General features: G+C 37.6%; 3 protein-coding genes, 3 long non-coding RNA genes, 8 other non-coding genes and 1 pseudogene across 14 annotated transcripts in view; 8 read left to right on the forward strand and 7 right to left on the reverse strand.

Moving 5' to 3' along the window:
- Nucleotides 1-6,775, forward strand: part of LOC127554269 (uncharacterized) — a 15,986-nt gene extending 9,211 nt beyond the window's left edge. Inside the window, exon 2 of the long non-coding RNA XR_007951931.1 lies at nt 6,389-6,775. This is a non-coding gene — a long non-coding RNA (uncharacterized LOC127554269). The remainder of the gene's footprint in view (nt 1-6,388) is intronic.
- On the forward strand, nt 3,429-3,592 carry LOC127558559 (U1 spliceosomal RNA). The gene has a single exon (XR_007952933.1). It is a non-coding gene; the product is annotated as a U1 spliceosomal RNA (small nuclear RNA).
- Nucleotides 6,573-6,763, forward strand: LOC127558570 (U2 spliceosomal RNA). Its single transcript, XR_007952939.1, has one exon. It is a non-coding gene; the product is annotated as a U2 spliceosomal RNA (small nuclear RNA).
- Nucleotides 6,776-16,844: 10,069 nt separating the features above from the next.
- Nucleotides 16,845-17,008, reverse strand: LOC127558539 (U1 spliceosomal RNA). The gene has a single exon (XR_007952915.1). It is a non-coding gene; the product is annotated as a U1 spliceosomal RNA (small nuclear RNA).
- Nucleotides 17,009-32,177: 15,169 nt separating this feature from the next.
- LOC127558566 (U2 spliceosomal RNA) lies at nt 32,178-32,368 on the reverse strand. The gene has a single exon (XR_007952936.1). It is a non-coding gene; the product is annotated as a U2 spliceosomal RNA (small nuclear RNA).
- Nucleotides 32,369-40,832: 8,464 nt separating this feature from the next.
- LOC127558565 (U2 spliceosomal RNA) lies at nt 40,833-41,023 on the forward strand. The gene has a single exon (XR_007952935.1). It is a non-coding gene; the product is annotated as a U2 spliceosomal RNA (small nuclear RNA).
- Nucleotides 41,024-45,069: 4,046 nt separating this feature from the next.
- On the forward strand, nt 45,070-45,233 carry LOC127558550 (U1 spliceosomal RNA). Its single transcript, XR_007952925.1, has one exon. It is a non-coding gene; the product is annotated as a U1 spliceosomal RNA (small nuclear RNA).
- Nucleotides 45,234-57,109: 11,876 nt separating this feature from the next.
- Nucleotides 57,110-57,740, forward strand: LOC127554270 (60S ribosomal protein L36a). The gene has a single exon (XM_051985656.1). The coding sequence runs from the start codon at nt 57,359-57,361 to the stop codon at nt 57,677-57,679; it is 321 nt and encodes a 106-aa protein (XP_051841616.1). The 5' UTR covers nt 57,110-57,358; the 3' UTR covers nt 57,680-57,740.
- Nucleotides 57,741-57,873: 133 nt separating this feature from the next.
- On the forward strand, nt 57,874-70,620 carry LOC127554271 (uncharacterized). Its single transcript, XR_007951932.1, has 2 exons — nt 57,874-59,612; nt 65,239-70,620. It is a non-coding gene; the product is annotated as an uncharacterized LOC127554271 (long non-coding RNA).
- Nucleotides 70,621-71,993: 1,373 nt separating this feature from the next.
- LOC127557951 (60S ribosomal protein L36a) lies at nt 71,994-72,602 on the reverse strand. Its single transcript, XM_051991210.1, has one exon. The coding sequence runs from the start codon at nt 72,373-72,375 to the stop codon at nt 72,055-72,057; it is 321 nt and encodes a 106-aa protein (XP_051847170.1). The 5' UTR covers nt 72,376-72,602; the 3' UTR covers nt 71,994-72,054.
- A 7,191-nt stretch (nt 72,603-79,793) lies between these two features.
- LOC127558551 (U1 spliceosomal RNA) lies at nt 79,794-79,957 on the reverse strand. The gene has a single exon (XR_007952926.1). It is a non-coding gene; the product is annotated as a U1 spliceosomal RNA (small nuclear RNA).
- A 4,816-nt stretch (nt 79,958-84,773) lies between these two features.
- Nucleotides 84,774-84,937, reverse strand: LOC127558552 (U1 spliceosomal RNA). The gene has a single exon (XR_007952927.1). It is a non-coding gene; the product is annotated as a U1 spliceosomal RNA (small nuclear RNA).
- A 14,799-nt stretch (nt 84,938-99,736) lies between these two features.
- LOC127554272 (60S ribosomal protein L36a) lies at nt 99,737-100,341 on the reverse strand. Its single transcript, XM_051985657.1, has one exon. The coding sequence runs from the start codon at nt 100,116-100,118 to the stop codon at nt 99,798-99,800; it is 321 nt and encodes a 106-aa protein (XP_051841617.1). The 5' UTR covers nt 100,119-100,341; the 3' UTR covers nt 99,737-99,797.
- A 176-nt stretch (nt 100,342-100,517) lies between these two features.
- On the forward strand, nt 100,518-108,450 carry LOC127554273 (uncharacterized). The gene is made up of 2 exons (XR_007951933.1): nt 100,518-101,820; nt 102,520-108,450. It is a non-coding gene; the product is annotated as an uncharacterized LOC127554273 (long non-coding RNA).
- Nucleotides 102,519-102,673, reverse strand: LOC127558561 (uncharacterized; annotated as a pseudogene).
- Nucleotides 108,451-144,179: the final 35,729 nt, after the last annotated feature.

Consider the following 144,179-nt stretch of genomic DNA (forward strand, 5'->3'; position numbering starts at 1 on the left):
GCAAAGGATCAATCATTAAACACCCTTATAGATTCTTAGTAAACACATTCTTTGTTTAGGAACTATACATCTTAAACAGGATCATTTCTCAAGACTGATAACCTTGCTTATCCTGATGGTTTCAAGAAAAGTGTCAAGCTTACAAATTAAGGGGAGTTTACAGAGACCCCAGGAAAGGGGCTGAACTTGCAGTTGCCCACTCCAACTATTCTTAATGTTTTCATGGGCTGTGTTCCTCCATACTTCCCTCCCACCCCCCACTTTGTGAAGGGGGGAAAAGGTGCTGCACACCCTCATTCTTGAAGGTGAATTGATAAGGCTTTCAACCTCATCCTCCTTGCTGCCCACGAAGTAATTACCAATTTTAGGTTAATATGACGACAATAACTCCACATAAGTTAGGTAAAAATTTTAGAATTTTCCTAATAGCCAAATACCCTTAAGTTATCATTTCCTCTTCATTTTTTAGCAAAGGTGAAAATACCTTAAATTACATTTACTTTTTATATTATAAAACGGGATTAGCCAAGCTAAATAAACTTGTGAGAGAAAGGGACCCACATGTGCAAAAATGTTTGAGGCAGCCCTGTTTGTAATGGCAAGAAACGGGAGCCTGGGTGGATGCTCATTAATTGGGGAATGGCCGAATAAGTTATGGAATATGGATGTTGTGGAATATGATTGTTCCATAAGACACGACCAGCAGCGTGATTTTAGAGAGGCCTAGAGACAATTACATGAACTGATGCTAAGCAACAACAAGATTATACAATGATCAATTCTGGTGGATGTGACCCTTTCCAGCAATGACATGATTGAGGCCAGTTCCAATGATCTTGTGATGAAGGGAGTCATCTACAGCCAGAGTTCCAGACCGTGGGAACTGAGTGTGGAACACAGCATAGCAGTCTCATTCCTTTTGTTGTTGTCTGCTTGCATTCTGTTTTCTTTCTCATTTTTTTTCCCTTTTGGATCTGATTTTTCTTATGCAGCAAGATTACTGTATAAATATGTTTGAAAATATATTGAATATACTGAAACTATATTGGATTTAACATATATTTTAACATGTTTAACATATATTGGATTACTTGCCATGGAGGGGAGGGGGTGGTGGGGAAGGAGAGGAAAATTTGGAACACAAGGTGTTGTAAGGGTCAGTGTTGGAAAATTCATGTTGCATATATTTTGAAAAGAAAAAAAATCCTTTAATAAAATAAATAAGTAAAGAAACTTTCCACCATCTTTTAGTCATTACACTTATTCTGTCTCCAAGCTGGTGAGCTTTGGAAGTTCTCAGGGAGGATTTCTATTCCCTTCAATAAGTTTCCTTTTTGTTTTAGGGAAAGACAAGACAATTCTTAAGATCGAGATAGAACAGATGTTAAAATTGACTTAGATTTCCTAAGTTCTAATTACATGTTCTAGACAAATTGAATATTGTCATTTGGTTATTTTCAATTCACAGGAACCATTTCTCTTTCGTGAGCCAGGAAAGGGTTAAAATGCCCATTTTTGTTGCTGACAGGGCCCTCAGAACTCTTGATAACTCAAAAGCAGGCCAGTTTCAAAAGTTGCCAGAGTTTCTCAAGTAGCAGCGATCTGCTTTTCTGTTTTCCTAAAGTTCCCAAACTCTTAAATCTGTTGTTAAAACAGTTGATGCAAACAGATTACAATTTACATATTCCTTCAGTGGGCTTTGATTAGAGTCCCTTTAAAACTGCTTTTACTGGCATATCTGGAATAACAAATTTAACTGAACGATGTATATTTTCTTTCTCCCTGCTGTAGTCAGGGAAGAAGGGAAAGGGGAAAAAAGAGGAAGAGACTCTCTCTTCTCTTCGCATTATCTTCCTAGTCCTGGGGAGGCCTTAATTTAGTTGAATTTCCTTCCAAATTTCTGTGTAAACACAGAAAGAAATCATTTATCTCAACACAGGCATTATACATTGGTAACATCTAAAAGCCTGTATAAAGTTATCAAATATGAAGCAACGATAAACAATAAAGAAGCTAACATCCATATAACCTTTGTTTTATGCTAAACACTTGTTGCAAACATGTGATCTTCACAAAAACCAATCAGAAAACTGGCAGCAATAAAATAAGTTGGCATAAATTACATACATTCCTGCAACTGAAACACAGATCACTGGGCTTATCAGATGCAGAGGTTGACTGGCTTTCTCACCTCACCTACTCAGTTGCTGGACAGAACCCACTGAAGGCTGTGGTGACTGGTGCCAGGATCTCTGATGATAGTTTCAGGTGTCAGGGCTCAGAGAATGCTAACTATGGGGTCTGTCCCTTTCTCTATTCCCCTCCCACTTCCCCCCCTCCACATACACACATTGAGTTGGGGAGTTGTTTGGGCAAGGTGTGTGGGATGTCCATGACTGTTGCTGCTTCCCCCATTTGTACAGGTGAGGCAGAATTTGAGTTTCCCTACAGTTCTTCAGCATTCTCTGTTCTTAATCTGATCTGACCTGAGAAGAGTTAGCAAAAAGGCACTATTTACCCAATTGTGTTTTTGTTTGTTTGTTTGTCTTATTATTATTATTATTATTGGATGACTAATTGCCAGATTTCTTAATCATGTCCCTCAAAATCTTGAGAATCTGCCAAGACGTTATTTTAGCAGGTCTATAATTTTAATTGGCTGACTTTATTAGACCTGGGGTCCAGAGGAAAAAGTTAGGGAAATCTTTCCAGTTAACAAAATGTAACTCACAGAAAAGACATGACATAACCATTCTGTGAAGACACAGATAAAAATGGCATGACAAAGAACTGTTCCATCTTTGCCCAAAGCCATAAACTTGAAAAAGAAAAACAACCCCTCACTTATTAACATGGTGCGAAGATAATCTATTCTTTTAGATGATAGAAACAATGATTGGGGTTGGGGAGGATGGAAAAGGCCTGCGATGGACTTAGGGGAGATCGGTGAATCCAAAAAGGGAGACAATTGGTTTGGAGGTGTGAATTCTGATAGGCTCGGGTCCAATACAGAAGAAGAGCAAAAGTAGAAGCGAAGCAAGTGACTGGTCTGTCCCTTTGAAGGGGAGGAAATGCCCTAGCCTGGCGTCAGTAGCCAATCACTTGCTTTTCTAAATCAGTCAATAATAGAGGGGGTCTCCTGTAGAGCAGATGAGATGAGTGATGTGAATAAGGGCCAAAGCATTATGCAGATGAGGAGGCTCGCGTAGGTGTTTTTCCTAAAGAGGTCACGTAGTGCGCGTGGGAAAGGTGGATTTTCGAGGTTGTGAGGGGCGAAAGCGAGGTGATAGAGGTGGGAGCGCTTGCGTGTGCGTGTGGCTTTTGTGGGGAGGGGCGTGTGTGATTGATGTGTGGGAGCGTCGCTCGAGTGATTCTGTGTTTAGAATGTGTGCGTGTGGAGGGAGCGCTGGAGCGTGTTTTGAGTGAGCATATTTACCTGGCAGGGGCGATTCCATGATCACGAGGGTGGTTTCCCCAGGGTGAGGCTTATCCATTGCACTCCGGACGGCCTGACCCCTGCGATTTCCCCAAATGGTGGAAACTCGACTGTATAATTTGTGGTAGTGGGGGACTGCGTTCGCTCTCTCCCCTGTATCTGGCGTTCAAAGAAAAAAAAAAAATAACCTGTCTTGTTTTCCAGCGATGTTCTTCTTCCTCCCTACCAAAGCTACTTCACCTGGCCTCTAACAGCCTGTGAAGCGACACCTGATAGCGTTTTTAACCCTGCTGTATTTGGTCTTCGTCTTGCTTGCTCTACGCGGGAAAGAAATGTCTCTTTCCTTTCAGACCCTTAAACACAACATCTCGGTCAGGGCAGAACTTGGCAAGTACATTCCCTTTCTCTGGCATCCAGCCTACTACTGAATCGGACTAGAAAAGTGGCTGCTGCAGCGGCCATTTTTATCCAGATCTTGGAGGTTACAGAGAGTGAAATCCTTGCCTGTGTGGCTGGAAGGGTTTATAGGGACAGGGTAAGAGTGAAGGCAGGTGACGAAAGAGTATGGACATTATGGAGAATTATGCCCAAAGGGCAACCAAACTGTGCAGACCTTTTAGCCCAGCAATACCATTTCTAAGTCTGCATCCCAAAGAGATTAAAAAGGGGGGGGGGGCAAAAGGTGCAAAAGAGGTACAAAAATATTTATTGTAGTCCTATCTTGTGCTGGCGAGATGTTGGAAATTGAGCGGATTCCCAGTGACTGGGGAATGGCTCAGCGAGTTGTATTATATAAAGCACATGCGTATTCTGGTCTTCAATCTATTCTCTTGTAGTTCTATTTTATCAACGAGTTCATCCCACTCTCATTCGCACTTATGACTGCTACCTCTCCGCTTCCCCCATCCTATTCTCTTCTAATTCTTCTTTGTTTTTCAACCTGTCCCATCCACAAAGGTCTAATTTGCTTCTGACCACTACCTTCCTTAAGCCACTCTTCCTCCTATCCCGCCCCCTTTCTCTTATCTCCTATTGGGCAAGATGAATTTCTCATTCTCGCGGTTGCTCTCTCTCTCTCGCTCTCTCTCTCTCTCTCTCTCTCTCTCTCTCTCTCTCTCTCTCTCCCTCTCTCTCTCCCCCTCCCTCCCTCCCTTCTTTGCTTCTGTCCTTTCTTTCCTAAAGTGTGTGCCTTTGTATACATGTTTCCATATTTATCATGTGATACCAGAAAAATCAGATCAAAATGGGAGAAAAGTGAGAAGGAAAGAAAAGCAAGCAAACAAAAACAACAAAGGTACAAATACTATGTTGTGATCCACATTCAGTCCCTACAGATGTCTTTGTGGATGGAAATGTCTCTCTCCATCACCAGTACACTGGATTTGGCCTGAATCATCTCAGTTTCGAAAAGAGCCAAGCCCACCAGAGTTGATCATCACATTGTCTCTTCGTTGCTGGGTACGGTGTTCGCTTGGTTCTGCTCATTTCATTTAGCATCAGCTCGTGTAAGTCTCTCCAGGCCTTTCTGAAATCATCCCGCTGATCGTTTCTTAAAGAACAATAATATTCCATAACATACCTATATTATAACTTTAGTCAGTTGCAACTTAGTTCCTTGCTACTCCAAAAAGCTCTGCTGCAAGCATTTTTGCACATGTTGGTCCTTTCCCTCTTTGGATATATTTTTTAAAATATATATTTTTTTATTCATCTCTTTGGGATACAGACCCTGGAGAGACACTGCTGGATCAAAGGGTGTGCGCGGTTTGATAGCTCTTTGGGCATAGTTCCAAATTGCTCTCCAGCGAGGTGGGATCAGTTCGCAATTCCACCAACAATGTACTTAGTGTTCCCGTTTTCCCACATCCCCTCCAAAAATGATCATTATCTTTTCCTGTCATCTTGGCCAATCTGGGAGGTGTGTAGTGGTACCTCTGAATTTGCACGTGTCTAATCAATAGGGATTTAGGGCATTTTTTCTTATGACTAGAAATGTTTTTAATTTCAGGAAGATGAATTTCTATACCGGGTGTATGTATATTCTTCCCTTCTTGAACCAGTTCAGGGAGAGTGAGATTGCCTATTGCTTTGCACCTTTCCATTTTTCTTTGGAGATCATCTCATCCTAAGTGCCTCACACTTTGTCTCACGTCCTCTCCTTCCAACTTCCTTGTTGACAATGATAACGTCCTTTGCATTACATGTGTCATCTTCAAAATTTCTCACCCATCACATCTTTGTAGGCTCTTTTGAGTCTTGTGTTGGAATGTCAAATTTCCCATCCAGCTCTCATCTGGTCATCGGAAAGCCATCCAACAAAACCACAATTAACATCAGACGAGAAACGCTGATGAATCAGCCTGCTATGGACCAAGTATGTGCTAAAACGGTGGCGATTAAACGAAGGCCAAAAGACAGTCACTGCTCTGAAGGATTACTGGTGATGATAAAGACTTGGCTGGTCTGTTCTGAAGGGATTGGGCCAATCGTCCGTGGTTGTGGGTTGAAAATCTGCTAGGTCGTCTAAACGAGCACTCAAAGTGAAATGGGTTTTTGGAAGGGGAAACGAAGTGGTTTTTTCCTCTCACGTCTTCCTGCCCGGGAATACTCCTCCACCCTGAAAATGCCTGCTTCTCGCCCTCTCTGCTGTCAAGAGTTTGACAAGGCGGTGCGGCCTTGAAAGAAGCCTGTGAGCGGGGAAGCCAGGACGTCGGTGAAGTGCTGGTTCTGGATCCAGGGGAGCAGCAGAGGGCCCTGGCGCCTCTTCCTGCCGGCTGGCTTTCGCTTTTGAAGAGCTTTGAAGAAGAAAGGGAGGAAGGGGGAGGGGAAAGGGAAAGGGAAAGAGCGGGAGGGTGGAGAGCTATGCAAATGTTGAGCAGGCCCGTAGGCAAGGGTTTGTGGGCCGCAGGAAAGTGTTTTCTTGGCCGAAGAAAGTGGCCCAAAGTGGCAAAGGTCCGTTTCGTGGCGTGCTTGTGGGCGCCGGTGTGGTCGGGTCAAGGCGCAGGGCTGTCATCTGTTTTGTCGGGTGTAGGGAGGTAGAGAAGGGCGGCGGAGGCTCGGTGAGCGTTTTAGTAGTGGGCGCGAGTGCAAAAGGGTGCTGTGGAGAAGGGCGAGGGGAGTGAGCGAGCGTGTAGTTATCGCTTCTCGGCCTTTTGGCTAAGATCAAGTGTAGTATCTGTTCTTATCAGTTTAATATCTGATACGTCCTCTATCTGAGGACAATATATTAAATGGATTTTTGAACTTAGGAGATGGAATAGGAGCTTGCTCCGTCCACTCCACGCATCGACCCAGTATTGCAGTACTTCTGGGAACGGTGCATTTCCCTTCGGGGATTGTTTTGTGTGTAAGAAAAGAAAGTTGTTGTCAATATGCGATTTTCTTTTGGAGCCAAACCGTCTTCCGCCAGACCACCCGAAACGTTTCTCTTTCCTGTTACTCTTTTTTTCCTACCTACCTAACCTTAACCGACACACCAGGAAAAGCAAGAAGACTTGCATGTGTACTCGGTAGGATGAGCTCTCTCAATCTCTCCAAATCTCGCTCTGTGGCTTTTCTAGGAATTCTGGTTGGGCTTATGTCCCAACTTCACTTTATTTCTTTTAGACTTTCGTTGTACCGTAGATGTTTTCAGCTCAGTTCACGCAGCTGAAATCTTGCCCTACCCTTATTCTTTGCTCATTGATGGATTGCCTCCTGTTTAACATGAGACTGTTTTTATCTCTGATCCCCATGATCGGAATCAGCTCCATGACCCAGCCCCTTATCTATTGTAATAGACCAACCTCTCAATAGAAAATTCTTCTATCGAGCATCTAGGTAGCTCATTGGATAGAGCACCAGCCCTGAAGTCAGGAGGACCTGAGTTCAAATGTGGCCTCAGACACTTAACATTTCCTAGCTGTGTGATCCTGGGCAAGTCACTTAACTCCAATTGCCTAAGAAGGAAGAAGAAAGAAGAATAAGAAGAAAGAAGAATTAACAATTCCTGTTACTTGCATGGTGAAGACACTAAGATCATCTTCAATTTACCTCAAACATGTCTCTTCTTCATTGTCAGGGGAGGTGAGCCAACAGAGTCTTTCACTACATGGACTTATTCAGTACCTCTCGTCCCCACCCCCACCCTTTTTTTTTTCATCAGATACATCAGATAGCAAAAGGGGCTAAAGGACACATGGGAGAGCAACAAAATGTAAAAGTATGGAAATGACAAGATTTACCTTTTAAAATCACGCAACTATTTGGTTTGCTACACTCTCGGGATCGATTCCAGAGGGCAGTACTTTCTGTCAATGTCCCTGTTAAAGCAGCTAAATCAGATCTATTCCAAGTAAATTGGAATCGTGGATAGCTCTATTTATTCTGTTCCTTTCCACATTGCTGGTATCATTATCCCACTTAGATCGAGTTACACATTCATGAGTAAATCCATGTAGTGGCATGCTAGTTGTGATCGAGTTTCCAGATTGTGTAAACAATCCCCTAACCATATTGATGATTCTTCCATTAAGTTTAATTCTTATTTCAACTCGTTATCTATATTAATTTGTTCTTTAGGGGATTGTGATATATTTTTGGCTAAATGATCTTTGAAATGAGCAGTCTGAACAGATTCTGTTGGAGTTGTAGCTAAAACGGCCAGGGGAGAAAATAGTTGCAACAGCTGCTAGAACTCCAGCGATGAGTAACCCAACAAACCTCTTTTTCCAACTTCTATTGTTTTCTAATTTTCTTTTGTTGTCATCCCAAGCCTGTCTGCCTGTTGCTCTGCACCCATTGTGATTAATTTTAGTAGGTACTATCACATAAGATGGTTTTCTATAATAAGAACTATGGGGAAAAAAAAAGAAAGAAAAAAAAAAAAAGACAAAAGAACTATGGGCAATTAATTAGAAGTAAGACACTGGGATAAAACACAATTGTAACATTTTACAATCTACTCTCGTACATTCATGATTTGGATTCCAATGCCATTTCTTAAGATGGTATCTTTCGTTAGATATATCTCTGGATATTTTAAACATACCAGCATCATATATTTCTGAGGGCCCTGAACCATTGTGGAATCACATATCTGAGATGTGAAATTATGTCCCATGCTAAGGTTCAAATTCCTTGCACCTGGGGATCCCTCTAGATAGTTTGGTGTCCATTCACCAACCTGTTCCAGTTTCTCCCCAGACCTATGGGGCCCAAAAGCCTTCTGGAGGACAGGGGCAATGATCTTCACCTCTGAAACTTCCTGCTGAGAATGGGCATAGAGCTGAGTCATCTACAGGATTCCATTTTTTTTTTTTTCAGATAGGGTGGAACACAGCTGTAACTGACCAAAATTTAAAATAAAAAAACCAACTGAACAAAAAGAGTTCAGGATAATCTGAGACAGAAAGAGAAATCCAGAAAGACTGATATAACATATGGAGAGGCCAAGATAATCTGACTCATGTAGGAACCAGAGAAGGGGAAGAGGATCAAGTTCTTTTCAAATCTAAATCCCCCATCCCGATTTCATTCTTTTATTTCCTTGTTCCAGGTCCCATTTCTTTAGTTTCAATTTTCTAATTTAGGTTTCATTTCTCCAATTAAATTTTCATAACTTTGTGGCAACTAAACTCTCATCTAATTCTCAACCGCTTCTCTCCAACTTATTACCCATAATTTAGTTTCCACATCCTTTTCTAACTCCTTAAATTTGGCTAATACTTTTTACATCCCTCTTTATAACTGTCTGCTAACCTCTGCACAGATCTCCTTACTCTGGATATTATGTAGCCTCTTTCTACTGTTAACATCCCAGCAACTATTATTAAGAAGGTCAGGGTGAAGCAGGATGAATACAGAGAGGACTGGCGAGACTTACATGAACTGATGCTCAGTGAAACGAGCAGAACCAGGAGATCATTATATACCTCAACAACGATACTGTTTGAGGATGTATTCTGATGGAAGTGGATCTCTTCGATAAAGAGAGTTAATTCAGTTTCAATTGATCAAGGATGGACAGAAGCAGCTACACCCAAAGAAAGAACACTAGGAAATGAATATAATCTTCTTACATTTTTGTTTTTCTTCCCGGGTTCTTTATATCTTCTGAATCCAATTCTTCCTGTGCAACAAGAAAACTGTTCGTTTCTGCACACATATATTGTGTCTAGGATATATTGTAACCTATTCAACATGTAAAGGACTGCTTGCCATCTGTGGGAGGGGGTAGAGGGAAGGAGGGGAAAAATCGGAACAGAAGTGAGTGCAAGTGATAATGCTGTAAAAAATTACCCTGGCATGGGTTCTATCAATAAAAAGTTATTTAAAAAAAAAAGTCAGGGTGAGAATTGCTACTCCTCCTAATTTTCTAATGCATGACTCTAGCCACTCAATGTATAATTAATTTTGTAATGTTTACTTCTTTAAGTTTTTTTTTTTAGCACATTTAATATCACCAGGTATTTTGTAACTTATGTAACATGTGATGTCGAAGTTCCCTGCAGATCTGTTTACTTAAACATTAATTGAATAAAATATGTAACCTCTACCTTGTCTGTAAATCAGTGGAAGGAGTAAGGGATGACTCTTCTGCCTCTGACTGTAGCAGCTGACATTGGACTGAGTTTAAAGCAGAGAGACACTTTTAAAAGCAAAAGCTTACAATTTGCAAGCCATAGATTTGAAGCGTCCAGAATTTGGAGAGGCTTTATAAGCTTGGAGAATGAGAACTCTGCTATCACCATCATAGTCATTACCCTAACTTCTACCAGTAGATAATCCAACTTACAATTAACCAGAGTTGGCAAAATCAGGAAATATCAAATACTTCTTCAGCATCTGTAGAGAGGCACACTACAAGAATCCAGCTCAGGCAGAGTACAATTATATTGGAAAGACTTAGCTATGGGACTTTAAGGTCAGGATCTGACCAGTGACACAGTGTTAATGTGGAACTCCATTAGAGTGGAGACAGTCAGACAAAGAGATACATACATACATATATACAATGCAATATATACATGTTTGTTTTACTTACACATATTTATACACATATCACAAAGTGGCAATTTCTCGAATGAACAGTATTTCTTTTTATCTTAGCAAAGTTGAAAAAAATTCCTTATCATGATTTAAAAATAGAAATTACTATGTCTTTTGCACTGAAAATTATTCTGGGGAGCAGCTAATTGACACAGTGGATGGACCACCAGCCCTGGAGTGAGGAAGAGCTAAGTTCAAATCTACCCTTTTATGTTTTATCTTGCTTTTCTTTTAAAATATATTATTTGTGTGCAAGAATATATTTATGTATTTTAAACGCATTTTTATGAACCTTACTATTGCCAAGTACTTATGGGTTACAAATTCTGAAAAGAATCAAAATAGAATAAAAATACCCAAATATCTGTGCACTTTAACATTTTTTGAATAAAAATAATACAACTTGTCTCACTCAAGTTGCCCTACTGATCCTGTCTCAATGATATGACCATATAAACCATGCCTGCAAATATGTCACACCTGAGAGAGAAGAACGTCCCCTGGAATTGTAGTTACAGTAACAAGGTTTAAATCTCATGTTTGTCACTAAATACATGTGTGACCTTGGTAATATCTTTTAAGTTATCTGGCCCTCAGGTTCTTCGACTGGAAAATAAGGAATCAATAATAAGATAGCCCAAAAGGTCCCTACCAGCTTTGTTGACTATATGTCAATAAAATAGAGTATTATTTCCATTTCTTCCAGTTCACCTCTCTTTCTCATCCATCTTTTTTTTGAGATTATCCCAACATAATAAATTCACATCCATACCCTTCATCTATGTATCTTCCTTACTATCCTAATGATGATAAACTTCTTGGGATAAATGTATCATATTCCTTTATGATTCATGTATCACATTCCCATATAAGGATGTAAATAGTTTAACCTTATTAAATATGACTCATGAATTATGACATCACATGTCGCATGATTCAAGAAATTTCTAGCTCTTGTCTTTTCATCAGGAATTCTCTATTTCATTAAATATTCATTTTTCCCCCTGTACAGTTGAATTCAGTTTTGCTGGGTAGATTATTCTTGGTCTTTTGTCTTCAGGGATATCATATTCTAAGCTGTTTCCTTATAGTGGTAGCTGATAAATCTTGTATGAAACTGACTGTGGCAACATAGTATTTGAATTATTTCTAGTTATTTGCAGTATTTTTCTCCTTGGACAGGGAACTCTGGTCCTTGGTTATCATATTCCTGGGAGTTTTCATTTTGAGATTTCTTTCAGGAGGTAATTCATAGATCATTTCTTTTACTATTCCCTTCCAAAGTAGAATGAGCAATCTACTTTACTCCTTTACCTTATTTTAAAACTGTGGTCTCCAAGGCTATATCTATTATTCGGGTAAGGAAGGGTTAAATCTGGCCCAGGTATTTAACATAAAGTATATTGCTCAGAGATGAAACTTTACCCTAAGAAGACTGTCCTTGCATATTGCTTCTGATATGATCCAGTTTATTCATGTCCCAAAATTAAATATGGATTTGAGTCATTTCTCCCATTTTTTAAAAAGAGAAAATAAAAAGAACAGAGTAACCTGTGCTTCATAAAGTCAGCTTGATAATTATCTCAATGGATCATCAGGGCTACAGTAAACAATGGATTAATAAGCTTGGCTGAGGAACAGCACATGTTATACCTACTGTCTTCTTAACTTTTTTGTAATGAGGAAAGATACTTTTTGCTGAATTGGGATTTCCTGCATTGTTCAAAACTAGATTCTTTTTCTTTAACTGGTACATGAAATTTTGTTTCAAAGTGATAAATGTTGTTCTAGGCCTCATATCAAATCATATCTCATATCAAATGAGACACTTGTCCTTTACTGTGTTACTATCATCACAATTTAAGCAATGGCATAATCATCCATAGGCACAATGAGTGCAGCCCTTTGGGAAACATAAAATTCTTAATAATCAAATCAATCCAGGCACTTTGAATTGACTGACAGCTACAATCATTGATGCAATAGTTTTATTTGAACAATAATTTGCCTCTGAAATAGCCAAAAGAGTAAAAATCCTCAGTATCCAGCTGTTTTCCCACCAGTCTCAGGGACAATGAAATTTGAAGTGTATATTATGATGTATTGGTCATAGAATCTTTTGGAAGTCAGAATTCCAGCAATGAACCAGTACTTTGAAAGTTTTTATTTGATTTTTTATTGTAAACATTGCAACCATCAATAATCGAATATATAAAGAATGTATAACAAACTGTTTAGTGTTTCTCTAGGTTTTGTGTGTACTTACCTCATTACCTATTTTTTTTTTATTTTTCTGTTTTCAAAGGAAGCTCAATTTAAATTACCTGAATTTTCATCTCAAAATATCATGGATATAGAATAGGCTTGATTTTAGATGGGTGGGATGCCAAGATAATATACTCATATTGCCTATAAATAATGAAGAATAATGTCCATGTAATGTTTAGGTTTTTTCATCTTCTGTCACCTGCTTTTACCAGCCATCATGATCCTGATTTTAATTTTAATCTGTCTTGTTAATGAGTTCCCAGGTTGTGTGTGTGTGTGTGTGTGTGTGTGTGATTTGTGGAAGATTTCTATTTTTAATCTGTTCTCATTTGTTTTTACATATAACAATAAAATGCATTAAGTATATAAACTATTATTGTTCAGCTGTGTCCAACTCTTCATGAATTCATTTGGGGTTTTCTTGGCAAAGATATTGGATTGATTTGCCATTTTCTTCTTTATCTATTATGCATGAGAAAATTGGAATAACTAAGGTTAAGTGACTTGACTAAAATACCCAGTTAGTAAGGCTGAGGTTATATTCAAACTCAAGAAGGTGAATTTTTCTGACTTTAGACTCTTTCCTGCCTGTTACACAAATCTTATATATTTATTAATAATATATAGTACAATATACTCATGTATATGCAATTTTAAAAATTGTTTTTCTAAACATATATATACATTTATTTTAACATGTTATAACTTCTTCAAATAGCTACTTTTTCTTAATGTTTTCCCCCCTCTCCTCTTTGTCCTTACATGTCTGTCTCTCTCTATCTCTGTCTCTCTCTGTGTGTGTCTCTGTCTCTGTCTTTGCTGAGACAACTGGGATTAAGTGACTTGCCCAGCTAGGAAGTGTTAAGTGTCTGAGACCATATTTGAACTCAAGTCCTCTTGACTTCAGGTTTGGTGCTCTATCCACTGCGCCACCTAGCTGCCCCCTTGCTATTTAGTATCAGTGTAATGTCTGCTTCATAAAGCTTTAGATAGTAAGTTGTCTAATAATTTGGAAAGGATCAGGGAAGGAATGAGCATTTACAAAGCAGCCACTTTGCTAAGTGATTTCACAAATCTCTTATTTGATCCTCCCAACATCCTTTTGAGATATGTACAATGATTCTCATTTTATGGTTGAGGAAACTGAGGCAAACAGATTAATTGAGTTGCCCAGGGTCAAAACTCATGAGCCTCTCTGAATGAGTTTGAATTCCTATCTTTCTAACTCCAGCATTCTCTTTCCTTCAAAATCAATTGTGTCTATATTGTTTCCATTATATCCATCTTTTTGTTTTATTGTTTTAATTTTTGACATAAATTTTGGCATAGTATTACTTATAGAATAATGATTACATTAAAATTAAAAAGGAGAAGATAAGATCCAAAATAGGCTTCATATTAGGGATAATTGATCTTTGAAGATTGACAAAGCAGGAGTGAGTGGAGAAGTCAGTTGGAGATTGAGAAGCCAGGAATCAAAGTTGAGCTAGAAGTAGAAGCTGGAAGAGCTAAAAGACAAGCTGCAAGAGCTCTTGGAACCAAGGAGGGAGATAGGCCTCTAAGAAAACTAACCAGGCTATTTTGTAAGAGACAATAAAAGATTGGATTTTAACTCCGGGCTATATTTGAGGTGAACTGAAACTAAGGCTGCCTCCAGAAAGTCCCCCAAGAAACCTGCTCCCAGAGAACGATTATATTATAGAATTATATTATAGAAAAGAAGAGAACACCACAATTTGATTTTTTTTATTAGTTCCCTTGAAATTCTTTACCTTTGTTCTTCCAGATTAATTTTGTTGTTATTTTTTCTAGTTCAATAAAATAAGTTTGATTGGGGAGTTTGATTGGAATAACACTAAATAAATAGATTAGGGAGTATTGTCATCTTTATTATATTTTCTTGACTTATCCATGAGCACTTGATATTTTTCCAATTGCTTAGATCTGACTTAATTTGTGTGAAAAGTGTTTTGTAGTCTTGCTCATATAATTCTTGACTTTCCCTTGGCAGATAGATTCTTTTATATTATTTTATTTTATATTTTATATTATCAAGTTATTTTAAGTGAAATTTCTCTTTGTAATTCTTGCTTTTGGATGTTGTTAGTAATGTATAAGAATGCTGAAGATTTATGTGGATTTATTTTGTATCCTGCAACTTTGCTAAAGTTGTGGATTATTTCTAATACCTTTTTAGGTGATTCTCTGGAGTGTCTAAGTATACCATCATATTATCTGCAAAGAGTGATAATTTAGTCTCCTCATTAACTAATCTAATTCCTTTAATCTCTTTTTCTTCTCTTATTGCCAAAGCTAGCATTTTTTAAAACTTTTTTTTTATTTAATAATAACTTTATATTGACAGAATCCATGCCAGGGTGATTTTTTTACATTATCCCTTGCACTAGCTTCTGTTCCGATTTTCCCCCTTCCCTCCTTCCCTCCACCCCCTCCCCTAGATGGCAAGCAGTCCTATATATGTTAGATATGTTGCAGTATATCCTAGATACAATATATGTTTGCAGAACCGAACAGTTCTCTTGTTGCACAGGGAGAATTGGATTCAGAAGGTAAAAATAACCCGGGAAGAAAATCAAAAATGCAAATAGTTCACATTCGTTTCCTAGTGTTCTTTCTTTGGGTGTAGCTGCTTCTGTCCATCATTTATCAATTGAAACTCAGTTAGGTCTCTTTGTCAAAGAAATCCACTTCAAGGCTAGCATTTCTAATACAATATTGAATAGCAATGGCAAAGAAGAACTAGAGATCATTATTGATCATAAAATAGATAATTTTGATTTAAAAAGTTATAAAGTTTTTGTACAAACAAAACTAATGCAGACATGATTAGAAGGGAAGTAATAAACTGGGAAAACATTTTTATACCCAAAGGATCTGATAAAGATCTTATGTCTAAAATATATAGAGAATGGACTAAAATTTATAATAGTTCAAGCCATTCTCCAATTGATAAATGGTCAAAGGATATGAACAATTTTCAGATAAAGAAACTGAAACTATTTGTAGCCACATGAAAAGATGCTCCAAATCACTATTGATCAGAGATTTCTCTGAGATATCACTACACACCTCTTAGATTGGCTAAGGTAACAGGAAAAGAAAATGAGTCATGTTGGAGGGGATGTGGGAAAACTGGGACACTGATACATTGTTGGCAAAACTGTGAACGTTTCCAACCATTCTGGAGAGAAGTTTGGAACTGTGCTCAAACAGTTATCAGACTGCATAATTTTTGATCCAACAATGTTTCTACTGGGATTATATCCCAAAGTTATCTTAAAAGAGGGAAAGGGACCAACATGTGCAAAAATATTTGTGGCAGCCCTCCTTGTATTGGCAAGAAAACTGGAAACTGAGTAATTGTCCATTGGCATCAATGGCTGAATAAATTATGGTATATGAAGGCTATGGAATATTATTGTTCTCTAAGAAATAACTAGCAGGATGATTTCAGAGAGTCTTGGAGAGACTTACATGAACTGGTGCAAGGTGAACCGAACAGAACCAGTAAATTATTATACACGGCAACCAGACTATATGATGATCAATTCTGACAGACATGGCTCTCTTCAACATTAAGATGATTCAAACCAGTTCCATTTGAGCAGTGATGAAGAAAACCATCTACATCCAGAGAGAGAACCATGGCAACAGAAGGTGGAACACAATATAGCATTTTCACTCTGTTATTTACTTGCATTTTGTTTTTCCTTTTCTTCTTTCTTTATTTGGTCTTTCTTACGCAACCAGATAACTGCATAAATATATATACACATATTGGATTTACAGCTTGAATAGGTTTAGAAATCAATACGCTAGCCATCATCTCCATAATAACTGCCCCCAATAACCCACACGCCACAGATAGGGGAAGGGGTGGAGAAAAGGGGGAAATTTTCAACAAAAAGCGCAATAGTTTATGTACAAATAATTACTCGTACACACACTTAGCAAAGAAAAAGAAAACAGGCAGAAAACGCAAAAAAGCCTTGTACACATTACGAAAAACTAACCATTAAGGCTGTTACGCCAAGTACTTAATTCTATAGGTAAGCGAAACTGCAAAAACTCTTATTTTAAAACCAATTATCAGGGGAGAGCGCGAACGCAGTCCCCCACTACCACAAATTATGCAGTCGAGTTTCCCGCATTTGGGGAAATCGCAGGGGTCAGCCCATCCGGAGTGCAATGGATAAGCCTCGCCCTGGGGAAACCACCTTCGTGATCATGGAATCACCCCTGCCAGGTAAGTATGCTCTCAAACACCACGCTCGCCCTCTCCCTCCACATGCTCACACATCACGCACACGGTCACCAACACAACACATCCTATACACCAGCCTCCAGCCACGAAAACCACACAAATCAAAAAACATTTCCGTTGTACAAATGTAGGAGCTACCACCCTCACAACTACACTTTCCAGGGGGAGAAAACTATTTGGAGAGTTCAGGCCCCCAAAGACTCTTCATTTGCATACTGCCTCCCCTTTTGTGACGTTTCTCAGTCTTCCATCGTCAGCCATCTACAACTGACATTCAAAGAAACAATTTCCAGCTTGGACGAGGAAAAGACCTGCCTTATGCAGCATTGGGCATTTCCTCATTCCTCTAGAGCGAAAGCAGATTCGTTTTATTGTTCCGTTCTTTCTTTCTTTCTCTCCTTTCTTTTTCTCTTCCCCTTTCCAAATCCGTTCCAGTTTAAGCCACGCCTCTTTCCTGAAACCTTTTCCAAATTCCTCTGCCTCGAAACCCGACAATGAACTCCGAGCCTGGGCATCATTTCTAAACTCCTGATCAAAATGCTCGCAACTCTCTCTCTTCTGCACCCCATCTTGTCTTCCATCTGCCAAACTGATTTTCTTGACCACGTCACTTCCGTACTCGGTGGATTCCAGTGGCTCTTTTGCCACTAAGATAAAATAGAAATCCCCCTTCCCTTTTTCTCCCCCCACCCTGCTCTGAAAGCCTTTCAAATAATGACTCCAAATCTACCGTTCTTGTCAAGCCTTATTCATCCCCCTCCTGCACTCTCTATATAGAGGAGGGTAAATATGCTTCAGTCAAACTCCCCTTCTTCCCGCTGCTCACTCTGTACACTCCATTTGCTCTCTCTGGACCTCTGCAGGGCTTTCTCCCATGGCTACAATACATTATTTTTTAACCTGGCATTTAAATTTTTTTCAATAATATTTTATTTTCCAAATACACTTAATGATAGTTTTCAATATTCGTTTTTGTAATGCTTTGTGTACCATAATTTTCTCCCTCCCTTCTTTATCTCTTCCAAGACAGCCAGTAATCTGATATAGGTTATCTGATATATGTGCAATTCTTCTAAACATATTTCTGTTTTTGTCATGTGGCATAAGAAAAATCTGATCAAAAAGACGGGAAATTTGAGAAAAAAACACAACAAATTGAAAATACTATACTTGGAATCATATTCGGTCTCCATAGTTTTCTCTCTGGATGCAGATGGCATTTTCCATCCTAAATCTATTGGAATTGCTTTGAATCACCACATTATTGAGAAGAACCACAATCCATTGTGGTTGATTATCACATAATCTTATTGTAACTATGTACAATGTTAATATTCTCTTGCTCCTACTCGATTTACTTACCATGAGTTCATGAGTCTTTCCAGTCTTTTCTGAAATCAGCCTGCTCACCATTTCTTACAAAACAATTATATTTTGCTGCATTCCTATACCATAATTTATTCAGCCATCCCTCAATTAATAGACATCAATTCAATTTCCATTCCTCGCCACTATAAAAAGGGCTATTACATACATTTTTACATATTTGAGTCCTGTTCCCTCTTTTAAGATCTCTTTGGGATGCAGACCCAATAGTGACCTGTAATGCCGGAGAAACTGAGGCAGGAGAGAGATTAGAGAGTTTTTAATATTTTATTAATGGGAGAGTAAGATTGACTGGACAGGACTCTCGTCTCAGATTATCCAGTCAGACAGAGATAAGTATACTGGGACCAAGGAATCCATATTGGTCCCAGGGCTGGAGGACCCAAAGAATCCAGCGTCCAGCATTCAGCTGCCAGATGCCATTCTCCAGCAATGAATGGAGCAACCCCAACTTCTTAAATACCTTTTTGGAGACAAAGAGAAAGGGAGGGAAAGCTTTTATCAGGGAGGGGAAGCCATAAAACCCTAAAAAATCCGGAGACAAAGAAGTAAAGATATCGTGGGTTATCTTGGAATATTCTAAAGGAATATTGTAAATCCATAAAAGAGTCAGGAGATCTACTCTTTTATCTTGCTAATTTATAACCCGAGAACGAATAATCCTTAGTTTTACTGGGTCAGAGACAGAACAGTTAAGGAAACTGAGACAGGGAAACTGAGTCAGGACAGTTAAAGAGAACTGTGGCATAACAACCCTGCTGGACCAAAATATGTACAATTTGATAGTCCTTTGGGCATAGTCCCAAATTACTCTCTAGAATGGTAGGATCATTTTACATATTCACCAATAATATATTAGTGTTCCAATTTTCCTTCATAATTTCCAACATTTAACATTATCTTTACTTGTCATTTTAACTAATGTGAAGTTTTACCTGCCATATATTCACTGTTTATTTCAAGACTCAGCTATGGCACCACTTCTACAGGAAGCCTTTCCAAGGCTCTCCCCCACTTCCCCTCATCCCCATACACACTTAAAAATGTTTATTGTGTATTATTATGAATTTAACTAACATCAATGAGTATGAATGTTTCCACATACAAATAAGAAATGATATTGGATTGCCTATGCCCTCCTGAATTGCAATACACTTTCTTCTTTTGTAATTTGTAAAATTGTAACAATTTTTATATGCTCCCTCCAAAGCTAACTTGCTAATCTTTCTTCCAGCTAAACTGCCTTCTGTTTTTAATAGCACACTTTGCTTAAATGTTTCATTGTTTCTCTTTCTTTTCTTTCTGAAATCATTACCCACTTGCCCCATTTCCTCCAAACCTACCTTGTATCAAATAAGTATAATTTAAACAAAAGTAGCCCTCTTTCCTGCTTCCATCCCACTTATTTACTATGTGGAAAACTTATGTCCCATTCTGCAACTCTGCTAAAGAGTGGGAAGGTATCCCTCTTAAGATAACTTTGTTATTTTATATATCTTTTGTATATAATTACTTTTGCACAATCTGTCTCACATACAACATTTAATATCTGAAGAGATACTTTTTGGTTTGTTGACTACAGTTTGAGAATAACTAAAAAGAAAATGAAACTGATTTTTCTATAGGTAAGCAAACAAATACATCCAACACACAATGTTGTCATATATTACATCACACAAATTATTCACTTCCAATTGGGTCCTCTCTCTTCTTTGTTCCTTTTTGTGTGATTTGTTTTTTTAGCTTTGCTGCTCCCAGTGTTGTCAGAAACTGGGATTTCTGACAGTGCAAAAAACTCTAATTTTCTGTTTTCTGACTTATGAGATCTAACTATGTGAGATATACTAGAGCGCATACATCAGTAGAAAATATTAGTCTTGTACCAAGATATAGAGATGAGTTGAGAAATATTACATTTCAATTGGAGAATTTATTAAAGTCAACTCTGCCACACAGGATTCACATCCAAAGTGCATGGCCTTGAACAAAACAAGTTGCTTTCTTACTTGCTTTCTTATCTGACATATTTGCAACTATTTGTTAAGAGATATTTCAAAGACAGGAGTAGGGAGACAGAAGTCTTGCATGAGATTCCACTCTTAATATATGCAGGAGGAAAGAAGACAAGGGTCTTTTAAGGAGTGCAAAAGGAGTTTTGGGATTTCTTAATTTTAAGAAATTTTAAGTTCTCATTTTAAGTCATTTTAAGTTCTCCAACCCAATTTCCTGAGGGGTTGGGACTATGGTTGTAACAGTCTCAGCTGATCATTGCTGGATATGTATTAATTACAGGAATGGTGCATTATTCCTATCTAGAAACCCCCAGCAGAAATATTTTCTAAAATTCTAGCTGCTCAGAAAAGTAAATGGACATGAGTACCTGTGCCCCCAAACCCAAGCTTTTTGATTCCTGATAACACTGATCATAGCCTTAACTAATCCAGGAGCAAAAGATAGATCTTCCTCTATGTTTTTCCTTCTGCTTTTTGCTGGTCATTGCAGCATCTATAAGAATGGCACATATAGTGGTGGAACTCTGGGTAAGATATGACATTGCTGACAAAGTCTGGTTTGGCTTCCCATCTCCACTTGGGGTGTCTCACCCTTCCTGAGAAGTCAAGGGGGGCTTGACCACCTGTGTTCTACTTGAAAAAAAGATACTTACAGTAAAGATGCATTTACATATCAATAGCAGGGTGCTTAGAGTTAACCCTTTCAAAGTGAGCTGTGATGATATACTATAACTTACTATAGCTATAGAACTACTAGTTAGCACATGCTCAGTGTGTTGTGGTGATGTAATTGTACTGAGGTAATTAGAGGCTGAGAGGGCTTGAAATAAATGGACTCCATCTTTGACTAGCCTCATGGGTCCCTGTTTCATTACTCCTCCACTAAGACCAAGGCCTCAGGCTGGTTCCAGAGAGCTAGAATGGATGGTATATTTTGGCACCCTGATTTGGGGGCTCTAGAAAGCACACTACAGACCATCCTTGAAGAACAATCAATAACAGCAATTTTGGATGAAATTACTTAACTAAAAACACCAACAAACAGTACAAGAACACTTTTGCTATAAAATCTGCTTTTTCCTTGAGGAGAGGATGGGCAGGTATCCCAGAAGTACTCTTCTTCTTACTATCTAATATTGTAACTTCTATTGGGTTTCTCTTGAATCAGGTAGGGTCATTTTGAGGATTACATGATTTGAAAGTCATCCATTGAAGAATTAATCATTGACATAGCTAGGGAAGAAAGAGGCCATAGACATAGAATTTACAAATAATTATTGAAAGATATTCTTTGTTGTGAAGTTTAAGAGACAATTTCTGAGTAGTTGATAATTATAGCTAATAGATAATGAATGGCAGCTAGATGTTGTGATATGAGAGCCACTTGCCAGTGTCTGCTGGAGATGTAACTCAGACCTGTAGAATGGATCTTTTTATGTGAAAGGATGATGATGATGATGACACAAGGAGAGTGAGAGGCAATTTCATTCTCTGAGCTCACTCCTCTTCCTTCTTCCCTCTGCCTCCAATTTATTTCATTCCCAATCCACAAGCAATACCTGGGTCAGTAAAGGCTGCTTTGCAACTCCTTCAGATATTATGATCCACAGCTGTGGAGGCTTTCAGAGAATTGACCTGCCCTTCACTTAGACATGTTTTTTAACAGAGGTGGCACCAGCCCCAAAGTCAGGACAACCTGAGTTCAAATCTGATCTCAGACACTTAATACTTCCTAGTTGTGTGACCCTGGGCAAGTCACTCAACCACAATTGCCTCAGCCAAACACACACACATACACATAAAACTTTGAGTTACAGTTTTTCTCCCTTCTTCCCTCCCCAACCCCCCATTGAGAAGGCACATGTGAAGTTATGCAAAACATTTCCATAAAAGTCATGTTGCAAAAGAAAACATAGATCTTCCTCCTGCCCCCAAAAAGGAACTCTCAAGAAAAAGGTTTTTTTTTTTTTTTTTTTTTAAGTATACTTCAATTGGTATTCAGACAGAAGAGCATTTGTCATCATAAGTCATTCAAAGCAGTTTTGGGTTATTGTATTGCTGAGAATAGCAAAGTCATCCACTGATGATCATCCCACATTTTCCTTTGCTTGCATTCTTGAAATACTTCCAGATTTTTCTAAGAGTTTCCTGTTCATCATTTCCCATAGAATAATAATATTCCCTCATAATTATATGCCATAATTTATTCAGACATTCCTCAAATGATAGGCATCCCTTCAATTTCCAATTCCAATTCCCTGAGAAGAGAGATGATATAATAAATCCTTTTCTATTTTTTAACTCTCTTTTGGGATTCATGCCCAGTAGTGGTTGTAATGCCAGAGAAACTGAAGCAAGATAGAGATTAGAAAGTTTTTAATATTTTATTTGGATTTCTGAGAGAGAGAGATTTTCTGGGACCAAAGGATCCATTTTTGTCCTAGGACTGATGTCTCAAAGCATTCAGCAACAGCATTAGCCTTAGCATAAGCTTATATATATTTCCATAGGTCAGAGCTCTAAGACAAAGGCGGGGGTGGAGGGTGGGAGGAGTAGATCTGAACACTGATAAACAGTAGGAATTTCCAGGGGCTGACAGAGTTGGGGTAGGACCATAAATTCTGATAAATTGGAAGTAAAGGAGGTATCCAGCTAGAGCCAGGAAGTCTGGAGAGATAGAGGTAGAGGAATACCAATTAGGTATCTGAGATAGGACATCTGGAGTTTTATCCTTTGGAATGTTAGCGTAGCCAGTTACAGCCCTAATTATCTCAATCCTAATGGTCAGGAATGGGGGTTGCAACTAGGAGGATTTAGACAGAACAATAAAAGGAACTGAAGCAAAACAATTTAGGGAAACTGAGGCAGGACAATTTAGGAAAACTGAGACAGGGCAATTTAGGAAAACTGAGGCAGAACAATTAGGGAAACTGAGGCAAGACAATTTATGGAAACTAAGGCACAACAGTGGTGTTGTTAGGTGAATCCATGATTTTATAGCATCTTGTGTATAGTTCGTATCTTTTGATCATTTATCAATTGAGGAATGGCTTTTTTAAAAAATAAATTTTACTCAGTTCCCTATACATTCAAGAAATTAGGCCTTCATCAGAGGTGCTTCAAAATTCTTTTCCCAATGAATGAGAAATTGATTAAAGACCTTTCATTAGAAGGTGGCCTTGACCTATGCCCTAATTGTGACTTGAAACTTTACAGTAATAGTATAGCTGTAGGTGTTCAATTATCTTAGATAAACTCTCTTGTTCTCACACATCTCTTAATTAGCATTTAAATATTTAATGGGTAAAGAATTTGTTATTTACTAGTATTTTTTTTATTTATTTCTGAAATAGATTTCTGCATTTAGGGTGTAAGCCCAGACTTCCCCAGACCAATGGGAGAACAGAGGGGGGGAGACTTTTGGTTAGGGTCTATATAATCTTGTGTTTTATAGTTTGCACTTTGCACTCCTCTACTGGCACTTTGTCTGTTGGAAGTTGCTTCTTCTTTAAAATCATAATAAATCCTTTTTTGTTTTCTATCTTGAGAGTCTCTGATTTTAATTTGAGTTGGGGGTCATAGCTGTCCCACATGACAATTACTATTGCCAACTGTATTTACCCTGTATTTATTCTATTCTCTCTCCTTTTATCCTGATCCTCATCAAAATATTATACTACTGAGCATCCCCACCCCAAAATGCCCTCCCTTCTTTCACCCTTCTTTTTTTCCCATGCCCTTCCTTTCCTACTTTCCTGCAGGGTAAAATAGAATTCTATATCTATAATAAATATGTGTCATTTCCTCTTTCAGCCAATTCTGATGAGAGTAAGGTTCACTCACTCCCCCTCTCCTCTTTATTGTAAAAACTTTTTCTTGCCTCTTTTATGGCAAATAATTTACATCCTTCCACCTCTCCACTTACACCTGTGCCCTCTTTCTAGATATAATCCTTCTTACTGCCATAATAATGAAAAAGTCCTTATGAGTTACAAGTATCATCTTCCTTTGTAAACTCTTTCCTGATTACCCCCTTATGCTTCTCCTGAGTTTTGTATTTAAAAATCAAATTTTCTATTCAGCTCTGGTCTTTTCAAAACAAAAACTTAAAAGTGCTTTATGTCATTGAATTTCTATCTTTTCTCCTGAAGCATTACACTCAATTTTGCTGGGTAGGTGATTCTTTGTTGTAATCCTAGATTCACTGTTTTCTGGAATATATTCCAAGATATTCCAAGACCTCTAGTCCTTTAAAGTAGAAGCTGCTAAATACTCTGTTATCCTGACTGGCTCCACTGTACTTGACTTGTTTCTTTCTGGATGCTTGTAATATTTTCTCCTTGACCTGGGAGCTCTGGAATTTGGCTATAATATTCCTGGGAACTTTCATTTTGGGATCTCTTTCAACTTCCATTTTAGTAGAATATCAGTGTTTGGGACAGTGTTCATTAACTCAAAATAATTTAAATGTATGTTTCTCAGAGCCAGAAAGCAGTTTATTCGATTCCTGTAGGAAAAAAGTGTCACTTTCACCAATGTCTTTAGTGAAGGAAAGCAAAAGACAGGCAACAGAGTAGTTTTTTATATCCTAAAACAACTTTATTACATCTTGGACCCCAGTCATCCCAGATTTGGTATCAAGGCTCACAATCCGTATTCTACCTTCAGAGTACAAGAACAGGGGGATTATAGATTACAAAATCATTTGTGCAAGATTAAGCAAGGGTATAAGCAAGGGGAGGTTTCTTGGAAGTGTAGCTCCAAACTATGGCAAGAGTCAGTTTTCTGAGAAGCCCTCACACCCTCTGCATCCCAATTATCAGAATAGTTTTCTTTGATAATTTTTCCGAAGATGATATCCAGACTTTTTCAGGTAGACCAATAATTTTTAAATTAGCTTTCCTGGGTCTATTTTCCAGGGCAGTTGTTTTTTCAGTGAGATATTTCTTTTGGTTTTCCTTCTTGTACCTTGATTTCTCATAAAGCTTTCATATGCTCAATTTTATTTTTTAAGGAATTATTTTCCTCAATGAGAATTTTGCATCTCCTTTCCTATTTGGCTAATTTTGCTTCTTAAAGCATTCTTCTCCTTATTAGCTTTTTGTATTTCCTTTTGTACCACTTTGAATTCTCTTCCTAATTTTTTCTCTATTTCTCTTACTCGATTTTCAGAACCCCTCTTGAGCTTTTCCATCACCTAAGACTAATTCTTATTTTTCTTAGAAGCTTTACATGTAGGAATTTTGACTATTATCTTCTTAGTGTTGTTTTTATCTTGTCATCATAGTAACTTTCTATGGTCAGAAACTTTTTCTATTGTCTGCTCATTTCCTCAGCTTATTAGCTTTTAACTCTTTGTTAGAGTAGGGCTCTGTTTTCAGGGTGGAGGGTGCACTGTTCCAAGCTTCAGATCTTGTACAGTGATTTTAAAAATCCTTCTAGAGACAAGCATCCTTTTCTGTCCTTGAATTGTAAGGAGAGTCCCCATTCTACTATGACTCTAAATTCTAGTATGCTAAAGCAACAGAGCCCTTCCTCGATGCTAGTAAATAGTTCTGTGAGTTGAGGCCTCTAAAAATGCTTGTTTCCCAAGGTCCTCTTACCCAAATAACAAACTTTTCCTGCTAAACTTCTGGAAGTCTAGAAGCCATACTACTGATGATTCAGAGATCACTAAGTTGCACCATTCTTTAAATGACTTAAAAATATTTATATAAAATGAAAATGTTGGCAGCACCTATCTACCCATTTATTTATATGGCAATGTAGAAGGAGGAGTTCCTGGAGGTCAGGGAGTCAAAGAAGAGGTGTGGGATTGTTTCCCCAAATGATGAGGTTTGGTGCAGGGAAGGGAGTTGTGGGAACCCTTTGGTTGGTACAGGGATCCTTCATAAAGGAATTTATGAACCTGAAAAGCTAGACTGGCAAAAAGAAGTTTATTATTGGCATTGGGAAGTCAGCTTTTGTTATGCATGAATAGAAAGATTGAATTCCTTGGTGGCAAGGTCCAACATAGGGATATAAAGTTTCTAGTGGAGAAGTCCTTGCTGAGAGGGGGAGAGAATTTCTAGCAGAGAAATCCCAAAGGAGAGGTGAATAAGGTCTTCTTAGGGAAATAGGAGAGAAAGGGATAAAGAGGGAGTAACGCTGAAAGAGAATATCATTTCAGCGGGCAGAGGGTTGCAGCTTATGCCAAAGGAAGAGAGAGTTTCCTTGGCATGACATATTAGGTCCTCTGCCAGGAGTGAGCCCCAAGTTAGCTCTTTTTATAAATGAATCCTTGGCTAGAAGCTAGGGGCATCTCTTGATGGGGGCTGGGAGAAGTTTGAGCTGAAATCAGAATAGAATATCTTGGAATTGAATGAGTGTCTCTGGAATAATTTCCAATTCAATAGAATTGGAATCTCCAGCCCTGGCTAAGTCAGAGTGGTACTCAACTGGTCCCACCTAGATAACAGAATGAAACCACTTTATCTTGATTTGCTCGGAGGGGGGTGGGATAGGGAGGTGGAGTGGGAGGGTAAGGGGAGTTCACAAAGGCAGGGTTTAAGGAGAACCTCTCCTTCAAGGAGCTTCTCAAGTGCTTTACCCCCAAAGTTAGAGAGTTTTCTCTTTCAAAGAGAAAGAGTTTTGGAGCTCCCCTTGTCAGCTAGCTGCTTAATTAATTTTGCTATCATTTTTGTCGTGACATGCTTTAGCAGTATGGTACCCCATATAGCCATGTATGTCTGTCATATATAAAAAGTTTATCCTGGTTATTAAAATAAACTGGAAACTGTTTTCTTTTTTTAAATTACTAAAGTAACATTTATTACTAGTCTTGTGATAGTAGTATTGAAGTACTGAACCCCTTGAGAAGATATCGAGACATCTTCCTGACACCACCTCTCACTATCCCCTTATATACCTTAAACATCTATGCTGCAGCCTGAATTATTAGTTCCAAAGTGAATTTAACTCTTATAGCCTACATACACAGCCACAGCAAAAGTAAATATATTTTTGTTTTGAATAAAAGTCCTTATTCTAGTATGGTCTGCATAGAATTTCAATGTATCTTCAACACAGGCAACCAAATAATTCTATCAAACTTCCCCCAAAAATTGTTGTCTATGGAGTATGTTGATTTATAATAGAAGACTGTAGTTTACAAAAATCAATTATCATAAAATCTTTCCAGAATTCAATGACCTACAGACCATGTCTAAAATTCTAATGTTACTTAATTTGCATTTCTATATGGTGACCCTATTCACCTTTTGCTTCCTGGCAAAGTTACTAGATTTATGTTTGTCTTCTGTCCTGGCAACTTTGCAGATGTGAACTACAATGTCAGTTACAAAGTCTCAAATATCTAAATGGAAATGCAGAAAAATGAATATTATCGAGTAATAACTCAAAGATCCTAACGGACTTTGTTAAAGTAAATATTTAATAAGCATCATATGTAATGGTGATAAATTGGAACTATTCCCAATAAGATCAGGAGTGAAACAAGGTGAGCCACTGTCATATTAATATTCAATATTGTTTTAGAAATGCTAGCTTTGGCAATAAGAGATGAAAAGAGGTTAAGGGAATTAGAGTAGGTAATAAGGAAACCAAATTATCACCCTTTGCAAATGATATGATGGTATACTTAGAGAATCCCAGAGAATCTATTAAAAAGCTATTAGAAATAATCCACAACTTTAGAAATTTGCAGGATACAAAATAAATCCACATAAATTATCAGCATTTTTATACATAACTAAAAAAATCCAATAGCAAGAAATAGAAAGAGAAATTCCATTCAAAATAACTGTCGATAGTATAAAATATTTGGATGTTAGGATCAAAGGACAAATGGGTCAGCCCAGTGCAAACAGGAGGTTGAAAAGTAGTAGCCCAGAAGTAATTTCTGTGACCATAGAACAACTCATAGGTGAGACCCTGATCATATTGAGATAGCTTCCTAACAGGAGATGTCTCTCTCTATGATTGGCTCTTCTTGTGATCTCACAGATGCTACTTCAGTTCAGTGCAGGAAGAGGTCAGCCTCTTTTTCCTGGAGTAGCCAAGAGAATGGATAGCTGAGAGGTAAGGAAGTGGGTAGTGAGCACCTGGGTCTCTTGCACATCTGGTGTCCATGTGGGAGTTAAAGGTCAGGGCAATATGTGAGCACGTATAATAAAAGACTTTAAGTTTGCACATACCTGTTCTTGAGCATGCTATCGGTTTTAAAACAACAGTTTGTGAAACCATAGCTGGAGATCTCTGAAAACCTCAGAAAGAGGCAAGCTGTGTTAAAGTTGATTTACACTGCAAAGGTCAATGGCCAGAGGATTCTCTGAAACCCTGGGAATTAGGAGAGAACTGGCAATGTAAAGAAATGCAGAGTAGGACTAGGGCATTCGCAAATGAAGTGACTGCCCCGGGTTAAGCAATTTGCTCTTTATATTTGGGAATCTATCTGCCAAGGGAAAGTCAGGAATTATATGAACAAAACTACAAAACACTTTCCACACAAATAAAGTCAGATCGAAATAGTTGGAAAAATAAGTGCTCTTGGATAGGTCGACCAAATATAATAAAGATGACAATACTACCTAAACTAATCTATTTATTTAGTGCCATACCAATCAAATTCCCAAGATACTATTTTGCTGAACTAGAAGAAACAACAACGAAATTCAACTTGAACAAAAAAAGGTCAAGAATTTCAAAGGAATTAATGAAGAGAAAAGCAAATGAAGGTGGCCTTGCTGTTCCAAATTTAAAACTATATTATAAAACAGCAGTCACCAAAACCATTTGGTACTGGCTAAAAAATAGACTAATTGATCAGTGGATTAGGTTGGGTTTACAGGACAAAATAGTCAATAACTATAGTAATCTAGTGTTTGAAAAACCCAAGGACCCTACCTTTTGGGATAAGAATTCACTATTTGACAAAAACTGCTGAGAAAATTGGAAACTAGTATGGCAGAAACTAGGCATTGACCCACACTTAACACTGTATACTGAAATAAGGTCAAAATGAGTTCAAGATCTAGGCATAAAGAATGAGTTTATAAATAAATTAGGGTCAAAGGATATGAACAGACAATTTTCAGATGATGAAATTGAAACTATTACCACTCATATGAAAGAGTGTTCCAAATCACTACTGATCAGAGAAATGCAAATTAAGACAATTCTGAGATACCACTGCACACCTGTCAGATTGGCTAAGATGACAGGAAAAAATAATGATGAATGTTGGAGGGGATGCAGGAAAACTGGGACACTGATGCATTGTTGGTGGAGTTGTGAACGAATCCAACCATTCTGGAGAGCAATCTGGAATTATGCCCCAAAAGTTATCAAACTGTGCATACCCTTTGATCCAGCAGTGTTTCTACTGGGCTTATACCCCAAAGAAATACTAAAGAAGGGAAAGGGACCTGTATGTGCCAAAATGTTTGTGGCAGCCCTGTTTGTAGTGGCTAGAAACTGGAAATTGAATGGATGCCCATCAATTGGAGAATGGCTGGGTAAATTGCGGTATATGAATGTTATGGAATATTATTGTTCTGTAAGAAATGACCAGCAGGATGAATACAGAGAGGACTGGCGAGACTTACATGAACTGATGCTAAGTGAAATGAGCAGAACCAGGAGATTATTATATATCTCAACAATGATATTGTTTGAGGACCTATTCTGATGGAAGTGGATTTCTTTGACAAAGAGACCTAACTGAGTTTCAATTGATAAATGATGGACAGAAGCAGCTACACCCAAAGAAAGAACACTGGGAAATGAATGTAAACTATTTGCATTTTTGTTTTTCTTCCCGGGTTATTTTTACCTTCTGAATCCAATTCTCCCTGTGCAACAAGAGAACTGTTTGGTTCTGCAAACATATATTGTATCTAGGATATACTGCAACATATTTAACATATATAGGACTGCTTGCCATTTAGGGGAGGGGGTGGAAGGAGGGAGGGGAAAACTCGGAACAGAAGCGAGTGCAAGGGATAATGTTGTAAAAAAAAAAAATTACCCTGGCATGGGGGTTCTGTTAATAAAAAGTTATATAAAACAAACAAACAAACAAATAAATAAATTGGAAAAATATAGGATAGTTTACCTCTCAGAGCTGTGGAGGAGGAAGGAATTTGTGACCAAAGAAGAACTAGAGATCATTATTGATCACAAAATAGAAAGTTTTGATTATATTAAGTTAAAAAGTTTTTGTACAAACAAAACGAATGCAGACAAGATTAGAAGGGAAGCAATAAACTAGGAAAACATTTTTACATTCAAAAATTCTGATAAAGGCCTCATTTCCAAAATATATAGAGAATTGACTCAAATGGAAAAGAAATCAAGCCATTCTCCTATTGATAAATGGTCAAAGAATATGAACAGACAATTTGCAGATGAAGAAATTGAAACTATTTCTAGTCATATGAAAAGGTGCTCCAAATCATACTGATCAGAGAAATGCAAATTAAGACAACTTTGATGTACCACCACACCTTTCAGTTTGGCTAAAATGACAGGAAAAGATATTGACAAATGTTGGAGGGGATGTGTGAAAACTGGGACACTGATACATTGTTGGTAGATTTGAGAATGGATCCAACCATTTTGGAAAGCAGTTTGGAACTATGCTCAAAAAGCTATCAAACTTTGCACACCCTTTGATCCAGCAGTGTTTCTACTGGGATTTATCCCAAAGAGATCTTAAAAGAAGGAAAGAGACCCACGTGCAAAAAACGTTTGTGGCAGCTCTTTTCGTAATGACTAGAAACTGGAAACTGAGAGTGGGTACCCATCAATTGGAGAATAGCTGGATAAATTGTGGTATATGAATATTATGGAATATTATTGTTCTGTGAGAAAAGACCAGCAGGATGACTTCAAAGAGGCTTAGAGATTACATGAATTGATGCTAAGTGAAATGAGCAGAACCAGGATATTATTACACAGGGCAACAAGATTATATGACAATCAACTCTGATGGATGACTCTTTAACGAGATTCAAACCAGTTCCAATTTCAGCAATGAAGAGAATCAGCTACACCCCAGAGAGAGAACTATGGGAAATGAGTGTGGACCACAGCATAGCATTTCCATTCTTTCCGTTATTGTTTGCTTACATTTTTGTTTTCTTTCTCAGGGTCTTTATCTCTCTCTGTGATTTTTCTTGTGCACCATATAGGGATTTAACACATACTTAAACATATTTAGCATGTGTTGGACAACGAAGGTGAGGGAGAAGGGAAGGAAAAGTTGGCAAGAGTCTATGTTTAAAAATTACTCATGCATTTTTTTTTGTGAAAAAAAAAAAAAAAAGCAAATACTTAAGATAGTTTCTTCAACATAGAAAAAATCTACAAAAATCAAAATATGGCTTTCTCAAATTTAGTTCTTAAGCGTTCTGGTGCTTATCCTTAAATGGAGACCAACACGTAAGCAAAGGTTTTTTCAAAAGATGTTGAAAGGTTACTAAAGAAACGCAACACATAGATGTTTGTCGAGTAACCTATCGCAATCGGTAATTACAGTTCTGAGAATAACAGCGGGTTATATATTCCGAAAGCCGTCCACTTAACCACATACCTCCTAAAACTAGCAAAATTCTTACCTTACAAGATATAAAACAAGCACAACAAAATCTAACTAGTCACAATTGACACACGTACTTAGTAATCGACAAAATCACTTTCCTTAAAAAAAAAAAAAGCGGGACGTCAAGCCTACTCTTTTGTACTGAGAATTTCTCCCAAAGGGAGATGCACCGTTCCCGGAAGTACTGCAATACCGGGTCGATGCGTGGAGTGGACGGAGCAAGCTCCTATTCCATCTCCCTGCTCCAAAAATCCATTTAATATATTGTCCTCGGATAGAGGACGTATCAGATATTAAACTGATAAGAACAGATACTACACTTGATCTTAGCCAAAAGGCCGAGAAGCGATAACCAAACGCTCCCGCGCTCCCCTACCCCTCACAAACCACTCCCTTTTACACGCGCGGCGAACAAACGCACTTGCAACAAGCCTCGCCTTCCTCCCACAACTCCCACGCAAGAACATACAGCTCCAACCACAATCGTGCGCGCGCTCACAGGCACTCCGATCGCTACAAACGCGCCACAAAGCCGAACTTTAACAAATTCTAGCACTTTCTTCGCAAAACAAGCTCTTTTCCTCGCACCCAGAAAACCTTGCCCACTCCGCGATTACTCATTTGCATAGACCTCCCACTTACGCAACCAGCCGACCAATGGCTTCCCTGCAGGCGGTGCGAAAGCGCAGAGAGTGCACCCGGAGCCAGAAAATTTCGTGCACACGCCTACGAGCCTCTTCGCCTTCCTCTCTTCTTCCGCCCCTGCTGCTTGCGAGGAGGGGAGAAACCCACCTCGCAGGAAGTAGAGCCGGCGCCCCCTCGCCGCCTTCCTGGGGAGCTCACGGAGCCCCGCGGCACTCAGGCCTCAGAGGATGGGGGAGGGAGGACGGCATTTCCCCACGAGATGGGAGCAAGCACGTCCCAATCGGGATTTAAGACGAAATCTGTGATCAAAACGAGGAAAACACGCCAACTGCACGCAGATCATGGATCTGATGAGGTCCTGCCTCTTATCGGAGAAAGCCTCAAATACTCATGTCTCAGAGACAAGCAGGGAAGGGCACTGAATCTCCACACGATATTGGTTTTTAATAATCATTTTTCTCAGCAAAGATACACGATTTGTTTGCCATTTACTTCTCCATCTCATTTTACAAATGTGGAAACTGAAGCAAATAGTATTAAATGATTTACTCAAGGGTCACTTAGCTGTCCAAGACCTACTATATTGGCTACCGTCCTCCTTCTTCCCCCCCAAAAAAATCCTTCAATAAACCTCACTGGGACCTGTAAATTGTATGTCTGTGACCGTTCTTTCCTAGCATAGTCGGTCACATAATCACTACTTTAGAAAGTGATTCTTTGCTACTAAAGGTAGGACATTTTTTGAAAAAGAAAATCTGCTCAGTTTTATAACCCAAAAAAACTGCTGCTCTTAATCATATCTTTTTCCATTTCTTCATTGCTATTTTCTCAGTCTCTTCCATCTCTATTCTGAAATCCCAATCCATCTGGAGAACTACTTTTCTTTATTTCACTAAATTTCCCCTTTACAAATTAACATGGAATCCTGATTGGTGAAATTCATAGCAACGACTTCCTAAATGGAATATGGGGTGCCTATTAGGATGAAAGCCAAACCAAAGAGAGTAAAAGTCATTACAAGGACAATATCCAGCAAATAATGTTGTTGTGTCTAACTCAAACCTACCAGCACACAGCATTGAATGTCTAAACATCTAATCACCTGAACTGGTCTTGCACCAGGTTCTGGAATTTTGCACAATTTCCAAGCAATAAATCAAAACGTTTATTAGCCAAACCACATTAATGTATGCATGATGCTTCCTCTTTGTCTGATTTCTATAATTACCATGGGAATTTCGGGGATTTTTTATGGGGATTCATGGAATAGTCTATCTGATAATCCAATCTGAATGCAAGGGATCAGAGATCCAATGAATTGTTTGATGACTACAGATATCCCCTCTATAAGCAACCCATATGATTATTAAATCACTTATATAATCATAATGAAGCTCCTTGGTTCTTTCTTTGGTATAATTAGCTTGAGAATTTGGGGGAGTGTTAGAGTTTCCTTGGTTGGCGAATTCCTGTCCCTATATATGTTTTCTTATACAAATGTAATTTATTGAAAAAATTTATTCTTTTCTCTAATAAAAATAGAAATTTTAAGGTTTTGTTTTGTCTTCTTGTTTTGTCAGGTAAATCAGTTCCAATTTGTTTTCTTATTTAAGAGTTTGTGAACTCCCAAGTATAAACACCTGCTTGGTGACATAATCACACCTGCCTAACCTGTGCATAGCTTGCTATACTTCCAACCTGTACTTTCCCAGGCAATCTTGCCTGCTTAATCTGCACTCAGTCTGCAGTAATTTGTGACATTCTGACCTGGCACAAACATCCACTTCTGTTTGCTCATTGTAGGGCAGAAAGCTGGGAAGCTGTAGGAGCAGAGATGCTTGAGTCATATGGGAATGGACCTTCAGGAGTGATAAGCCACCTGCCTGAATAAGAGGACAGACAGTTTGTCTGAGAATGTTAAAATTTGTCCTTGAATCCAACTTTCACATAGTCCCTTCACACACTGACTAATTTGTCTACTTTTTGTTTTCATTTATGTTTGAGCGTAACTTTTACTTCAACTTCACTTTGGAAGAACATTGGTGTCTTTTTGTTTTTCTTTCTCTCCTTTTTCATGATCTCTGTAAGAGCCAGAACAGCTGATCTGATTTCTGGCATTTCCTGATTTATTTTAATTTCTTTTAAGTGGCTTTCAAATTTACTTAGGCGATTAAGTTTTATTACGTCATTCACAGATGACCACAGTGTAAGCCAAATTACTGTCCTAAAATGAAATACTTGCTATAAACCATCCCACATTTCCCCACCCTCAAAAACCTTCAATGTGATTTATCCAACCCTTTAATTGTCCTTTAGTCAATGAGAGAGTGAGCAAGTTAGTCCTATCTGTCTGCTCCCTTTCTTGACGGTTGCTCTTCCATTTTTTTTAACATTATCATTTCATGATATATTTAAAAGAAATAGCCAGTTGCACTTAATAAATTCGTAATTTCATGTGTAATCATCTTTGTACTATATTGTGAAAATGTCTGGTTTATTCCATAAAGTAAAAATAGAATAGATGAAAAATAAAGAAACATGCTGAATTTATAATGCCTTTTTTTTTTCCTGTAACAAATTAAACATAACAATATAACATAGTTGGATATATGTGGGACAGGATGCTAGATCCCTAGCCCCTTACCAAATTGACTGCTCTAGATACAAACAGAAATCATTTATTCAGTTCTTGCAAGTAAACCAGCACACCAACTGGGCAGTTCAGCATGGTGTGTGGCCCAAAGCAGAAGCAGAAACGGAGTTATAGAGCAGAAAAGATCTGGATCCCCCCCAACAGGAAGCTGTTGATTTTTAAATTCATTGGTTCTCGAACAAGGAACCAATGGACAACAATGCTTGTTCCTAGAGATCACATGATTTCCTTCTACAGTTTTCTGAGAAATCTTCACTTGTCCCATTCAGATATAACCTCTTTACATACGGAAATGGTTTTTTTAAAAAAACATTTTCTGTTTTTAAAGCCATATACCTTATTTATACTCTTCCCCAACATTGTTGTGGGTTTTTTAATTTTGAAAATAATTGAATATATTAACATCAATACGCAGATCCAAGAATACTGTCATTATTAGAGATAAAAGAAACTGATTGAACACAATCCCCACAAGATAGAAGAACAACCCACAAGCCAGAAGGATTCTTTACAGGGAAGGTCACCACAGTATGTGGGCAAAGTAGTAATGATGTAATATAGATTCTAAGGGAGGTAGTAATAATTTTAAGGTTCCCTGACCTTAAGAGCTTTTGTTCTAACAATCTGTCAGTAATTCTAAATCTTCTGGTTTGGAATCTGTGATCCTGAGGTCCTCTGATCTAAGAATGCTATTGTGTCAATGACAAAAGTCCTCTGGCCTAGGAATATAATAATATTTCTTCCCTTAGATTTTAGGGAAGATATATTAATAATCCTGAGATTATAGCTCTAACAATCTATCAATGATTTCAAATCTTCTGGCTTTAGAATAGTCTTACAAACATTACTGTCTGTTGGTCAAGGATAATCAAATTCCTGAGACCACTCCTTGGTTCTACCTCCTAGGCCATAAAACTACCCTATCAATGACATGAAGAACTGGATAAAGGTATCTCCTTACTAAACTCTTGGACTTTAGCCTGTTTCAATTTCAACTTTGTCCCTTGACTTGGAGATGGGTTCAAATCTGCAAATTCTTTTGAGACACCTTGCGACACCCAGTTTGTGACCCCCAACCTTTTAGGGTCCCTTCCCAACCTCAACAGTAAGAGGTATGGGATGCAAAGATCCTAACTCAAATTAACTGCTCAAAAGCATGGTACAGAACATAAAGTTGCTTTATTTTGATTCTCTAGAGAAGCAGGGACAGTCCCTTTGATGAGGTCTAGATATGGGGTACCTAAATGAAATTAGGGTTTAGTTGAGGTCTAGTGGCAGGTTCAGGGTGCAGGGAGTCAAATGGAGCTCCCCTGCAACCCCATTGGATTCGGCACAAGGATACTGAATTAAATGGGGTCTAGTAGCAGTGCGAGTCTCCAAAAAAGCATTTATCGGCCCAAAAAACTAGATTGATAAAAGAGGTTTATGATGGGATTTGGAAGTAAGGAAATAGGTGAAGATAGAGATAAGGAGGGCACCGGATAGAGGGTCCAGTGGACAGAAGGTCCTCACATGGCTAGCATGTTTGGGATCTCTGCAAAGAGGGGTTCCCAGCGTATCCCTTTTATAATAGGAGATTTAGCTAGAGGGGCTTTTGGGCGTAACCCCAAAGTTGGCTCAGATCTAGGTGGGGCTGGGAGAGGTTGCGATCTTCTGTTGGAATAAAAAAGGACCAGGATTTGTGAGTTAAAGGGTAATTACATTAACTAGGAGGGGTTGGGACTCAAAGATAGGAATTTTTCCCACATCAATACTGTCTCTAGTTTGTTCACTGTGCTTTGTGTGGGGGCCATTGCAGAATGAGAACTTCTTGGAACTTGCAACAGATTTGAGTACTATTTTGCGTCCCAAGTCTTCCATGTCAAATAGGTGCACAACCATGGGGTTGTCTTTCTGGACAGGGAGGTTGACCATGGACCTATAGTGTTTTTCTTTCACCAAAACCTTTTTGTAAGCTAAGTACCCCAGCACAGCGGCCCCAGCAGCTGGGGTCACAGCGTGATGCATTGCACTGGCACCCACAGGTTGGGACGCAAGTCATTGGTGGCACAGGCACTGCAAGGTGAGGGGAGAAGAGGAAGCGCCGGAGCCTGGAGCCTGCCACCCTTCACGCCATACCAGGCTCACCATCTGAGAACCCTGCCACTCCAAAGGCGACTCTCCTCAACACTTGTGAATTAGTTTAATGCTCTCCTAATTGTTTTTTCAGAACTCAAGGTCTCTCTCCTCTGTCATTTATAACGCACTTGTATGTAGGAATATATCATTCCCCTGTTTGGAAAGGCTTTAAAAATTTTCTTTATTTACAAAACAAATGCATAGTTTTCTTTTCTTTTTTAGGTCTGGTGAACAAGTTTATTTCATTCACTAAGAGAGTAATTTAATTTTTTTTATTATTAAAGCTTTTTATTTTCAAAACATGTGCATAGATAATTTTCAACATTCACTCTTGCAAAACCTTGTGTGTTAATTTTTTCCCCTTCCTTCTCTCCACCGCCTCCTCTAGACAGCAAGTTATCCAATATATATTAAACATGTGCCACAATTATTATGCTGCACAAGAAAAATCAGATTAAAAAGAAAAAAAGAGAGAGAAAGAAACACAATGCAAACAAACAACAACAAAAAAGGTGAAAATACTATGGTGTGATCCATATTCAGTCTTCACAGTCTTCTCTCTGGGTACAAATGGCGCTCTTCATCACAAATCTATTGGAATCGTCCTGAATCACTTCACTATTGAAAAGAGCCACATCCATCAGAATTGATTACTGTATAATCTTGTTGTGTACAATGATCTCTTGGTTCTACTCACTTCACTCAGCATCAGTTCATGTAAGTCTCTCCAGGCCTCTCTGAAATCATCCCACTGATATCATAACTTATTCAGCCATTCCCCAACATGCCCAAAGTGGGCATTCACTCAGTTTCCAGGTTCTTTCCAATACATAAAAAGATGCTACAAACATATTTACACATGTTGGTCTCATTCCCTTTTTTATGATCTTTTAACCTTTTTTTAAGTGGATCAATAATGTTACTAGATGATTTATTGACTTGTGGGTGAATTAGATTTCAATGAGACATGGGCAACTCAGTCAGGAGAGTTTTGCTGAGCTGAATCAACTGGTGTCTTCAATCCATGTCTTTATTGAATTGTTCCCGTGATGACTAAATTCATTTTCTTTTTTTCATTATGAAAACCTGCAAGTGTCCGATTTCAACAGTTATTTTGTACAAAATCCTCCTAGTTTACAAAGAGGACCTGGACAAAAATCCTGGCTCCCTGGTCAAAAATCCTGATTTTTAAAAATTTGCTACTCAGATAGTTGCGATATGTGAATTTGATGAGATTGGTGTAGGCACATCAAAGGATGGGGTTTGGTCATGAGTGAAATGGGAAACTGAGGACTTCTCCGAATAACTGCAGGAAATTCAAAACTCAGTACCAAGGGTCTGTTAACCATTAGGGCTCTGGGAAGAAGAGCAAAAGACTTGCTCTTGTAGCAGAAATATCTGAGATAGCATCCGGACCTTTATTTAACTGCTTAGAGAAAAACATGATTAATTATTTAATGGCCTGGAGATATTTAAGAAGTCTCCAAACTAGCTATCTCTATTTGTTGATTGAGGAAGCCTTAGGTAAACTAGGTCTCCTTGGTTATTATAGCTTAATGGATTACCTCTAAATAAATCTCCTTATTGTGAGGGATTATACGGTTCCTCATAAAATTATTACCTAAGAAGATTAAACCTATAACCTAAATTTAGTTTATGAAGATCTGATGGGTTTGGAAAATGAAATTCTTCAAACCTTATAATAGAATGCTCATACTAGCTCAAGTAAGCATTTGTAAATCTTGTAAGGCTGACTACCATAAAGCCATAAACGTAAGCAAACCCACCTGTGAAGCATTTGTAAACCTTGTGAAACTGACCATCCTAAACTTAGGCAAACATAGCCACAATAAGTCAACTATATTGGCTTGGCTAGAATTTAACAAATCTGCCCTATTTACACCTAAGCAGGCAGTGAAAATTAACCGGATAAAGGGAGGGGGGATCATGGATTCTTATGGGTTATGACTATACAATCGCCCTTAATTTCTGTGACTTTGGCCTCCTCTGTCTGAAGAACTCCAATGAGTGGACCATTTGCTTCTCTAGAGATTTAATATAACTTCTGATTCTTCACTTTAAGAAATCTCTGTAGACTTGCTGTATCACAGTCATGTGCTGAATTCACAATGGCCTTTCCTTTTACCGAAAAGTTTTTTTTTAATTTAAAAGAAGAGGTAATAGACAAAATTAAGAAATAAAATAGACACCCAGAGTGGTAAATACAAAGTAGATTTGGGAGAGAAGGACAGGAGCTTTTAACAATGAATAATGGAAAAGACAAGTTCCTCAATATAACTGAGAATTAACCTCTTGTTTAAGAAAGGCAATAAATACACCATGAGTGGGAGTACACCAGAGTTTAGCCCCCTAAAAGAGTTAGTAGGAGGAAACACACTATGAGGCATAGAGGGAGGATGGAGTAAGAAGATACAATGAGGCAGAACTGGACCTTCTTCCCTCTTGTCCTCCCGCCTGCTCCCTTCCCAGGGCCAAAGATGACCATTAGGCCTCAGATAGATTTATAGGGGAAATTTAACGGGGGGGAGGGGAAGGAAGAGGAGGAGAAAGTTGGGTTAGGTTTTTTTTTTTTTTATCTAATTCGACTTTCGCCTGCAAACAGGATGTAGGATCACAGAAGACCTCCACAGGGCGTGGGATTGTAAGGTTGGGTTGATACCCAAGTGCCCTTCCCTGCTTGTCTCTGAGACATGAGTATTTGAGGCTTTCTCCGATAAGAGGCAGGACCTCATCAGATCCATGATCTGCGTGCAGTTGGCGTGTTTTCCTCGTTTTGATCACAGATTTCGTCTTAAATCCCGATTGGGACGTGCTTGCTCCCATCTCGTGGGGAAATGCCGTCCTCCCTCCCCCATCCTCTGAGGCCTGAGTGCCGCGGGGCTCCGTGAGCTCCCCAGGAAGGCGGCGAGGGGGCGCCGGCTCTACTTCCTGCGAGGTGGGTTTCTCCCCTCCTCGCAAGCAGCAGGGGCGGAAGAAGAGAGGAAGGCGAAGAGGCTCGTAGGCGTGTGCACGAAATTTTCTGGCTCCGGGTGCACTCTCTGCGCTTTCGCACCGCCTGCAGGGAAGCCATTGGTCGGCTGGTTGCGTAAGTGGGAGGTCTATGCAAATGAGTAATCGCGGAGTGGGCAAGGTTTTCTGGGTGCGAGGAAAAGAGCTTGTTTTGCGAAGAAAGTGCTAGAATTTGTTAAAGTTCGGCTTTGTGGCGCGTTTGTAGCGATCGGAGTGCCTGTGAGCGCGCGCACGATTGTGGTTGGAGCTGTATGTTCTTGCGTGGGAGTTGTGGGAGGAAGGCGAGGCTTGTTGCAAGTGCGTTTGTTCGCCGCGCGTGTAAAAGGGAGTGGTTTGTGAGGGGTAGGGGAGCGCGGGAGCGTTTGGTTATCGCTTCTCGGCCTTTTGGCTAAGATCAAGTGTAGTATCTGTTCTTATCAGTTTAATATCTGATACGTCCTCTATCCGAGGACAATATATTAAATGGATTTTTGGAGCAGGGAGATGGAATAGGAGCTTGCTCCGTCCACTCCACGCATCGACCCGGTATTGCAGTACTTCCGGGAACGGTGCACCTCCCTCCGGGAGAAATTATCGGTACAAAAAGTCAGAAACAGAGCCACTTTTTTTCTTCTTGCAGTTAATACCTGGATTAGTTGGTGATCTTGCAGTTTCTCAGCTGCCCTTAATTTCTAAACTGTTTCTCATTTTGAAAACCCCTAGTTAAAGCTTTTGTTAAAGTGGTATGTAAAGAAGTGTGAAGTCCTTCAATGTTGATGTTATTGAGCATAACGAGGGACACTAACTCTTTCACTCTCGGGAAGGGTTTCCTAAAGAGGGGATGAGATGTGTTTTTCGGCCTCTCGGATACTAGAGGTTACGAAATTGGGAGTTATCTGCGCAACTCCAAAGCGGCCGAGAAATGTTAAATTTTTTCTATTCTGGGGCAAAGGACCTCGTCAGAAACATACACTGGAATACATATAAAAGCAAAGAATTTAGGAGTAACAATACTTTACTAATATTAAGGAACTTATCGAAACAATACAGAAGTTGCCCCGCCCCCAGTTTTGCTATACTCCTGGATTATAGTAGTGGAGCAATTAACCATATGAATTAGCTAAACCAGTTAATTGAATAATTGTTTTCCATAATTTTCTTATGGTTATGGCTATTAGGGTGTGACCTATTTTTAATTTTAGACAGCTAGACCCATTCTAAAATCCCTTCCTCTTGGTGAATAATTCCTTTGGGTAAAAATCCTTGTGGTTAAAATAGTTCTAAGACTTTTTTTCTTTAATTATCCTAGTAGTGAATTGTCCTGCTAGCTCCTTTTCTATAGCAGTGATACATTCTACTTCTTCAGGGGTGAAGTCTTCCTTGAATTTAACTCATCAGGCCCTCTCAATAAGTCATACAAAGGTTGTAATTGATCAGTAAGGATCCCTATTTTATTCCTTACCCACCTATGAATTTTTGGAATTCATTTAACGTGTTGATTTTGCTGATGTCTATTTTAGGAGATTTCAATTGTATGGTTTTATATGATATAACGTGGCCTAAATACTATATAAATTTGTATTTTGTATTTGTATTGTCTTTGTATTTTTTCTGGAGCTATTTTTAAACCTTGGTATTCCAATTTTTTCTGTACCTCAGACCCAGTGATGTTGCACAAAAAAATCATCTCATTCTTTCAACAAACTGACCCATGGGGGTCATTTGGAGTAATTATATTGGTAATTGTAGCAACCCTATATTTACTACCAATGATTTTGAGACCTATATTAACGTCCATCCGACATGCTATTAATGCACAAAAATTTAAGCTTGCATAACTGTCACATAAAAACAAAAAGAGGGAATTGTAGAGAACTTGATAAACCCTCTGCTAGCCTTGGACATTGCACAAGGGGCGGCTCAGGAAACTGAGGATAGCCTTGTAAGGGTAAACATGATGGCGTTGGGAGGAAGGGAACCCACCCAATAAGCAATGTGGTAGTTCTGGAAGAGGTGTGCCAGATTGGGGTGAGAGAACAGTACCCACATACTTTGTTCTTATGTGTAGTTTCCTGTAGATCACTCTCTCTCTATATATATCTGCTATAGGCTAAAATGTGCTTATGTTAAGCTATAGGAACTAAAGGCATATACTGAGAATATAAACGGGAAAATAGTTTGTGGAACCCTAATACAGGAACCTGATCTGAGGAGCAGCCCAGCACAGTTTCAAAGCATATTTTTCTTGTAAATTCTATATCTTTGGCTTTTCTTTCTTCCCTGGGTGTGTCAGTAATTGATCAGTCATTTCTTTAGAGGATGCTAAAGATAAGAAATTATTTGAAGAGGAAAATCTGCTCAATTCTATTTTTCAATTACTTTTAATGAACCCACAAAGTAACCTTATCTCCTGCAGGAAAAAAATGCATAGATTATTACTACATTGGATAGCTGGAAGAGGAGTAATTCTGTGATAACATCCTAGGCTCTCCAGAACTCCCTCTCAGAAGGATTTGGTGGGTTTTGTAAGCAAATGTGACTCTTTATGGTTTTGATTATGTTGTTTTTAAAAAGATGAAGCAATACAGTTTCTGAGTAATTGGTCATTTTATTAATCATAATTGATGAAAGGGGTCAGAATCGGTCTTGAATAACAAAGACCTCTCATGAAACCCAGTAAACATTTCATTTTTAACCATCCTCCTGGTGGCTTTCCTGCCCCCTGCACTCCTCCACTAAGATCAAGACCGGGCCAGAATAAAAAGACTCTTGACTCTATTCTCGACCATTCTTGTGGTGTCTATCCTGCTGAGACCAAGACCTGACCCAAGGACCTCCAGAAAGCCGGTTCAAACATTATGTTTGTCCTTGGAAGAGTAGCTTGATAGTCAGCTCTGGTTAGCAAATGAGAGAATGAATATTATGAGAGGTGGGTTTATTCTAATTAGAGTCTGGTGAATGTGACTGATCAGTAAGACTAATGAGTCTTAGTCAAAGAGACTTAATTATACTCATATCACCCTGTCGAGGTTAATCTAGACAAAAGGGAGAATTCACTTATACCCAGACCTGTTTGAGTAACATAATGAGCCAGAATCCATCGATTGACTTAAAATAAATTTCTTTACTTTTTGAAAGATCTGAGTTTTCCCTCCATTATCAGCCCTGAACTTCAAAGACTGCCTGAATAATCTACAGGAATCTATTTCTGAATGAGGAAATAAAAAAGGGGGAAACTCTTAGTCCTAATTCAGTGATTAGTTATTAATATAAGAGAGAAATAATCATTTCTTTCAGTTGGTATTTCTACTTAATAGATTCTGTCCAAACTTGCTATTCTTCATTGTTCTTCAAGGTTGGCAGTGCTAGAAGCTAACTCTCTGATCAACAAAAACAAAAAGAGAAAATGTAAGAGAAAGCTCATTAAATGTTGATATAGTTAGTATCCTAGGGAAAGGCTAGAATGCTTTGAGCAGTTCTTTAACTGGAAAGGATTTCTGCTGGGGCAGTGTTCCCTTTTTTAGGTGAGAATGATCAATCCATCATTTATGTACTATTTAGTCATTAGGGAATAATTCATCAGTTGAGAGTGATTAATGATGTATGACCCTCTGATATGTTCTTTAGCATCAGCAACCTCAGATCTTTCTGATGTAGCTTCTGTTACATTACATACCTTAGGAAACTTAAGAAAGGAGAGTTCTTTGCCCACAGAGATTCTGTGTTTTTGAAGTTACTGGAACAAAGAAGCTCAAAGCCAAAGGCAAAGGAAGGAACAAGAGGAGAGGACATCGTTTGGGGTTGCATTGGTTAATTTGTGATCTGGACATGTATTACATGACAATGTTTGTGCGTGTGTATTTGCAAAGGTAAATCAGTTTCAGAGGCTTTCTAGCAATATTCAAACTGTTAATGAACCAAAAAGCAGATTCTCTGAAGTGACGACTGTCATATAACATAACACAAAAAAGTCATACAAAACATATGCAAATTACAAGATAATTTTAGAAGGGCTTCCCACCTTTTAGCAGAAAAGGTATTGAATGAAACAAATGAAATGAGAGGGCTGAGACGGCGATTCCGAACAGCAGGCGAGAGGGTATGCCGGGCCCCAGCATTCTGAGACTGACCAATTAGGAAAAGCCTTCAGCGAAGAGGAGTGTCTTGAACTGGGATAGATTCGGAAATGTGGAAAAGGAGGACTATCGAAAACTCGTAAAATTGTAAACCGACAGAACAATAAAACAAATTTGCTCTCGCCACAGAGGGATGGGGAGAAATCCTCATAGGTATGCATAAAAAGCGCATTTCCTTGTCCAGTTCCTAGTTGCTTTGAACATTATTAGTTTGTTAAATGGCAGTCTCTGGGAGGCTGGGTGAGTGACGTCACAAAAGGGAGGCAGTATGCAGATGAAACACTTGTGGGCCTGTTTTCTTTGACCAATTTTCTCCCCCTGGAAAGTGTTGTTCTGAGGGTGGTAGCTCCTACATTTGTACAACGGAAATGTTTTTTGATTTGTGTGGTTTTCGTGGCTGGAGGCTGGTGTATAGGATGTGTTGTGTTGGTGACCGTGTGCGTGATGTGTGAGCATGTGGAGGGAGAGGGCGAGCGTGGTGTTTGAGAGCATACTTACCTGGCAGGGGTGATTCCATGATCACGAAGGTGGTTTCCCCAGGGCGAGGCTTATCCATTGCACTCCGGATGGGCTGACCCCTGCGATTTCCCCAAATGCGGGAAACTCGACTGCATAATTTGTGGTAGTGGGGGACTGCGTTCGCGCTCTCCCCTGATCTTTCAGTTTCAAGAATAGTAGTATTGTCGCCATCTTTCGAAAGCTAGTATTACGTGGGAAATGCTTTTACTCGCTTTTTGTTCTTAATCTCAGTATCCGGAAGTCCAAAATGCATTATTTCTGGGGCGAAATTATGCTTTGGAATTCCGTCACAAGCTTTTTCAGGATAATGTCCTTTGTATTGGCGTTTCCAAAGCCCTCTATCGACACGTACTGAGATGGGTAACAATTTTTTTGCACTATCAGATAACATGCGCTTATGTAATCGATGAAATACAAAAAATTGAAATGTAAGTCCTTGTATTCAAGGATTTTACTACCTACCGGGAGTCATTAATATGCAAACAAAGTAGAAAAGGAAATGTTTGAGCAGCGTTTAACTGAATCAGCTACACCCAGCGAAAGAACTCTGGGAGGTTATGTCTCTGGGAGATTATAAATCTGGGAGACTATGAACCACTACATAGAATTCCCAATTCCTCTATTTTTGTTCGCCTGCATTTTTGATTTCCTTCACAGGCTAATAGTACATACACTATTTCAAAGTCTGATTCTTTCTATACAGAAAAATAACTGTTAAGACACGTATACTTAGATTGTATTTAATTTATACTTTAACATATTTAACATGTATTGGTCAACCTGCCATGGGGGAGGGAATGGGGGGAACGAGGGGAAAAAAGTGGAACAAAAGATTTGGCAATTATCAATGCTGTAAAATTACCCATGCATATAACTTGTAAAGAAAAAAGCGCACTCTCTCTCAGGTGCTCTCTCTGTATTATGTGTGTATGTGTATGCATATATATATATGTGTGTGTGTGTGTGTATATATATATGAAAGAAAAGAAAAAAATTTGAAAATGAAAAAAACACTGCAACTTAAGAGACGAACTCTTACATTTCCTTTAAAACGTGGCATTTTAGTTGGACTTGAAGTCAGAAGTTAGTAGCAAAGCAGAGAAAGGTTGTAAGGTATTTTAGGCATTCCTGTCAAACAGAAAGCCTTGAGCTGAGATGTATTAGATGGAAGAAACCGGAATGGTAAGTTGAGAAGAATATTCAATGAAAGATAACATTCTATTTGCTCCTGGAGGCAATAAGGAAGACACTGAGTAGGAGAGAAACATGCTCCGTCTGCATTTTTAAAAAAAATTCTTAGTGACTAATTGGAGATTGATTGAAGTGAAAAAAGACTAAGGGAGGTAGGGGAGAGATTTTATGATGTTGAAATCACAGGGTTTGGCAACAGCATGGATGTGGGGGAGGAGTGGGGAGGAGGTAAGAGTTAGTGAGGAATCCAGGTTGACACCAGGCTGGGTTTTGAGCTTGAGGACAGGGAGGATGTTGCTCGCCACAGTAATAGGGATGGTTCAAGGAGAGAAGTATTTTTGGGGAAAAAATGAATTCTGTTTTAGATAAACAATTTAAGGTTTTAACTGGACATCCCGTTTGAGATGTCTGAAAGGTAACCGGAAATGAGATATTTGAGATCAATAAAGACGGTGAGGCAGAAAAAGTAAATTTGAGCAGAGATGTCAATACAATCCATTGTACTGAGCTGGAGATATGTGAACTATCTTCGCCTGTCAGGAAGAAGCCCAATCTGACAATTATTAGATAAAACCAATTCCCAGACTAATCTGTTGATATAGAAAGATTGTGAGGCTGGAACTTCTTTGTCTATCCTTCAAACTTCTGTGTACCTTTAAGCAATTTTTGAGATATTGATTAGCATATCTTTAGACAGTTCTGGGACCTGGTCTGTCAGGTTCATTCTTAGCTCTTTGACCCTCCCTCTTGAGTTCAGTTACTTTTCTGGTCTCCCTGAGAAACTCCAAAGACTTTATTTCCCTTATAAAAGATCTGCTTATGATGAAGAACTTTGCCAAGTTCTTTCAGGACTAAGCCAACTATGACATTTTTTTTTCTCTCTCTCCTTCCCTTTAACGATGCCTTTTTTTCTTATTCTAATTCTGCTTTGTTTAACCTGTCCCTTTAATGGCTTACTCCCATCTCACCAAGTGTTTCCTTTCTTCTGATTATTTGTGAATTCCCCTGGGGAATTTTCCTTTTTCCTTACTAACTGCATGCTCTCTCAACTTTATTTCATATTTACCACTCCTGGTTCCTGTTTTACCACTTATATTTGTCTATAACCTATTCCCCTAAATAAATCTACCTTTTGCCAAAGAGAACAACCATTGTGAATTTGTCACATGTTTATTTTGAATTGCTACTTCTACCTCATCAAGACCATCAATACTATCTAGCTCATTCTTGCTGAATTGTGTTTTGGGATTTTGAAGGGTTGCCCTTCAAAAACCAGTAAACATTTGGATTTGAGAATTCATTATTCTGAGAATGAGCTCATTATATGTAATGACCAAGTATTTAAAATCAGCTGGAGTCAGGAATTCAGGTTAAGGGAAAAATCTTCATTCTTTATTGAAGTGAAGAGATGAATAAGGATTGCGATAGCAATATGGGCAGCTGCGACAGGAAGCCAGCTAACAGAGGGGGATCTGAGCTGAAAGGTCGTACCAATGGCAATGCGGGCAGTCTCTCCTTCCCCTTCCTTTTCCACTCTCCTGCCTCCACCCACCAAAATCGTCATTTCCTATACAACACAACACAAGGAGGCCTTGCACAAAGAGGGGGGTGGGGGGGAGAGAAGGGGGAGATTCTTTCTCCAAGCTTATATATTAATAAGAGTATGGTCCAATTACTATTTAGCCTCATGTGCTTGGGACCTCAGTGCATCAACTCAAGCCTCAGCCCATTACAATTATAAATGATTATTTTGTTCAATTTAAGTAAGATGAAGAAGGAGACTAATTTCCTAGACTCTGGCAAACCCTACAATAGAGACCCAGGCCTAAGTGGGTTCTCCAGGTTATCACTAGTAGGGTCAGTGAGATGGAGAGGAGGCCTGCACTGCAAGATCTTGACCATGTTCCTTAGCCAGATGCCTCATTATAATGATCTTAAGAATTTTCACTCTTATTTGTTGAAGAGTATACTGAAAATTCAGGACAGGACTATTAAAAATAAAGACTCCTGAGATTTTGTTGCTGCTGTTGTTGTTGTTCAACAATGACAATTTATTTTCACAGTATAATTATTTTAAAAGGAAATATCAAATAGCTTTTTTTTTTTTTGATTCTGTACCTTATCACAGAAAGCATAGACAATTTTCTTTTTAGTTATAGGTATTCAAATATTTCCTCTTGGTTTGTCTCAAAGTTCTTAAAGAATTTATTTTAAAAAGGAAAAGGACCCACATGGGCAAAAATATTTGTGACAGTCCTTTTTGTAGTGGCAAGAAACTGGAAACTGAGTGGACGCCCATCATTTGGAGAATGGTTGAATGAGTTATGATATATAAATGTAATGGAATAGTATTATTCTATAATAAATTATGAGCAGGATGATTTCAGAAAAATCTGGAGACTTACATGAATTGATGTTGAGTGAAGTGAATCAAACCAAGAGAACATTGTAACAGCAACCAGAGTATGTAACTGTGATGGACTTGACTTTTTTCAACAATGAGGTGACTCAAGGCAATTCCAATAGACTTGAGAAGGAAAGAGCCAACCGCCATCCAGAGAACAATGGAGACTGAATGTGAATCACAGCATAGTATTTTCACTTTTTTGTTGTTTGCTTGTTTTTTTCTTTCTTGTGTTTTTTTCCCCTTTTGATCTGATTTTTCTTGTGCAGCATAACAAATATGGAATTATGTTTAGAAGAATTGCACATGCTATCTAAGAGAAGAGTGAGAGAGAGGAAGGAAGAAAAATTTGGAACAAAGTTTTGCAAAGGTTGAACACTATCTTTGCATGTATTTGGAAAAAATAAAAGAATTGCTTTTAAAATTTAAGCACCAATAATTTTTAAGAGATTTGCATTGGTTTACCCCAAAAAAGTGTACATTTTTGCTGTGCTTTCATATGCATATGTATGTACACACACACACACACACACACACACATACACACACACATATAATATTAAATTTGTTGCATTTGTTTGGATCAAAAGCAAATATTTTGAAATCCTAATAATTCAAAAAACAATGATCAGAGAAACAATTTTGGGATACAAAGCAATTGTGCAAGTGATACTAAAGCAGTTACTAATCTTTTTATAGGAAATAGTGTTATATTGCAATGGGGCCCAAGGTGTACATTATACCATTGTGTCTATTTCCCTTTTTATTAATATTGCAGCTTTCTTAAAATGCTGCTCGGGCAAAAGATTATGCTGATACCAATCAGAAAGTAATATTTTGCAGATTTTTTTGAATTTCAGATTCTGAACTACCTGCCTTTGGGATGGCCTGGAGGGTCTTTCTGAGAAGCTTGTACTTCATTCTTTCTCTTCCCAGGTTCCAGGCAGGTTCCCTTTTAGTTTCCTTATGCCTTCTCAGGCCTAGCCCTCAATCATCTCCTCTTCCTCTTCCCCTTCCCTCTCCTCCTCCCTTTCCTTCTCCCCCTCCTCATCCTCCTCCCATATTCACCTACATCCATCTTCTAGAACTTAGTGGACAACACTGTGTTTCAACATCCTGGAACCCAAAAAGTTTGAATTATTCTCCATTGTGGTCCCTGCCACTGAAACCTACATGATTATATTTTTTATACTTTTTGCCAACTGCCTGGATCATGGGCTTCTGCTCTCAATTTATCTTCACTGTGCTCTATTGCTTTGGGTTGTCCATCAACTGACTCAGTATTAATAATGCCACTTAAAAAGAAAAAAATCCAAGATAAAATCAGGGATGTTGTTATACAAAACCAAGTGAATGAAAAACCTCTATTTTCAGGTTATAGTCTATCCTTATGATGGGAGTATAACTTCTAGGGGAAACAGCAGTAAGGAGATTGCCCCCACACACCTTAGAGTGCTTGCTTCTATTCTGACAGTCTGTCAATGATTTTAAAGTCTTCTGGCCTTAGAATAGTCCTACAAACATTACTGACTGACAGATACATAATTTGCTGGTATGTAGCAGGAAGATATTGGATGAGGACTTAATGGGAGAACAGATCAGATTGCCTTGGGGAATTGAAAAAGTTCACAAGAATAAGAAGCAGAACTTGAATTCCTGTCTTCTAGGCTCTGAGCCAGCTCACTAAGATGCCTGAAGTGGTCATACTGTTGCGGTTCAAAAGCAGAAAAAGGTTGGGGCTGCCAACCAATGTTGGGAAGGCTTGAACCCATCTCCAAATAAAAGGCAAAGTTTATTATAATTGAAGTGAGCTAAGTTCCAAAAGGATTTAGCAAAGAACCAGGAGCAAAAAGATAAATTTCTAGGAAAACACAGAGATGCTAATTTTATGGCTTGGAGATAGAATTGTGGAGTGGTCTGGTATGCACCTCAATGTTGAATTTTATGGTTTAGAGGTGGGGTTGAGGCGTAGCCTGTACGCACCTCATGATTTGTCTCAGAAACCCTGTGATCATTAACCAACAGATTTTTTATGTGGCAGTCAGCAATATTTTTAGGACTAGTGTTCCATTTTATATATATATGTATATGCATATATATATATGCATATACATATATATATAGTATATATATTGTATTGTGTGTATGTATATATACACACACACACACTATAGTATTCCTAATATATATATGATCTCAGATCTTTTGGGGAAGAACGATGTAAATTGTGTCTCCTTTGATCTTTGGGGGGGGCCCTGAAACTGCATCTCCCTTTTGGGGGTTAGGGTGTTCCTAAGCCTCAAACACCTTTCTCAGACAATACACTTCCCAAATAAAGTGGTTTCATTCAATTGGAGACCTTGGCCAGGAGCATAATCACCACCCTCTACTGAATTGGAGATTAGTCCCTCCAACTGTTTTGGGAGAGGGGGCTGGGAAACCCCCCCTCCATAAGGCTTCAAAAGGCTGATAAAAGACAACTGAACCCCAAATCATTGCAGAAGTCCTAACAGGATTTTGCCCACGGAAGAAGATATTTGCTTCTCAGTGTAACCCACCTTTGCTATATTTCTAACAGGACTTTGCCCATTAAGAAAGCTTTCTTTTTAGTGAAAATAAATTCTCTTTTGCCACACAGACTTTGAGTTTGTGAATTCTTTCACAAAGAACCTGCAGCACTGACCAGAGGGGATCTCCTAACCTCAATTCTCACATCTGTGTGGAAAGGTGAAGAATTTACAGATTAAGCACATATTGATCAGAGATTGTTAACTAAGGTAGATCAGGCCTATAGGTCCCAGTCACGTGATTTTAGATGAGACCTGGATTGCATTCCATTGTCCAAAGAAGGAATTAAGTGGCCGAAGCTGTATATCACCTTTTCCACTGCATTCCACTGACCAAATAGGGAGATAAAAGTTTATGTAACCAATCACAGCCTGTAAAGGGTGGGATTTTGGGGTTTCTTTGTCTGAAATGTATAAAAGTTGTAAGCATCTTCAAGTGAATGACTCTCCTCCTGTGGGTATCTTTGCTATCCTTTCGGGCCCACAGGCCAGGATGGTCTGCTTCTCGAGATTCTAATAAATTCTTTCTGTACATCCTGTGGAGTGACTCCTGAGTAGTCAGTTTGGGTAGGTGCAATTGCCCCAAACACATGCCATAATCTTTGGGGGGAGAAGGGTTGAAATGGAATCTGTAGGGGAAGGGTGATTCGGGTTCTCAACCCCCGCCCCTACTTCTAGAAGGGGCACACCTTTCTGTCCTTAAGGGCAGAACCCAGATAAGTAACCTCTTTCAATTGGAAATCTCAGCCTGAGGCATAGCCAAGACCTCTATTGAGCTAGAGATTAGTCCTTCATTCATCTGGAAATTGGCCCTGGTTTGGAGCCAAAAGCAGCCCCAATATGTCTAGGGCTATATGCCCAGACATCTTTGCAGAAGTCCTAACAGGATTTTATCCACTGAAGATATTTTCTTCTCAGTGTAAACCTATCTTTGCAAAATTATCCTGCCAAGATTCTTTGCCCACTAAGAAAACTGTCTTCTTAGTGCAAATAAATCTCCTTTTGCCACAAACTTCAGGTCTGCGAATTCTTTCACAAAAAACCTGTGACATCGACCAGAAGGGATCTTTTACCCTCAATTCTCACACTTCATCAATACTATAGTATTCCTAAGGTAAGGTCTGGGGGCTTCAGGATTACTTCTATATTTCTCCTAGAAGTTGCACCCTAAAAATACTAACAGAAAATAAAACACAAAGTATCAATTAAACAAAAATCGCAAAGAAGATGGTAGAAGGTACTTTGGAAGATGGAATAAATAAACAGGGCAGTTTGTTAATATTCTGTTGAATTTTCTGTATGACTTTAAAAATACCAATCTAAATCTATACGAATTCAGTTTCACTTGCACTTCTTTCTATTTTATCCACTGAAGTGTTCATAGTTAAATTAGTTTAAAAAACAACAATAACCACATTACCTTCCTACTCTTGGCAAAAGGAATGATATACTGGAGGTGGAAAATGAGAAATATTTGTTAAATAAGGGAGCTCTTCTCCAATAAGAGGGAATTAGTTGGTAATGAAAAAAAAAATGTAGCAGTAATAGAAGTGATGAGATGGCATGCTGGGCAGAGAGAAAATGAAGAATTGATGTAAGGGTCTCAGGCAGTCTCAACTTGTTATGCCTGTCAGAAATCCCAGTTATATCCCTGAGGTTAAATTATGGCAGTAACAGTCCCACTGTTCTCTTTGGGTCAGCCAGCCACAGTGTTATATCTCTGGGTTTCTTTCATTTCACCCCTCCCAAGCCATGTGGTATGTCTCTCCTAACTTCACTTCTCCTTCTCACAACCAACTCTTTTAGGTTGCTAAGTCCTTTTCAGGATTTAGTCTGACAGCTAAGGACATGTCCCAACCTCATGGGGTGCTTTTCTCCTGGTAAATGCCAAGTTCCGCTAGGAAACTTCTCCTTTCTATCACTCATTATTAAAACTCCTTTCTATGCTCTCCTAATTCTATTTCATATTTATTATTCCTGGTGTATATTGGATCCTTTCATTTTGTCTGTAATCAATTCCCTTAAATAAATCTGTCTTTTGCCAATTGTGAATTCTTCACAATTTTTGGTGCTTACCATATCTGGTGTCTACATCAGTCGCATCAAAAGTATTAATAGAACATCAAAAAATATAGAGAACAAAATGGAAAAGTTCAGGGAACCAAGTAAACATTGCAAATGAATGATCACTTGTTATGGGCCAGAACTCTGTGCTTAAAACAAGGATTCTTACAAGGTGCTAACTCAGTGGAATTGATGAGACAATGGTCATCTAGTTTATTGTGATGATTAATGATTCTTTAAGTTCAGTATGATTGATTTAATCCTACAACAAATAAAGGTTTCCTAGTGATATAATGATAGGTTTATACTCAGTGTAGAGCATATAACCTGGGACTCAGACTCAGAGCCAGATTCAGCCTGGCCTGGCCTGACTGAGACCAAGGCCTGTCAGAGCCAGACACAGACTCAGAAGGGCCAGATACAGACTAGGAAGGGACTAAGAGATTCATTCCATCTTCATCAGCCTCATAGTGGCCAGCCTGTCCTCCTGTTCCCCCCACTGAGACCAAGGCTGGTCTGAAAGCCTCTCAAGAAAGCTAATTGGGCCCCAAGCAAGGAAACTGGATTGTGAAGAAGATAATAAAGGATTTGGACTTTAACACCTGGCTATTCTTGTGATTACTCAACTGAAAAGAAGATTGTTCCCAAGGCCTCCAGAAAACCAACATAGAACATTACAACTACTTTTAAAATCTTAAAACGAATTTTAAAAAACAAACTGTGAGTCATAAATTCCTTGTTTATTTTTTGTCTACTCTGGTGAACAGAGTCCTCCTTGGGTTTGGAGTTGTTTTGGGGTGTGGATGGTGAATTCCCTGTTTTCTTGATTTAGAGATCATCCATCCCTCAAACCACCATGCTGCTTCTGATACTACCTTTGTTTAAAGGGAGGGAGGGAAAGAGATACTAAAGAAGGGAAAGGGACCTATATGTGCCAAAATGTTTGTGGCAGCCCTGTTTGTAGTGGCTAGAAACTGGAAAATGAATGGAGAATGGTTGAGTAAATTGTGGTATGTGAACGTTATGGAATATTATTGTTCTGTAAGGAATGACCAGCAGGATGAATACAGAGAGGACTGTTGAGACTTACGTGAACTGATGCTAAGTGAAATGAGCAGAACCAGGAGATCATTATATACCTCAATAACGATACTGTTTGAGGACGTATTCTGATAGAAGTGGATCTCTTCGATAAAGAGAGCTAATTCAGTTTCAATTGATCAAGGATGGACAAAAGCAGCTACACCCAAAGAAAGAACACAGCGAAATGAATATAAACTGCTTGCATTTTTATTTTTCTTCCGGGGCTATTTATATCTTCTGAATCCAATTCTCCCTGTGCAACAAGAGAACTGTTCAGTTTTGCACACATATATTGTATCTAGGATATATTGTAACCTATTTAACATGTAAAGGACTGCTTGCCATCTGGGGGAAAGAGTGGAGGGAGGGAGGGGGAAAATTGGAACAGAAGTGAGTGCAAGGGATAATGCTGTAAAAAATTACCCTGGCATGGATTCTGTCAATAAAAAGTTAAAAATAAATAAATAAATAAAGGAGGGAGGGGAATCAATTGTTTTAAATAAAGCAATTTATAAAGGAGAATGATTACGGGAAATATGTTAAACATCCTATACTGATTGTATCTAAGACAAGGAAAGCATCTGAACAAAACCTCCCCTTTTTAAATCTCCAGGCTCCAACCAAAATAAAAAACTTTCCTCAAAGAAAAGATTCAAAACTTTCATCCAGTTATTTCACTAACAATAACGAGGTTATATAGCTCTTAGTATGTGCCAACTCTGTTATTTGTTTTCCAATTATTATCTCATTGGATCATATAAATCATTATTTATGGCTGCTTTTTTTTCCTGGTAGTGTAATACCAGGGAAACTGAGGTGAGTAGAGACTGGTTTAATTTTAAAATTAAGAATTTAATAAGCTAGCTGATCAGGGGGACTATTGTCCCAAACATTTGGTGCAGAACTGAGGCAGAGTTTACATAGGATTGTAGTTAGCAAAGAAGCAGAGAGAATGCAGTTAGGTAATTTCCTTATTTATTGTCAGGCAGTTGCTATACAAGAAAAATGTTTTTCAGTCTAAAGCAGTAACAGAATGCATACAATGGTGGGAATGGGTTTTGGATGCTTACAATAGTGGGAATGGGTTTAAGGGAACCTTCCAGGGTCAGTGTTTTCAGAGAACAGTAACTGATTTTATATATAAAAGCACCTTACTGGTGTGATGTCCAAGTAAGCAGAAGAACAGAAATAGGCAAGGTCACTTTATGGTCATGCTGTCGCTTTGATCTAGTGTTTAAGGCTAAGTTCAGGTTTTCAGAGGAAACTTAAAGGGACCTTTTCGGCTCAACATTAGCAAAAATTGGGAAAGTGTTCTCCCATTGGAGAATGACTAGATGCCCAGTGCTATATGAATGGGAGGGTACATTTTTGTACCATAAGGAAATAGCCCAGGCAATAAAATTCAAGATGGCCATAGTAATTCATAATTTAGAAATAAATTTATTTCTGACCAGCCTAGTCTAGATGGTGCACGGCCAGGACGGACCTCCAGTAGTATTCTGGCATGGTTCCGTGCCCAACTGAAGTAGGGACAGCCTTATAAGCATTCTTGTTCACCCTTGCTGGCACATTTTGACATTAAACAGTGACTCGACTTTACAGGACAAAAGATACAATGGCAGATGTTTAACATAGTTTATAGGTCAGGGTTATCGAACAGATACCCCTCATTGTTGAGCAGACACTTTAAAGTGCAAAACACCTCCTTTAATCTGGCTGAGCAGACCTTTCTCTGCAAACCCCAGGCCCTTTAACCTTAGACTGAGGGTGGAGAGGGGAAGCCCGTCCTTAGTCCATTTCAATAACAAATGACGAAATGGATGCTTTCACAGCAAGGTGGATGGGACATACCTTTGTGAACTGACGCTGACCAAAATAAGAATAGGAATGATAATTTTCACAATAATATTATAGTGAAAAACCACTATGAAAAGCCTGAAAATGAAGATGAAACGACTCACGTGAGGGAATTAAAATTAAGATGTAGACACATACTTGTCCAGTCATGAGCAATGTAGAAAATGCTTTCCTGGACACGTGGGTTTAAGTATTAAAGGCTTTATGATTTGGGTTTTTTAAAAAGTGGATGACTACAGCGAGGGAAGGTGAGCGGTCAACAAAAATGCTTGTTAATCAAAACGAATAAAAATTAACATTAAACTATTTAAATAAAAAGAAATTAGTCCAGTGCCTGACCCAAGATAAACACTTATTAATTGTTGGACGAATTGGCTTGTAAAAGAAAAGGCAAGGAGAAAAAGCGAGGTCTAACCACTTCCGTTCCCCGAGAATGGGGGCGTCTCCCTCTCAGTCAAGGACCACATGCTGGCTAGGAGGACCTGGCGGATATTCAACATATTAAAAAATCCTTCATCCCAGTCAGTGTAACCGTCAATGCGGCTTACCATGCACATGGTGACAAGGGTTAGAGATTGCAACCAATTTCGCAAATCAGCTAAATCTTGCCCTATTCGACAGGAATCTTTGCAGCTCAAGGTAGAGTAAATAACTCGACAAAACTCGCAGCAGCACATTCGTCCTAACAAAGGCAGCTCAAAACAGTCCTCCGACCATTTCCGCACTTTCGTCAGGAGTTACACATGATCTTCCGGTCACTCGGCGCGCTTTGTCTCCCGGGTAACGTCCTCTTCCTGTTCCACTTCCGCCCCGAGCGGGCCAATAGAAAGGCGCTTCAGCACTTCGTCACTTCCTTCCCGAGAGCCTTGAGCCGGCGCGCGCAGAGCTCTGCTCAGCTCCCGCAGCTTTTTCCTCAGAACTCTTTTTCCGTCTCCTCCCGTGTCTTTCGTGCCGCTGAAAAGCCGAAGAGAAGCCCGGTCCTGTGTGAATCAGAGTTGGGAAGTCCCTCCGTTGCCTCCGTCTCCTCTTTCGCCGTCGCCACTGCAGTCGCCGCCGCCACCGCCGCAGTCGCCGCCGCCGCCGCCGCCGCCGCCATGGTGAACGTGCCCAAGACCCGGCGCACCTACTGCAAGAAGTGCGGCAAGCACCAGCCCCACAAAGTGACGCAGTACAAGAAGGGCAAGGACTCTCTGTACGCGCAGGGCAAGCGCCGCTACGACCGCAAGCAGAGCGGCTATGGCGGCCAGACCAAGCCCATCTTCCGCAAGAAGGCCAAGACCACCAAGAAGATCGTGCTGAGACTCGAGTGCGTGGAGCCCAACTGCAGGTCCAAGAGGATGCTGGCTATCAAGCGCTGCAAGCATTTCGAGCTGGGAGGAGACAAGAAGAGAAAGGGACAAGTGATCCAGTTCTGAGCTGTTTCCAGTGCGCCCTCGGCTTCGGGAGAGAAACGATTAAAATATTGAAGTTCCAGCATTTCCGTGCCTTGGTCTTATGTTTGCGGGGTGGGTGGTGGATGAGAAGAAGGGGAAAGGGACAGGCTTGGGGGAGGGGGGTGGCTCACGTGTAGGGAGGAGGGTCGATAGGAGCCGGGACAGGTGGGAGGGAGACTTGGGGTGTGGGTACCTGGGGATACTGAGGTAGGGTGCAGTATTCTTTACTGAACTGGGGAAGAACTTGGGAATAAAGGAGTTCAGTTTAGGACACGTGGAGTTGGGGATTTGAGTATCTTGTCCAAAAGCTTCGCAGGAGGAGGAGGGGGGAGCAAATGCAGAGAAAATAACGAACTCGTGGGAGCTGAACAGCGATGTGGAAGGAAGCTCAGAAGACACGTGCAATAGGTGGGTGTGACCTGGAGAAAGACCCAGGGAAGGAGACTGAGAAGTCATCGGATGTGAAGAATCGTGGGCAGAAGAGACTAATGAGGAAAAACATTGCTGAAAGAGTTAAGTATCCTAATTTCCCATTTGCGATTTCTATGCTATAGGAAGGTTTTTCCAAGCAAGAAAGCTCGCGTAAAGGCTGGTGTAGAGGGGGGTATATCCAAGGTTAAATTGACAAGACCTTGTTACATATATTGGATAGATGGAGGGGGTGAGAGGAAGAAGATTGGGCTTGGGTACTAGGAGGATGATGGTGCCTTGTTTATTAATGAAGGGGCACAAGGTGGGGCTTGGGAAGAAAGGCAAGGCGTCCACTTTTTTGGACTTTTGGAATTTGAGATGTCTATGGAATATGCAATATCTTGTTCAAAAGGTAGTGGGTAGGAGATAGGAGTTCAGCAGGGAAACTAAGAGTTTAAGGATTAGATGGGGAGGGGGGAAGAAATATTCTGCATATAAATAATTAGATCTTTGGGAGCAGATGAAGTCATTAAATGTCTGATTTGAAGAGTGCATGGCATATTACCTGGACAAAGATCTGAGGAGCAAATGAGAAGGACCAGGAGGCAGAAGTGCCATGAGGTATTTTCCTGAAAAAAAAAAAAAATGCTGATGAAGGCGTAGGTAAGATACCTTGGTCTCTTTGTTATTGGAGGAAGAAAATGGCTTAAAACGGAATGTCCAAAGTTTTTTTTTTTTTTTTAATTTGTTTCACTGTCATTCAAGCATCAAGTAAAGGTGGGCTACAAATACTGTTATATTCCACTGCTGATCCACTGCTAATTCCACTGCTCCATTGGCAGCTTTAACTTGCTGTTAGCACTGGTTTGCCCCAACTTAAGTAGCATGGCATCCTCTCACACACACACACACACACACCCTGGGGCTCATTATTTATGCAGAATTTGTCAGGGATGCTTCATCAGGTTATCCTCCTGTAATTCTGACATCACTAAATGAACATGAATCTTTTTGTAAATATGAAATTGGCATGTTTGCAAATTTTGTTGTTTGCTTTTGATTCCTCTAGAGGTGTGGTATATAGTCTGAGGTTCTCTTTTCTACCTCTGGGAGATTAGACAGTAAAATCGCTTCTGGCATTCAATAGAGACCTCTATACTTTTTAGTTGTTCCTTGAAGGTAACTTATATAATTGTCTTTTAGGCTTATCAGGAGCTTTTAACCAGATGTCAAATTACTATTTATTTTCATATTTCAATGACTATTTACAATATTCATTGTTTCCTTTTTCTTTTATGTATTTTAAAATACTCTGTGGAATTCACAAGTTTCACCGAACTGCAGTGATAACAAAGTGAAGAGCCTTTGTACTAGAGGATTTCTTCAGAGCTCGCTTTACTTTGAAGGCACCTGAATAATTATATGAAATGGGATTGAAAATTATTATTACCTCTCAAACTCATCCATAGAAAAGGACAATTGCAGAAGAATGAAAAGTGATTAGGTAAGGATTGTTTTTGAATTTTTTTTTTTCTGAAAATGATATTGCAGCTAAACTACCAGTCTTCAGTACTATGAACATAGCCAATAATTGAGAGGAATGGTGGGAGAACCCCAAAAATGAAAATACAAATCATAGTAGATTCCTAGAATTTTGAAATTATCCACTCGCCTTACTAATACAACTTTTTAACTTATATCAATACAACTTTTTTTTTTTTTTTTTAGCATTAGAAAGATTAAATTTCTTTCTCCCTGGAGCCTAAACCTTATTGTAAATTGGCAACCAGTTGTATTCGAATTGATATGGATTGATGGGGAGTAATGCCTTAGTTTCAAAATTTTCATTTTTACTCCCAAATCATATATGTGCCTTTTCCTCTTCCTCTGGAACTTTTTAAAGAGATCCCTGCAAAGCTCATTCCTCAGGTGTGATTCCCCTATCCTGGAAGTCCTAATTACTATTAGTACCTGGTAGAGAAAAGTACTCTTGATTTCTTGGTCTGTATCAATCTTTTCACATAGGTAGGTATGCCTGACTTGACCATTTGTCTGAGTGGCAGCCTTTTAAGTTGGATATATCAAGAGTTCCTAGGTCCCTCAGTGGAGATTGACTGGCATCAAAAAACTCTTGAAGAGTTATTGATGGTTGACAAGAAGAGCAGTTCATACCCTTGTATGAGGCACCAGAATTCTTTGAAGTGCCTGAGACATCTTAAGTGGCAGTTTCTGACATCATTTAATCCAAGCCAGCAGGAGGGAGTGACTCTGGCCTCAACGAAACATTAGGCCCCAGCATAGGAGGATTGAGTGAACATCCCCAATGCTTCTGCCAGGGCAGGGTGGCAATAACAGTGCAGGCCCAAAGCAGCTCTCTGCATAAGGAGAGAACCAGGCCCTTACTTTTAGTGCCTTTTAATTAGAAGCAGTAGGGAAGTGGATAGAAGGTTGTTCGTTCTATGTATCTATTTATATATATCTATAGAAAGTCAGGAAGACCCGAGTTCAAATGTGGCCTCACTAGCTGTATGCAAGTTATTTCACCTCTGTTTGCCTCAGTTTCCTCATTTGAAAAAATGGGGATAATAATACCTATTTCTTAAGGTTGTCATGAGGAATAAGAATTACAAAGCATTTAATACACAGTACATTGAACCTAACAAGCACTTCATAAATGTTAGCCATGGTTATTTTCTATTTATCCTTAACATAACTTGCCTTGTATATATTTGCATGTTGTCTCCCCATTAATTGTGAACTCCTTGAAACAGAGACTCTTTTGCCTTTTTCTTTATCCTCAGCACCTAGTGCCTGGAATATATATAATAGTTGCTTAATAATTTTATTGATCATGGTGGAGGATGGAATGCAACTTATCTCCAGCATAATAGGGGCAGTGCTCATCTGATAAAAGGGCACAATCAGATCAACACCGTTGAATGACTTGGTTGTCTGGTCTGATTTGCCAAAGAAAAAAGATGAGCAGAAAAGTTTCAAAGTTTTCTAAGATTTTCAGTTGTATATAACTCTTTATGATCTCACATGGGTTGTGTTTTATTTTTGTTGTTGTAAAGATACTGGGGTCATTTGCCACTTTTCTAATTCACACAGTTAGTAAGTGTCTGGCCTCAGATACTTAGTACCTAGAACATTAGTACTCATATGGGTTATGTGTTCTTCATCCCTGAAGTGATCATTATTGACCTCTTAAGACCAGTCTTCTTTAATTGTTGAAGGAATTAGCTTGGCAGACACCTAAATCAATTGGTGTCTTCTGTTCCTAGGGATGAACTGTAGTTTGAATGAAGTTACAGATTCCAGAGCAGAGCTGGTCAACCACGAATGAATATGGTACATAAAAGGAGTAGCAGAAAGTAAAGTATGCAATAAATTATTAGAAAAGGGAAATTCAGAGAGGATAGAAATAGATCGTCTACGGGGATCCCTGATGTGTAATGCTGGAGAAACTGAGCAAGACAGAGATTAGAGAACAATTTAATAGTTTATTAAATGGAGAGATTTACTGGACCAAGTGATCCATGTTTGGTCCCAGGATTGAATGAGACTATCATCTCAAAAAAATCCAGCCCTGAATGTTGGATAGCAAGACTCTTTTATAGGATAACAAGAACAGTGACATAATGCGGGAGGTACCTGGACAGGTTTAACCTAATGGGGGGAGGTACTGGAGAGGTTACTGATATTCTAATGATATCTAAAGTGGATAGACATATATCCTGTCAAACATTAAGAAGGAATGATTATAGCCTAAAGATATAAAATCTTTATCTCATCAAACATTAAGAGGGAAAAGTTATAACCTGAGGCAGAGTAACTAAATAGGACAATTAGAGAAACTGGATCAGGACATTAAAAGGGAACTGTGGCACAACAGATGAATTGAACAGAACACCAGAATTTGTAAAGGTCAATGGCCTTTTTTACAGGCTTTTTATTAGTCTTATGAAAATGAATGCCAAAGATTATTTTTACATGTATTTGGAAAAATAAAATCCTATTTAAAAAAGATAAAAATAACTTTAAAAAGCATTAAGTGTTTGGAAGTTCTAATACAAAATGCACATCAGTCAAAAATTTAGAAGTTTTATTTAAAGAAATAGATTAACTCGTTGCTATATAATAATATAAAAGACAATACTACTTTAAAAGTAAGAAATATAGGCTTGGCTTTTTAAAAACAATTTCCATACCTTGGCAATTGTTCATTCATTTGTTATAATAATATTCTTTTTTAAAAAATTAAAGGTTCTTATCCAAATCGACTAGGACAAGGTATTAGGCAGGAATGGAGAACCTGGGCCTGTTTGTGCAAATCAGCATGACTGATTCTGATTAATGCTGGGCAGTGGGAACCCCTGGGGAATTGGCAGGACTAGTAGTTAATATGGGTTTTCTGTTGTAAATAAGGCAATTTAGACTTATTCTGGTAGACTGGAGAATTTCGTTTCCTTGATTCATTTAGTAGAGAGACTAATGAAATTTGTACTGGCACCTTCATCCTTTTCCTGTTCAGAAAAGACTAAAAGAAATTCTTAAGAGTAGTGGTCCAGGAAAAAATGGGATGGTGATTTTATTACTCATCTATTAAGTTAATATTAAATAGGATTATATAGTATTAATATTATTGCTGACTGTGTTCTTTTCTTTTGTATAATATGTTTGTTCCCTGGGAGTAGCTTTCTTGGGGAGGTTTTCTGGAGGCAGCCTTAGTTTCAGTTCCAAGTAATAATCACTTCAAATACAGCCAGGGATTAAAGTTCAGTCTTTTATTGTCTCTTCCAAAAAGCCAGGTTAGTTTTCTTTGGTTCCGAGCTATCATTGCTAGCTTCAACCTCCAGCTCTCTCTGAATCTTGGTTCTGCCGGACTGCAGATTAGCTTCTCAATTTCCTTAACTGACCAAAACTCTAAGAGCTTCTTATATATGATCTCTTACAGGTGTGAACCCAAAGATTGACTCCTCCTCTGAGAGAGTGGGATTGTGGGTTTTTGACTTGTGAATCTCCCGAAATTGTGAACTCTAATGTGTGAGCTCTAATGTGTAAATTCTCCCTAAGGTATACCAGGGGTCCTCAAACTTTTTAAATAAGGGGCCAGTTCACTGTCCCTCAGACTGTTGGAGGGCCGTACTATAGTAAACACAAAAACTTTGCTTTGTGGACCTTTAAATAAAAAAACTTCATAGCTGTGGGTGAGGGGAATAATCGTCCTCAGCTGCTGCATCTGGCCCCCAGGGCCGGAGTTTGAGGACCCTGGACTGTAAACCCTAAGCACACAAGCATTGTTTCCATCAACTCTAATGAGTTAACACTTTTTAAGGATTCTAATGGCTGACAAAGTAAAGAGGTCCTTTTCCCATTTGCAGAAATTTCTAGAAATATAAATAAATTTTATACACACACACACACATACATATATATAGAGAGAAATATATTATCAATTTGTGACCCACATATAATCAATTCTGAATTTCCAAATCATAGAAGTGTGGTTTGAATATTTGAATTTCTTATGCTAAATACACTAATGGGCATTTTTTTTTTTTTTTTTTTGCTTCTGACCCTTAGATAGTTAGGGGGAGAAAATTAGTAGATTTTGAATTTGTTGCTTTAGTTTTTAAAACTTTTTCTCTTGTTTAAATCATCTTGAACAAAGAAAGTTTTGCCTCAAAGAGATAGTAAACATGTAACAGTGGAGAATTTAATTTTAAGAATTTTGTTTGCTTGACCAAAAGTGACTTTCTTTGAATGATTTGGCTCAAGTAAATAAGAAGCAAAGTTACCTAAAAGAAATTAAAATATGCCATTTATTTTTGAATTGTTAAGAAACCAAATTAGAAATGTTATACTTAGCAAAGTGAGAAAATATATAAATCTTGATGTTTCAGCTCTTATTATAAAAAGCAAAGATTTGCAATGAATACTGGATTTGTTATAATATTGTGCTAATTTGCAAAAAGACATTCAGTGGAGTAAAAGGTGACTAGATCATGAAAACACTTGAAACATGGAAGCAGAGAAGCATGAATTTTTAAAAACATAGTATTAGAAATTGAAATGTTGAACCATATAAAGAAGTAGAATTTTGTGATTACAACATTTGTCTGGGTTAATCAGAATAATACATTTAAAAAAAAAGAAATCAGTCAGTAAATGTTAAGCACCTACTATGTGCAGTCATTTTGCTAAATCCAGGATTACAAAAAGAGTCAAAAGACAGTCTTTGACCTCAAGAAGCTCACAGTCTAATCAGAGATGAGATCAAAACATGAATACAAAGTAAATTATATACTGGATGCTTAGGAAATAATTGAGAAGGCCTTAAGGGTTGGGGAAGACTTCCAGTAAAAGATGAGATTTTAGCTGATAATTGAAGGAGGCCAGGAAAATCACTAAGTTGCAAAGAACTCTGGAAGTGGATGTGGGAGAATACTGGAAACGTAGGAGGGGGTGTAGGCAAGGGAACTGGGTTTATTGGGTGAGGGGGGGGGTGTGTGTGTTGTATGTGTGTGAGTGAGATTGTATCTTTACTTTAGGAAAGTGACTTAGCTGAAGCTGGGTTGGAGTGGGGAGAGGTTTGAGGCAAGCCCACCCTTGCAATCACTAGTCCCGGCACTAGGTAGAGGAGAAGAGGGCTTAAATATATTTGAAAGATGTTTCAAAGGTGGGTGTTAGATATGCATTGGATGGGGATGGGGTGACTTGGTGAGGAGTCCAGGCTATTTAGATTTAAGAGGGATAAGAGGCAGAAAAGATGGTGTTAGGAGTGAAGGAGACTATTCAGGGAAAGGAGTTCTATTTTGGGCATACTTAATTTTAAGATGTCTACTGGATCTATAGCTTAATATATCTGAAAAGCAGTTGATGATATGTGATTATAGTGGTGTCATACAAATAGAAACAAGAGCCACTAAACTATATAAGGATCCCTGTGGTCTGTGTATTGTTCTTTAAAATGTAATGGTTATGTTTTATTGTATTTTTATTTATTTTGTTAAATATATTTACATGTAGTGTCACAAGACTTATATGAAAACCAAGTTTATTAAAAGAGAAATGAATATGCATGTGGAATCCAAAAGTTTCACAAAAATTTCACATTTTTCTAATAGCAGGACAAAGAGAGGAAGAAATGCCAAGAAAAGTCATGACATGGCAGGGAACATGGTGCAGCCAAGGTGGGAAAAAAGACCACTCCCCATGAGAAGATGCAAGGTGATGGAAGCCTCATTCATTTTCCTTGGAATGACTACACTCTGAAGATGAGAAGGGTCTGGCTACATAAATGTTGCCTCAGCTTGGCACAGACTGGCTGTTTCCTGTTTGTTTCCCAAGAACACAGGGAGTTTGGGGTACAACAATAAATTATGTCAACTCAGGGGAAGCTTCATCCGTGAAACATTCAAGGCTTCTTATATGTTCTGGGTCCAGTGGGCCAGGAAAATATGGCAACTGAAAAAGACAAATTCAGAGGACTCCTTAAACACATACACACACACACACAGAGGTCCTCCTACATTTATTTATATTTATTTCCCAGTTTGCATTTTCTCCAGTATTCCTGATCTATATCTTGCAAGAGGACCCAAAAGGCTCTGGAGGAGAAAGTGAGGGTGATGACTTTGCACAGTCCTCCCTCACCCAAATTCAACTTATTCACATGTCACTTTCCTGATCAGTACTCCTCCAGAACAAAGGACAAACAACAATAACAATTTCCCTATTACATTTTAATTTGGTTTAGGCTGCATTTAGGAATGCCTGTTTAATACCACTACGCTTATGGAGCAAATATGGAGCTTAATTAATATGTATGTGCTCTCAAAGGAAAAAAAAGTGCAACTGCATATAATGGTATTAGCCTACTTAGAACCCAGGTGAATACCTTCGATAGTTTTTCCCTCAACAACAGGACAGTAGAATAAGCAAGTGATTTGTACTGATCAAGAAACAAGGCTTTCATTTTTGCTACATATCTGTATCTTCCATGTGGGCAAAAATAAAATCCTAGAATTAAGGGCAACCAAATGGTACAGTGAATGGAGCACTGGTCCTCCTCTCAGGAGGACCTGAGTTCAAATGTGACCTCAGACTTAACTGTGTGACTCTAGGCAAGTCACTTGACCCCACTTAACCCCAACTGCTTTGACCAAAAAAAAAAAAAAATTAAGATTCTCTAAGCAATAGGTAGAAGTGATCCAGCTTACCAGCCTTTCAGGACTAGGTTCAAACAATGCAATAGTTTTCTCACAATTCCCGTCATTGAATAGTGTTCTCACAGAACAGAAACTGGACCAGACCTATAACTGAATAGAAAGGGAATAGAATTAGATGTAGATTTGAGTCACAAGATAGAGTCAGTGTGATCAGTCAACACATTAGACATGTCTCAGAGCTGTCTTATTGAATGTTCAATCTAGTACTTGTCTTTTTTGTTTTTTTTTAAGTTGTATCCAGATACAAGTTGTTTTACAAATAATAAATTTACTATATGGCTAAGATATGGGAATACAGGAATTCATAATAAAAAATTGCAAATTAAAAAAATTTTCCCAGGATTTCACTGAGGCCAGAGGAAAGGGAGGTTGCATTTATTCAAAGCTTAGAACTCCATATAGAGAAATATTTGAGAGTTTTTTTGGGGGCGGGCTAACAATTTCCAAATTTAAAAGTCTAATGTTCTTGTGGAAAAGTAGCTGGAGTTAGTTTTTAGTCGGTGGTACATTCCGTTATTTAGCAATGTACAAGGTGATTTTATCTAATTATCAACCATGCTTAATATGTACTCTAATCAGATATTTGTTTTTCCCTAATGTATATTGGAATGAAGATTTAATTTATATCAAATTATGTCCATTTTTTTTCATGTATATACATACAGGCTAGTATAATTTTCCTTAAAAAGATATTGAGACCATCTTCAAGACTTGTTTAGGTCAGAAAACTTAAGGCTGTTGACATCACTTCCTTTTCTCTTAAATACAAAACAGCCACAAGGACATTCAAATTCAAAATTGGCAAAGACTTGTAGACTGGAACATTGCTCATTGAATTGAGAAATGGGCAGTGCAGAGAAAGATGACTCTGGATTGGCCTTCATGTTTTTCTGGTTCAAAGCGAGAAATGATAATGAGGCAGGAGAATAAGCAAAAGTCAGTTTCATAACACTGAATAGAAGGAATAGAGATAGTAAATAGTACAGGTGCTAGAGATCAATGGTGGATATGAACCAGCAAAAGACTAATGATTGGTGAGTTGGTAAAAAAAAAAAAGTCATACTATTCTGAGAGCTCCCTTTTGATTTGCCTTTGATTCAAGCATTTCGTTGGACATGGCTCCCTTCATCTCTTTGAAAATCCATCTAATGACTAGGTCTTCAGGGTATGGCAACTCTTATGGGTTTGGATACCCAGTAAATCTATACTAGGAATGACCAGCTGGATGATTTCAGAGAGGCCTGGAGAGACTTAGATGAACCTGATGCTGAGTGAAATGAGCAGAACGAGGAGATCATTGTACATGGGCAACAAGATTATACAATGATTGGTGATCAAATCTGATGGACGTGGCTCTCTTCAACAATGAGATGAACCAAATCAGTTCCATTGTTCAATAATGAAGAGAACCAACTATACCTAGTGAAAGAACTGTGGGAAATGAGTCTGAACCACAACATAGCATTTCCACTCCCTCTGTTTTTGTCCACTAGCATTTTTGATTTCTTTCTCAGGTTTTTTTTACCTTATTTCTAAGTCCATTTTTCTTGTGCAGCAAAATAACTGTATGGATATGTATACATGTATTTAACATACACTTTAACATATCTAACATGTATTGCTCTGCCTGTCATCTAGGGGAGTGGGTGGAAAGGAAGGAGGGGAAAAGTTGGAACAGAAGATTTTGCAAGGGTTAATGCTGAAAAATTACCCATGCATATATCTTGTAAATAAAAAGCTGTAGTAATAATTTAAGAAATCTATATTAGACTTAGACTCCACATTGCTGGGACTTTTTATGCTCTTATTACCAGTAAGTTGATCAATTTGATCCCTAGGAGAGGAGCTTTATCAGTATCAGAATCCAGGGATTCCCAATGTTGCCAGTGGAAGGAGAGAAGCAGTATCAGAGAAACTCTGGTTTAATCAAATAGCTTAATCAGATTCCAGAACTTATTTGTCTTTAAAAAAAAAAAAAAAGGTTGTCTCCCCAGATTATGAAATGGGGAGAGCCATCAGGAAAAGGTTTTTACCAGACCCCAGTGTTCCTGTCATCCCTTTTATCAAATGAAGAGAATTTTTTTCTTGCCAAGGACAAACCATCAATGGATATCCATGATCCTATTTCATCCAGTCTTCCAGTATACTATGCTTTCTATTATTGCCATTATTCCTGTCGATTTATTGACTTTTCCCCTGCCTACAAACACAGATTTATTTATCTCCCCCACATCCTTTAAGAATTCTTACTTGATTTCTTTATCTCCAGTAGCTGTTTTATTCTTCTCCTTTCCTTTGTTGATAAATCCAGAAAGCTTCTAAACTCTGTCTCCATCTCTTTTCTCTTTTCAACCCCCTGCAGTCTGGCTTCTGACTTCAATATTCAACTACAACAACTCCAGAGTATCCTAATTTTCACATTGACCTGTCAAACAAACTGGAACCACTCTAACCTATCAGTGGCTGGAGCGGCACAAAGCAGACCAGACAGGAGGCAAGAGAAAAACAAGTTTATTTTTTTGCTGAAGCAATTGTGGTTAAATGACTTGCCCAGGGTCGAAGAGCCAGGAATTGTTAAGTGTCTGAGGTCAGGTCCTCCGGACTTCAAGGGCTGGTGCTCTATCCAAAGTGAGAAAAATTATATTAACAGATAGAAGGTCTCTCCCTTCTCCACTCCCATTCCCCCACTAAGAAGGATTGATACTGTTAAAACTGGGGCCACTTATATGCATCAAAGCAAATGGCCTATAATACAAATAATTCTTAGATCTTGAGATAGTTCTCATGGTTAGTATTTCTTGTGACAATATGATTGTTCTGGGGTCCCATGGGAACAGCCTTTATCTCAAAACCAGAATTTATTAACAGGAACTGGGACTGAACATGTGATGGATGGCACTGGGAAATTAGAGAAGCTAAATTCTCAGTAAATACTTGGTCTTCTGCTAGGCAATACACTTTACCTGAGGCTGTTATCATCTTAATGCAAAGGATTATCCTTAGGTCTAACTCTGAAAACTTGATAGCCTTACTGGGCCTTTGCTCCAGGAAACAAGATTTCTTTGAAATATTTGACCTCTCTCTCCAGCCTTTATCACTATCACTCATTCCTAGAAACTCCTATATAAACTTTACTTTTTTTTTTAATAACTATTTTATTTTTCCAAATACATGCAAAAATTTTCTTTTTTTTAAAATTTTATTTTATTTAATAATAACTTTATATTGACAGAATCCATGCCAGGGTAATTTTTTACATTATCCCTTGCACTCGCTTATGTTTCGATTTTTCCCCTCCCTCCCTCCACCCCCTCCCCAAGATGGCAAGCAGTCCTATATATGTTAGATATGTATGCAAAGAGTTTTCAACATTCACCTTTGTAAAACATTATGTTCCAAATTTTTGCCTCTTCCCCACAAGATGATATAGCTTAAACGTGCAATTCTAAACATTTCCATATTAATCATATTGTGCAAGAAAACTCAGATCAAAAGGAGAGAAAAAACAAGGGAAAAAAACCCCTAGCAACAACAAAAAAGTGAAAACACTATGCTTTGATCCACTCTTCATAGTACACTCTTGTGGATGCAGATCCTTCACAAGTCTTAAAAGTGCTGTAAGTTTTCCTTGAAACCATTCTCCCCTGGTTTTCCTACTATCTGAATGTTCCTTCACTTTTGCTGGAATTACATAGCCACTAATTGTCCTCCCAGGCTGTGCTGAGACTTCTTTTTCTCTCACTAAATAATCTCTTGCTCAGTTACTAACTGAATTATTGTTCCATAGGAAATGATTTAGATGCTCTCAGAAAAAAAAAAAAAACAAACAAAAAACAACTTGGAGAGCCCTCTATGACCTCAAAGTGGAAATGTCCCGTATAACAAAGTAATATTTTGGGATGACCAGCTGTAAGTGCTATTCTCATAGCACAATCATCACTCTGAAGGACTTATGAGAAATCCTTTCTATATCCAGAAAAAGAACTGATTATGTCTGAATACAGATTGAAGCTTTGCCTTTCTCTTAAAAAAAAAAAAAAACAAAACCTTAAATTTTCTTGAGTTTTTATTTTCATTAGGATGAGAATCTGCTTTCTTTTACAACTTGACATTTATGGAAATGTTTTGCATAACTTCACATGTGGTTTCTTAATTGTGGGTGGGGATATAAAGAAGAAAACCTAGAACTCAAACAATTTAAAAACAAATGTAAAAAAGTTTTTTTTTGTTTTGAATGTAGCAGAGAAAAAATATAAAATAAAACAATTATTACCTCCATGCAGATGATTCCCAATTTTCTATGTTCAGTTCTGGCTTCTCTTCTGAAATCCAATCTTCTACCATAAACCACCCCTTGGACCTCTTGAACCTGATGTTCCATAGACAATTCATATTCCATGGGCTAAGAGGTACCTCACTCTCCCGCCCACCACCCATATCCAATTTGTTGTCAATGACTATTTGGGGACTTTTTAGACCAACTCTTCCACCATAGATCAGGAGGCTCATTCTTGGGGTAATATGCAATAAGATCATAGGTACAGGTAGCTAGGTGGCACAGTGGATGAAAAAGGCTGGGCCTAGTCTTCAGAATTCAAATATGGCCTGCTGCGTGACCTTGGGCAAGTAAATTAACCACATTTGCCACAGTTTCCTCATCTGTAAAATTACCTGGAGGAAACAAAGGATTCCAGTTTCTTTGCCAAGAAAATGCAAATAAAGCCACAAAAAGTTCAACAGGACTAAATTACTTCAAAGATTTCATCAAGCTTGCCATTTCTACCTCATCATTATCCAATATCACTCTGGAAGGTAGGAGCCATGAGCTTGAAAACTTACTATGAGCAGAAAGCTCAGCTCCGACATTTCATTTCTTAGTCTGCTTAGTGACTTTGGGATTTGAAGACTTCGGCCCTTTCTCTGACTTGAGCTTAATCGAAAAAGCTTTTTGATTTCTGTATCCTCTGTGCTTAGCACAGTGCCTGGCACAATAGGGGCTTACTAAAGTTGTCTATTAAACTGGCAGAGCTCTTTACAGATGTTAATCCTGGAAGTCAACTAGTATTCCCATTTTACAAATGAGGAAGCTAAGTCAGAGGTTAAATGACTTAACTAGCTTCGGTCACACAGCTAAATGTCTTAAGTCACATCTGAACTCGTTTTTGATCCCCGGTCCCAGAAGCACCTGGTTTCCTACTTAGGGAAAAATTCATAGTAGTCGAAGTCTAGTCCAAAACTTTTCTCTTCCCCGAATGGCAAACGTAGTCCAAGGTGTATATTAATAACTGCAACAATTAATTTCTCACAAAAACAATAGGATTATGCTCCTTCTTATCGTTTCTAATTGCTCCTCCATCTACTTCCTTCACACCCACCTACTGTGCACGTCTTCTGAGCTTCCATGCTGCTCCCTTAACTTCCAGTTATTCTCTCTCCCCTCGCCCCATCTACACATCCAATCCCTTCTCCTCCTGGGCTTTTGGAAAATAAAGTCCCAGAAATCCCCAACTCCACTTCCAAAACTGAACTCATTAACTTTTTCCCCAAATTCTGCTCCGCTCCCCTCGCCGCCCCCTACCTCCAAGATACCCAAATCCCATGTCTTCCTCCCTTCCCCCCTCCCCCCCAACAACAAGACAGAGGCAGAGAAATGCTGGAACTTCAATATTTTAATCGTTTCTCTCCCGAAGCCGAGGGCGCACTGGAAACAGCTCAGAACTGGATCACTTGTCCCTTTCTCTTCTTGTCTCCTCCCAGCTCGAAATGCTTGCAGCGCTTGATAGCCAGCATCCTCTTGGACCTGCAGTTGGGCTCCACGCACTCGAGTCTCAGCACGATCTTCTTGGTGGTCTTGGCCTTCTTGCGGAAGATGGGCTTGGTCTGGCCGCCATAGCCGCTCTGCTTGCGGTCGTAGCGGCGCTTGCCCTGCGCGTACAGAGAGTCCTTGCCCTTCTTGTACTGCGTCACTTTGTGGGGCTGGTGCTTGCCGCACTTCTTGCAGTAGGTGCGCCGGGTCTTGGGCACGTTCACCATGGCGGCGGCGGCGGCGGCTGCAGCTGCGGAAGCGAAAGAGGCGGAGGCGGCGGCAACGGAGGGACTTCCCAACTCTGCTTCACACGGGACCGGGCTTCTCTTTGGCTTTTCAGCGGCACGAAAGACACGGGAGGAGACGGAAAAAGAGTTCTGAGGAAAAAGCAGCGACAGCTGAGCAGAGCTCTGCGCGCGCCGGCACGAGGCTCTCGGAAAGGAAGTAAGGAAGGGCTGAAGATCCTTTCTATTGGCCCGCTCGGGGCGGAAGTGGAACAGAAAGCGGATGTTACCCAGAGGGCAAAGCGTGCTGAGTGGTCTGAAGCTCTTATAACTCCTGACGAAAGTGCGGAAATGGTCGGAGAACTCTGTTCTCGGCTGCTTTTCTTGGGACGAATGTACTGCTGGGATATTGGCGAGCTATTTACCCTAATGCTTGATTGGCAGAGATTGCTGCGGGTTGGGGCGGGCTTATTTGCAGTCGCTTGCTCTATGTCGCCATGGTGATGATGGTTTCAGAAAGCCTCGCTGTGAGACTAATTGGTTTGTGGTTCTTAGAGAGAAGTAAAAAGGTATCATTATATTAGAGTCAAATTACAGTGCGTTGGACTGTGGCTGATCAGACCAATAGAGCTCGAAACGCTCTGCCACAGGATGGACACAATTCCTATGAACATTTGGGGTAGATTCTCTAATTTGGCATATTTCGTGTTTCTTCTGAGCTAATTCAATTTTGCTTTGCACGTAGAGTACAGTATCTTCTCTGATGAGGGCTCGCCATGCTGGATGATCCTGTGCCAGTGTCTGTGTCATGCAGTCCTTTCTAAAGTTCTTAAAAGATACCTTGAGAATGCCCTTGTATTGTTTTTTTTCTGACCATTTTGCGATCGCTTACCCCGTGTGAGTTCCCCCAAAAATAATATTTTTGACAAGCATACATTTGGCTTGTTCGAATGAACAATGTGGCCTGCCCAACAGAGTTGTGTTCTCTGCAGTACAGTTGGAATGCTTAGTAGTTTATTTGAAAAAGGACCTCAGTGTGTGGTATCTATCCTGCCAGGGGATCTTTAGAATTTTCCCAAGATATTTAAGATGGAAACAATTCTGTTTCCTGGCAGGGTGCTGGTATACTGTCTAGATTTTACAGGCATACAACAATGATGTCGGCGCAAGGGCTCTGTAGACCTTTATTTTGGTAGTCAGTCTGATACCTCTCTTCTCCCACACTTTCCTTTGGAGCTTCCCAAACACACAACTAGCTCTGGCAGTGTCTGTCAGTCTCATTATCACTATGTATATCCATGCAAAGTATTCTGCCAAGGTAAGTGACCTTATCCACAGCATTCAAAATTTCACCATTTGCTGTAACTGATGGTTCCATATATGGATGGTGTGGTGCTCACTGATGGAATACTTGTGTTTTCTTAATGTTGGTTATTAGACCAAATTATCACAAGCAACAGACAATTGATCCATACTTTTTTGGATCTCAGTTTTAGAGGCTGAATCTGCACGATCATCTGCAAACAAAAAATCATGCAGCAACACTTCTTTCACTTTAGTTTTGGCTTGTAGCCTTTTTATGTTGAAGAATTTGCCATGATTGTGGCAGCTGACTTTCATTCGATGGTTTGTCCTCATTGAAAGCATTTGACAACATAGATGAAAATATCACACTAAAAAACATGGGAGCAAGCACAATAGTTTTACACTCCATTGGTGAGTGGGAAAGCTGGAGAGCTTTGTCCATTGTTCAGAACCCAGGCATGCATGAAATTGATGTAATATGTTGATGAACTTCTCTGGGCAATCGAATTTTGACATAATTTTCCATAAACCCTTAAGAATGACAGTATAGAAAATCTTGGTCAGGTCTACAAATGTTGTATACAGACCTCTGTTCTGCTCCTGATATTTCTCTTGAATTGTCTTCAGTAAATACTGCTTACCTCTTGAAATCAATCTATCCCTATCTGAAGTTCCAAGAGAAAAAGAGGTTTTGAATGCCATTAGGCTATTTTCATGTGGCAAAGCCACCTTGCTAATTCTATTCCAGCTGAAATTTACAAGGTGTGGGAATCATTGCTCATTAAAAAAAAAAAAAAAAAACCTGACTGAAATTTTCCAGATTACATGGCAAGAGGAGGTTATGCCCCAGAATTTCAAGAGTACCTCCACTGTCCATCTTCATAAAGGTAAAGGGTATTTCTGTGACAGTCATCGGGGTGAAGAGAAGGTGAGGGTGTCTCTCTCAGTCATTGCTGACAAGATTCTACTTGGCAAGCATCCCACTTGATAGCCTGATCCTACTTCTAGAAAAAAAGTCATCTGCCTGAGAACCAATTTTCCTTCAGAAGGGTCTGAGGAACAGTTGGTTATAAGGCAGAGTCAAGATGGCAGAATAAAGACAAGGACTTACTGAGCTCCCCCTCAAACTGCTCCAAATTCCTTTAAATAATGACTCTGGACAAATTTTAGAATATCAGAACACATAAAAAGATGGGGTGGAATATTTTCCAGCCAAAGGCAACTTAGAAAGTTAGTAGGAAAGATCTGTGGTACCAGGATGGAATTCTAGCCATACCAATACAGCCCTAACCTCAGCACCAGCAAAGCAGGAATGGTTCAAGGGATCTCTAAATCAACAGCTGTAAAGAGATAGTTTTCAACATTCATCATTGCAAAACCTTGTGTGCCAAATTTTTTTCTCTCCTCTTTACCCCCTCCCTTAGATGGCAAGTAATCCAAAATTCATATTAAATTTAACAAAGTAGTGATATAAATTCACTGTTTCCTTTGGTCCCTTTCTGAACTTTTTGGTTTTGTTCTGTGTGTTTTTTATATTTTACTAATACTTTTGTTGTTACTGCTGCAATTATTGCATTAATTTCCACTTAGTAGAGAAGTTCTCCCTTGTTTGACAAATATTTCTCATTCTTCATCTTCAGTCTATCACTCCTTCTGCCAAGAATTGAGAGAGAGAATATTTTTTTGATTGAGCTTTTTTCTCTTTAATTAACTTGACCATAAGCATTTCAATTTAGAAAGAAGAATAAACAACACTACATATGAAACTGGACTCCTTTAGATTTAGATTGGGTTTTTTAAAGTACATATTTAATATAATATTAACAAACTGCCCTGCTTATTTATTCCATCTTCTCAACTTCCTTCTGATGTTTTTGTTTGATGCTTTTTTTTTCTTTTCTATTTTTCATTGCTATGCACCCCCTAGGCAACATAATATAGTGGATGGAATTTCTGGTTTCAGAGTCAGAAGATAAATTCAAGTCATGCTTGTGATACAAATAACCTGGGTAAGACTCTTAAAATGTGAGTGTTGTAGGCACAGTGCTCATTTGAACTTATTAGAATAAGTTTCCTCATTAAGGATATCCTTATTGAAAAGATAGATCTTTGTTTCTTGAGGAAGTTTGGGGAGTTTTCAGTTCCCCAGTGGCTATTTAACCTGCTCTGCTACTCTGTTTACATCCAATATATTGATCATTTCTAGTGTCTTCTCAGGATATATACATATACACAGACATCAGTTGGGCAAAGCCCACCCCTCAAAATGTAGAAGAGTAATCTAAGCTGTGTTGAAAGCAGAAATTTTTTTTTTTTTTTTTTTAAGGAGGAAAATCAAACACTAGTGAGTGTGAGGGGTGGGCTTAGCACGAGGTACAAAGGAGCTTACAGCCTAAGCTTTGAGAGCAGAGAGCAATTTATGTTTTAAATCTAAAGGGGAGGTTCAAGGAACCGTTAAGGTACAAAATGGAAAGCCTTTCCTAGGAACAGGTAGAACACTGAAGCAGGATATTTTGCAGGAATAGTTGACCATTAAAGCTAGTTTAGGCCAATTTGGGGGATAAGGAGAGGGAGGCACAGCTCAGCAACATCAGTCATCACAAAGGGGTCTATTGGAATGAACTGGTTCCAGATTGGCCCCTTTAAACAAAGTTAAGGCTTATTCTATGTCCAGTGGACCGGCCTAGTAAGAGAGCTCATAGAAAACAGATATATTAATCTCAGGGACACTCTCACAGGTTGTCCCAAAAGTCTTAGTTCAGATTTAAGCTGATATTTTTGGAATAGATACCCTGTATGTTGACTACTATTACATGCAGGGTATCTAATTTCTAGATTCCATAATCTGGAAATAGATGGTTTTTATCCACTTGGTTTTGCATATGTGAATGAAAAGACAATGTCTTTGAAAAGGGAATAGATCTTGTATAGGAGGTTCTGTGAAATTCCAGGGCTTGAATCCAGCCATTGTCATCTTCTGACAGAAAGTCTAGAGAACCTCGGCAGCTCTAAAGAATCTTCTACTTTGGTCTTGTTTGGATTTTTGATAATGTTTTCTTCAAATTTGTTTTATCCTTCACCGCTTCTGTTATGAGGCAACATTTCTTGCAATCCTCCATCACCCTCCCTGCAAAATTATATAAACTGATCTTGCTAGAAGAGAGCCAGAGTCTTAAGATCTAGACTTAGGCCCTCTTCAGCTACTGTAGAAGCAGCTTCTTTCAGTGCAGGAGTAGAGTACAAAGAAGGATTTTACTCCCCATCCCTATCATACCACCACAGGAAAGGGGTGGGGGTGTGTTCCAAAGCCAAAATTAAAGAGAGAGAAGAAAATGAGACTAAAAGTTATCTATTTTTTATGTTTACTGAGTAGGGAACTAGCTCCTCCTGACTCAGTGCCTTATTCTCTTATATACAAACCTCTCCCCTTGAATTCTCACAGACCAAGGATTTACTGTGTCATTCAAAAGTATCAAGACTGTTAGCATTGAACTTTTTGTTTTTCTATACATTTCATTTCTCAAAATTTCCCACTTCTACATCCCTTCCCCCACTCACTAAGCTGTCCTTCTTCATAATTTTCTTTAATGGGTTAGGAAAACCAACCCAGCACATCTTCAGGATGTATAGTGTAATTCTGTTTAATGAAGCCAAACATTAAGTATGGATCAATTGCCCAGTGCTTATACAAAGTTTAACTATGGTTTGTGGGATGGACAATAGACATTTTTACCTTCTAACATCTTTATAATGTAAATGGGACACACATAAGAAAATTCAAAAGTGTTACCAAATAGAAATCTTTTTTTTTTAAATAATAGCTTCCTCCCCCCAAAAATACATGCAAAGACAGTTCTCAGCATCCACTCTTGAAAAACCCTATATTCCAAATTGTCCCCTTCCCTTAGCAAGCAATCCAATATATGTTAAACATGTGCAATTCTCCTATACGTATCTCCACATTTATCATGCTGCATAAGAAAAATCAGGTCAAAAAAGTAAAAAATTGGGAAAAAAAGAAAACAAAGCAAGCAAACAACAAGAAGGTGAAAATACTATGTTGTGATACACACAGTCTCTACAATCCTTTTTCTGGATGCAAATAGCTCTCTCCATCACAAGTCTATTAGAATTGACCTGAATTATAAAGGTCTGATTATGGGGGGAAAAAAATCGTGGGGGGAAGAGTTAGGCCTTTTACCTTTTTACTACGATTTCACTTGGAATTCTAAGCATTATGGTAGCTACCACATTAAACATTCTTGCTTTTAATGATTTTTAATGATTCTGAACAGCCACTGAAAATCCAGTCCTGTTTTTACTTTGGCTTTAAAAAGAAATCTTGGTAGAGGAAGCGACACCTGAGAGAAGGCTTTGCAACAACTCTTAGGGTCTATACAGTTGAACTATTTCATCTAAGGGGGTTGAAATAGAATAGTATGGATAAGAACAGACCTTAACACTGGTATGGTAGAAAGAATACTAGATTTGGGTTAGTTTTGTGAAACAAGACCAACGTTATGTTATCCATTAAGGCTTTCCCCAATGGGGGTTTTAATATATCTGGAGTTGGTACAGGTGTCAAATGGGAAATTTTGGACAGTTTACAATACAGAAAAGTTTAGGAACTCTGAAATTCATTAAATATATATATGTATTCTATATGTATATTGTATAATAACATGCTCGATACCATAAAAATTCAAGCTTCTCTGATACTAAGGGAGGACAAATTAAAATATTTAAAACTAAATACAAAATAAAAAACAAAATAAAAAAAAGAAAAGGTAAAAACAAATCAAGATATTGTCAAGTGCTCAGCAGAAATCAGGAAGAATTCAAAATATGTAAAAATAAATTTCCATTTCAAGAAAGCATATATGATGAAGAGATTATATTAGGACTAATTTTTTTACATAAATTTTCCAGATTGGGAGTGGGGGAGCATCAGGGCCCTAATCCTTAAACTGTGGAAGGGATAACTATACTACAACTTTATTTTATTTCTAAGAAAACAGGCACCTTACAGCTTTAGGCAGTTGTTGCATTCAGATTGTCTATTTTTCCTACTTATTAGCTCCTTTTGAGTTTTTGGGGTTCAGAAAGAGGGGTCACAGAATAGTCAGAAATATTTGCAAATATTACTTTTTAATTGGCATTTGCCAATCTTTTGTCCCTGTGGAATGATTCTTTTAAGTAAGCTGTGATCTTAATGGATAAGGAAACAGAGGGGCAGTTAGATGGCATAGTGGATAGAGCACCAGCCCTGAAGTTAGGAGGACCTGAGTTCAAATTTGACCTCAGACACTTAACATTTCCTAGTTGTGTGATCCTGGGCAAGTCACTTAACCCTAAGTGCCTCAGGGGGGGAAAAAAAAGAAATAGAAGCAATAGTGTGCTTTTGTATCTTGGACAGTACCTGTACAAAACACAATTTCCTATTAAAAACATAACAGCTTTTGACTATCGTATGTTTATATAGTATGTCTTCTATAATTGTTTATCTGATTTTTTGTTTCTGACTCTTAAGTACAGTAAATTTATTATTTCGGCATTTGTTTAATTACATAGAAAAATTTTTGAGTAAACCGAAGTAAATCTCTCAAAAATGACTGGTGCTTTTAAAATAAAAGATTTCAGGGCAAATGAGGAATATCCGAATCCATGATCAAAAGGCAAGTAGAAAACTTCTGTACTGCCCCCCCCCCCCCCAAAAAAATTTTTTTTTGAACTTTTACAGCGCCGTCATTTGACAAGACTCAAAACTATTGCTGAAACAGGTTTCTCTTGTAGTTAGAAGACCTTTCACGAGAAATATACGTTTAAGGGCAAATGTCTATCTGTAAGAAAACTTATCCCCCACCCCTCCCCCGTAGAAACATCGAGTTAAAGAAAAAACGCACTCGGCTACATTGGTGATACTTGTTCTGGAAAGCAACAAGCTTTCCCCAAGCTCAACAGTATTATTGCCAAGGCAAAACAAAACAAAATGGAATCTTAACATTAACAGCATTAGTTGACAACTTTTACCTACGTTGCAGTATGAGACCATATTCCTGCACTGTAGGCAAAAGTATGTCGCGCGCACGATAACTATTTTTAGTCACCTCAAAAATCAGGGGAGAGCGCGAACGCAGTCCCCCACTACCACAAATTATGCAGTCGAGTTTCCCGCATTTGGGGAAATCGCAGGGGTCAGCCCATCCGGAGTGCAATGGATAAGCCTCGCCCTGGGGAAACCACCTTCGTGATCATGGAATCACCCCTGCCAGGTAAGTATGCTCTCAAACACCACGCTCGCCCTCTCCCTCCACATGCTCACACATCACGCACACGGTCACCAACACAACACATCCTATACACCAGCCTCCAGCCACGAAAACCACACAAATCAAAAAACATTTCCGTTGTACAAATGTAGGAGCTACCACCCTCAGAACAACACTTTCCAGGGGGAGAAAATTGGTCAAAGAAAACAGGCCCACAAGTGTTTCATCTGCATACTGCCTCCCTTTTGTGACGTCACTCACCCAGCCTCCCAGAGACTGCCATCTAATAAGCAACTAGGAACTAGACAAAGAAATGCTTTTTTATGCATATATATGAGAATGTCTCCTCCTCCCTCTGTGGCAAGAGCAGATCAGTTTTGCGGTTCGGTTGGTTTACAATTATGCGAGTCCTCGATTCTCCTCGCTTTTCTCCATTTTTCCGAATCTGTCCCAGTTCAAGCCACGCCTCTTCCACCAAACCTTTCCCCACAACTTTCCTGTCTCGGAACATGACAAAGAGCCCTGGACATCATCTACCGCCTGGACCACATATTGTAATAACCTCCTGCTTGGACTCCTTGACTTTAATCGCTTCCTTCTCCATCCACCCACACACTTGCCAAATGGTTTTCCTGACCACGGACGTCAATCTTCTAGTTGGAGGACTCTGATGTCCTTATGTACTTAGGATGTAGGAAAAAATTGAAAGTACTTCGATGGGACTGAAAGCTCTTCACAATATGGCCTCAGACTTAGCACACTGTTACTTCTCTTCCTGCACTCTGTATAGTTCTGCCAAACTGACTTTGACAAGCTCCGATTCCTCTCTCTGGATCTTTGCTTGTCTCCCATACCTGCAATGAACAATCTCTTCACTTCCTACCCTTAGCACACCATGTTTGCTTCAGGTCTTAGCTTAGGTATCATCTTCTACATACACAAAACCTTTCTAGATTTCATAATACTTCTCAGAATTTTTATTCTAATTTGATATAATAAAATCAATAAATGTCAACCACCACGACCATTTTCATATACAAAGAAAAAATGACAGACTTCCCTATGAATCTGCTCTCTCTTTATTGCAGTCTATTTTTCAGTATGTAAAAAAATGAAACGTATTCCTTTTATCCTTTTTGTCTGTGCCTTCCAATAGAAAGATCCCCCTCTTCCTTATATAAAAACAAATCTCAGTGCTGACAGATTTGGTGTCATAGAAGGTGACACAGAAATCCCTTGGTCAAAGGGAAGGATTTGAGTCAGAAAATTAGCTAGAGGGGCTACCCATTCTGTAGCCTCAAAAAGAGAGAGAAACCAATTTCTATTCTTATTCTCTTCTTCCTCTTAACTTTAGTCTTGAAACTCTCTGTCTTCCCAAAATAGGAGAGTAAATTCTTCCCCTACTCCATCATTCACTGCTATAGTTATAGACCCAGATCCAGTATTATTGCAGTAAGCCTATGGCTGGACCACTGGGCCCTTGCCATATTTTTGGCTACTAGGAAAAAAATTATCGTAAATATTTTTGCACATTTCAGTTCTTTTTTTCTGAGTTCTTTGGCATACAAAGTAAAAAAAAAAAAAGGAAGGATTCTGTATCTCCCTTTAAAAAAAATTTAATAAGTGAGGAAATAAATTGCACAATATAGTTGGGCCTTCTGAAATTTTGTTATATTTTAAATTTTAATTTTATTAACTTGCTGGAAAATATGGCAAGGGCCCATTGGTCCAGCCATAGGCTTACTGCAATAATACTGGATCTGGGTCTATAACTATAGCAGTGAATGATGGAGTAGGGGAAGAATTTACTCTCTTATTTTGGGAAGACTGAGAGAGTTTCAAGACTAAAGTTAAGAGGAAGAAGAGAATAAGAATAGAAATTGGTTTCTCTCTCTTTTTGAGGCTACAGAATGGGTAGCCCCTCTAGCTAATTTTCTGACTCAAATCCTTCCCTTGGACCAAGGGATTTCTGTGTCACCTTCTATGACACCAAATCTGTCAGCACTGAGATTTGTTTTTATATACATTTCACTTCTAAAAATTTCTAATCCCTCTTTCATACACTGTAAGTCATGATGTATAACATCATTAAAAAGTGTAGGAAAATCAACTAACATAAACTTCTACATTTGAGAGTATATTGCAGTTCTATTTAATTCAGCAAACATTTCTTTATTCTGCATGGGTTAAGTGCTTTACAAAGGATGTATGGGGGGGTGGAGTAGACAATGGAAAGCTAACATGGTCCCTGCATTGTAAGAGCTTTATAATCCAATGGGTACTTTTTGACAAGTGTACATTTGGCATTTGAACAATGTGACCAATCCAATGGGGTTGCATTCTGCCGTAGAGTTGGAATGCTTGGCAGTTGAGTTTAAAAAAAAAAAAAAAGGGACCTTAGGGTCTGGTATCTTATCTTGCCAGGTGATCTTTAGAATCTTCCCAAGACAATTCAGATGGAAGCAATTCACTTTCTGGCGTGGTGTTGGTATACTGTCCAGGTTTCATAGGCATACAACAATGAGATCATCCCAATGGTTCTGTAAACCTTCAGTTTGGTGGTCAGTCTAATAACACCTCTCCTCTTCCACATTTTCCTTCAGAGCCTCCCAAACACTGATCTAGCTCTGGCAATTCATGTGTTTATGTCATCATCAATGTATTCATCCCTGAGAAGTATGCTGTCAAGGTAAGAGGACTTATCCACAACATTCAAAACTTCATCACTTGTTATAATTGGTGGTTCTTCATATGGATGTTGTGGTGCTGACTGATGGAGTACTTGTGTTTTCTTGGTTTTGCTTGTTAGGCCAAAATTAGCAGGAGCAGTTGAGAATCAATTACTACTTTGTTGCATCTCAACTTGAGTCTGCATCAAGTGCACAATCATCTGCAAGCAAAAAAATCATACAACACTTACTCCACTTCAGTTTTGGCTTCTAGCGTTTTCAAGGTGAAGAAATTTTTTTATTGAAGTTTTTTATTTTTAAAACATATGCAAGGATAATTTTTTCAACACTGACTCTTGAAAAACCTTGTGTTCCAATTTCCCCCTTGCCCCCATCCCCTCCCCTAGATGGCATGTAATCCAATATATGTTAAACATGTTAAAACTATATATTAAGAAGTCCAATATAGGCATACTTATTAATACAATTATCTTGTTGCAAATAAAAATCAGATCCAAAAGTTTTTTTTTTTAAAATGAGAAAGAACATAAAATTCAAGCAAACCACAACAAAAAGAGTGAAAATGCTATGTTGTAATCCACTATCAGTTTCCACAATCCTCTCTCTGAGTGTAGATGACTTTCATCATTACAAGATCATTGGAACAGGCCTGAATCATCTCATTGCTAAATAGAGCCATGTCCATCAGAATTAATCATCATATAATCTTATTGTTGCCGTGTACAATGATCTCTTGGTTAGGCTCATTTCACTCAGCATCAGTTCATGTAAGTCTCTCCAGGCATCTCTGAAATCATCCTACTGATCGTTTCTCATAGAACAATAATATTCCATAACATTCATATACCATAACTTATTCAGCCATTCTCCGACTGATGGGCATCCATTAAATTTCCAGTCTCTTGCTACTGCAAAAAGGGTTGTCACAAACATTTTTGCACATGTGGGTCTCTTTCCCTCCTTTAAGATCTCTTTGGTATATAAGCCCAGTAGAAACACTGCTGTATATATAGTTTGATAATTCTTTGGGCATAGTTCCAAATTGCTCTTCAGAACAGTTCCTTCAGTTCACAATTCTACCAACAATGTATTAGTGTTCTATTTTCCCACATCCCCTCCAACATTCATCATCTTTTCCTGTCATCTTAGTCAACCTGTGAGGTGTATAGTAATCTCTCAGTTGTCTTAATTTGCATTTCTCTGATCAATAGTGATTTAGAGCATATGACTAGAAATGGCTTCAATTTCATCATCTGAAAATTGTTCATATCCTTTAACCATTTATCAATTGGAGAATGGCTTTCTTATAAATTTGAGTCAATTCTCTATAATTTTAAAAATGAGGCCTTTATCAGAAACTCATGGTGAAGAAATTTACCATCAATGCTGTAGCTAATCTTGATTCCATGTTTATTCTCATTGAAGGTGTTTGACAATTCACATACGGTGGTCAGAAAAATTGATATGAAAATGCTCTCAAGAACTTTAGAATCGATTGCATGTCATGGGAGACACTGACATAGGACTACCCAGCAGGGTGTATCCTCATCAAAAAAGATGCTGTTTTCTATAATCAAAGCAAAATTGAATTAGCTCGGAAGAAACATGAGATACACAAAATTACAGAAGCCATCCAAAAAGTTCTTAGGGACTATATGTCTGACCTGTGGCAAAACATTGAGACAGTATTGACTATCAACCACAGCTGGACACACTTTTAACAGTTATGTTGGTCATCTTCCAGAACGAAGGTTTACCACTAACCAATCTAATGTATGGTGGGGATAGGTTTTTGTACCATTACACATACACATAATCTATAATGGAACACAAAGAAAACATAAGAAAATTCAGTATTACTGGAGACTTAAAGAAAAATACTTTTCCTTGTCGTAAATCCCCCTAAACTTCCAGAAACTACATCAGGCATCCCGCAGTCGAAGTTTTATGAACATTCGGGAAAAGCAGATCGATATGGAAATCAGAACACAGTTAAAAAGAATTGAGAACACGACTTAAAAAAAACGCTTTCAGAAGGTTGTGTACAACATCGCAAAGTAGCTACGATCCACGATTGAGTGCGGAACCAAGCAGTATTGAGAAGAAAAAAATCTAACTTACTTTAGTACATAAAGATCAGGGGAGAGCGCGAACGCAGTCCCCCACTACCACAAATTATGCAGTCGAGTTTCCCGCATTTGGGGAAATCGCAGGGGTCAGCCCATCCGGAGTGCAATGGATAAGCCTCGCCCTGGGGAAACCACCTTCGTGATCATGGAATCACCCCTGCCAGGTAAGTATGCTCTCAAACACCACGCTCGCCCTCTCCCTCCACATGCTCACACATCACGCACACGGTCACCAACACAACATATCCCCACACCAACCTCCAGCCTCGCAAACTACACAAAACAAAAAGTATTTTAATCATAGCAACATAATAATTACTACCCTCTGACACAGATCTATGTTTTCCAAAGAGAATAACTGTTTAGAAAATACAGCCCCAAAGACGCTTCATCTGCATATTGCCTGCCCCTTTTTGACGTCACTTATCAAGGCTGCTAGAGACTGCCTACTAACTAAAAGGGAAAACTTGGACAAGGAAATGAGTTGGATTGTGTCTGCTTTAGCTGATCTCATACCATATTGTTTTTAATTTGATTTTACTTTTACTCTTTATTGTTTTTTTTTTTTTGTTTGTTTGTTTTTTGCCAAGCCAATCAAATTGCAGATCCAAATGAGTTATTCAGTTTTCTTTATTCACCTCCCTTCTCTCTACGAATCCGTTCCAGCGCAAATCATGCTTCTCTTAGCAAGTTTTTTCTATCGCTACAATACTAAAGCCTGACAGTGATGTCTTGAGATCAGGCATCGCCCTCGCCTGGACTGTTGCAATACCCTCCTGTTTGGTCTCCCTGATTCTCGTCTTTCCCTTCTGCATCCGTCCTCCACTCTTCTATCAAACTGATTTTCCTGATTTATGGCAGTCCTGTAAAAGTTTCTCTCTAATCAAGCAGTAGTTGTCTGCTTGGATCTCTGTGCATCTACTACTAGGAAGCACTTTCTGGTTTCCAGGGTCTTCCCAGGCTTCTCTTGGTTTGATTTAGGGTTTAAAATGTCATGAAACTTATCATATAATATCCATACACTTAGAAAAATTGACTTGGTTGCTCCCATTTCAATAAGATTTGTGTCTCTTTCCCAGCTTTACAATTTAAAGGAATACTCAGGTTAGAGTACTGAATATAATTGTAATTAAATGGTGGAACATAAAAAATTCCAGCCACTCTTTACTTTCTGGTTCTCTGCTTCCTACTTCCCATTCTTCAACTGGGTATTCTCAGTGTACCTGGCTGACCTTTTGGTGAGCATCTTTCTGCATTCTATTATCAAAGTCAACTAAAAAAGGGGGAAGAATTGTCTTATTAACATTCTCTCCAGCTCCGAGAGATGTAGTAAAAAAAAAAAAAAAAAAAAAAAAAAAAAAAAGACATCAGGAGAAAACTTATCCTAGACTTTTCCCAAGAGCAAGAGCTTATCCATTTCTTAAAACAGAGGTACTTGTCTCTAAGAGCCCAGACTAATTACACAATTATCTGTAAGGCTAAAAAAAAAAAAAAATTCTTCCCTATCAGAAATACATTAAATAGATTGGCAAAAGGCTGGAGAAGTTTCTTTCTCTAAGCATGGGCAATTTTCTTTTAAGATTCCTTGAAATGTGATGGTAGGATCTCTCTCTCTTTTTGGTTATGACTTTCAAATGTTCTAATGACTCTTTACTTTAAAAAAAATCTTTATTTTCAAAATATATGTAAAGATAGTTTTCTTTTTTCTTTTTGCAAAATATATGCAAAGTTGGTTTTCAACATTCATCCTTGCAAAACCTTGTGTTCCAAATTTTTTCTCTTTCTCTTCTCCCCACATCCTTCGCTAGAAGGCAAATATTCCAATATATGTTAAACATGTGTGATTCTTCTATACATATTTTCACAATTATCATGCTACGCAAGAAAAATCTGATCAAAAAAGAAAAAAATGAGAAAGAAAAAAATGCGAGCAAACAACAAAGTGCAATGTTGTGATTCACATTCAGTCTCCCACAATCCCTCTTTCTGGATGCAGACAGCTCTCTCCATCACAAGTCTACTGGAATTAGCCTGAATTACTTCATTGTTGACAAGAGCCATATCTATCAAAATTGATTGTCACATAATTTTGTTGTTGCTGTGTACAATGTTCTCTTGGTTCTATATACTTCACTTAGCATCATTTCATGTAAGTCTCTCCAGGCCTCTCTGAAATGAAATTGCTAATTGTGTCTTATAGAATAATAATATTCTATAACATTCATATATCACAAATTATTCAGCCATTCCCCAACTGATGGGCATCCATTCATTTTCCAGTTCCTTACCACTATAAAAAGGCTGCCACAAACATTTTTGCACATTTTTTTTTTTTTTTAAATAATCTCTTGGGATACAGGCCCAGTAGATACAGGCCCTTATTCTCAAAGAGAACCAATGACATCACCAGAGTGATGTCTTGACTTGTATGTGACAGAGTTGTCAATTTTCTTCAGAATCAGTGATAAAAAGTCAAGATTGGTGATGGCCCAGGATGCCGTGGAAGACCTTGGCCTTTCTAAATTAAGGCTTTAGTTTATCTGAGGCAACACCCATTCAATGATTAAGGGTGAGCACTGCCACAGTTGAAAAACTCAGGTTGGACACAAACTCAACTATCATTCCTGGGAGAGCTGAAACAAGAGATTTTTTTTTTAATTAAATGGGAATTATAGAGGAAAAGTATAATGAAAAAAGTATGAAAGGAAATGAAAACTATAAGACTAAGAATTAGAAAGGAAATTGACAATTTCTCATACAAGGTTCAAAACTTTGCTTAAAAAATAAATTTTCTGTATGACCTAGCTGCCTCAAATGCTAGGAGATGCAAAAACATTGCAGTGGGGGTTCAGTAGTGCTTATTCCTTCTGCTGCAGATAAAATCTATATCTTATATCATATCGATCCAAAGTAGATCAAAGGTACTTCCCATTTTTTGCTGGGTTGTGCCCTATCTCTCTGCTTCTCAACAAAATTTCCTTCCTGCTAGATATGCAGAACTATAATTTGAAATTCTTTCAAACGAGAAAAAAGAGTTGATTGAAATAAGGGATTATGATGGTGACCCAAAGGACAAGCCAAACCATGGCTGTAGCTGAAAGGAGAGTGGCTAACCCATCCACTAGAAAAGTTGGGCTATATTCCCATGCAGAGTTATTCCCAGGGACCCCAGGATGTCTTGACAGTGGAATTCTAGGGATAGCAATCTGGGGCCAGACAAGGGAGTAGAATTGCAGTATGTAGTGTAGGCTAAAAAGAGACTTGTGTGAAAAAGGACTGTATAGAGATTGTCATAGAGAAGATATCTTCTAGTCCAACCCCTTTATTTTAAAGATGAGGAAACTGAAGCTCAAAAATGTCAGTGTATTTGATCAAGATTACGCAGGTAGTGAATGGCAGAGCCAGGATTTGAATTTGTGCTCTTTTCACCATACTACTGCTGCTTCTTACAGTTAATTCAGAAATGACTCATATTTCCCATCTGTTGTAATATAATAGGTGTATTTCATTTAAAAAAATATCACTAAAGGATCATCTTAAGGCAGGAAGTGTAGCCTCCCCTTCTCTCTCTCTCTCTCTCTCTCTCTCTCTCTCTCTTTCTCTCTCTCTCTCTTTCTCTCTCTCTCTCTCTTTCTTTCTCTCTCTCTCTCTCTCACATATTTACTCACCAAAATGTTACTCATTTATGTTATTTTGGGTGATTGATTACAACAAAATTTCATGTTATAATAGGATTTGGTTAATATATATTAATGGTATTAATGAGTTTGGTTGGTACAGCATTAAGTAAATGTACACAAATAATATTATAATTTTAAAATTGATATTTGGCACTTAGGACAGTGCCTTGCATTTAAATAAATAATAGTTATTTATAATGGTGCTTTAAGGTTTGCAAAGCATATTTACAAATATTGCTGTCATCCTTACAGCAACCTTAGAAGATAGGTACTAATACCATCTCCATTTTACAGATGAAGAAACTGAGGCAGACAGAAGTTAAGATACTTGTTCAGGGTCATGTAGCAAGTGAGTATATGAATTGGTATTTGAATTCAGGTCTTTTGGTATACCATCTTTCCACTATATTCACTGTGCCACCAGCTGCTTCTTAATATATGATTTTTGAATTAAATCATTCTGAGTCCAATGAGGAATTTGATAAGAGAAAGATGACAGACTTTTAGCTGGAGGAAATACAGAATCAAGGAAAGATTCATTATACACCCACAGGTAGCGTCTATAGGAAGTTCCTCTCTAGGAGTTCTCTATACCATACATATGCATATATGTATGTACATTGTGCATATATACATACACAGCATATATATGTGTATGTATATGTACCATATATGTATATATATATAACTATATGCATATATATGCTTGTGTATGTCTTACATATCTTACCTCCATCTCTGATTCCCTTTGCGTACTACTGACTGTCAGCTCCATGAGGATACAGATCTTTTTTTAATAAAGTTTTTTATTTTTAAAACATATGCATAGATAGTTTTCAACATTCACCCTTGTAAAATCTTGTGTTCCAATTTTTTTTCTCCCTTCCTTTCCCCAAGCCTCTCACCTAGACACCAAGTAATCCAATATATATTAAACATTTGAAATTCTTCTATACATATTTCTATAATTTTCATGCTGCACAAGAAAAATCAGATAAAAAGGAAAAAAAAAGAGAGAAATAAAATAAAATGCAAGCAAACAACAAAAAAGTGAAAAGTGATTCACACTCAGTTTCCCCAATCCTCTCTCTGGGTGCAGATGGCTCTCTCCATCACAAGACCATTGGAACTGGCCTAATTTACCTTGCTGTTGAAAAGAGCAACGTCCATCAGAATTGATCATCATATAAACTTGCTGCTGTGTACAATGTTCTTTTGCTTCTATTCACTTTACTTAGCATCAGTTCCTGTAAGTCTCTCCAGGCCTTTCTGGAATCATCCTGCTGATCCTTTCTTATAGAACAATGTTATTCTATAACATTCATACACCATAACTTATTTAGTCACTCTCCAACTGATGGGTATTTATTCAGTTTCTAGTTCCTTGCCACTACGAAAAGGGCTGCTACAAACATTTTTGCATATGTGGGTCCTTTTCCCTTTTTTATGATCTCTTTGAAATCCCGGGCCAGTAGAGACACTGCTGGATCAAAAGGTATGCACAGTTTGATAGCCCTTTGGGTATAGTTCCCTATTGCTTGCCAGAATAGTTGGATAATTTCACAATTCCACCAACATACCAGTTTTCCCACATCCTCTCCAACAATCATTATCTTTTCCTGTCATCTTAGCCACTACATTTAGTGTATAGTGGTACCCTAGAGTTATCTTAATTTGCATTTTTCTTGTTATTAGTTATTTAGAGCATTTTTTATATGACTAGAAATGGTTTTAATTTTTTCATCTGAAAATTGTCTGTTCATATTCATTGACCATTTATCGATTGGAGAATCACTTGTATTCTATAAATTTGAGTCAATTCTCTATATTTTAGAAATGAGGCCTTTATCAGAATCATTGGATATAAAAATTTTTCCCCTGGTTTTCTGCTTCCCTTCTAATCTTGTCTACATTGGTTTATTTGTACAAAAACTTTTTAACTTAATATAATAAAAATTATCCATTTTGTATCCCATAATATATATAGTTCTTTGTTTTTAGCTTTATGCCCTTCTCAGTTCTTGGCACAATACATACTTATTTGTAATAATATTTGGTCTTCACTCAAGTTTTATTAAATTGAATTCATATCACAAAAATAACTAGAGTTTACACATATAGAGATCTAAGGTTCAAAAACCACTTTCTTTTACAAATATCTTATCTGATCCTTACAAATAATTTCATGGGGTATGTTCTACAAATTTTATTCCTTGTACTTTATAAATGAAGAAATTGAGATTTATATGGTTTAAGTGGCCCGACCTGGGCCCTGAAGAAAGGGAAATATTATCTTTTGTGGTGAGCAATAGATTTGGATCTCAAAGCCTAGGTTATATATTTGTATGGGTAAGGGACAGATGCCATAAATATTTAGAACGTCTCTATATATTTTAGAAATGAGGCCCTTAAATGTAAAAATGGTTTCCCAATTTATTGCTTCCCTTCTGATCTTGTCTGCATTAGTCTTGTTTGTTCAAAACCTTTTTAACTTAATATAATCAAAATTATCTATCTGGTGTTCAATTATGAGTTCCAATTCTTTGGACACAAATTCCTTCCTTCTCCACAGATCTGAGAAGTAAACTATCCCATGTTCCTCTAATTCACTTGTAATATCACTATGTCTAAATCATGAACTCAGATCTTATCTTGGTATGTGGTGTTAGGTATGGTCCTAATTCTTCCATACTAGTTTCAATTTTTTCAGCAATTTTTGTCAAATAGTGAGTTCTTATCCCAAAAGCTGGGGTCTTTGGGTTTGTCAAATGCTAGATTGCTATAGTTATTGCCTATTTTGTCTTGTGATCTGAATCTATTCTACTGATCAACTAGTCTATTTCTTAGCCAGTACCAAATGGTTTTGATGGCCACTGCTTTATAAAATAGTTTTAGGTCTGGCACAGCTAGGCCATCTTCATTAGCAGTTTTTTCATTAATTCCCTTGAAATTCTTGAATTTTTGTTCTTCCAGATGAACATTGTTACTATTTTTTTCTAGATCTGTAAAATAATTCTTGGGATTATCCTATCCCTGATTAGTGGATTTGCCTATCCATGAGCACTTGATATTTTTCCAACTGATTAGGTCTGACTTTATTTGGGTAGAAATGTTTTGTAGTTGTATTCATATAGTTCCTGACTTTCCCTTAGCAGATAGATTCCCAAATATTTTATACTATCAACAGTTATTTTGAATGGAATTTCTTTTTTGTATTTCTTGCTGCTGGACTTTGTTGGTAACATATAAAAATGCTGATAATTTATGTGGTTTTATTTTGTATCCTGCAATTTTGCTAAAATTGTGAGTTGTTCTAGTAGTTTTTTAGTTGATGTTCTAGGGTTCTCTAAGTATACCATTATATCGTCTGCAAAGAATGATAATTTGGTTTCCTCATGACCTACTATAATTCCTTTAATCTTTTTTTCTTCTCTTATTGCCAAAGCTAACATTTCTAATACATTGTTGAATAGTAATGGTGATAGTGGGCAGCCTTGTTTCACTCCTAATTTTATTGGGAATGGTTCTAGTTTGTCCCCATTACATATGATGTTTGCTGATGGTTTTAAATAGGTGCTACTGATCATTTTGAGGAAAAGTACCTTTATTTCTATACTCTCTAGTGTTTTTAATAGGAATGTGCCAATAGCTTTTTTTTTTTTTTTAATAACTTTTTATTGACAGAACCCATGCCAGGGTAATTTTTTAAGCATTATCCCTTGCACTCACTTCTGTTCCAGTTTTTCCCCTCCCTCCCTCCACCCCCTCCCCCAGATGGCAAGCAGTCCTATACATGTTTAATAGGTTACAGTATATCCTAGATACAATATATGTGTGCAGAACTGAACAGTTTTCTTGTTGCACAGAGAGAATTGGATTCAGAAGGTATAAATAACCCGGGAAGAAAAACAAAAATGCAAGCAGTTTATATTCATTTCCCAGTGTTCTTTCTTTGGGTGTAGCTGCTTCTGTCCATCCTTGATCAACTGAAACTGAATTAGCTCTCTTTATCGAAGAGATCCACTTCCATCAGAATACATCCTCAAATGGTATCGTTGTTGAGGTATATAATGATCTCCTGGTTCTGCTCATTTCACTTAGCATCAGCCAATAGCTTTTTAACTGGAATTCCTGCCTCATGTTTCTTCCTATTCTAATTCATCTTCTGCTCAGCTGCCAAAGTGATTTTGCTAAACATTAGCTCTTATTATGCACATCTCCAAAGACTCCTTTAGGATTAAAAATAATTTGTTTTGTTTTTAAAATTCTTCACAAACTGACCCCTTATCTTTTCGATCTATATAGATTTCTGTCCTCCAGTCATAGTAGTACGCTTACTGTATTTGCCACTATAGTTAGTGCTCCCTCTCGTGCGTGCCTTTATGTTTTCTTGCCGTCATGTCTATGTAAACAATTTATGTAGTTGTGTCTTTCATTAGAAACAATGTAATCTCTCCGACAGAAAGGACTATTTTTACTTTTTCTTTCTATCTTCAGTGCTTAGTACAGTACCTGGCCCTTAGGGTTCCCATTCATGTTTGTTGATTAATGATCCTTGTAATTACTTTGCATATAATTTTGAGCCTCTCCAGATAAAGGACTCAGGCAACTGTTTTAACTTCTTTGGGGATATAGTTACTCGATTGAAAAATAAAGAGTTTGAACAAGATGGACCGATAGCCTCTAAGCTCACTTTTAGCTCTATGTCCCTATAACTATTGGTTCTCAGTTTCCTCGTTTGTAAAATTAGGGGTTTGACTACATGGTTTCTTTTATCCCTTCCATAAGTCTAAATTCTATGATCATCTCATAGAGTCAGGAAATCTGGGCATTTGTACAAGTTATTTTGACTTAGTTTCCTCATTTGTAAAACAAGAGTCTGGATCCGATGACCTTTAAGGTTTCCAGCCCTACTAGTCTCTGATTTTATGATAATCCCAGGGGATCATGAAGTCTCCAAGATTGAAAATAATTTACTGACACAAAATGTGTCTTGACCTAAAATAATCAGTAGCACCTATTTAAAACCATCAGCAACTTGACTGCATGGGCACCTGCCCCTCACTCAGGAAAATGAGCCAGCTCTCCAACCAAAAGCAATGTTTGTGTGGGGTGAGAGAGGAGTGGCAGGAGAGCAGCAGGGGGCGCATAGTTAACATTTTCTAATTATGTTGAAAGAATTGACCTTCACAGACTGTATTTGTGTGTAAGACATTAGTGCAAATAGGAATAAAACTAAAAAAATGGTATTAAAATCACTGTCACCAGTCAGAATTTTTATTATAGCATTGTATGAAATCTATTTGTGTTGTTACTAAAGATCTCTTGGTTGCCAATGCCAGTGGCCTTTTCTCAGTCCTTATTCTACTTGATCCCTCAGCAGCTTTTGATACTGTTGCTCACTTTTTCTTCCTTGATATTCTCTTCTATCTAGGTTTTTAGGATCCCATTCTCTCGATTCACTTCCTACTATTGCTACTTCCTTTTCTGTCTCCTTTGTTGCATTCTTTTCCAGACCATGCCTTTTAACCATAGGTGCCCTCCTGAGCTGGACCCTTTTCTCCATGGATACAGTTTCATTTGGTGATCTCATCAGCTCCCACAGATTTAATCTCCTATCTCAATTCTCAAATTCTCAAATCTGCTATCCTACCGCAATGTCTCTGCTGCTCTCCAGTTTCTATCTGCAGCTGTCTTTCAGGAACCTTGAACTGGATATCCTGCAGAAATATGAAACTCTCTTGATTTGCCCAAAATGGAATTCATTATATTTTCCCCTGAGCCCTCCCTGCCTCCCACCTTCCTTTTTATTGTGGAGGGCAACAGCATTCTCTCAGCCGTTTAGGTTCACAACCTGCAAGCCAACCTGGATTCCTCACTCTGCTGCCCCCTCCCCACCCCAAGGCCTACCAACTTTCCCTTTGCCAGATTTCTTCAACAAGCCGCCCTTTCTCCCCTGCCACTGCCACCATCCTAGGCTGACCTTCATCACCTTGGCTATTGTAATAGCCTGCTCTTAAGTCTGCCTGCCTCAGCTCTCCCTATTCTAATCTGTTCTCCATTCATTCATTAAAGTGGGTTTTCCAAAGCATAGATCTAATCATGTCACATGTCTCTTCTCCACACTCAGAAAACTCTTTTGACTCCCTGTTGTCTCAGGATCAAAAACAGAGTGATCTGTTTGGCATCCAAAACCCTCATAACCTAGTCTGTTCCTACCTTTTCAGTCTTACACCTTCCTCCCTACTACTTACTCTCTGGTTCAGTGACACTGGCCTCTTGCCTGTTCCACACACAAAACAATCTGTCTCTGAGCTCTGGGCATTTTCTCTAGCTCTCCCATAAGCCTGAAAGGCTTTACTTTGTCTATTCCAACCAATGACCTTCCTTGGTTTCTTACCAACTAAAGTCGTATATTCCATAGGAATCTTTTCCCAACCCCTCTTAATTATAATGTTTTCCCTTTGTTAATGATTTCCTATTTATTCTATATATAACTTTGGTTTCATATTGTCTCCTCTCTTAGATCGCAAGATTCTTAAGGGAAGGGGCTATTATTTGCCTTTTTTTTTTTTTTTTTGGTACATCTGAGTTTACCACTGTGCTTGGTACAAAGTAAGGGCTTGATAAATATCGATTAATTATTGAGAATCACCAGAGGAAAGTTGCTTCAGTGTAATCCTTTGATCCCGAAATGGGAATATACAGGAAGAATATATTATAGTTGGAGGCAGTAAAGGAACTAAGAAATGAGAAAATTGCTTACTTGACCAATATGGATAGCACAGAACCTCAGGAAGTAGCAGTGAGTAGATTTGAGTTTGATGTTTGAGAAAAACTGGCTGAATGTGGTAAGCAGTAAGCATTTGGGGAGGAAGGAGAATCTTTTAAAAAGCAAAATTATGAGATATTTGAAATTTTTACACAGAGATTACAAGCGTATTTTCTTACCTTCATTCTATTAATCACCTTCATTCTATTAATGATTATACTTTATTTTTCCTCATTTCCTTTTTGTGTGCTCTTCCTGATGGTGATTTTTCATAGACTAATAGTTCACAGTCACTAAAATGATCTCTGAAATCTAAGACTTCTTAATTTAATATCATTATTTTAAAATTTTTATTTTTTATTATGAACTTAATATCAAAAAAAGAGAACATTGAAAGTAGAATAGAAAATGGAGATTATATGTGAAACTATGAATCTCTTATGTAAAGCATGCTTTAAAAAAAAAAAAAAGAAAAGAAAACATTATCATGCATGGTTAGCACATGCCTGTAATCCCTGCTGTAGAGAGAAGCTATTGCTTGAATTCAGAAATTCTGAATTTACATGAATACCTCCAGGGTTGTGATGATCAAATGAGAAAATACTAGTAAAGTGCTACAATTCCAAGGTGTTATTATTGTTATTAGCAGTTTTAGCAGTGGATCTAGAATATACTTTCTTTAAAGGCAGCCCTGTGAGAAATCCTCTTCTGACAAATAGAGTTTTTCATTGCCTTTATTGCTATAGAGTTGCCTTAATTGAATCATCTTGAGTATTCTTTTGATTTGGGGCTTTTTTTGATAAGTAAGTGGATCTGTTGATTTGACTATTACCTTCAGTCCTTCATTTCACTTTCTCCTGTTCTCATCTTGAGTTACCACTTTATCTCTTTCTATTAATCCCCAGAAAGAATTCCTTCAATGTGTCAGAAGTCTCAATTATGTTGACTATGGACATTTCCTTTAATTTTAATGCTGGGGAAGATACTGAAACAAGTGATCTTACTATCTCTTAGTTTAGACTTACAGACTGAAGCATAAGCCAGTATCTATTTCTTTTATTAGACGTTAGTAGTAAAGAATTGGTACTGAATATAAAAAAATCACCTATGAATACAAGGTACCTGAAAGCAAATAACAGGGATTCAGTAAGGAACAGACTGTGCTGACTGATCTAGTGTCCTGTGATAGAATAATAGGAGGTACTGATAAGAACCTAAAGATAATATATTTTGAGGCTTCATTATTATACTGCATATTATGTTCTAATCAGCAGATTAATAAAATGTGATCTAGTTCTGTGGTTTTTTAAACATTCTGCAATTGTATTCTGTGGAGTAGAATTAATCGTCTCCAGAATATAGCCCAGAAGTTTAAAAAAATGATGGCTACATCTTGTGTACATCCTGCAAAACAAAAACTGTTTTGGCAAAAGATTTTATTTCATTTCCACATCCTGTTGTTAAACTATTTTCGCAAAGGATTTCAGTTGAACATGAGATTGCATGCCTAAATCTAGTGGATTGTTTTACTGTTGTGTGGGTGGACTTGCGGCTAGGTGGTTGATTTTTGTGACTTAGAGTTAGTACTTTCAGATATAGTCATTCTGTTTAATACATAGTTAAAAACAAAACTACCTAAAAAAACCCAAACCAAACCCAAAGCTTCCCAAATATCCCACACCTTTGCTATCAGCAGCACATCAGAGAAATATAATATTCTTTTGAAAAAGTCATAAAAAAGATTTTCAGTGAAAAAATGGACATCAGAGTGTCAAGAATAATTCACTGAACTAAATGCAATGTAATTCAGAAAAAAATTAAATGTGAAATTCAGGATTAGATTGTATTATTACATTTATGCAATTACTTAATTACATTGAATTTTTTTTTTTTTTTAGTTCACTTAACACCAGTAACACCAGTCAAAAATGGGATGAATGGTAAAAATCGCAAGAGAATGCCTGATCCATTGACTGAACCTCCTCTTGTTTACTCTATTCATGAAGCTCATATTTACTGCAATATTCCAAGCATTAATGAACATAGTGCAGAAAGTAGGTTTTTGTAATATTGTATAACAGCTTCAATATCTACAATAAATACTTTTTTGTCTTAGAACTATTTTGAAATAAAGAGTTACAGGTTTAAAATTCTTGGATAGGGGGAGGTCAGGGCAAAATGATAGTAGGAATAAGTGTACTCAGCCTTACAGTTTGTTTATCTTAAGTTCAAAATCTTTTAAAAAGTAGGAATATGCCTCAATATGTTTCATGGAAATTAGTGTTTTATGTTGATAAGTAGAATTTTGCTCTGTACATAATTTTTTAAAGGAATATCTTTTTGTATTAAAGTATTCATATAAAACCTAGTATATGTTAATGCTATTCCCAAAACTAATATTTAAACTATATATTTGTTATTTGTAGGTCATGCACCTTATTATTTCAAGTTAGTTTCTTTCTGTTCATGTGTTAATTCATCATGGAGATAGATAACCACTTTTTGTCATTCCAAAAACAAAGAGAACACAAATTGACTGTTCTTTGGTTGCTAACAGGTAAACTGCATTTAACAAGTCTTTTCCATGATTATAATTATTTTTGAAACTAACATGTTGTTTCTTTTGTTTCATATCACCAGCTATTGCTGTACTTTTAAAAATACATTTTAATTTTCAAAATTAAAGAGATAACATTCTCCAGGATCCTATTTTAAAAAACATGAATGATTATTTTGGTTTTAAAAAATAAAATTAAGTTATTGGGGCAGCTAGGAGGCATAGTGGATAGAGCATTATCCCTAGAATCCAGAGGATTCAAGTTCTCCTGAGTTCAAATCTGAACATTTGACACTTGACTCTGGGCTAGTCACTTAATCCTGATTGCCTTGGGCCCCCAAATTTAAATTTAGATTATAAATTTCTTGAGGGCAGAGACACTTGTCTCATTCATTGTCTCTTTTGGATGGCAACATGGCACAGTGGAAAGAACATATTTGTTGTGTAGTCTGGAGGCCTGGGTTCAAATATTACCTCTGAAGTTTACCACACATGTGACTTTGGCAGGCCTTGGTTTCGTTATCTGTAAAATAAAGTCCTAGCTCTAGGTCCACGATGTTGTCATGCCCAACTATGCCCAGCCATGATATCTTACATTTTCAATAAATATTTTAATGTATAAATGGAGAGAATATCAGGAATAGGAAATGGAAAATATGAATCTGGAAATTCTAAGATTTTAAAATTATAATGGTAGTTAACCACAAGAAAAAGTATGAGATGACAAGGATGTATTTAGAAATATGTAATATCCATAAGAGACAATATGGTCATGTGGTTAGAAGGCTGGTCATGGTGAAATAAAGATTTGGATACAAGTTCTGCTTCTAACACATACTAGTTATCTGACTGTGACCCATCATTTCATTCCTCAGCCCCCACCCCCACTTCCTTCAAAACTATAAATTGTTGAGCAAGTACCATTGATAGAAATAATTTCCTTACCAAAAGTTGCCTTAAGGCAACTAATGAAGCAATGGATTTTATTTCTAAAAGTATTAATAATGCTCTTTTTTTGTTTGTTTAAATTATATAGTAGAAATAAATTTACCTAATCAAAAGATCAGGAGAAAGGCTCTTACTTGATCTGGGTTCATATGGGCCAACAGAATTAATCTGGTATCAAGTGAATTCCTTTGGTCACCTATACCTGTTTGTACAGAGACTTTTTGACTGAACTGGAGTGTAATGGGCTGAGGCTTGAGTTGATGCACTGAGGTCCCAAGCACGTGAGGCTAAATAGTAATTGGACCATATTCTATTAAATATATACTTGCACATTTCGCCAAGCATCCATATGCTTTCAAGCACATCTATGGAGATAATACCCAAGATCACAAATTGCCTCTTAACAGGGAAAAAAAAAATCTAGCAGATATTTAACTTATTTTTAATATGGAATATTTATGACATCACATTGAAAAGATGGAGAATTTATATAACTTTCTCGTAACTGCTTTAGTCACATACACACACAAAACTTTTGCTTAGATTCTTAATCAGAATCCAGAGATATTGAAAGAAGCATTTTCTATGGCTTGAGGGGTAGCCTATAGTTTATGAAGGTATTATCAACTTAGTTTTCATTTCATGAAAATGTTAATTTCCAAGATTGCATACATTTATATGTATTAAGGTTTGTGAAAAAAAAAAATCTTGTGCTCTAGTTAAAAACGAGTATTTAGGATAACAGCATTTAGTGTTAGCGTATACCAGGTTTAGCACCACGGTATAATTTTAAGATGTACCTTGGCGAAGTTAACTCCTTAACTTTCTCCCCAAATTCTCCTCCTGCCCCTTTCATTACTCCACCCCACCTCATCTCCTCCTATCTCCTAGGAACCCAGACCTCAAATCTTCCATCTGTAGCAGGCTCCCGTCGACCCATATCCCTGCACGTGAACCCCACCCCTTCCCAATCCCATCCCTTTCCCCCACAAGTATGAGACCGAGGCATAGAAATGTTGTGACTTTAATAATTTAATCGTTTCTCTCCCGAAGCCGAGGGCGCACTGGAAACAGCTCAGAACTGGATCACTTGTCCCTTTCTCTTCTTGTCTCCTCCCAGCTCGAAATGCTTGCAGCGCTTGATAGCCAGCATCCTCTTGGACCTGCAGTTGGGCTCCACGCACTCGAGTCTCAGCACGATCTTCTTGGTGGTCTTGGCCTTCTTGCGGAAGATGGGCTTGGTCTGGCCGCCATAGCCGCTCTGCTTGCGGTCGTAGCGGCGCTTGCCCTGCGCGTACAGAGAGTCCTTGCCCTTCTTGTACTGCGTCACTTTGTGGGGCTGGTGCTTGCCGCACTTCTTGCAGTAGGTGCGCCGGGTCTTGGGCACGTTCACCATGGCGGCGGCGGCGGCGGCTGCAGCTGCGGAGGCGAAAGAGGCGGAGGCGGCGGCAACGGAGGGACTTCCCAACTCTGCTTCACACGGGACCCGGCTTTTTGGCTGCACAAACGATACGGAAGGAGACAGAAAAAGAGTTCTCAGAGGAAAAAGCTGCTAGAGCTGAGCGGAGCTCAGCGCACGCCAACTTGAGGCTCTCGGGGAGGAAGTGAGGAATGGCTGAAGTTCCTTTCTATTGGCTCGCTTGGGGCGGAAGTGAACAGGAAGCGGATGTTACCCAGAGGGCAAAGCGCGCTAAGTGGCCGGAAGGTTTTGTAACTTCTGACGAAAGTGCGGAAACGGTCGGGGGATTCTTTTCTCGGCTGCCTTTCTTGGGGCGAACGTGCTGCTGGTATTTTGTCAAGCTATTTACTCTGTGCTTAATCTGCCGAGATTGCTGCGAGTGGGGGCGGGCTTGTTTGCAGTATTTTGCTTTTTGTCGCCATGGTGATGATGGCTTCAGAAAGCCTACCTGGGAGATTGGTTGGAGATTGTTCTTAGAAGTGAAATGACTTCATGTTAGAGTCAAATTAAAGTGTGTCCGATTGTGGCTGAACTGATCTATACGAGCTCGGAATGTTCTACCACAGGATGGCACAAAGGTGCCTGTGAATTCAATTCTGCTTTGCTCGTAGAGTATTGCACCTTCTCAGAAGAGGGGACGCCAAGCTGGGTGATTCAGTGCCAGTATCTCCCATGTCGTGCAATCGATTCTAAAATTTTAAAGAAATACCTTGAAAGTGTCTTTGTATTGTTTTTCTGACTACTTTGTGAGTGCTTGCCATATGTGATGGCAAATCATATTTGGATGATCATTGGATGATCATACATTTGGCATTACAATGTGACCAGTTCAAAAGAGTTGCGCTTTCTGCAATAGAGTAGGAATACTTGGCAATTTAGTTAGAGAAAGGACCTCAGAGTGTGGTATCTTATCCTGCCAAGGAGATCTTCAGAATCTTCCTGCCAATTCAGATGGAAGCGATTCTGTTTCCTGGCATGGTGCTGGTATACTGTCCAGGTTTTACAGGCATACAACAATGATGTCAGCCTAAAGGTTCTGTAGACCTTCAGTTTGGTAGTCAGTCTGACTACCTCTCCCACACTTTCCTTTGGAGCTTCCCAAACACGCAACTAGCTCTGGGAATATGTGTGTCAATCTCATTCTGTCAAGGGAAGAAAACTTACCCACTGCATTCAAAACTTCATCACTTGCTGTAACTGATGGTTCTACATATGGATGTTGTAGTGCTGGCTGATGAAGGACCTGTGTTTTCTTGGTGTTGATTGTTAGGTCAAAATTAGCTCAAGCAGCAGAAAATCAACCCATGCTTCCTTGCATCTCAGCTTCTGAGTCTGCATTGCATGCATATTCATCAGAAAACAAAAATGTCATACACCACCACTTCCTCCACTTTAGTTTTGGCTTATAGCCTTTCAAGGTGAAGAAATTTACCCTCAATGCTGTAGCTAGTTTTGATTCCATGTTTATTTTCATTGAAGGTGTTCGACAATTCACACCTGGCAAGCACTCAGAAGGTGGTCAGAGAAATCGATGGAAATTGATACAAAGACATTCTCAAGAACTTTAGAATGGATTGCATATCATGGTAGACACTGGCTCAAGACTACCCAGCATGGTGTGCCCTCATCAAGAAAACAGGTGCTGTTTTCTATGAGCTAAAGCAGAATTGAATTAGAAGAAACATGAGATGCCTAAAGTTAGAGAAGCCATTCAAAAGTTCTTAGGGACTATTTGTGTCTGATCTGTCACAGAATATTCTGTATTGGCTCAATATTGGTTGGGCACACTATAACTCTACTCTAACATAAAGTCATATTGGTCTTCTTCGAGATTGAAGACCTACCATCAACCAATCTAATGAGATAGGGATGGGATTTTGTGCCATTATACATGTACATAATTTATAATACAATGTGAAGAACACATAAGAAAATTCAAAAGTATTTCTAGAGGTGTGACTAGGGAAGATATTTTTTCCTTAACACTTAGATTGCATCTAAAATTTCAGAAATTGTAATTGGTATCCACAAATAAAGTCTTGTTGAGGTATGGATAAGCAAAAAACTTAACTTGAAAATCAGGGCAGAGCTAACTTGCTTTTAAACACTTCTAAAGGAATTATGGAGTGGTTTGCCAATTACTTGGGGTTTCAATAGGTACCAATAGAACAAAAGATACCTGGGCAAAAGAGAATGTAATTTGTGGGAAATTACATACCTTAATGGAAGCATATAGTAGATATTTTGATTTTTGTTGTATATGTTATCTCTCTTCAACAAATATTGTAAATTCTAAATGCAATTTCAATTCAGATTGCTATTAATACATAATATGCAGGGGAGATTGCAAATCCTACTACCACAAATTATGCACTTGAGTTTTCTGCATTTGGGGAAATCGCAGGGATCAGCCCATCTGAAGTGCAATGGATAAGCCTCACCCTGGGGAAACCACCTTTGTAATCATGGAATCGCTCCTGCCAGGTAAGTATACTTAGCACCCGATGCTAACCTTCTCCCTCCATATGCTCAAACATCACACACACCAACCTCCAGCCCCGCAAACTACACAATACAAAAAGTATTTCAATCATAGCAATATAGTAACTATGTAGCTCTGACAACTCAGATCTATATTTTCCAAAGGGAGTAAACTAAAAAGGAAAACTTAGATAAGGAAATGAGTTGGATTGTGCCTGCTTTGACTGATTTCAATAGGATGAAATCATATTTTTTTCCTTTGATCTTACTTTTTATTCTTTTTTTTTTTTTGGCCAAGCCCATCAGAAATTGCAGATCCAAATGAGTTTTCCAGTTTTCTCTATTCACCTCCCACATTAACGAATCTGTTCCAGCACAAGTCACACTTTTCTCAGGAAGCTTTTTCTATTCCCACAGTCCCAAAACTTGACAGTGAGGTCTGAGATCAGGGCATCACCCTCACCTGGACTGTTGAAATAGCTTCTTGTTTGGTTCTCATCTATCCCTTCTCCATCTATCCATCCTCTACCTATCACTCAAACTGATTTTTCTGATTTATGGCAGTCCTCTATCCTGGTAAACTCCTTTTAGCTTTGGGATAAAATAGAAACTCCTCTGTTGGCATTGAAATTTCTTCACAAATTCTATCTTTCCAGCCATATCATACATCATTCTACTTTCTGTTTTGTAAAGTTTAGCCAGGTTAGTCTTCTTCCTTTTGCTCACCTAGGACATTCCATATGCTCTTGCTGGGCCTGACTACCAAAACTGGAATGCATTTCCTTATCACCTCCCTCCCTTAGTTTGTTTTGAAAGTTAGATGAGACATCACATTCTACATAAACCTTTTTCAGGGCAAACCTTTGCCTTCCTTCTTCCCAATTTTTAAAAAATTTTTGCATCATCAAAAACTTGATAAATATCAATGAATATAAACATTTCCATATACAAACAAGAAACTACAAAGATTGCCTATGTAACTTTGAATTGCTGCTGAAACTTTTTTTTTTAAAAGTAGGTAACATATTTAATGCTCCTTCCAATGCTGTTTTGCTTGTCCGAATTTCTTTATATTCTCATCTTTTTTTTTTTTTTTTTTAATGTTTCATTAATGCTCTTTCCTTCTTCTTTTGGTATCATTATCCCTAGGCAACCTGACCTCCCAAATCCATCCTTTATATTAAATAACCTTAAACGAAAGTAATACTTCATACATTGAACATGTTTGAAAATCTATGATCATTCTGAGCCTCTCTATTATGAAATAGAAAGTCCTTTCTCCCCAAATAACCTGTTGTTATTTTTTAATTGCATTTTATTTTTAAAAATACCTGCAAAGATAGTTTCCAACATTAATTTTTGTGAAAATTTGTGTTCTACCATTCTAGAGAACAATCTGGAACTATGGCCAAAGGGCTCTAAAACTCTGCATATCCTTTGACCCATCAGTGCCATTATTGGGTCTGTATCCCAAAGAAATCTTAAAGGAGGGAAAAGGACTCATATGTGCAAAAATGTTTGTAGCAGTTCTTTTTGTGGTAGCAAAGAATTAGAAAATGAGTAGATTCCATTCCAGATCAGAAAAACTCAGGAGCCTTGAGTCTCAGGCAAATAACAGGGCAAGGAGAAAAATGGACTTAGTCCTTTCAAGGGAATTTACTGGTCCCTCGAAAGTAGAAGAGAAAGCTTCCATTCAAATAACTCTGTTGTTTTGGTTGTTTGTCCTTTATTTGTCCTTATTTTTGTCCTTATTTTCAAAAAGGACTAATGATCCCACAGAGTGGTCTTGATTCATAGGTGAATCGGAGGACCTTATTCTACTCTCAGAGGGAAGCATGCTCTATTCCAAATTGGTTAACCTACCCTGTAAGGCATTTGGGAACTCTGACCATTCTTAACAGAATCCAAAGAAGTCTGAGTGGGTCCAACCAGGTTACTGGAAAACAGAATTGAGGAAGCACAATCTTCTCTACTTGCCAGGCTTTGCCTATATACAAAATCATTGTGTCCTGGAGGCATATATAACTTAGAACAAGGGTCCTCAAACTTTTTAAATAGGGGGCCAGTTCACTGTCCCTCGACTGTTGGAGGGTCAGACTATAGTAAAAACAAAAAACTTTGTTTTGTGGGCCTTTAAATAAAGAAACTTCATAACCCTGGGTGAGGGGGATAAACATCCTCAGCTGCTGCATCTGGCCCACAGTGTAGTTTGATGACCCCTGATTTAGAAGATTCTTCTAGAATACTAAAATGCATACCAAAGAACAGTCAGTGTTATAGGTACTGCAGAAGTAAAAAAAAAACATTTCACAAGGAACTTCAGATTTTATTCTTGAGTCAAAACTATATAGAAGGAGAGCATTTTTCCAGTCATTGATAAATTAACCATAAACCAAATCATAGGGTTGCCAGTCAACCAAACCAGTCAGGTACAGAAAATGGTTTTGTAGAGGTGAAGAGTATTTTAAAGATCACAAACTCCAACACCTCCATTTTACATTTTAGGAAACATATTTACATATTAGGGAAAATATTTACATGTTTTATATATTAGGAAGCAACCCAGTTTATAGATGGCAGAGCTAGACTTAAATATTGACCTGATTTGCTGACTGATTTTATTTCCACTGATTAACATTGTCTTAAAATTAAAAAAAAAAAGCCTTCACATACTCCCACCAAATCTTTCTATTCTTTAGGATCCTCTGGCTTCATCACTTATTAATTACAGCAACTTAGTGTTGAACTGAGTTAGAACAGACCTTAGAAGATGTCTGCTCCTATTTATATGTAAGCACAGTTTTCTCTTTTTTAAAAATTGTAATTTAATATTTTCTCCCATTTACATTCAAAACAGTTTTTTTCACATTTGTTTTTAAGATTTTTGAGTTCTAGGTTCTTTCCCTTATCCCACCCACAATTAAACCATATGTGAAGTTATTCAAAATATTTCTATAAAAGTCAAGTTGTGAAAGAAAACATAGATCTCCCACCCTAATGCAAATAAAAACCCTCAAGAAAAATTAAGTTAAAGAGAGGTGGAGAGAGAAATAGAGAATGCTTCGATCTATATTTTGATACAATCAGTTCCTTCTCTGGGTATGATAGGATTTTTCGTAAGTCCTTCAGAGGAATCATGGATGATTGTATTATTGAGAATAACAAAGTCATTTACAGCTGGCCATCCCAGAACATTGCTATTACTTTATATACAGTATATTTCATTTTGTTCATGGAGGACTTTTAAGGTTTTTTTTTTTTTTCCTTGAGAGCATCTTGCTTTTTATTATCCAGAGAACAACAACATTCCATCAGAAAAACTTGCTTCAAAATTTTTCTTTTACAATTACTATTGCTAACAATTCTCCTTTTTAAATAATTAAAAAAATTATATGTGTGATTATATTTTTTCAGTAAGAAACAATCTGCCTCATCTCTTTCTTCCTGTCTTCTTTTCTTCCCCACCTCTACTGCCTTTTAACTTTTACTTCATCTCTTCCAAGAATTCCAGTTAAAATTGTGGCCACACTGTTTTACTCTGAGGTTTGTCTTGTAGATGTTTTATAATTATTTTCTTTTTCTGGATTTGTAATTTGAGCACTTTTACCTTGACTGAAAAATGGGTCTGTGGGGTTTGTTTCAGTTTTATTTTTGTTTGTTCTCAGGGATGATCTCCACCAGACTTGGGGATTTTGATTGTGGCAATCTTGGAACTAGAATTCCAGGAGAAATGAGGAGGCTCTGTAGGAGCCGAGTTAATCTATGAATGAACCTAATCCCCTTTTCCCCTTCTTAGAGGCTGAGTTGGAACAAGAAGATGCCCATGTAAGCTGGCTTGAATGATTATAACATTTTGGCTAGTGCCTACAATCCACTGGTACACATTCACTACTACTTCTCTAAGTGCATATACTTATCTTGTCCTGATGGGTGAATATGTAAGATAAGCAATAGGCACTAAGTATCATTCAGAATCACACCTTTTACTCACCTTCACTAGGGAGTTGAAGGTTTTGAGTACGGAAATAATGGTATTTTTCGGAAGATTAATCTGGGAGTACAGAATGGAGAGGCAAAGGAAGTGGAGGCAGTCATTACAAATAACTATTCAATTTGATGCCAAATTCACTGAAACCAGGTATTGGGTGTGTAAAACTGACATTGTCTCACTGTATTTTTCACTTCTCACCCTTTGTTAATAACAATAACAATAACAAATCAACCATACTTTAGTCTTACATTAACTAATCATTGATCTCAAACAGGAGTCATTAACTATGGGAGCATATTAAAACCTTTTTTAGTTCAAATGAAAAATATTAAGAAATATATATTTTTCCAGCTTAAAATCTTTTCTGAGGTCATCTGTTTAGGAAAATGCAAAAGATATTAAGAATAAAAAAATGAAGACCTGTAATGATGGTTGGGAAAGGGATGAAGTCTGTTAAACTAAACAAAAAAAGGGCTTTTTATCTTATATCTAGAGAATTTTGCCTTCTTATTCCTTGAAGGAATTGGTGCAGCTGAGTGTCTTTTATCTGTCCATTCAATCATCTTGTTCTTTTGTTTCTGTCATAACCAGGCCATCTCTGTTTACAAGATAATTGTTAACATATGGGATGCCAGGACATTTGGGCAAATTGATCTTTCTCCTGGATGGACATGATGCATCTGAAATAAATAATAGGAGCAGAGCCCATGACCAGGGTGCAATTTAGAATACTTGCAGTCAAGAAAAATAAACAGGGAAGAATCATGCCAGTAAGAGGAAGCAGAAACTAAGGCATCCTAGAAATGGATTGGTTCAACACACAGGAAGATGTATCCAAAACAAAAGCCAAATGGGGGACTTGTCAGAAAACAAGAGGGGTTCAGGAAGCTAAGAAAAAATTAAACTGACTTTTATGACAGATTTATGTTTGTTAGCCATGTTACTAACATACTCTTGACATTGAAATTCAGGCATTCAAATTCAATTGAGGAAAACTTATTAAAGAAGAATCTTAAGGAAGCCTCTTAACATTTCTGGCCAGAAGCTGGAGCGCTGCTGAGCATGGAAGTGAAAGAAGATTTATACTGGGCGCAGCCCCTCCACTTTAGAGAATGGATCAGTCCATTCCCTCCAGGTTATAAAATCTTTCGGATACAAGGACTATAAATTTTCCCCTAAATTTATATAAGTGTGTCCTGCCTCTTTCATCAAATATCCTATGTTCAAAAATGGTGGAAAACTTCTATGGGGTGTGTTATTTAGTATTCAATTAGTCTATTAAGCAGGGACAATAGTGATTTGGTCAAGTTAGGTCATTGACCCCCTTCCCCCCCACCCCCAATTAGTTTGAGCTGGATAGGCTATTATGTTGAGGTTGGGGTTTTCTCAAAACCACAAGACTTCTGATTGGCTGAGTCCACCAGACTTACATAACAAGATCCAATAACGTTTCAACCCGACATCAATTGAGGGTGATCCCAGCCCACACGTTTAATTCCAAATGGTGTTATTCAATGAATGATAATTAGACATATTATTTAAGATCAAATTTAACATATGATTAGATATTAAGCTAAGTAATTATAATCAATTACATTACAGGCATAATTAATCAATGATCGATAGACATTATTATATTACTATTAACCTCAATAGATTGTTGCTGTTACCCCTCATTGTCAATGCTACAATTCACTGAGTGAGCCATTAATATAAGTATTGAGATTTGTGAGCCCCTACCACATATGTATTTTGTTTTCCTACTCTAATGGAATAAAGTAAGCTTTTTGTTTATAACCATTGTTAATTCTTTCTTTGTTTGTTTGTTTTCAGAGTTAATTGTAGTTTTGGTAACCTATGTGAGCTCTCTGCCTTTTTTTTTTTTTTTTTTTAAAGAATTAACAGCAGTTACACAGCTTTGGTTAGGGTTGACACTGTTAATAATGCAGATTAAACTTGGAAGTGTATTATATATTTCTGCGGATTTTTAGTAAAGCAATTTTTACATTATACAGTTTGCCCACAATTGATGTGGGGAAGGGAGGGAGGGAGATAGATTGAGATGTGGAGTCAGCGCATGATTCAAAGACACACAGAGGTCAGGGACAGAAGAATTACAGCAGGAGGAGGATCCTGTCAGGCCAGCTATATTCAGGCTAACCCAGAGATGTGAACACTGAAGACATGTGGGGCTGGGACAAATACTAGCATAGAAAGAAGACAGACTCTCAGGAATAGACATGCCATCATTTGGAGGGATCAAAGTTCTCTTTCTTGAGGTTTAAAATCAAGCTTTCATGTAGCAGTGAGGATTTTTCCAGTCAGTTTTACTTTCAATTGGAGAGTTTTTTGTTTCTTTTGTTTTGTTGGGAGGGTGGGAGACTTCGAGGGGCAGAAACAGAGAGAGTGAGCACAGTATTGTACAATAAAGTTAACATAAGTGGGCTTTTTATTTTTTCATTTTTATTTAATTTGTATATTATATATTATTATTTTATTTTCTAATCATATGTAAACTTCCAAATATATATAAAATAAGTTTTAACATTTGTTTTTTAAAGTTTTGAATTCCACATTCTCTCATTTCTTTCTCTCCTTTAGAAGGCAAGCAATTTGATAGAGATTATACATGTGCAGTTTTTATACATCCTTTTCCATTTGACCAATTTTATTTTTTAAGGAGTTCTTTTCTGCAGTGAATTTTTAGACCTCTTTTTTTTCATTTGGTCAATTCTGCTTTTTAAGGAGTTCTTCTTTTCAGTGGATTTTTGTGTCTCTTTTGCCATTTGGCCTAATCTGTTTGTTAAGGTCCCCCCCCCCCCAAAAAAAAAAAAAAGAATTCCTGGAAAAGCTCAAAAAAGATTTAGAAAATTAAATAAGTGATGTAGAGGAAAATTTTGAAAAAGAAAAGAATGATGCGAGAAATCATGAAAAAAGAGCCAAAGTTTGTTAAAGAAAGCACCCTCCAAAATATTAAAGCAAACCAGACATTTTTAAAGACATTTATACAGTACCTACCATATACTGGGAATGGGCATCTAGATGATACAGTGGGTAGAATACCTTGCCAGAAGTAAAGAAAACTCAATTTTTCCTAAAATTTCTTTAATTTTCCTAATTTAAAATCTGGCAACAGATATTTCTTAGCTGTGTGACCCTGAACAAATCACTTCCTCCTGTTTGCTTCAATTTCCTCATATGTAAAATGAACTGGAGAAGGAAATGGCCAAGAAAATTCCAAATAGGGTCATGAAGAGTTAGAAAAGACTGAAATGACTGAACAACAACATGTATTGGGCACTATGCTAAACAATTTACAAATTTTACCTCATTTGGTCTTTACAATAATCCTTTGGCGGTAAATGCTATTTTTATTCCCATTTTACAATTGAGGAAACTGAGGCAAAGATATTAAATGACTCATCCAAACTTACATTTAGCTTCTAAGTGTTTGAGGCAGAATTTGAACCTAGGTCTTCCTGACTCTAGGTCCAGGCTGGATTGTTGATTTTTTTCTCTTGTTCTTTTCTTTCTTTCTTTCTTTTTTTTTTTTTTAAAGAAAATTTTTTTGTTATATGGGATGACTTGGAAGAGAGTGGTAAGGGAGAACTATAAGAGGAACAAAATAAAAACATGTCAATAACAAGTTATTCTTAATAATCCTAGGAGTCACCTTTAAATATATGACCAGGAAGAAAATACCCAGAGGGAGCTCAAAGGAATCACATTTGACATAATCAATTGATGTTAAACATCTACTATGTGAAAGACACTAGTGACAGTGATAGTCATGATACATACCCTATTTCCAAGGAATTTACAGTGTCAAGGAAGGAAAGCAATAAACAGTGTCTCCCTTGTAATTTTATCTCTTAGGATTTTTTCCCCCTCTAAAGTCAAGTACTTGATTCATGAAGAGAGAAAGGTAGTGTGGAATATTGGAAAGAGAAACACCTTCAGAGACAGAAAGATTTATGTCCTACCAATGATGCATGTGGGTTGTATGATTCTGGACAGGTCACTAATGTCTCAGTGTCCCAGATAATGGTTGAATAAAAGTGGTCTATCTGCTATGAAATTACGGATGTGGTCCCAAATTAAATATAACCACCTTTCTTCCCTCAAAAGTTGGCAGAAAAAAATCCTCTTAGACATGTGCTTATTAGGATTAGCCAGTAGCATAAATACAATACCACTTCGTAGGCAATTCACATAATTAATTCAGCCAGTTAAACTGCTTTGCTGGATAATTAGAATAGTGGAAAGCTGTTTTTCATAGACTTAAGGAAGGCTGCATTTAGTGTAATACAAAGGGTAGTGTGAGAAGTACAAAGAGCAAAGAAGAGATTCCTTGCAGTTAGATTGAGAGGTGGGGAGGGAAGGGATGAACTACTTCCTAGAGGAGGTGGTACCTGAATTGGACCTTGAAAGAATGGAAAGAGCTCGTCATGAAGAAGTGAAAAGAGTTGGTCTCCCCAAAAGTAGTCACAGAATTGTTCAACTAGTTATACTACTGGCAGTGGAGGGAGTACAGCAGACCATTAGAATGTTTGAAAATATTTTTTATCTAGAGATTGTAAGCAAAATGGGAAAATTTATTGTTGGGATACTATAAAACTTCAATTTATTGTGATGACCATATTTAAATCTATGCAATGGCTGTGGGGTTTGCTTTTCTTTGCATAAAACTTTCTAACAAATTTTGGTCATTGAGTTTTGAAAATTGGGGAGCTGACTAGTTTATCAGACTGGTCACTGGAGATGTTTTCCAAGATTTCTGCACAGGCACTTGAGTTAAGAGAGGGATAACACTGAGCAAGAGATAGCTCAAGACACTGGAATTAGTTATTTGAATCTCAGAAGACATAAAGTATAGTGTTAGCACACCTTGGGGTTTAAGTATGACTATTGTGGTTTCCCTCTTTTCTCTCCTCTTAGAATACTTTTTTTTCTTCAAGACTTAGCTCAAGTGCCACCTACATGAAACCTTTCTTGATTCCACTCAGCTGCTAGTGCCCTCTCTTCCCAAACTACCTTGTCATTTTGTATACTTTATGTGTATCACTCTCTGTGTCTCTGTCTCTCCCTGTCCTTGGGAGAGATATTGAATAATATTTCAAATATGTAATAATAATTAATGATATTTAATTGAGATAATATTATATGTAATGAGATAATATTTGTAAAGCACTTGGTACAGTGCCTAGGACTTTAGTAGTAGATTCTATATAAATGCTTTTTTTCTTCTCCTTCACCTCCCTTATCCTCCCTTTCCCCATGTATTTGTATTTTTTTCTTCATTAAACTATTAAATTCCTTAAGGACAGAGATCATTTCACTTTTGCTCTTTGTAGTCCATCACTTAAGCACAATGCCTGGTGCATAGAAATCCTCGATAAATACTTGTCAGTTGATTTATTGATTACCACTGACCTTTACCTCAAGGTAAGAGTCAATGATAATACTTTAGTTTAACTGATTAGAAATAAATGTAGCAGTCAGTGGAACATAAATGAATTTTAAGAAAACTAAGTGGAAATGCATTGTAGAAACCTCTATATTGATTAAGTAGCTAAACATTTTTCTGAACTCAAGAGATCCATTAGTTTTAGCTTTCCCCATAGAAGGAACCAAAGGCATGAGGTACCACATCCAATTAAACAAAGATACTTAAAACAACAACCATAGTAACAACAGACTTTAGTCAAATAATTTTTCAATCAAATTTCATGTTTCATGTTTCCAGTTGTTTTTTCTGGGGACAGAGATAGTTTTATATGCTTTGTATTCTAGTTTGAGTTCTTTCTACTTTTTTCAAGTTTGAGACTCAATATTGACTTTACGTGTAGAATGGAAGATTTTTCCTCAAAGGTTACTGACTTTCAAGAATTGGGTCCAGTACACCCCAAGGAACTTTGTCTATTTTTCTGAGCATAGAAGTATTTCTAAACTCATTTCCCATTGCTGAAGATAACTTTTTTTCAGATAAGAAGGTCTGTTGACTAATTTCTGGTTCAGCTCTCCAAATTGATCAGAACTCTGAAACAAGATAGCAAGCACTTCTAGAAAGGCTATTTGCAATGCAAAGTATCTAGGAACTCAATAAATGTTAGTTGACTGACTTGTGGTTACATACCCCTATACTGGAGGATCAACTAACTTTCCTCCCTAGCTTTAGGTTTCCTTATGTTTGGTGTCAATATCCCTAAACATTTAATATACTGATAGGTATTAAAACAAATAAAAAACATTGGAAAATACAAAATGTGTGACTTTTAACCATTGGGAGTTTCTGGACATAGAACTACCAAGTTCATGGAGTTCCCAGAACATCTAAGAGCCATCAGCATCTATTCACAGAATGGACCCTCAATTCCAGGTGATATATTTCCTGATGGCCTTGGAATCCCCATTGTTCTGGTGCTGGATGAAATTGACTTATTTCCTGAAAAGTAGCTGATTTAAAGATTATAAAAGAAGGGTTTATACTGGTATAGTATAATAAGGCCTAGCATATACAACACATAAAAGTTAGGTGACCACCAAAACTGACATGAACAGTCAATTACAAATAGATTTGGCTTTTATCTCAAATGGTAAGATTCCATGACATTAATCAGAAGTCAGCAAGGATGGGGCATCTTTCTACCTTAAAATACTTCCTATGAGGGCTTAAAAAGTAACTCACTTTTATTTAGTTGACCATGGGATTCTTTTGAAAGGAAGATGTCCATGCTAACTTTTCAAAGGCATAAAAATATGTGTAAATGGTACTATTATACTTTTTTGAGTACTGTTTTATTTTTTTAATTACATGTAAAATCAATTTTTAATATTAACTTTTAAAAAATTTGAGTTCCAAATTCTTCATCTCTTCTCACTGAGAAGACAAACAAGTTTATACAGTTTTACATGTGCAAATGCTCAAAACGTCTTTCCATATTAGTCATATTGTAAAAGAAATCATAGTCAAAAAACTGCCTACCCTGTCATGAAAAAAAAAAAAGTGAAAAATCATACATTTCAATCTGTATTCAGACCCTATTGAATTATTTTTCTAGAGGCAGATAGCATTTTTTAATCATGAGTCCTTTGGAATTTATTGTGATAGTATTGTCAAGATGGCTAAATCACTCATAGTTGATCATCATACAGTATTGTTATTACTTACAATGTTTTCCAGATTCTGATTACTTCACCCTACATTAATTTATCAAAGTCTTCCCCAGTTTTTCTAAAATCATCTGCCTGTCATTTCTTAGAGCACAATAGTATCCCGTTGCAATAATATACATCTTGTTCCCAACTGATGGACATCCCCATAATTTCCAATTATTTGTCACCACAAAAAGAACTGCTATAAATATTTTCATCCCAAGGCAGGGGTGGATCAGAGTACTGAGAGTGGAAATAGGACTAACAATTCGGTTCTGATAGGGTTGGGGGAGATATTGGACATTCTGGGATGGAGAGAGGCATTCTGTTAAGTAGGAAGGACTGGGGTCATGATGTCTAAAATAGAAGGTCTTTTTTCTTATCTGGATCATCACGATTAGGAGGGAGGGATGGTGTTGCAGTATTGAGCAGAACAATTAGGAACTGAGGCAGAACAATTCAGGGAAACTGAAGCAGGACAATTTAGGGAAACTGAGTCAGAACAATAAAAGGGAACTGTGGCACAACACTATTAAGTAGCAGAAACTTTTCTAATTAAGTATGTTCAATTGTAATTCTCCTTGCTTGCATGTTGAGTTGATAGTTAATCTTTGAACTGTTGTCACTTGTGGTTACATTAATCTTCATGTCAGAAGTTCAATAAGTTTTCTTTTTCTTTCTTTCTTGTTTTTTTTTTTTTTTCTTGGTAACTTCCTTAAAAAGATAGTGTTCTCTGTTCTTTGACCTTATCAGGCCAACTTTAAGATAATAATAACTTTTGTCTGCTCTTTGACTCTCTTCTCCCCAAGATAACAGAAAATTCTGTAAAGGTTATGCTCAGGATATTGTTAATATCCAAGCTGAGCAGATTTCATATACTCTGTTACTTACTTTTTATTTGAGATTTCCATGTCTGTAATAAATCCTTCAATAACTCCCATTATAATATATGTCAGTTAAGCACCAAATTTTATTTTCAATGTTTCCTGGTATTGAAGTAATATTTGCTATATTACTATAGTATACCACTGAGAACATTTAGGGCAAAATTCTGGGGAATGGGCAGGAGTTCCTAATCACCATTTCAACTCTTGGAGTTAATCACATGAACAAAGGACAGTGGGACAGAACACAAATTCCTTGCTTACTCAAAACTAGAAGGGACTTTGGAAAGCGCACAATTCAGCCCCCTTATTGGTTTAAAAGTTACTTAGCATGCAGATTCCTTATGAAACACTAGGTGGTGCTCCAAACTAAAGCTACCATACCAGGTCTCTAATCAAGAGGTTAGGCGAATGCCTGGATCTCTGTGCATCTACCAGGAAGCACACTATGTTTTCCAGAGTCTTCCCAGGCGTCTCTTGGCTTGATTTAGGGTTTAAAATGTCATGAAACTTATCACATAATATCCACACACTTAGAAAAATTGACTTGGTTGCTCCCATTCCAATAAGATTTATGTCTCTTTCCCAACTTTACAATCTAAAGGAATACTCAGGGTAGAGTACTGAATATAATTGTAATTAACTGGTGGAACATAAAAAATTTCACCCACTTTTAACTTTCTGGTTCTCTGCTTCCTACTTCCCTTTCTGGGTATTCTCAGTACACCTGACTGACCTTTTGGTGAGCATGTTTCTGCATTTCACCAAAGTCAACTTAAAAAAGGGGAAGAATTGTCTTATTAACATTCTCTCCAGCTCCCAGAATTTTGGCAATGAAGAAATCAAAAGAGAACTTATCTTAAGACTTTTCCCAAGGGCAAGAGCTGCTGTTTTCTCTCCCATCCTCCATCCCATTTATGCTCAGCACATTCCTCTGTGTTCTCTAACTTTGACTGGGCCAGTATTTGTGGTGTCTCCAGAATCCAGGAACTCTTAGCCTTCTCAGCAGTTTAGGTGCTCCCAGATACCCAAGTTGGGGGACTGGGCTCCCGATTTCTAATTCAGAGCAGGGAATCTCCAAATATCAGAAACATGGGCATCTCTAGAGTGTAATTGTCATAAAATAGTCCATGCTCTTTGTTTTAAATGCAACAAACAAATTTTGCCAATTCAGTTTGCATGAATAGTCCCCAGAATTTTGCTCGTAATTCCTTGTACTTACTATACTTCTCTGATAGATACTAAAGGATCTAGGAGATTAATAGCAGGGACTAAGTTGTTTCAAATATAATTTAGATACAGACAAAGAAAGTACAACCCAGCAAAATGAAGGGTGATAGAGTATGGAGGTATAGCCATGATGAGGTTCGGTGCAGGGCAAAGATTTGTGGGAATCCCCTTCTGTTTGGCGCAGGTCCTTCATAAAAGAATTTATGAAATCGAAAAGTTAACTGGCAAAAGAAGTATATTGGCACAGGGAAGTCAACTTTTTGCTAGGAGGCTGACTCCTTAGTGGCAAGGCCATGACAGAGAAGGTCTAGCAGAGGAGTCCTGGCAGAGAGAGTTAAAGTTCTTAGCAGGGAAATCCCCTAGCAGAGAAATCCCAACAGAGAGGTAAAGAGGGGTGTGGTCTTGTTAGGGAAATAGGTGAGAGAGATAAAGAGGGGCTGGCACTGAGAAGAGAATGCCTTTTTAGCAGGCAGAGTGTCCTGGGAGGTAGCAATGTTAAGGGAGGTCCCTTGGCCTGCCATGATTCCTGCTTTTGACCCTCTTCAAGGAGTTGAGCCCAGTTGCCTTTTTTATAATTGAAACTTTGGCTAGAGGCTAGGGGCAGTTTGAGTTGAAATCAGAATAAAGATTCTTAGAATTGAATGAGTAGATAGACTAATATTCAACTCAATAGAGGGCATAATCAGTAGTGAGTGTTATCAATGGGGGGTGTGCCAGTCGCCTCCAGGATAACAGAATGAAACTACTTATCATAATTCCCTGGGGTGGGTCTTTTGCAGAGGGAAGGATTGAAGGAAAATTTCTCCTTCAAGGAGTTTCTACCTCATGGCCCCTCTCCAAGTCAGAGAGAGAGAGAGAGAGAGAGAGAGAGACAGAGAGAGAGAGAGAGAGAGAGAGAGAGAAAGAGAGAGAGAGAGACAGAGAGAGAGACAGAGAGAGAGAGAGAGAGAGAGAGAGAGAGAGAGAGAGAGAGAGAGAGAGAGAGAGAGAGAGAGAGAGAGAGAGATTTCAGGGTTCCCCTCATCAGCCAGACTCTCTACACAGAGCCACTAATTTGGGGGCACAGGGTTGGACTCCAAAAATACACTGGAGTTTCAGATCAGTGTCACAAGGTATCTCAAAAAAAATTTGTAGGTTTAGCCATCTCCAAATCAAGAGGGAAAGACTTTATTATGCTTTTGACAGTTAGTTAACTTTCAAAAAGGGATTTTTAGCTATTAACAAAGGGGAAACAGCTATAAGGCAGAAAAAGTCCCTAGACAACTTGCTCCATAAGGCAAGCAATTAGTAATGAACCTACAAAGAAAGGGGGAGACAAGTGATGAGGTGCAAATGATGAGGTGTGAGAGTAAAGAGAAAAAGTTCCCCTAACTGCAATGGGATCCCCTTGGCCAATGGCAGACTTTGCGAAACAACTCACAAATCCCAATGAATACAGGTACAAGATTTGTGGCAAAGAATGGGTTTAATTTGCACTAAGAAGCCAGCTTGCTAGGAAGACAGACTTCTTAGTGGACAAGGAATATAGCAAAGGTGGGTTACATTAAGAAGAAAATATCTTCAGCAGTGGGCATGATCCTGTTGAGACTGCTGTGATTTGGGGTTCAGAGTTGTCTTTTATTAGCCATCTGAAACTTGGGGCTTCAATTTAATTCAAAATTGAATGAGATTACTTAACTGGGAGTTTGAGCCACTCAATGTTGACTATGCCCCAGGTCTAGATTTCCAATTGAAAAGAGATTACTTATCTTGCAAGTTTCTCTTATGGACAGAAGGATATGGCTCCTCCCAAAAAAGTTTGAGACTCAGGAATTCTCCCCCAAAAGGGGGACAAAGTTTCAGAGCCCCCCAAAAGATTAAAGGGGACACAATTTACATCAGGTTAAAGGGGACACAATTTACATCACAAGTAGGTTCTTTTATATGGGAAAAATAACCTTTGAAGTTGACATCTTAATTGGCCTTCTGGATTGGTTATAATAACTATGGGGTCCTGTCAATGAAAGAATTAGACATGGAATTCAACCAGTACCAAATACAATAAAGGCCCATTTAATTAAGACAGGGGTCCTCAAACTACGGCCCACAGGCCAGATGCAGCAGCTGAGGACGTTTATCCCCCTCACCCAGGGCTATGAAGTTTATTTAAAGGCCCACAAAACAAAGTTTTTGTTTTTACTATAGTCCAGTCCTCCAACAGTCTGAGGGTCAGTGAACTGGCCCCCTATTTAAAAAGTTTGAGGACCCCTGAATTAAGACAACAGAAGTCTGTCTTGAGAACTGAGATAATACTGATGCAGGTGAACTCTGTAAAAATTTTTTCCCCTTTGATCTGCAAAAGAAGAGAGATAGGGGGTCTCCTAGGCTCCAAAGAGTCTAGGAGAAAACATACTTTCCAGGCTGGGCTTTTTTTTTTTTTTTTTTTTTTTTTTTTTTCAAATTTTTTTAAAAAATAACTTTTTATTGACAGAACCCATGCCAGGGTAATTTTTTACAACATTATCCCTTGCACTCACTTCTGTTCCGATTTTTCCCTTCCCTCCCTCCACCCCCTCCCCCAGATGGCAAGCAGTCCTATATATATGTTAAATAGGTTACAGTATGTCCTAGATACAATATATGTGTGCAGAATTGAAGAGTTCTCTTGTTGCACAGGGAGAATTGGATTCAGAAGGTATAAATAACCCGGGAAGAAAAACAAAAATGCAAGCAGTTTACATTCATTTCCCAGTGTTCTTTCTTTGGGTGTAGCTGCTTCTGTCCATCACTGATCAATTGAAACTGAATTAGCTCTCTTTATCGAAGAAATCCACTTCTATCAGAATACATCCTCATACAGTATCGTTGTTGAGGTATATAATGATCTCCTGGTTCTGCTCATTTCACTTAGCATCAGGTCATGTAAGTCTCGCCAATCTTCTCTGTATTCATCCTGCTGGTCATTTCTTACAGAACAATAATATTCCATAACATTCATATATCATAATTTATTCAATCATTCTCCAATTGATGGGCATCCAGTCATTTTCTAGCTTCTAGCCACAACAAACAGGGCTGCCACAAACATTCTTGCACATACAGGTCCCTTTCCCTTCTTTAGTATCTCTTTGGGGTATAAGCCCAGTAGAAACACTGCTGGATCAAAGGGTATGCACAGTGTGATAACTTTTTGAACATAGTTCCAAATTGTTCTCCAGAATGGCTGGATGTGTTCACAATTCCACCAACAATGTATCAGTGTCCCTGTTTTCCCACATCCCCTCCAACATTCCGCATTATCTTTCCCTGTCATTCTAGCCAATCTGACAGGTGTGTAGTGGTATCTCAGAGTTGTCTTAATTTGCATTTCTCTGATTAATAATGATTTGGAGTATATTTTCATATGGCTAGAAATAATTTTAATTTCTTCATCTCAGAATTGTCTGTTCATATCCTTTGACCATTTATCAATTGGAGAATGGCTTGATTTATTATAAATTAGAGTTAATTCTCTCTATATTTTAGAATGAGGCCTTTATCAGAACCTTTGACTGTAAAGATGTTTTCCCAGTTTATTGTTTCCCTTCTAATCTTGTCTGCATTAGTTTTGTTTGTACAAAACCTTTTCAATTTGATATAATCAAAATGTTCTATTTTGTAGTCAATAGAGATCTCTAGTTCTTCTTTGGTCATAAATTCCTTCTTCTTCCACAGGTCTAAGAGGTAAACTATTCTATGCTCTTCCAATTTATTTATAATCTCATTCTTTATGCCTTTTTGACTTTAACTTGGTGTACGGTGTTAAGTGTGGGTCAATGCCTAGTTTCTGCCATACTAATTTCCGATTTTCCCAGCAATTTTTGTCAAATAATGTATTCTTATCCCAAAAACTGGGGTCTTTGTGTTTGTAAAATACTAGATTATTAAAGTTATTGGCTGTTTTGTCCTTTGAACCTAACCTATTCCATTGATCAACTAGTCTATTTCTTAGCCAATACCAGATGGTTTTAGTAACTGCTGCTTTATATTATAATTTTAGATCTGGTACAGCTAGACCACCTTCATTTGATTTTTTTTTTCAATAATTCCCTTGAAATTCTTGACCTTTTGTTTTTCCATATGAACTTTGTTGTTATTTTTTCTAGGTCATCAAAATAGTTTTTTGGGAGTCTGATTGGTATAGTGTTGAAATCCTAGTGTTAACTCAACTTGAAACAAGGTGATAATTCAAGGGAGATGTTAGAATCATAGTGTTAACTCAATGTAATTGATACAATGCTTGTGTTCACACCAGTACTCACACACAAGTATGGGAGATTGACAAAGTAAACTTTGTAACTTTGTGAATTCATATCTCCCTTGAGTTATCACCTTGTTTCAAGGTGAGTTAACACTAGGATTCCAATATCGTAGTGCTAAATAAATAGATTAGTTTAGGTAGTATTGTCATCTTTATTATATTTGCTCGCCCAATCCAAGAGCATTTAATATTTTTCCAGTTGATTAGATCAGATTTAATTTGTGTGGAAAGTGTTTTGTAGTTTTGCTCATAAAGTTTCTGATTTTCCCTTGGCAGATAAATTCCTAAATATTTTATACAATCAGTAGTTACTTTAAATGGAATTTCTCTTTGTAACTCTAACTGTTGGGTTTTGTTAGTGATGTACAAGAATGCTGATGACTTATGTGGGTTTATTTTGTATCCTGCAACTTTGCTAAAGGTGTGGATTGTTTCTAATAACTTTTTAGTAGAATCTCTGGGGTTCTCTAAGTATACCATCATATCATCAGCAAAGAGCGATAATTTGGTTTCCTCATTGCCTATTCTTATTCCTTTAATCTCTTTCTCAACTCTTATTGCTGAAGCTAGCATTTCTAATACAATATTAAATAATAATGGTGATAGTGGGCAACCTTGTTTCACTCCTGATCTTATTGGGAATGGTTGCAGTTTGTCCCCATTACATAGTTTTAAACAGATGCTACTGATTATTTTAAGGAAAAGTCCATTTATTCCTATACTCTCAAGTGTTTTTAATAGGAATGGATGTTGGATTTCATCAAACAGGCTGGGCTTTTCTAAGACAAATCACCCCCCTACCCCCACCTCCACCCCCCCCCCCCCAATTGATCTTTTTGGGAAATCATATCCCTCATTCAGGTTGAAAAAGCCTTCAAAGTGATTTTCATTCAATTGGGAGATCTGGGTCTGAAACTGAGTAGCTTGAAACTCCAAGTATCTAGGCCTGGAGGCATTGGCTTTCTTTTCAACTGGAAGTTGTCTGCCAGGACTCCTGTCTGCTGTGAAGAGACCCTCTTCTCAGTGAAAAACTTTTTGTTATTTCTCTGCCAGTACCTTGCCACTGAGAAAGTCAGTCTTCCTACCAAAGCTGACTTCTACAGTGCCAATAAAACTTCCTTTTTGCCATTAATATTTTGGTTTTGTGAATTCTTTCACATTCATTCACTGTGCCAACCAGAAGGGGATTCTCACACCTCAACTCTCTGCACTGCCACTAGAACAGCATCAATACGATCAGTATTTCTTCTTACTTGAGTAGCTTGAACAGTAAAATTCAGATCCTGTCCTTATACTGTCCTTCCCTATGGCCCATGAAGCTATCAAGTACTTGGGGTCTTTTTGTTGGGATGTTATTCATGCCATCAAGGGGATTCCAGGATTTCTTGTTGTTGAAGCATATAGATGTTGCAATAGATAGAGTTCTGGATCTAGAATCAGAAAGTCTTATTTTTGTGAATTCAAATCTGACCTCAGACACTTCCTAGCTCTGTGATCTTGACAAATCACTATTTGACTCAGTTTCCTTATCTGTAAAATGGCAAATTACTAAAGCTACTAAAGTAGCTTTATCAAGAAAATCCCAAGTGGGGGTCATAAAGACTCAGACAAGATTGAAAACAACTGAACAACAACTTAACAGCATTCCTCATCACACCAATTAGCCAGATGGCTGCTTGATGAAGCTGCTTGAAACACATTTCCATTACATTTATGCAGTCATAAATGGTCATCTAACTTCTATTTGAATACCTTCTATAGAGCTTAAATCTGTTTCTTTGGGACTTGCACTTATTGGTTCTAGCTTTCATCTGTGAGATCTTGTAAAACAGTCCCAAACATTACCTTCAACTTATGGTCTGGCCATTTTCCTCTGAACAAGTTACAGATTTTCAATATCCTACTTAAAATGTGGTCCCCAAACTGAACACAATGTTTTTGGTGTGGTCTGAGTAGAGCAGAAGCTGTTTGGGACTGTAACCTTTGTTTTGGAAACTCTGCCTCTATTAATACAAAATAAGATCTAGTTAATTCTGTTGGCAGTCAGCCAAACCACGAAGATTTTTTCACAGAAACTGTTTGCAATCAGATCTCCCTCATCCTGTATTTGTGCAGTTAGTTTTTTTTTTAAATCCAAAGTAGGACTTTAGCTTTCATCCTATTAAGTTTCATCATTAAATTTCATTTGATTCATCATTTTAACATGCTAAGATTTTTTGGTTTTGTTTTGTTTCTAAATCCCAATTCTGTTATCTAATTTGCTTTTATCCTATACTTTCAGCTTTGTGTCCTCAACAAATTAAATAAGCATTTCATATAAGCTATTATCTAAACTCATTGATTAAAAAAAAAATTAAACAGCATATATTTAAGGACAGATCCCTGTGATTTGCCATGAGAAAATTTCCTCTAAGTCAGATATTCTTAAATTTATGTGTGTTTCTGTTTCTGTTTTGCCAGAAACTCTGAAGGTCTTTCCCTTCCCTAATTGAGCCTCTTGTGAAGGCAAAGGAAGATATCTTTTCCCTCAGTTCTTACTGAGTGGATGTTGCCTCAGACAAACTAGGACTCAGAAAAGACTTTAGCTTAAAAAAGGCCAACATCTCCCAGGGGATCCTGAGTCATCTGTAGTCATTCTGTCTTGATGTCCTGATGACTCAGGAAAAGGGAGTCGGGTTGATGACTTTGCACAGCTCTGCCTCACTTAAACCCAATTCACTTGATTAAGACATCATCCTGCTGATGTCATGGTTCTCTTCAAGAATGAAATACAAACAACAATCTGTATTCTGGACTCCACTGACAGTCTCATCTACCTCTTCTCAGAATATTTAGTTTAAATGCATGAAATAAAATACATAGGACTATACAGGAAACTAGTTATATTGAATTAAATTTATCAAAATATTAAAAAATAAATATTTTCATAGACCTCAGATTAACCAATGTTGCTCTAGGTTGACTTCAGTCCACTAGTTAATACTCTTTGCAACCAGTATTTAATTAATTATAAATATACCTTAATGCCCAATCATTCCAATAATAATTCTTTGTCTTGTTCAAAAAACTTTGTCATTTCTTAAATAATCAGCAGGCATGTTATGTTTATAGCACTTCCTTGACCTACCAGAGTGGTTATATTATCAAGAATGGAAATGTGATTTATCTGGTATGACTTGTCCTTTAAAAAAAATGCATCTCCTCCTATGCCTTTTGTATTTATGCTGCCATTATTTCTAGAGGGGAAAACATAAATAAACTTGAACTTTGTTGGAGTTGCCCCTAGATCCCAGTGTTCATTTAGGGCAGTATAGGTGCCATGGAGATGATGGATGATTTAGAATTGGGCATATTTCAGGCTTACTGAAAGTAATTATGGGCAATAGATTAGCTAGTCTCTGTAATACTCAGTGATAGACTTAGAGGGGTGGAGAGATGAACAGCTGTGATTAAAGAGTGATAACGTCATACCTGAAAGTTACAAAGATGCACAAAAAATTTATATAAACACTATTACAAAACACTCTTTACACCAGTAAAGGAAGATAAATAGGAGAGAGAAATTTGTTTCTTATACTTCACAGTGTAATAGCTGGAATCCCAAGATCAGAGACACTCTTTCCTACTAAGGCATCTTAAAACCTGTACTTATGTGGACCAAGTTTTATATTGAGTATCTCCTGACCTTTTAAAAGAAAGGAGTCAGGTATACCCCCACACTGCAGGTAAAACTTGGTTTTGACTCATGTGTCTGGTCTCTCTAAAAAAGGGATTATTAGGTTTCCTTTTGGAAAGATACTCAATGTACAACATAGATTAGATCTAGGACAGTCATTTTTTTTTCTTCTGCCATAAAAAACATCCTTAAAACACAAATGACATCTTTGCACATTTACAAATACTTTAATCATGATGTAATAACCTGTCATTCCTATTGTAATGTCCTGGAAGACTATTTAAAACATCAAGTAGTGGGGGACTTACATGAAATGCATTGTAGGACTATTGGACAGGATTTTTGTCTTTGCCTTCATCTGTGTGAAGTTTAAGGAATTCACCAATAGAGTATCATCTGGCAAACCAAGACTTGTCATCTTTTCCTTTGAGATGTGCTAGAATTCTTACTTTGGGAATTCTTATTTCAGGAAGTCCCAGGAATCTCATTCTAAACACCATCAGGCTGCTCCAGCTTTACGTTTACAATTTGGGATAACAAGAGAGGAAGATAGGAGCATAGTAAAAAGCTGTACAGCTTGCCTTCCTTTCCACACTCCTACACTCCTTTCAGGGAAGAACCCTTATGGTTTGAGACTCAATGAAATCTGGCAAATGGATGTGACCCATTATAAATCTTTTGGTCGTCTGTCTTTTATCCATGTTGTGGTAGACACCTTTTCAGGATTCACTTTTGCTATATCAGCAGCAAAAGAGACAGTTTGAGTGGTCATTGAATTCCTTATCCAAACATTTGCAATCATGGGTGTGCCACAAGCAATAAAAACAGATAATGGACCTATAGATGCTTCTAAACATTTTGCACACTTTTGTGCACAGTATAAGATTTTACACACCACTGGCACACTCTTTAATCCTCAAGGACAGCCAATAGTAGAGAGAAGAAACAGACATTAAGATACTCCTCCAAAAACAAAAGAAAGGGGGAGCCACAGGAAACTCTAGAGAACTTCTAAATTTAGTTCTCTATACCATTAAATTTTAAATTTTTGATAAAGATGCATTGGCTCCAGACAGTTTTATAACACACCAGAAAGGCAGTGTCTAGTGCAAGCAGCTCCACTATCTTTAGATAATCACCAGATAAAAAATAATGTGGAGAGATTTGGAAAGTGGTGAATAGAAGGGACTAGATAGATTAACTGTTTGGGGAAGAGGGTTTGCTTGTATCTCCACAGATGGAGAAAGAATCAGATGGGTGCCAACGAGCCATTTTCACCTTGTCCATCAGAGAGAGACAGAAAAAGAGAAAAATCTGGAAACAAAGGAGAAGAACTAAGAACAAAACCAGCAGGTTTTCATCCTTGAGATGAAAAATTGTTGATGAGACTATTGCAGTATTTCAGAGCTTACAGGAATTATTGGATTCCTGGCACATGAACTAATGGACAATGGATTCCTTTTGGACTATTTCTAGGACTTATGGACATGTATAATTTCTCATGTTGATTCATGTTATTTGTTACATCACTTTTAGCCTGTGTTATATTGTTATGTGCTTATGTAATTTATGTAATTATGTATAATACCTCCCATATTGATGGATTTATGTATACCTGTTTTAAGAGTGAGCCCCTTCAGAAACCCTCTAATCTGATTTGATTTCCCATTTCCTTTGGTGTTTTCATCTCCCTTCCTGAGAAGTCAGGGAGGGTGTGACCACCTCCTTTTATGGTGTTTTCACTTCTTTTTTGAAGCAGTCAGGGAAGGTGTGATCACCTTCTTTTTTGGGGTCCTCACCTTCTTGAGAAATCAGGGAGGTCATGACCACCTATGTTCTAAATCAAAAGAAAGCGGAAGATGTTAGAATTCTTACAAGGTGCTAAGTCATTGGAATTGATAGAGACAATAATTATCTAATTTAGCATAGTACTTAACAATTCTCTAGTTCATTAATGAATTTAGTACTTATTAGAGTTTACACCTTTCACACTTTTAAGATTTACACCTTTAAGAGAGTATATATATGTTGGGAGCCTCAATCAGGATGCACTTTGGGAGATTCACAAATCAGGATTCAGTCGAGGAAATTCACAAGTCAGAGACGCAGTTGGGCAGAACAAAGGAAGATAGAGAAGTGGTGGCAGGTTGTCCTGTGGAGAACACTGAAACCAAGATCAGGAAGACTTCCAGAAAACTAGCCGTGCCCAAAGTGAAGGAGATAAGATTTTGGAAGAGACAATAAAGGATTTGGACTTTAACTCCTGGCTGCATTTGGGATTATTACTCTGAACTGAAACCAAGGCTGCTCCCAGAGAACTTTATATTTTAGAGAAGAATATCATAGAGGTGTTTTGGAGGTTATCTCCTTTTGGGCAACCAACATCTAGTCCTAGATGGAGCTTTTAATTTCTCCAATTCAGGAGTTTGCTATCAAAACTAGAAACACTTCTCAAGATTGATATTGTCATTTGTGTTCATGTTCTTAGGGGAAAAAATATAAAGCTAAAATAACCACCAGGGGGATGGGGAAAGAATAAGCATTTATATAGTACCTGCTACATGCCAGGCATTATGCTAAATGCTTTACAAATATCTTATTTTATGAGAACTCACAAGAGATTTGTGGGCCTATCTTAGGTTCACTGAAACAAGATAATATACTTGCAGTCATGTACATTAGCTGCCATATCTATCAGAGGGTAGGAGAAGAAAAAAAATCCCCTTCCCTACTTATGGGAAGTCCAACAGAGAGCAGTCTGAATCCCAAGACTTACATTCACAAGAAAGGAAGAAGAGACAAAAGTAGAAGTTGCTTTTAAAAATCTTTTGATCAGATGGGTCTTCCTGATTTGTAGCCATTTTTCTTCAATATTGTCTGTCATAGAGAGATGGTAAAAGTAACTGACTAGAAACTTCTGGTTGCATATATCCTTTATTAAATAGAATCCTAAGCATAAACCTTGCTGGCAGTGGTCAGGCCACAGGGCTCAGTACTTCACGTGGAATGTACTAGTTAGAATGTGTGTCTCTGGAAATCATCTCAGTGCATGCTAGAAATTTTTTTCTTTCTTAAAAAATTAAATTTATTTTTTAGATCTGCATCCTCTCTCAGTTTGCTTCCTCTCTCACTCCTCAAACCCCATCGAGAAAGTAAGAATAACAAAATCTTTTTTAGAAACATATAGTCAAGCAAAACAAATTCATATACTGGCTATGTAAAAAAAAAAGATGTCATATTTTTGAGTCAATCACTTCTCTATCAAGAGGTAGATAGCATGTTTCATCTTGAGTCCTCTGGAATTGTGCCTGGCCATTGTATTGATCAGAGGAATGCTCAACTTTATTAAAAGACCTTAGTCTAGGTTCTCCTGGAAAGGGTCAGTATGTATTTAAGCCTGTCTGCTTTTTCAAACAATTGATTATACTTCATTTTAGATTTCAGAAAGTTTTCATTTTAAGTCACAGATGAATCAAGTGATTCTCAACTTCATTTTCTTTCCAGCAAAGAATAGGAAAAGCTCTTAGAGTTTTTAATTTCTTATTGAAATGTAATATTTTATTATTTTAATATGCCTATTACATTTATATGCCACAGTTTTTTTTAACTGCTTCCCATTGATAGTGCCCACATTTCCTTCCAGTTATTTGCTACCACAGGGACTGTTTCTATGAATATTTTGGTATATTAGATAATTATTTCCTCCTTGGGATATATACTCAATAGTGAGATTAATGTGTGAAAGAATAGAGACAGTATGATCACTTTACTTGAATAATTCAAAACTGAACATTAATTATTTGAGCAATTTACTCACCAACAATGTATTAGTTATGTTTTGTGTTCCCACAGCCCTTCCAAAATCTACTGTTTTCATTTTTTGTCATCTCTGCCAATTTGTAACATGTGAACTACAACCACAGATCTCTTCTAATCTGCATTTCTCTACTATTAGTGTTTTCTCAGTATAGTGTTCTTTTCATTTTATCATACTGTCTTCCTCTTGAAATTGTCCTTCATTTTTTGAAGAGGGCCATTGACATCAAAGAGTGATATCTTGACTTGAGTGTGGATTAAAGTGAGGCAGAGTTGCTCTGAGTAGCCTTACTTGTTTCTTCTAAAGTGATCAAAGTTTAGTGGCAAGACAAAAGTCAAGATAACTGATAATGGCCCAGGATGCAGGGGATAAACTTTGCATCTTTAATGTCTAACCAAGCTCTGCTGCTGCATCAAGGGCTTTCATGGATGCTGGAATACATTGTTCTCACCTGCCCCTTCTGCTGAGGGAGATCTTCACATGTTTACAGTAGACATCCCCCTAATTTACTGACAGGTTGGAGGTCTGTCGGTTACCCTCAACCTGGTTTAGCCCATTTGCTGAGATAGTTTTAGCAGGTATGTCAGCTGCACATGATACAGCTTCTTGGAGCCATAGGTGACAATTGAGTGCTAGGTAGACACTAAAGATAGCCCTGAAAAAGGCTCAGCAAGTCCTTGAAACAATAGGGTAAGAATGAAGCATAGGAAGGGATTTGTCAAAGTGTATGTGTGGGGAATAAATGTTTAATGACATTTTCCCTCATGCCACTCCCAATAATTTTCCCAGGAAATGATGAAGAACTGGTTTTTTGGCCAAAGAAGTAGTTGACTACAAAATAAAATTCATTTTATTGTGAAAAAATGATTATTTGACCTTGAGTGAGGGAGGTTAATTTCAGAGTTCTGACTTTCCTAAAATGTATTCATAAACTTATGCATATTGATACCTTGTGGGTGCGCTTAATTATTTATTCAATTAATTATTCAATTAATTCACAATCCAGAATACTTTTATTGAGAATTCACTTTATGGCCATTTCTGTGCTGATTGCTATAGAAAATGAAAGAAAAAAAGATAATTTTTCTCTTCAAGGTTTATTTAACCTTGTCGGGGACATAAGACACATAAAATAACTAGAGAATCTGAAAAGGCAGGATGCAAAGTTCAGACCTTCAGTTATGGTGAGATACAGGGGAGTAGTGACATTGTCAAGTTATACTTCCTGAAAGAGGTGAGATTTGAATTGGGTCTTGAAGGAAGGACAAAGCAATTCTGACTATTATGAATATTCAAATCAACTATAAAGGACTTATGAAGGAAAACTGATATCTACTTCTAGAGAAAGAATTGATATATGGAAGTATAAATACACACACACACACATACACACACACATATATAGTGTGTGTGTATGTGTGTGTGAGAGAAAGAGAGAGAGACAGAAAAAGAGAGAAAGAGATGTTGGCCTTCTCTAGTTCAGGGTTGGGAGATAGGAAGAGAGCTCAGAACTCAAAATGTAATACAAATTGATATAAAAAGAAAAAAAATGAAGAAACCAATTTTTTTTTTAATTAGAAAAATTAGAAAAAAGAAGGAGAGAGCATTTTAGGCAGAGAAAATTATGGTGAACAGAGGGAAAGTGAGTTTGTTTTGTATATTGGAGGGAGGTAGTGATTAGTCCTTCTAATAGGGAAATACAAAGCAAAGGTCCCATACACAATTTTTTTTTCCAGATAGACAATTTAATTTAACAAATATTTATTAAATGTATATTCTGTGCAAAATCCAATGCCAGACACTGTGGGGATAGAAAGAAATCAAGAAATTCTTTCCCTCAAGGAGCTTCTATTCTACTTGGGTAATATAACATACATACAATAAGTAAATATAATATATAAACAAACTAATAAAAATTATTTTAAGAGGAAGAAAGAAATAATAACTGGAGGAGAAGGTACTGGATCTATCTTTTGAAGAAAATTATAAAGTAGAAGGAAAGCACATTCTAAGAAATGTAAAGAAGGAAACATTCTAATCTAAACCCATAAATAGTAAAAATTAAATGTAAAAATAGAAAATTGGGTATCATGGATTTGCAGGGCAGTTTGACTAGAATCAAGAGTATTTTATTTTTCTTATGCCCAAGATGATCTAGAGAATTATAGCTGGGTTTTCTAATAGCAGAGAGGGAAAAAAAATCTGTCTCAGATTTTTCCTTTACTCAGGCTCATAAATCTCAAAGTAGTGTAGGAGGTAAGGAAGGAGGAGTGGATCTGTGGCTCTATCTGGAACAAGAGAAATAATAGAAAATTTTGGATTGTTTCCCTTTTCTCCACCAATTTCTTCCCACCTTCCCTCTCCCATGGAGAAACTTTGAAAATATTAAAATGTGTGATGACAGTCCTATCCTGAAGATATTGGGAAAATGCCTCCTGAATTTATGAACTCACACTGAGAATCATAATTCTGCTTTATTATAAATTTGTTTTGTTAAATTATTAGATAAGGGTGTTAATGAAGATAAAATCACTACTTTTCCTGTTGTTTCATAGCCATATGTTGACTAATATTAGTCACAGACTGATTTATACCACAGAGAGACCCCTCTGGCTTGAACCAATAACCTTGTAAATACTTGCACTTTGACACCATAGAAGGCAAAAGAGTGTGGAAGCAGAATGTTCAGAAAGTAACAATATAATGGGGAAATAAATGGGGAAAGTAACAATATACTGGCCAATGAATGCCTAGTCTTTAGGACATGCTTGGATTTGCTCTTTCTGGTGGGATACATTCATCCTATTTCTTGTCAGATTTCAATTCAATAGAGGGAGAATTGGTGAACTTTCTCTCAGCTTTGAGTGATAGGTTGGTACTGTGTACTGATAAGGAGTTTTTTATTGGATGAAGTGCTAGAAGGGGCAGCTAGGTGACTCAATGGATAGAATGCCAACTCTGAAGTCAGGAAGACTCACCTTAGATTCAAAGCTTACTAGCTGTGTGACTGGTGGGCAAGTCACTTAACTCTGTTTGCCTCAGTATCCTTATCTCTAAACTGAGCTGGAGAAGGCAATGCAGACCACTCCAATTTCTTTGCCATGAAAACCCCAAATGGGATCACTAAGAGTCTGAAATCACTGAATAACAGACAATAAAAGTTCTAGAAATACTAACAGTGTATGGGAGGCTGAGCTGGTATTGTGTGCATACAAAAGTTTTGACCAGATCATCTGGTCTTTTTCCAGGTGGCTTTTGAATGAAAAGGACTCTGTGAATAGCTGGGTAGGAGGAGTAGTGATTATCTTATCTCCTCACTTGTCAGCTGTATGTCTGTAAGCACATGGTACTTTTGTTTCTTTTGCCTCTTTTATGTTCTTTTTCAGATCTTAGGTGATTGAGTATTCAGAGTCACAGTTGACCAGGTTCTGATCTTCTGAGCTTTGAAAGGCATGAAGAGCCATCAGAAATCCTCTCATGAATTTGAATTGACAGGAGAGCATCCTGTGGCCAATGCAGCAGAATTCAATAAGGAGTTAACACAATAGCAACTAAGTCTATCTTTTTTTAGTCTCTTATGTTTAGTGTTTATCTTTCTCTCTCTCTCTTCATTCCAGTGTTTTAACTTCAATGTTTCCTCAAAATTGTGGCATTTTTATCAGGAAGTTTTGGAACCCTTTAATTTCATTAAAGATTTATTTTCTCCCTTGTATGATTATATTCAGTTTTGCTGAGTAAATTATTCTTGGTTGTAAGCCTATATTGAATTATCATGTTGTAAGACTTCTTGAATATCATATTCTAAGCTCTCAACTCTTTTAAAGTGGTGCTTGTTAAATCATGTTTGATCCTTAGTGTACTTTTTTATTACTTGAATTCTTTCTTTCTGGATTCTTGTAGTATTTTTGATTTTAATTATGATATTTCTGGGAGTTTTTATTTTGGGATTTCTTTCAAGAAGTAATGAGTGGATTTTTTTTTTTCTATTTCCACTTTATCTTCAGATTTTAAGGTATGTGGGAAATTTTCTTTTTCTTCCTTTAAAAAAATTTTTTTTTAATGAGGACAGCACTTTTTGTGGCACAAAGAGAAAGGCAGTGGACAAATGGAAGAGACAAGCACACAAGCAGAAAATCCATTACATGTTAGACACTGCTTAGAAAACGAGAGAAGGATGTCCATCCTCTTTCCCATACTGGCCACTGCTAGGGTAGTGACTTATTTGCTTCTCATTCCCCATTCTCAATTTAGAGATGGCAGTAGGGCTTATAGTGGTTACCCTCAGAACCAAGATATTTGCCCTCCCACTCAGGTCCCCAAAGGTAGATGCCCAAATCTGCCTGCTATTCTCTTCCTAACCTCATTCCCAACCAATCCCCAATGTAAACAAAAAATTTAGAGCTATGTTTAAGAAACTTATGTACCACTTTGAGGACAGCAAAAGTTGATTGAGAGCTTACAGGACTCAAGCTAGAATATACTTTGAATTTTACATTAGTCTCAGAGTTTGAAAATGGACATACTTGTTTCTAAGAGCCCGGACTAGTAAATTCCACAGTTATCTGCAAGACTGAAAAAAAAAAAAAAAGATTTTTTCCTACCAAAAACAGATAAAATAGATTGACAAAAGAGTGGGGAAGTTTCTTCCTCTAAGCATGTGCAGTTTTCTTTTAAAATTTCTTGAAATGTGATGTCTAAGGTTGTAATGGGCTGAGGCTTGAGTTGATGCACTGAGGTCCCAAGCACATGAGGCTAAATAGTAATTGGACCATACTCTATTAATATATAAGCTTGGAGAAAGAATGGCCCCCGCCCACTCTTTGTGCAAGTCCTGATGTGTTGTATAGGAAATGACGATTTTGGTGGGTGGAGGCAGGGGAGTGGAAAAGGAAGGGGAAGGAGAGACTGCTTGCATTGCCATTGCAACGGCCTTTCAGCTCAGATCCCTCTCTGTTAGCTGGATTCCTGTCGCAGCTGCCCATATTGTTATCGCAATCTTTCTTGCCCATATTGCTATCACAATCCTTATTCATCTCTTCACTTCAATAAAGATTGAAGATTTTTCCCTTAACCTAAATTCCTGACTCCGGCTGATTTTAAATATGTGGTCATTACGTGAGGTCTCTCTCTCTCTCTCTCTCTCTGCTTATGACTTTTGAGTAGTCTAATGACTTCTTATTTTAACTTTAAAAAAATATCTTTTTTTTTCAAAATATATGCAAAGATAGTTTTCAACATTCACTCTTGCAAAGCCTTGTGTTCCAATTTTTTTTGCCTTCTCTTCGGCCCACTTTGTCCTCCTCTAGAAGGCAAATAATCCAATATACGTTAAAGATGAGCAATTCTTCTATGCATATTTTCACAATTATCATGCTGCACAAGAAAAATCAGATCAAAAAAGAAAAAAATGAAAATAAAAAAATGTGAACAAACAACAATAATAAAAAAAAATAAAAATACTTTGTTGTGATCCACATTCAGTACCCACAATCCCTCTTTCTGGGGACTGTGGGGGAATTGACAATTTGGCACACAAAGTTGGTTGTCCCTTTTTCTGGATGCAGATGACTCTCTTGGTCACAAGTCTAGTGAAATTGGCCTGAATCACCTCATAACTGAAAAGAGCCACGTCTATCAGAATTGATCATCACATAATTTTGTTGTTGCTGTGTATAATGTTCTCTTGATTCTCTTCACTTCATTTAGCATCAGTTCATTTCTGAAATCATCCTCTGATCTTTCCTTATAGATCAATAATATTCCATAATATTTAAATACCAAAAAGTATTCAGCCACTCTCCAACTGATGGGCATCCATTCAGTTTCCAGTTTCTTGCCACTACACAAAGGGTTACTAGAAATATTTTTGCACATCTGGGTCCTTTTCCTTTTTTAATGTTCTCTCAGGAAACAGGCCCAGTAGAGATACTGCTGGATCAAAGGATATGCAGTTTGATAGCCTTTTGGAAATAGTTCCATATTGCTCTCTAGAATGATTGGATCAGTTTATGACTCCACCAACAATGTATTAGTATTCCAGTTTTCCCACATCTCTTCCAACATTTATCATCATCATTTTTTCTTGTCATTTTAGCCAAGTATGGTATGAAGTGGTACCTCAGAGTTGTCTTAATTTTAATTTCTCTGATCAATAGTGATTTAGAGCATTTTTTCATATGACTAGAAATGGTTTTAATTTCTTCATCTGAAAGTTGTTTGCTCATATTCTTGGATCACTTGTCAATTGGAGAATGGCTTGAATTCTTACAAAATTCAGTCAATTCTCTGTATATTTTAGAAATAAGGCCTTTATTAGAACCATTGAAAGTAAAACTTTCCCCCCAGTTTTTGGCTTCCTTTCTAATCTTGTCTACACTTTTTTTTTTTTTTTTGGTACAAAAACTTTAATCAAAATTATCCTTTTTGCATTTCATCATGTACTCTAGTTCTTTGGCCACAAATTCTTCTTCTCCAAAAATCTGAAAGGTAGACTATCTTTTGTTTTTCTAATTTGTTTATAGTATAACTCTTTATATTTAAATCATGAACCCATTTCAACCTTATCTTGGGGTCTTCAAACGACAGCCCGGGCCAGATGCGGCAGCTGAGGATGTTTATCCCCCTCACCAAGGGCTATGAAGTTTCTTTACTTAAAGGCCCACAAAACAAAGGTTTTGCTTTTACTATAGTCTGGCCCTTCAACAGTTGAGGGACAGTGAACTGGCCTCCTATTTAAAAAGTTTGAGAACTCCTGGGTCATACTATATAAGGTGTTAAGTGTGAGTCAATGCCTAGTTTCTGCCATACTATTTTCCAATTTTCCCAATACTTTTTTTTTTAAATTAAATAGTGAGTTCTTATTCCAGAAGCTGGGGTATTTGGGTTTATCAAACATTAGAGTACTATAAGTCATTGACTATTGTCTTGTGAACCTAACTTGTTCCACCTATCAGCTACTTTATTTCTTAGCCAGTACCAAATGGTTTTGTCCACTGCTGCTTTATAATATAGTTTTAGATCTGGTACAGTTAAGCCATCTTCATTTGCATTTTTTTCATTAATTCCCTTGAAATTCTTGACCTTTTGTTCTTCCAGATGAACTCTGTTATTTTTTTCTAATTTTGTAAAGTAATTTCTTGACAGTTTGGTATGGCACTGAATAAATAGATTAATTTAGCTAGAATTGTCAGTTTTATTATATTACCTCAATCTACCCATGAGTACTTGATATTCTTCTAATTATTTAGATCTGATTTCATTTGTGTTTAATTTTACTTTTCAATTTGTTTTTCAGGTCATTTGTTTTGTGATGAGATGCATCGCATTCTCTTCTATCTCCCCTCGTTATCCCCCCACCCCTTACCCCCACCCCCCAGTTTTTTATTTTGGTTTAATATTTTTTTGTCTCATGGAGTCATTGACTTCTGTTCTAATTTTTGGAAAGTTTGTTGTTCGAGCAAAGTTTTGAACCAACTTTGTATGCCAAATTGTCAATTCCCTTTCTAATTTTTTGTTATCATTTTCATTTCCTTTCAAACTTTTTCCTCTATAGTTCTCATTTAATTAAAAAGTTTTAAACTCCTTTTTTTCAATTAAAGCTTTTTATTTACAAAGCATATGCATGTTAAATATGTTAAAATACATGTTAGATCCAATATATCTATACATATTTATACAGTTATCTTGTTGCACAAGAAAAATCAAATCAAGAAGGAAGGAAAAAAAAAAACGGAGAAAGAAAACATAATGTAAGCAAATTAACAACAGAGACAGTGAGAATGCTCTTTTGTGTTCCACACTCTGTTCCCATGGTTTTCTCTCTGGGTGAAGATGGTTCTCTTCATCACTGCACAAGTGGAACTGGTTTGAATCATCTCAATATTGAAGAGAGCCACGCCCATAAGAATTGATGTTCATAGAGTCTTGTTGTTGCTATGTATAATGATCTGGTTCTGCTCATTTCACTTAGCATCAGTTCATGTAGGTCTCTCCAAGCCTCTCTGAAATCATCCTGCTGGTTGTTTCTTACAAACAGTAGTATTCCATAGCATTTATGTACCATAATTTATTCAGCCATTCTCCAATTGATGGGCATTCACTCAATTTCCAGTTTCTTGCCACTACAAAGAAGGGCTGCCACAAACATTCTTGCACATGTGGGTCCCTTTCCCTCCTTTAGGATCTCTTTGAGGTATAAGCCCAGTAGAAACACTGCTGGCTTAAAGGGTGTGGACAGTTTGATAACTTTTTGAGCATAGTTCCAAATTGCTCTCCAGAATGGTTGGATCTGTTCACAGTTCCACAGAAGTTTTAAACTCTTAAAAAATCCCAGGAATGGTAGTTGAATTTGTGTCCAACCTGAGTTTTTCTCTGTGGCAGTGCTCGCCCTTAATCATTGAATGGGTGTTGCCTCAGACAAACTGAAGCCTTAATTTAGAAAGACCAAGGTCTTCCATTGCATCCTGGGCCATCACCAACCATCTTGACTTTTATCTCACCACTGACTCTGCAGACAACTGACAGCTCTGACTCATTTAAATCTAATTCACATACAAATCAAGACATCACTCTAGTGGTGTCATTGGTTCTCGATAATAAGGATGATCAACTTCAGCAAATTGGTTGGAGACATCCTCTACTTATGTGTTTGTGTTTTGAATTCTCTGTCACCAAAAACAGCATTTTATTGTAGGATTCTTTTTTGTTTGCTTATTCTTCAAGCCTGTTTCTTGATTTCACACTTGATGTTAGGGGTTGGCTTCATATTCTTCTGAAGGAAAGGTACTGGTCTTGCTGCTTTTCTTTCAGGGTTTTGTATTGTATTTCAGGATCTCAAGGACTGCTCAGGCAGCAGACCTACAAGCTTTTAGTGCTCCTAAAGTGATCTGACTTAGGGCAATGTATTATTGCTGGCCCCTTTATCTGATCTTTGTAAATTGCTAATTTAAGACTGAGCAGTTTAGATTGCTGCTGGGCTCATCTCTTATCATTTGGGGAATTTTTTTTTGTTTGCTTTTGGTCTGGGACTTTTACTCTGGATATCTCTTTGCAGGCTTCAGATTGGGCATAGGAGCTGCAGTTGGGATCTCACCCTATTCCTAAGTATATAAGCCACATTGCTGCTTCTTGCTCTTAAACTTGGCTAAGCTCTGTGATGACTCCCTATCCTGGAACACCATTCCTTGGCACAAATCCATTTCTTAGTCTACTATGGATTTGTTATTCAGAACTGGGTAGTAAATCACTGAGTTACCAATTGATATTGTTCCTGCCCTCTGCATGTGATGCCCTGGTAAGTATAGTCTGGGACTCCTTCTTATTCTGGTGCATAACTTTTCCCTGGGCTAGAGTGTATTCCATGTCTTTGTCCTTGTCAGATCCTCTTCTCAAGGTTCACAAACATTCCTGTCTGCCTCTCTATGATAATGTTTCTGGGAAAAAAATGACTCATTATGAATTTTTCTTGGGTTTCCCCACAAGAATTTAATCTAACGCAGTTCTAGAACTGTTTGGAGGAGTTTTTTTTTTCCTTTTGAGGGCGAGGGTTAGCAATCTAGACCATATTTCTTTTTGCTCTACCATTTTTGAGTACATATGTCTAACTCACAGGTGTATGTACCTGAGACAATTATTTTAGGAGGAAGGAGACTGTAAAGGGACTCTCATTATAAGCGGGTCCATTTTGCTTCTTGCTAGTCTCTTTTCAAAATCCAAGAGAGGGCAAAGGTATTTATTATACCTTTTTATAATACAAGATACTAAATAACTGTAGTAAAGGAAATATATGACAAATGCTATATTCAGTCATGTCTGACTCTTCATGACCCCATTTTATACTGGATATTGGAATGGTTTGCCATTTCCCATTTGATACTGGATAATAGAATGGTTTGCCATTTCCTTCTCCAGAACATTTTACAGACAAGGAAACTAAAGTAAATAGGGTTATTTAACTTGCTTAGTGTCACATAGCTAGTAAGAGTCTGAGGTTAGATTTGAACTCAGGAAGATGAATCTTCCTGATTTCAAGCCTCATGCTCTATTCACTGTATTACTTAGCTGTCTCAAATGCTATGAGATACAAAAACATTGCAGTGGGGATTCAGTAGTGCTTATTTCCTCTGCTGCAGATAAAATCTATAGCTTATGCCATATTGATCCATAGTAAATCAAAGGTGCTATCCATTTTTTGGTGGGTGGTGCCCTTTCTCTCTGCTTTTCAATAAAATTTCCTTCCTGCTAGGTATGCAGAGCTATAACTTGGAATTCTTTCATTCAAAAAAAAAAAGAGTTGATTAAGATAGGGGCATAATGATGACTCAAAGGACTAGTCAACCCACGGCTGTAGCTGTCCTAGGAAAGTGGCTAACTCACTAGAAAAGTTGGCTATATTCCCATGCAGAGTAGACAAAAGTGGACCACAGGATGTCTTGGCAATGGAATTCTCAATCTGGGGCCAGACAAGGGAGTAGAATTGCAGACTAAAAAAGATGGTTGTATGGAAAAGGACTAATAGAGAGGGATGGTATCTTCTAGTCCAACCTCCTTATTTTAAAGATGAGGAAACTGAAGCTCAAAGAGATCAGTGGATTTGATCAAGATTACACAGGTAGTGAATGGCAGAGCCAGGTTTTGAATTTATATTCTTTGATCCCAAACTTTGTGCTCTTTCCATTGTACTACTGCTGTTTCCTACACAGTTGATTCAGAAATGACTTTCATCTTTCTCATTTGTTGTAATATAATCTATTTCATTTAAAAAAGTATCACTAAAGGAACACTATCATCTTAAGGCAGGAAGGTTAGCCTTCTCCTTCTCTCTCTTTCTCACGTATCTACTCACCAAATGTCACTCATTTATGTTGTTTTGGATAATTGACTGATGCAAAAAAAATTCATAATGTTATAATGGGATTTGGTTAAAATACATTAACAGTATTATTCAATGAGTTTGGTTGGGACAGTATTATGTATAATAAACCTATTCATTATTGAGGGGAGATAAAATGTATACAAATAACAACATTATAATTTTAAAAGTGGATATTTGGCATTTAGGACCGTGCCTTACATTTAAACAAATAAAGTTATTTATAATAGTGCTTTAAGATTTGCAATGCATATTTACAAATATTGCTGTCATCCTCACAGCAACCTTAGAAGATCGGTAGTATTACCATCTCCATTTTACAGATGAGGAAACTGAATCAGACAGAAGTTAAAATACTTGTTCAGGGTCATGTAACAAGTGAGTGTATGGATTAATATTTGGATTCAGGTCTTTTTGATACCATCTCCCCACTATATTCACTGTGCCACCAGCTACTTCTTAATATATATTTTTTGAATTAAATCATTCTGAGTCCTATGAGGATTTTGAGAAGAGAAAGGTGACTGGCTTTTAGCTGGAGAAAAGGCAGGATCAAGAAAAGATTCTACACATCCACAGGTAGTACTTACAGGAAGTTCATCACTAGGAGTTCCCTATGCCATACATATACATATACATATGCATATGATGCACACACATATACACATGTATGTATATGTACCATATATGTGTACATATAATCTATGCATATATATGTTTATGTATATCTCACATATCTTACCTTTGTCCCTGATTTCCTTTGCATACTATTGACTGTCAGCTCCATGAGGATACAGATCTTTTTAAAAATAAAGCTTTTTATTTTCAAAACATATGCATAGACAGTTTTCAACATTTACCCTTGCAAAACTTTGTGTTCCAAATTTTTTTCTCCCTCCTTTCCCTCCATCCACTCCCCTAGATAGCAAGTAACCGAATATATGTTAAACATTTGTAATTCTTCTATATATATTTTCACACTTATCATGCTGCACAAGAAAAATCAGATCAAAAAGGAAAAAAATGAGAAAGAAAACAAAATTTAAGCAAACAACAACAAAAAAGTGAAAAGTGATCCACACTCAGTCCCCATAGTCCTCTCTCTAGGTGCAGATGGCTCTCTACATCACAAGACCATTAGAACTGGCCTAAATTACCTCACTGTTGAAAAAAGTCATGTCCATCAAGAATTGATTATAAGCTTGTTGCTGTGTACAATGATCTCTTGGTTCTGCTCATTTCACTCAGCATCAGTTCCTGTAAGTCTCTCCAGGCCTCTCTGAAATCATCCTGCTTATAGAAGGAACTTCTACAAAGATTAACTTTCTTATAGAATAATAATATTTTATAAGATTCATATACTACAATTTATTCAGTCACTCTCCAACTGATAGGTATCTATTCAGTTTCCAGTTCCTTACCACTTCAAAAAAGGCTGCTACAAACATTTTTGCACATGTGGGTCCTTTTCCCTTTTTTATGATTTCTTTGGGATACAGTCCCAGTAGAGACACTACTGGATCAAAAGGTATGCACAGTTTGATAATCCTTTGGGTATAGTTCCTTGTTGCTCTCCAGATAATTTCACAATTCCATAACAATGTATTAGTGTCCCAATTTCCTCACATCCTCTCCAACAATCATTATTTTTTCCTGTCAATTTAGCCACCACACTTAGTGTGTAGTGATACCCAAGAGTTGTTTTAATTTGCCTTTCTCTGATCAATAATGATTTAGAACATTTTTTCATATGACTAGAAATGGTTTTAATTTCTTCATCTGAAAGTTGTCTGTTCATATCCTTTGACCATTTATTAATTGGAGAATGGCTTGTAGTCTACAAATTTGAGTCAATTCTCTATGTGTTTTAGAAATGAGGCCTTTATCAGAACCCTTGGATATAACATTTTTTCCATTTTCTGCTTCCCTTCTAATCTTGTCTGCATTGGTTTATCTGTACAAATTTTTTTTAACTTAATGGAATCAAAATTTTCCATTTTGTATTCCATAATATATGTAGATCTTTGTTTTTAGCTTTATGCTCTTCTCAGTTCCTGGCACAATACCTCCTTATTTGAGATAATATTAGGTCTTTGCTTAAGTTTTATTAAATTGAATTCATATCACAAAAAAACCCACAAAGCTTATACATATAGAGATTTAAGGTTCATAAAACACTTTCTTTTGCAAATATCCCATCTGATTCTTATAAATGGCTCCATGGGATATATTCTACAAATTTTATTTTCTTTACTTTATAAATGAAGAAATTGATATTTACATGGTTTAAGTGGTCTGATTTGGGCCCTGAAGAAAGGGAAATATATTTTATGGTGAGCAACAGATTTTGGGCTCAAAGCCTAGCTTTTATATTTGTATGATAGTGGGCAAATTATATAAATATTCAGAGCTTCAGTTTCTTCATCTTCCTCACTTACACAATTTAACTTAATTCAACAAATATTTATTAAGCCTCAACTACATTCAAGGTACTAGCTGCTGAGTGGTATTTTCAATGAATATACATATTTCTGTATCCCTAAGGGTCATTTCTAATTCTAGATCTTATATAGAGACTGAGAAACTGTGTAGGCAAAAGGCACTATGTAAAAGGGAGACAGAGAAATTCAATGTGAAGTGAAAGAAAATAAATTGATACAAGACTTTAATAATAGGTTGGAGTCATATTGTAAAGGGCTTTGAATGACAGTCCAAAGGTTTGAATAAACCTGAATAAAAGTTTTATTCAGTAGGCAATGGGGAGATCCTGATGTTTCTTTGGATTGTCACATGAAATATCAATACTTTACCTAGTGAGTTATTCAATCAAGCTAAGTTTAATTGAATAGTTTCTGCTAGTTCTTCTATGCCATATGTTTGTTCTCACATCTTCCTTTCAGGCTTGCTGGATTATAGCAGCAACCTCCCACTGCTGACTCACTGTTTTTAAAAGCTTTAGCTCCATAGTAAGGAGATATGGAAGCAGCAATATGACTAGGCTTCTTTTGACTGAATAAACAACCCCCTTGCCTGTCAAACAAGCTTCTGTTCTGCTCACAGTTGTATGCATAGTGATGAATGTGAATAGTGTGTATATCTAAGTCTGGTTCTTTCCCTCATATTTTATATCCAGTGAAAAATCCAAGTGGTACTTGTTGCCTCTTGGCTAGTCATGGCTTCAGATGTCCTACAGAGAATCCTGGGCTAGGCGAACACAAAAATAACTAATCTTTGTAGAAGTTCCTTCAAAAGCAATCAACGATTACTTATGATAGATGGGAACACTGAAATAATTTATTTTTTAAATAAGATTTTTATTTTTCAAAATACATGCAAAGATAGTTTTCAACATTCATCCTTGCAAAACCTTGTGTTCCATATTATTCTCCCTTCTCACCCCTTCCTCACTCCCCTAGACAACAAGTAATCCAATATAGGCTATGTGCAATTCTTCTAAACATATTTTCATATCATGCTGCACACGCGCACACACACACACAAAATCAGATCAAAAAGAAAAAAAGAGGGAAAAAAAAACAATTAAGCAAACAACATCAAAAAGGAGAAAATACTATGTTGCATTCCTTATTCAGTCCCCACAGTCCTTTCTCTAGATTCAGATGGCAGTTTCTCCATCACAAATCTATTGTAATTGGCCTGAATCACCTCATTGTTGAAAAGTGCCAAGTCCATCACAGTTGATTATCACAGTCTTGTTGTTGCTGTGTACAATGCTTTTGGTTCTACCCACTTAATTTAGCATCAGTTTATATACATCTCTCCAGGCCTTTCTGAAATCATCCTGCTGATTGTTTCTTATAGAATAATAACATTCCATTACTTTCATATACCATAACTTATTCAGATATTCCCTAACTGACGGGCATCCACGCAATTGAAATAGTTAATTTAAAATAACATGTAATGGAAAAATCTTTTTCATTTTTTTTTGAAAATATATTTTATATAGAAGTTTGAACTGAATGAGTTGTCAATTTGGTATAGTCTGGAGACTTTTGTGAAATTCTAGTTCTGTTAAAAATAGATTCTTCAGTAGTCCAGAATATCTAAGATTTCATCAATGTTGTTACTCCTTCTAATCACGTAGATTGTAATCTTTATGTTTTGTTCAGTAAATATGATATTTGTCCATTTTCTTGTGTAAATTCACCATTAGAGAATCTACTCAGCATGCTAGGGACCTTTTTTGTCTTAAAAAAAAAATTATACTATGGAGCCTGAAGGCTGCCCATCTGTAATTCTTGTTTTTGCTTCATGATATGTACGTGTGTATGTATATATGTGTGCATGCATATACATACACACACACATATACACACACACACACATATACTCCAAGGAAATCAGATGCAAAAACAAAGTTCCCATGTACTCTAAAACATTGATAGAAACACTTTCTCAAGAATTAAAAAAAAGTGAAAACAATTTCCAAAAAATTGGAAATGGATGCATGTTTATTAGGGAATAGCTAAACATAATGAGGTATATAAAAGTAATGAAATTTTATTGTTAAGTAAGAAAATGGAAATTATTAACTCAATGAAACTTGGTAAGACTTATATGACTGATTCTGAGTAAAACAAGCAGATTTGATGAACAATGTACACAACAACTACAATGGTGCAAATAAAAACTAATATAAAATGGCAACCAAATTCAAAATAAAAAGTATGATCAATACCGACTCCAGAAGTCAGATTACTACAAAAGCTACATATATCAGACATGGACAGAGTTATTGTATTGGTTAGTTTTATATTTTCCATTGTTCCTAATTTTTTTTTTTTTTTTTTTTGCTACAAAGGAGGGTTCTAAGGTATATAGTGGGAAAATAGAAAAGGCTTTTTGATATTTAAAAAAAACCCATAAAAATAAAGTGACATATCCTGGGGACTAAGAATTTCCTCTTCTACTAAAGGATACATAATTCTCATTTACAAGTCAAGACATTATCCTCATGATATCATTTGTCTTCTTCCAGTATGAAGAACAGATAACAAGAAACAACAACTGAATTATGCAGACTGTATTCAATTCTTGGGGACCTCGGCTTACAAAGAAAGAGGTCAGATATTTTCTCATTTTCTTCAGCTCTCCATATTCACACAGTGAAACTCTGAAGAAAATTGCTTAAAACTTAGATATGGCTAAAGCCTAGGATCTTCCAAAAGGTATCATTAAAGTACTCAATGTACAATGTAAATATTGCCTTCATATGAAAGAAATGATTAAAATAAAAGCACTCATAAATGTATATTTACAAAGACTTAGTACATAAAAAAGTATTTCTTTCTAGGAGGCTATCAGTGAACTTGTCCTACATTCTACACACTTTCAAAGTCTTGTAATGTTGTCAGCTCATGATGAGGAAACTTTCCTGATCAAATAACATATTTCTTTCAAAGAGATTTCATTATAGGGATATAATTTATTTTCAGGAAATGATCTGTTAGGAATTCAGAAGCGAGGTCAGGAGTAGAAATAAAGATTTTGGAGGATCTGCTTAGAGGTGATAATTAAAATTATGGAAGTGGTTACCATTAATCAAAGCAGAAAATGTAGAGTGAGAAGAGCGTTGAAGACAGAATCTTGGG

Source organism: Antechinus flavipes, chromosome 3 (genome assembly GCF_016432865.1).
Source record: "Antechinus flavipes isolate AdamAnt ecotype Samford, QLD, Australia chromosome 3, AdamAnt_v2, whole genome shotgun sequence".
Classification (NCBI taxonomy): Eukaryota; Metazoa; Chordata; class Mammalia; order Dasyuromorphia; family Dasyuridae; genus Antechinus; species Antechinus flavipes.

Excerpts from the sequence above, each read along its gene's own strand:
- LOC127554272 (XM_051985657.1), bottom strand. The coding sequence starts at position 100,118 with ATGGTGAACGTGCCCAAGACCCGGCGCACCTACTGCAAGAAGTGCGGC.
- LOC127557951 (XM_051991210.1), bottom strand. The coding sequence starts at position 72,375 with ATGGTGAACGTGCCCAAGACCCGGCGCACCTACTGCAAGAAGTGCGGC.
- LOC127554270 (XM_051985656.1), top strand. The coding sequence starts at position 57,359 with ATGGTGAACGTGCCCAAGACCCGGCGCACCTACTGCAAGAAGTGCGGC.